The 144,179-nt window shown below is 42.5% G+C and overlaps 1 protein-coding gene across 1 annotated transcript; it reads right to left on the bottom strand.

The window, feature by feature from the left end:
* Positions 1-30,864: 30,864 nt before the first annotated feature.
* RAB2A (RAB2A, member RAS oncogene family) lies at positions 30,865-96,757 on the bottom strand. Its single transcript, XM_084794733.1, has 8 exons — positions 96,436-96,757; positions 76,779-76,850; positions 67,471-67,538; positions 61,586-61,668; positions 61,074-61,166; positions 53,625-53,736; positions 34,203-34,271; positions 30,865-32,166 (listed from the first exon to the last, which is right to left on the bottom strand). Exons 1-8 carry the CDS (start codon positions 96,479-96,481, stop codon positions 32,071-32,073), a joined length of 639 nt encoding a protein of 212 aa, XP_084650859.1. The 5' UTR covers positions 96,482-96,757; the 3' UTR covers positions 30,865-32,070.
* Positions 96,758-144,179: the final 47,422 nt, after the last annotated feature.

Raw genomic sequence — 144,179 nt, 5'->3', positions numbered from 1 at the left:
GAGGATAGGACTAGGGTGTGTAGTGTGACAGAAGACAAGGGAAAAACTGATGGAAGTGGCAATGGTGCCACGATGGAATCTAGGAATCTGATGCCTTCCTCAGTTTAGGTCATCTGGAGGTCAATGATGACATCATCATGCCCGGTCAATGATGACATCATCATGTCCGGCTTGTGAAGATATGTAGAATGCAACCAGAGAATTAATGCAAACAGAGAATTAAGCTAGAAGCGCCTGTGGCAAGGGGAACAGTGGAAGCTGTGTGTTTCCTTATTTGGCGATGAAAAGAACTGGGCAGCGAAGACAAGGCTGTCCTTTTGCAGCAGGATGGGGGCTTAGGGGCAGGAGACGCTGTCCTCAGCCAAGGTAGAGAGAGAGGCGGGAAGTGTGGCTCCAAAACTCCTGGAAATTGATGTACAGTGTAAGAGGCTTGGCAAATAAAACCCAGAGAAAGCTAAGGAAGGAAGCTGCATTTCTGAGGATTTGGTGGAAGAGTGTTTGAGGACCGGGTATGATGCTGGACTCAGGTTGACACAACAGCGATGGACGCGGGATGGGGTCTCCTAGTGTCAGACAGGCAAGCAGGTGGCAGTTCACCCTCTGTCCCGCTGAGGGGAATGTTCTGTGGCGTTTGAAGTCACATCCTTTTATGTCAGAAAAAGGTGTGAATGAATCTGCTCCGAGTGGGCCGTGGTGGAATAGAGCCCTCCAGCTGCTGGAGGTGGAACTGCCGATGCTTGATCCTAGCTGAGCTGGAAGGAGCCCAGCCCCCCAAACTGAGGGGGAGACACACTCAAAGAAAAGGCAACTGCCAAGGACAATATGTGTAATAAACTTCGAACCCCTACCCAGATCTTGCCAATGGACAGGACATTCTCCACAGTTGAGTGGAGAGTGGGAACTGACTTTCACATTTGACCACATCCCCTTGATGGGGAGGCCTGATGGCACTCAGAGGAAGGATAGCAGGCTACCAAGAAGAGACTTGATACCCTATGAGCATATACAGGGGGAGGAAGTCCCCCTCAGACACAGTCATAGGGGAGGGGAGTAGAGTGAAAGCAGGAGGGAGTGAGGAACAAGAGGATACAAGGGATAGGATAACAATTGAGATGTAATATGAATAAATTAATAAAAAATATTTTTAAAAAAGAAAAAAATTAATGACAACAACAACAGAAAAGAAAGAAAGAAAGAAAGAGCAGATGTCCTGATGGGAAGCAGGTTTCATTTTGTTTGTTTGTTTGTTTTTGTTTTTCTGTTTTGGGGGGGTTGGTTTTTTGTTTGTTTGTTTGTTTTTAAAATCACTGTTCTCTTCTCTCTGCTCATCTCCTTTCTTTGCATTCAGCCTCACCATGTCTCACTCTAATGTTAAGGCCAAAGAGCTGGTTAAAACAGGCAAACTTGTATCTGGGAAAGCAGTCACTTGCTTTGTGTTAAACATACTCCAGACATCACGGTCTTACAAGCGTAAGAGTTGGGAAGACTACATTGGAATCTATCTTTGTCTAGAATATTCTGTCTTTCTGCACCCCTCCCCTTCCCTGAAAATAGAACAAATGGCCTTAGGTGCTAATGGACCCTCTAAGCTGCATCACCAACTCTTTTTACCTCTTAAAATCTTGAAACAACATCTCACTAAGTTGCCAAAGGCAGTCTTAAATTTTGATTTCTACGGCCTTAGCTTCCCATCTGGCACAGATTCTAAGTTTGCACCACCAAACTCAACTTTAGATCTCTTTTGAAAAGAAAAGCATGGCTTACTTGTCCTTTTCTCCCTAGCTATTTTCATGTGTCTCTCTAGAGAGAACGCACGCTTGGTGGGGACGTAAGGACCACATATCCGACTTTCTCTCATTAGTTTAAGTAGGGCTGACGTAATGTAAGAAAAAGAATGCATCTGAGCTTCTGGGGGAATTTTCTAGAAAGATAGTGTACACTTAGTTCTACCTTGCTGTCTGGAATTTGAGTCTAGCCTTCATCTGGGCTACAAGGACAGCTGCCAACCTTGGATGAGAAGGGAAAGTTGAGGCTGCAGTTAACACCCAGCAGAGACCCATCTGAGAAGCACTCTCTAGCCTTGAATTTGTATATGACTGGGATAGTTTTGTTTTGTTTTGTCAAGGCCTAGTGAACTGTACCTATTGTCCCAGTTGTTTGGGAGGCTGAGATAAGAGGTTCACTTGAGCCTATAAGTTGGAGACTAGCCTGGACAACATAGTGAAAACTATTTCATAAAGCAAAACCAACAATAATGAAATGCTCCTTTTTTCTTTCTTTCTTTCTTTTGTTTTTTGAGGCATTGTTTCCCTGTACGTCCTTGGATACCCTGGAACTCACTCTGTAGACCAGGCTGGCCTCAAATTCACAGAGATCCACTTGCCTCTGCCTCCTAAGTGCTGGGATTAAAGGTGTGCACCACCACCACTTGCCTCAAAATGTTCTATTTTTTAAATGCTGGCATTATTTCAGCATTGCAGCCAAACCTAGTTCTAATTGGTATACTAAGTATTTGATCAGCTATGTATTGGGGGGGGGGGTATAAAAACATAGGGATATTTTCAAGACCATAATAAACTCAAAGAACCAAAATTTCAGCTGAAATTGCATCAATTGGACCAAACTTATGCAAATCTCTCTTTACTTTTTGGATACGGAGGTCTTACTACAGAGTCCTAGGTGGCCAGGAACTCACTATGTAAATCATGATGACAGAATTTTCAGAGACCCTCTGGCCTCTGCTTCCCAAGTGCTGGGATTAAAGCCATCTGCCACTCAAGCCTCCCGCCCCTAACCCAGAAGCTATCTCCAGTTCATAAGCACTTGCAAAGGAAAAATGCGTCTTTGCCAGTGGAGCCTCACTAGGCAGACAAACTGCTCTTCAGGACAGACGCCATGGCCAGCAGTAGAGGGCCAACATAAAATGAACTCAGTGGCATTTGTGTAGGTTCCTTGTCACATAATGCTTTGTCTGAATATTAATTTTATTCTTTTTCCCCCTTAGAGGTCTTTTGCATATATACTATGATTTCCTTTGTTGTGTTTTTAACGGAATTTCTGTGTGTGCAAATGTGTGTGCCCCTGCATCTTGTTTCTTGTGTGTGTGTGTGTGTGTGTGTGTGTGTGTGTGTGTGTGTGTTTCTCTTTTTCTTCTGTTTGGTTGTTGTGTTCTATTTTGGTTTGTTTGTTTTTATTTCATCATTTTATTGTATTTTTTAAAGTTAATTTTAGATGCCTGTGTGTATTCTAATGAGAGAAAGAGAAAGAAAAATATGAATTTGTATGGGTAAGGACGTGGAGAGGATATGGAAGAGTTGGGAGAGGGCAAATCTTTTGTCTGAAAAAATTATTTTCAATAAAAAAAGACAGAAAAAGACATGTGCTATGCCTGGAAAAAAATATCTTCTCATTCAACCAATATTTTTTTGTCCTGGGCTCTGTGTCAGAGTCCAAGGATGCACAAATTAATATAAGCTACAGTCTCTAGCACCACAAGTCTCATATACCTGGGGAGGTACAGCTGTGGTGGGGGGAATACCTAGAAAGTGTGATTTCTCCTCCAGCCTGAGAATCAGAGGACATGTTCTCAGAGCTGAGGTTTCAGTGGAGCGACTGAAGAACAAACAAAAGTGTGTCAGAGAGAAAGAGAGGAGGCTGTGGTGATGCTCAGTGGCCACGTATGTCCTCGGCACACACAGGCCCTGGGTTCAATTCTTAACATAGAAAGGGGAGGGAGGGAGGGAGGGAGGGAGGGAGCAAAGAAGCAAAGGAGAAGAGAGGAGAGCATTCTAGGCAGCGGATCTATTAAAATGGAAACCTGGAACAGAGAGATCTTTAGCAATTTTGTTCATATAGAACCATGCTGGAACGTGGCCAAACGGTCTTTTTCTACGTGGTTCTAGACCAGCGGTTCACAACTTGAGGGTTGCATATCAGATGTCCTGCAAATCAGTTCTTTATGATTCAAAACAGTAACAGGATTACAGTTATGAAGTAGCAACAAAGATGATTTTTATGGTTGGGGGGCGCCATCACAGCATGAGGAACTGTATTAAAGAGTCAGCAGCATGGGCTGGAGAGACGACTCGGAGGTTAAGAGCACCGTCTGTTCTTCCAAAGGGGCCTGAGTTAAATTCCCAGCAGCCACATGTTGGCTCACAACCATCTAGAATGAGATCTGGTGCCCTCTTCTGGCCTGCAGGCATACATGTGGGCAGAATACTGTATAACTAGTAAATAAATACATCTTTAAAAAAAAATAAAGTTGCAGCGTTAGGAAGGTTGAGAAGAACTGCTCTGGAGCCGCCTGTGGTGCTGTGGCACAGGAACGAAAACAGAGTCAAGCTTAAAGGAGTAGAAGAGAAAGTCACCGAAGAAGGGGCAGGAAAGGACCAGGGACTTCCCGTTTGTGTGGCTGATCACGAAAGTGTACTGTGCAGTGACGCTCCTGCAACGTTCAAGAGCCTCTCCGGGAAGAGAGAATGGACGGACAGAGGGGGAAGGGAGGGCTGCGTGTGAGGCATCAGGATGAGGCAGGTGCTGCAGGAGAAGCTCAGAGAACAGTTTCCGAAAAGTTAAAAAAGCAGCAGTAATCAAATCAGAGCTCTTTGGTGAAGTCAGGAAGCTGTGGTTACAGCTGCAAATAATAGCTTTTCAGAAATGGGATAGGCCCAGGAGATGCCATCTGCGAGCACAGGAGACGGGCTTGGCAGCACAGCTCCCAAGTGGTCAGAGAACCGTGGCATATCTTTTGGGGCGGGGCCTTGGGGCCCAGTGAGAGCCATTCCTGGGAAGCACTATGACGGAGCGAGCGCTCTGTGTCTAGGGACTCACTAAGCTTGTGTGAGAGTCAAACTGCTCCTTAGCAAGGGCAGGGGCAAAGCTTTCAGCAGGCCTACTGTGTTGTGCTCCACACTTGATTAATGCTTTTCAATACAGTCAAGCACATAGCATGCCACCTTTGCCACGTTTAACTATGCCAAGTGTTGGGTTCAGTGTCACTAATTATACCCACATTATTGGGTAAACTGTCATCCCTCTTCATTTCCATAACTTTTTCATTCTCTCCAACTAAGTAACTTCTTTATCTTCATCCACTAAAAGAAAATTTCCCACTGCCTCTCGCCTTTGTGCTCTGAGGTAACCATATTTTCATTCCTATCTCTAAAATCTTCCTGCTCTAGGTACGTTACCTATGTGAAACAACATAATATGGTGTGTGTGTGTGTGTGTGTGTGTGTGTGTGTGTGTGTGCATGTGTGTGTGTGTCTGAGGACTGAACCCATGGCTTTATGCATGTCACATGCTCTACCACTGTGCCATATCCCTAGCCCCAAAATCTATCCTTTCAGTATGGCTTGTGTCCACAGGGCACATTCGAATGCCACTGCGTCCTAAAGCCCACACATGTTTCCCTGTATGAATGTGGTGCATTTTGTCTATTCATTCATCCGCTGATGGGCACATGGATTCTATCCATGTTTGAAGGCTACAAAATTTGTGGCCACCTGTGGTAGAGATTAATTAATTGATGTCAATTATAGTGAACAAGGAGCAGAGTTTGGGAGGAAATTAGCAGGAAAAGGAAGAAGTCCAGGCTGGGAGAGCGATGCCATCCTTCATCTTCTTGAAAAGCATGGTGTGTATGCTCAAGTTTCTTAACCGATATATTTTATTAGCAACTTAGTGACTGAGCATATGTCACTTATAACCCAACTAACCAAAACAATAGGAAATGAGGATTAATGGACACAATAACAAAACCATAAGGATATCAGTTCCGAGGAACGATTCTTCTGGCACAATCAGCAGGATTTCTTCTGCGGGAACCTTGTGTAGCCAGAACCCCGAACCTCAGCAGGAGCCGGAGCCCCGAAGCCTTCCCTCGAGCGGTTCTCTCTAGGAGCGTCTCGAAGTACAGTGATGAACAGCCAAAACTATCCCAAGTCTCAAAAAAAAAAAAAAAAACCAGCCTCCAGTTCTGGGCTCATTTATATATCTCCTCCCAGAGTTTGTTCACAGGATCTTTTCAGCTGGCAACAATCAAGCCCCCGCCCCCCACACAAGAGGTGGTTGGTCTTCTAGTGGATTAACCTCACCTGTTCTCTCACAAGACCATTCCAATCCCGCACTTGGGATCCTAAAAAACAGGTTCATCTCTCCTTCAATGGTGAGTGAAGGTTGCTGAAGATGTGAGTGACTCAAAGATTCGGAGAAGACAAGTCTTGACTTTTCAGGTTGTTTTTCCTTCTAGTATCCGTGCTTAGCCCTCAAACAGCAGGGGTACTGCTGAGTCCCAACACAGGCAGGAATGAGGACGAAGCCAGAAGAACACATCCTAGAAATGAGACAGAGGGACCTCCTCAGCGCAAAGCCCAAGTGGTATGGAAGTCAGTTGTGAAAGGGACTAATCCCAAGTAAGGCTCTCAGATTGTCCTTAGGCCACATCGCTTTGTCACTGAGCCTTTCTGCACCGGTCCCGTTGGTGTTTGCCGTCCCTCCCACTACTGGTACATTTTAGTGCATTTCTTGATCTCTACAGAGTAATAACAGTCTGTTTTCTGTTCCCTTCTAAAGAGATTTGCGTTTGAAAGGGACAGCTTTAGAAAACTGAATGCTAGCCAGGTATATGCCTTTAATCTGGGAGCATGTGAGTTCAAGGCCAGTCTGGTGTATATATTGAGTTCCAGAACAGCCAAAGCTACATAGTGAAATCCTGTCTTGAAGAAGATAATGATGATGATGATGATGATGATGATGATGATGATGATGATAGTGGTGATGATGATGATGAAGAAATAATAATAGAAGAGGAGGAGGAGGAGGAGGAGGAGGAGGAGGAGGAAGAGGGACGCTCACATGTGTGCTAGGACTTGATGTTTGCTGTTTTCCCCCCCACAACTCTATTTTGCTTCCTTTGGAAAATACAACTTAGGCAAGCGAGGTGATGCGCCACATCTTTAATGCCAGCACTCAGGAGGTAGAGGCAGGCACATCTCTGGCAGTTCGAGGACAGCTTGGTCTGCACAGTGAGTTAGTTCCGGTCCAGCCAGAGCTACATAGAGAGACTCTGTCTCTGTATGTGTGTATTTCTCTTGTGTTGATATTAACGTCACTATATATGCAGTGCTCATCATGGCACCTTGTCTGATTAGCTGCTGGCTGAGCGCTTCACGCTTAGGTGAAGGTGTTAAGGAGAACAGAAGAACTGACTTCATTGTTGCTTGGCTTCTGTCTCTCCATTACCACAGGTCAAGGGCATCCAGTGAATATTGGCAATGAGGCTATTTTCCTTTCTTAACCTTTGATGGTGAACACTGCACAGGACAGACTTGTGATCCTGTGTCTCTCTTACAGTTGTTAGTCTCCTCCTCACACACTCTTTCTCTTGTAGAATACTCAGAGCATCACAAAAAACAAGACTTTCAGAGTCCTCTGGACATTTGCAGAGATGATTCTTGGGATAAAATACCGCAATTTTTTTAGTATCAGTTATCACCTGTGAGGGAGCACAACTTTGTATCAACACCTTGGAGACTCTGAGTTTGTGAAAAGGCAATTTATTTTCCTCCTAGAATACTTTCTATTTTGCTCCGCAATACTATACGCGTACAGTCATGTATCACTTGGTGACAGCAGTGTTCTGAAAAATCCATTGTTGAGTGATTTTGTCCTTATGTGAATGTCATAGAACACGCTCACACAGACTAAGAGAGCCACCACATTGCTATGCGACAGAGACTATCACACGGCCACTAAATTTCACATGATCTTCTGTGGACTAAAACACCATTATTTTTGATGAGTAACAAGCATACCTCTATGTTTGTATGCTCGTTGCTCCTAGGAAACACAAATGTCCCTAAAGCCAACCTGGATGGTGTAGAATACCAGTGTGGGCACGTCTGTGGGGCTTCTCTCTCTCTCTCTCTCTCTCTCTCTCTCTCTCTCTCTCTCTCTCTCTCTCTGTCTCTCCTTCCCTCCTTCCCCCTCTCTCTCCCTCCCTCCCTCCCTCTTTGTCCTTCTCTCCCTCCTTCTCTCTTTCCCTACCCCCCCCCCCCCGCCACCCTAAGAATCCCAGTACTAAGGAGGCAGAGGGAGGTGGATCTCTGAGTTCCAAGGCCAGCTTGGACTACAGAATAATTTAAGTGTGCAGTGTTCTTCAATGTCTCTAGTTTCTGTCTCTAAGTCCCTGACTCGCTTTCCTCAATGATGGACTAAAAAGCCAAGTAAACCTAAAAGCCGAATTAAACCCTTTTCTGCCCAGGCTGCTTTTGGTCATGGTGTTTATCACAGCAACTGGAAAGGTAACTAGGCTGCCTCAGACCTGAGTCCCGTCTCCCACCTTCCACTCACCCATGCTCCCGCCATCTGCCCTCTCCATAGCTCTTGCAGACTGGCAGGGTCTTTTTTTTTAGTGACCATTTCACTTGCAGCCTTTGCTAAGACTGACAAATGTGGCAGTGGCAGGGCTCACCCGTCAAATCTGTTGTGCTTCTACGGGCCGAACACCAACAGTCTCTATATACGCATTCTTGTATACAGACTGTTAAAGTGTTTAACGTAGCTTGACAATTAACAACAAGGAAATTCTTTATTATCCCAGCAGGTTTGAAATACTCGTTTTTTTTTTTCAGTAATTTAAAGGGAGGGAGGGAGGACTGAAGATATGGCTCAACGGTAAGAGTACCAGCTGCTCTTCCAGAAGACCTGGGTTTGGCTCCTGGCACCCATGTGGTGCCTCTGAGGACACCAGGCTCTCATGTAGTCCACAGACATACATGTGGGCAAAACACTCATACACATAAAGTAAAAATAATAAAAGGCTTTGAAAAGGAAAAGATAAAATGTAAGTGGTATAGATCTATCTATCTATATATATATATCAAATATCTATATCTATATCTATCTATCTCCCGATCTATCTGAACTTTCACTAAATGAGTGCCTTAAACATTTTTTTCTTTTCTCTGAAAGTACTCAGACCAGAACTTCCATGCAAACATTAATTTTTTTCATTTTATTTTGTATGCATGAGTGTTTTGCCTCCATATATGTTGGCATACTATGTTGGCAGTTCCCCTGGAACTGGAGTTACCTTGTTTGTGTTGGGAATTGACCCAGGGCCCTTTGGAATAGCACTGAACCATCTCTCCACCCAAGAGAAAAAAAATTTTTTTAATGTTTTCTCAAGACAGGGTTTCTCTGTATAACAGAATCCTGGCTATCCTGGAACTGGCTTTGTAGACTAAGCTGGTCTGGAACTCACACAGATCCACCTGCCTCCCCAGTGATGGGATTACAGGCGTGCCCCACCACGCCCAGAGAGAAGCCCTTTTTAAGGTATCGGTTTGCTGTGTCATCTATTTATAGCAGTCATTTAGAATGTTCTGCATGAGCAGATAAGATACATATTCAGAGAATATTTTTTTCTGCAGAGGTAGTAAACAGTTATGATGCATGGTTCTTCTTTAAATGTTGTTTTTTGACTCTAACATAAATTGGTGGGGTCATAGACCTTAAGGCTCTGATAGCCAGAGAGCGTGGAAACAAATTAACTTATTTGTACTTTTTCCAAGCTCAAAGTATATTATTACTTGAATTTTTGTACCCATTTTTGTGCTTATTTATTTACTTTTTAACAAACTCTTTCCCTTCCTTTTCACCTGTATTTTGAAACTAAAGTCTTCTTGTCATACAGAAGTGTAACAAAGTCAACAGGTTAGTTGAATTGCTAAGAGAAGGCCATTAAGGAGCCAAAGCCAACCAGCAATGCTAACACCTTATTACCTTGTCCTCCCAATGGCCCTCAAGTTTCCTAATGCTGTGACCCTTTAATATAGTTCCTCATGTTGTGGTGACCCCAACCATAACCTTATTTTCACTGCTGCTTTGTAACTGTAATTTTGCTACTGTTGTGGATTGTAATGCAAATATTGGTGCTTTCCGATGGTTTTAGGCAACCCTGTGCAAGGGTCCAAAGCATTGCAACCCATAGGCTGAGAACTGCTGCTTTCAATGTTCTATTGCATAATAAAGAATTCTCATTTAACTTTACTGGAAATTGAGTAGCAGAGCCATGTTTAGAAATACCACAGTGTTGGAGGCAGGTATGCCAGCATGGCTACCTGAGACCTAGAACAGGAACATGAGAGTTTCGCTTTATTACACTGATATTTCATACTGAGAAAAATATTAAGAATCCCTGAATATCTTTTCTTTTTCTTTCTTTCTTTCTTTCTTTTTTTTTTTTTTACACAGGGTTTCTCTGTGTTGCCTTGGCTGTCCTGGACTCACTTTGTAGACCAGGTTGGCCTCGAACTCACAACGATCTGTCTGCCTCTGCCTTCCGAGTGCTGGGATTAAAGGCGTGTGCCACCACGCCCGGCTCCGAGTATCTTTTAAAATGAAATGTTGAGGCAATTTCTTAACATACTGATAGTTGTTGAACTAAGCAATAACAGCCAAGGAACCAGAATTCTCAGCTTGACACTACTCTTTTTCCAGTCCTTTTCTCAATCATTATTGGGGGATAAGTTTCAGCTGAGTTTTAAACTTCCAATCTGAGCTTAAGTGTTTCTGGCTATCAGCATGGACCATCAAGCTCCAGTCCAGAAATTCATTTTATAAACCACATACGTCTTTGCTAAGCCAAGAATTCCAAAAAGAAAATATAGCAACATATAAAAACATTGACGACCCACAATGTCTAAGGCTACTGGTTATTTGTTGGTTTTCTGTGCCCATCAGTGTGTATGCTTAGCGGGTTATTGTCCTCTGAGCAGACACTGCAAGGACCATCCCAGAAACTGGGAACAATGCTAAGGAGGCAGCTGCGATGCGTTGGAGCTGGATAAAACAGCCAGTGGGAAGAAGGGCACGCCCGCGGTACTGAGGGGCTAAGGACCGGGCTGCACTGGGGATTTCTACACCTCACTGAGCTGAAGAGTAGGAAACTACCACACTGGAAGAGGAATCAGGGAGGTGCGGCAGCCCCTGAAGTGTCGCACAGAAAACTGAAAGCCATTTCAGGCTGACAGCAACAGGGGAAAGGCTAGTATCGAACCTGGGGTTAAAAAACCCAGCAGATAGAGCTCTAGGCGGAGTTTGTAAAGCTAATTTTAGGAGAAGGGACTTTCTACTGAGGGCCACAGGGATTCCTTTAAAAGATTTAAACCGAGGAAAGCGAGCGGATTAAAATGAACACGTCCTTTTATTCCACTGAAGCGGCGGGGGAGGGTGAGAGGCGCGGAACTCACTGGGAAGACAGGTAGCCGCGGGGATCCGGGTGGAAACGCCGCGGGCCGCGCAGTGGAACGGCGGGAGCCGCCAGCCTAAGTGCGGACGAAACGGATTCTGGGGCTGGATGTGTCGACGCGAGGGGCTGATGACTAGGAGTAGAGATGCCGTGGCTGAGATGCGAAACATGGAAGGTCTCAGGAGAGGTGCTGAGCTCCAGGTGAAAGATTTTCAGCCTCCAAGTGAAAGCGCCTGGATTTCAGGACAGAGGTGGCCTGGAAGCAGGAGGGAGCATTGCGAGTGGACGAGACCCGCGAGAGGTTGCTGAGAGTCGCGCTTATGTTCATTTTCTTCAAACATACCCGGAATCCCAGTGAGATGGGGGCGGGGGGGGGAGCTCCAGCGCTATGATTTCAGGACGGGAAATGAGACTTTGGGGTAAGAGCTGTTTACCATTACCTTACCGCGAATGCTGGAAATACCCTTCAACCAACAACCCTGCGCCGCCCACAAATCAACTCAATGCATCCAACACATTGAGTTGACACAGAATCTTGATCTTTTTTTTTTTCCCCTGGAAGAGTATTTCATAGAAATGGGTTTGCCTTTAAAGAGTACCGTGTTCCTTTCTCCTAACTCCGATAACAGTAGGGTGACTAATTTTCAGTCTTAATACATTCCTCATTAAACATACGCATCCACTTTCTTTCAGGAGGCACTGACGCACGCCTGTAATCCCAGTACTAGGGAGGCAGAAGTAGATGGATCTCTGTGAGTTAGAGGCCAGCCTGGTCTCCAAAGCGAGTCCAGGACAGCCAGGACTACACACAGAGAAAACCCTGTCCTTAAAAAAAAAAAAAAAAAAAAGGCGCATCTAATTTCAAAATATAGAAACCGGAGACAGTCGTATTTCACCACTGCGTGCAAACTTTCAAGTTTTTCGCCCGTGGAAGGTTCTGGGGATCGCTTATAAACTTCGTGCGTGTCCCAGGTTTGCTAAACCGCGGACTAAGACAGCACTCCCGCCCCCTCCCTACCCGCGTGAGCAGGTCCCCACGCCCCGCTCCTCCCACGGCCTCCGCCCTCTCCAGTCGGGGGGGGGGCGGACCCAGGATATCCGACTCTGATTGGCTAGCGCGGCATAGCCCCGCCCCCAGGGCGCGCGCAGGAAGTGGGGCGGGCGCGCGCGGCGCGGCCCCGGGGAGGAAGTGTCCGTGACCCTCGTTCGGGCTCCCGGCCGGGGCGTCCTTGAGCTGCGAGGGGCGGGCTCGGTCCCGAGTCCCCTTCTGCGCCCGCCCCCGCCTCGCAGACCACCGGCCTCCGGCCGAGGCCGCCACTCGCGGTGCCCGGATGTCGCAGCCTGGAGAACACCGGCTTAAAGGGCCAGCGCCGCACAGCGGCCGCGACCTGCGCTCCGAGCGAACGGCCTGGGCGGCCTGAGGAGGCCCGGCTTCCGCACCGGCCGGTCACTGTGATTGGCGGAGGCGCAGAGAATGCTGGACCTCGTAGGTCCCGCCCTTCCCGGGTCAAAATGGTGCGGGCGAGGCCCTGCTCCCGATGGCCCCGGCCTTTCCATCTGGGGACCCCAGAAAGGAACGCTAACTTGTTTTGAGATCGCGGGTTTGGGCGATGTCGTCGAGGTGCGGCTTAAAATGACACAATCGTCTTCAACAGGGAAATGAAGTTATTGTGTTCGACATGAAGCTTCCTTTTAAATTGTCTATTTAAGGGAATTCAAAGGGGCCAACTTGTAAAAAGAACTCGGTTTTGTCTTTTAGATTAGTTAGAGCCCGGGACTTCATTTAATTAGGCAAAATTATCTAGTCTGTAAAAAATAAAACGTGTGTGTGGTGTGTGCATGTGTAGGTAAACCTAAAACTAGACTGAATAGCTTTCCGAGTTTGTGTCCACTGTTAAAACACCTAGATTCTGATGCTGCACTAAAAATTATAAGGTGTTCTGTTGTGTCTCAAGTCCTTAGGATAAGACCGTTAAAAAAAAAAGCCATTGAAATTGCACTTCTTAGATTGGTTTTTAAATGTGTATGGAAATTGTTTTAAGTGTGTTTCTAATCATTTGAGTCTAATATTGAAGTAAAGGGAAATTAGATAAAGTACTGAAACTTGGAGAATAGCCCTGTTACTGGGAAAGGAGAGATTTTTCTTTTACCCTAAAGACGTGGCTCACGTACTAGAACAGTAAAATAACGAATAGGCTGGGGAGAGTATCCACTAATAACAAGCTGTGGTACGTATGTATGAAATGCCACAGTGAAAATCAGCACTGTGTCTGCTAACGTTAAAAATTAATCAAAATGACCGTTTTCCTATTTTATCCTAAGTATCAAAGTAGTAGATTTTGTTTAAAGTGAAGGAGTTAAAATATAAAGAAGAAATGAAGAAGAGACACACAGGAAATAAGAGATGAACAAATGGAAACTGTTCAGAGAACTTTTGAGTAAACTCAGTATTTGCTTGTGAAGAAACTGGATAGAGGACAGTCATTGTAAAGTTAAAACAGGTTTGTACTGCTGGTTTTTTTTTTAAAGCCTGCTTTTCATGCCTTCTTCAAAATATAAAATAACAATGATTTCATTTAATTGAATACTCAAAAAGAACTAAAGACTTGGACATGACAAAGGCAGGAACAGAAGCCTCCAGAAAGAAGATGAAGTTAATGGCATGCTTCATTTCAATAGACATGAGCTCATTTCCTGTTAGAGGGATTCCTACCGAGTGAGATTTGGTGCTAAATAAATGAATTTATCTTACAGACCTTCCTTAGATCTGTGCTAGTATGTTTCTCTCTCTCTCTTGTGTGGGGGTGGGGAGGGGGAGGGAAAGAGAATGGAAAATGGAAGTGGTAAGAGATGTTAGGGAAACCTTAAAACATTATTGTGGCTTCCTGAAAACACAGTGGCCAATCAAGATGCCTCAGTGAGGGGGTTGCAGAGATGGCTCAGAGGTTAAGAGCACTGGCTGCTCTTCCACAGGTCCTGAGTTCAATTCTCAGCAAACACATGGTGGCTCATAACTATCTATAATGAGATCTGGTGCCCTCTTCTGGTGTGTAGTCATACATTCAGGCAGAATACTGTATAAATAATAAATAAATCTTTAAAAAAAAAAAGTGTCCTGTTGATCTGAGTTTGGTCCACGGGGCTCATACTGTAGAAGAAGAAATGGACTCTGTAAAGTTGTCCTTGCTGTTCCACATGCTCACCGTGACATTAACATATGCATACACCCCGTAATGAATTTTTAAATTTTATTTTTCAAATTTAGAGGTATGAGTATTTTGCCTGTGCACCATACCCATGCTTGGTACCTGAAGAGGTCAGAAGAAGGTGTTAGGATTCTGGAAATGGAGTTACAGATGGCCTGTGAGCTGCCATGTGAGTGCTGGGAATTGAACGTGGATCTTCTGGTAGACAGCCAGCTCCTCCAAATAAGTAATATTTAAAAATCAGCTGATAGACAGAAATATTCTCTTTGTAGTAAAAAAAGTCAGTTGGGTGTGTGGTGCTCTCACTTGTAGTAACCCAAAAGTAAGTGACAAAAAGAGTGAAACCCGGAGTCATTGTGAATGAAGCACTTTTATGAAAATTTCTACCCTTTAAATGATTGATGTTTGTAATTTAACTGCTCTTCACTGTGAGCGATTGGGTGAACTGGAGAGCCTAACCAGAGTGAAATAAAAAACACTGGTAGTACAGGCCCTGCTGATGCCCCACAGTCCACAGTGTGCCCCGCAAGTGGGTCTGAACCTCCCGCAGGAACGATGCCTTGGCTGCTCACATGTAGCTGTGAGTTTATATATAGTAACTTCATGTATGGAAACTTCGTTGTGTGCCAAGCTGCTAAGGCCTTCGTGTTTGCCCAAACACTGGAGAGGGCATACGAGGGTTACTGCTATGTCCATCTGAAAGACATGACAACTGGGCTGATTCTCGTTTGAAGAGAGCAGGTGTGTGGCCCATGGTTCCAGTCAGTGCCCCCTCTGACTGTTTCCGGTCATTCAGTAAGCAGACATACCTGTGGGAGGGAGGATTTATTTCTCAGCTTAAAGGTTAGTAAATGTTTTTAGTTTGGTTTTGCTGCAGGAGGTGAACTCAGGGCCTAGCCTTGCTGCCTCTAGCGAGGATCCACTCTCCCAGCCACTTTCTACGTTTCAATTGGACAATTAATTTACTCTTCAGTAATCCTTTCATTTCCCTCCATATTTTTCTACAGAAAGTCAAGCTTCCATATTTTCTGTTGTATTTTAACACACACACACTGTCTGTCTGTCTCTCTCTCTCTCTGTCTGTCTTTGTCTCTCTGTCCCTCCCTCCCTCCCTCCCTCCCTCCCTCCCTCCCTCCCTCCCTCCCTCCCTCCCTCCCTCCCTCTCTCTCTCTCTCTCTCTCTCTCTCTCTCTCTCTCTCTCTCTCTCTGTGTGTGTGTGTGTGTGTGTGTGTGTGTGTATGTATGCTATGTATATGCAGTCTGGACAGAAGACTCAATGGTTAAGATCCCTTGCTGTTCCTTACAAAGGGCCGGAGTTTGGTTCCCAGCACTGACATTGGGGTGATTAGCAACCGCTTACAATGCCAGCTCACTACGGAGGTGAGTGGAGGTGGGTGTCTGGCTCCCTCTTCTGGCCCACGGAGGTACTACAGATACTTAGACATACGCCTGAACATAAATTTTTAAAACGTTTTCATTTTAATGTACACATGTCTTTACTGCAAGAACCTATAACATAAAAACTAAATGAGACAATTTCAGCATATAAGGACAAGGAAAGAATTTTCTTGTTCCCAAAGGGAAGAAGTTCATAATAATACAATCACATCACAGCAAAAACAAAATCAACCAGGGTAAACACAAATCCCAACATTCCACATCCGGCATCTGGGGCGCATGGTATAGCTAGCTGAGTTCCAAAAGCCTTGGACAAAAGGCAGTCTCAACTCCCCGTCTCTGCTGACTGAAGTACACACAGTCTCTCTCTTAGACCTAAGCCAGCCCCACTCAAAACCTGCTGCTTTCCTTCTCGGACATCTATGAGTCTCAAGACCTCCAGTATCCCATTGTCTCGGACTGGAGCCTGTTTCACCTTTACAGCTTCACACAATGGCCTCTAAGGACCTCTCCACAGGGATCTTAGCCAAGCCACACAGTGTGCGTCCTTCGCTGTACTCTGAGACCCCCATCCTCCTCAGTCTTGCTTCTTTCATGCCTTCAAAACCGTGTGGACAGTGTTTTGGCATTACCAGGTTCTGCTGCCAGATGAAGATGTAGCCTGGCCCTCACCGGCCACAGTGCTATCAACTTCTGCTACTGACCCTGAGAAAGCACGTTTCCGTGTGGTTGATTTGGAGGAGCAGGGAACTCCTGCAGCTTAGGCTTAGACTTTCTCACATCTTTCTAAGCCACCCACACCTTGGGTGGGGTGGTCAGGACATCCCTCCTGTTGTCCCAGTGCAGTGCAGGAGATTACACTACAATGGTGCTGGTCTCTTTATCAGTTATAGCTGTTTCCTCGGCACCATCCCGAATAGTATCCTGCCTTAAAACTTCCTCTGCCGGCCAAAGCAGGCGTTCATCTTTCAATTCAAGTGGTTCTTGGGATGAGGGCAGAAGAAAGCCACATTCTTGGTCAAAATATCACAAGAATGGCTCCAGCCCGAGCCTCCATGTGCTAGATCTCACCATCCGCATTTCTCTCAGCACTGTTGTCTTCTGAGCGCCTGCTAGAATGCCCATCTTGTGGCATCCGATGGCTTTTCTAGCCTAAGGTGCCAAATGCTTCTACATTCCTCCCACAGAGAAAAATCTCAAAATTTAAAAGTCACATGGTGAGGTTTACTACAGCAATGATCCTACTTCTAAGGTCCAACGTTTGGCTTAGTTTCGTTTTTTTTTTAGGGGGGGGTTGTTTTTTGTTTTTTTTTTTTGTTTTTTGTTTTTTAAACTTCTTGCTATGATAGGACATTTTAACAAAAGTAACTTAACCCATGATGCCATGCTACAGTTCACCATTTCAGGGACATCAAAGCCTTAGGAACATGTGGCAGCCAGTTACATCCACAGTCAAGAGCAGAACCATTCAATGGTCAATATGCTTATGGTCGGCTCACCTCACTGTCGTTGTGATTTTTGGAGATGAGGTCTCACCATATTCCTCTAGCTGGCATAGAAACTCACAGAACTTTCCACCTGCCTCTGCCTCCACAGTGCTGGGACTGAAACCAAATGCACTCCCACGCCTGAGTCTTCACTGTTAGTATAGTTCAGGGTCCCCTCCTTCGGGAATAGTGCCACCACGATGGGTGGACTTCTCACTTCAATACAGTCAGGAGAACCAATCCTCCAAAGAGATGTCCATAGGCCACACTGATCTAGACAGCCCCTCCTTGAGGCTCTTGCCCCAACAGGTTCTATAGTGAATCAAGTTGACAATTAAAGCTAACTCTCTCAGTGACTAAAGATGGAGGTTAGGATTTGATCTTCTGGGAGCTTAGAGGACAGGAGGGTTGCGCGCACTCATAGACACTGCCTTTTCATGTCTTTATTATTTGCATATGTTAATTATACATGACAGTGGATCTAATGATAAAGTTGTCCTCTGTGTATGTAATGTGGTTTGATGGTATTTACCCCCATTATCCTCCCTCCTGTCCCTCCCATTCCTGTTGGTCCCCTTTCTCTTCCCAGCTAGTCTTTCTTCTACTTTCATGTATTGCCTCTTTCTTTCTTTCTTTCTCTCTTTTTCTTTGTGACTCAGTGAGCTTCATTGGAGTTGCTTACAAGGGCATGGGTAAAAGGTTATTTATAGGCGATAAACACTTTACTGGTGGATACACTACTAATGAAAATTTCTCTCTCTACTCCAGCAACCATTAACTACCTATAGATCCTTGGGGTGGGGTGGCATGAACCCCTTCTGGATCCATGGCAGGGTGTCTTTTGCTGATAACCATAGCTGCCAGAAGTCAAGAATGCTATGGTCATGTCATTCCCAGAAGACAGTGTTGCATAACACTCTACCCTGCCCTTAGGTTGTTACATGTTCCACCCCTTTCTGCTGTGTTCCCCAAGTCCTGGAGGAGGTGAGGTGCCTGCACCATTATAGATGAGCACTTAATAGTCTCTTATTCTCAACACGTTGACCACTTATGAGCCTCTGCAGTAACTGCCACCCCCTGTGAAAAGGACCTCCTCTGACAATAGTTGACAGTCATGCTACCCTTTGGGGCTAAACACAATTATTTAGAAGGCAAATTGACAGTTCTGTTGTGTCTGGTTGGCAACATGACAGCAAAAGTTTCCTCCCAGCCACAGGCTTTTGACCAAGCTTATAGTACCCATGGCTGACACGTTTAAAAAAAAAACAAAAACAGAGTCTCACTGTGTAGACCTGGATGTTATGGAACTTAGTGTAGACCAGGCTGGCCTCAAACTCAGAAAGATCCACCCACCTGTGTATCCTGGGTGGGATTAAAACTGTGCTACTATGTCCAGTGCTAGCGCTTTTTTTTTTTTTAACTGGCTAATAAGTGGCTCACCAGGCCTTGTGAAACCCTGACAGGGAAACACACAGAGAAGCAATGGGGAAGGGTGCAGCAGCTGCCAAGCCTGCTCCGGCGACATTGTCACAGGCTGGTGATTGATTTCTGTGTTCAGTGTCAATACTCAAGGATCCTGAGTCTTGGGCCAGAATATCAAGAGCTACCTGGCCTCTGATTAGTTAGCAGTTGTTTCTAACACAAGCATCGACAATGGGCAAAGCTAGTTTCCACAAAAGCCTTTACCATCTGATGTTTTTCAAATCTAAGCACTGGCTTACAGTGGGTGCTAGCCCAGAACCTTGTGGGGTTTTTGTTGTTTGTTTGTTTCTTTTTGTTTTTGAGACAGGGTTTCTTTGTGTAGCCTTGGCTATCCTGAAGCTTACTCTGTAGACCAGGCTAGCCTTGAACTCACAGAGATCTGCTTGCCTCTGCCTTCCAAGTGCTGGGATTACAGGTGTGCGCTGTAGAATCTTGTGGTAAGATGAAAGCGCATAAGCCAAAGTCAGGCATACATGTGACTTACTGACCACCACAGCTCTTCTAGTTAGCTTTTATGTTGCTGTGATAACGTGTCCAGGACCGAGGCAACTTATCAGGAAAGAATTTATTGGGTATTAGGGTTCCAGACGGATAAGCATCCGTCATGGTGGGAAAGTTTGGCGTCCAGTCACAGGCACTGCAGCAGGAAGCTGAGAGCTCGCGTCCTCAAACTGCAGACACAAAGTAGAGACAGACGTTGGAGTGGCTGGAGGCACTAAAGTCCCAATGACCACCTCCAGTGACATGTGGCCTCCAGGAAGGCTCTGCCTCCTAAACCTCCCCAAACAATGTCACCAAGAGTCCCATGGGAGACATTTCTCATTCAAACATCACAGTAGCTGGGCCTGGCCTTCCTTTAGTTTGCACTGACTCACAGTGGGACAAAATAATCTATAAAAAACAAAGCCTACTTTATAATACATTTATGTTTTATTTCCAACACAATTTCTTAAATATAATAGTAAAGTGGAAAACTGAGCAGCTCTGGAGCAGGACTGTATACCTTTATTACTGAGAGACCTTGACTCATGGTGAGGGGCTGTCTTAAAATATCTTACAAGTATGTAAAAATATTTTAAACCTAGTGTCCAGCATGCAGTCTACACATGTGTTTTCTCTCGTTTCTTAGAGCTTATAAGATAGCCTATCTCTTTGCCGACTCTAGCACAGGCCTGGGTTTTAATATTCTGAAATGCTGTTACCTCAAGGCTAGGAGTCCAGATGGTTTTTCTCTGCTGCTGGACTTGGACACGCTCTCGTCTCAAGCATCCTATGCTGCGTCTACCTGCCAAGTTGCATGGGAGGCAGGCTACAACACGTGACATTTGTACATTAATGACGATGGAAGATGGATGCACGCTAGGTAAGCATTCTACCAACTGAACTACATCCCTAGCCCTACTTTCCTAATTTCTGCCCATGTTCTTAAGTGGTTTCAAAAATCCAAAATAAAAATGCTTTTAGTTTCCTTTTTGAATGGTGCCTGAGGCAGACAGCCCTCCTCTCCAGCCCCCTCCACAACCAGCTTTTCCCTCCTCTGTGCTGGGCTCTGATAGGTCACGTGACTCCCTCAGCCCCTCCCCCACACTCTCTGAATCTCGCTTATGTTATTCTTCCCAGTGAGGAAACTTCATGAAGACTTCCCAACATTCCTTCCACAAAGGCTGCCTTTCTTACCGTGTTTACCACATTGCCATGTATTTTATTGTTATTTTTATATTTGTTCTTTTTTTTTCCCTTTACCACTTTGTATTTTAATTGATACTTTGCCCTTCCAAAACTGGAAGTTCTTTAAAGCCGAAACTCATGTCTGTATAAGTTAACTTTTCTCATCATTGTGACCAAAATACCTGACATCAAACAAAACAAACAAAAGCCAAACAACAACAACAAAATGAAGGCAGGAAAGACTCATTTTTGCTCGGAATTTCAGTCCGGTTTCAGACTCAGAGCGTGTCCAGTGTGACAGGGAAGGCATGGTGGAGGCAGCTAGCTGCTCCATCCGGAGTAGTGGGAACGCACTCAGTGGGAACGCACTCGAGGCAGCAGCGTCTTTACTCGGTGTGAGCCGTAAACGGAGAATTCCAGCTCGAACCAAACACAGGTGGAGGCCCCGCGAAGACGCCCCTCTTCTGCAGGACTGGTTGAGGGGCATTGGAAACTCAGGTTTGTTTCTGGAGATGGCTCTTTCTCCAGATCTCCCTCTAGCTTTGCAGAATTTAGTTGGTTCGAACTGGAAGTATTCTTTATTTGTGTTTAAACAAACTTTCTTTGTCTTTAAGTAGATGGAATTAAATCCTTTGATTGATAATCACACATAAGCATACTTTTATCGCACAGCCCATACTTTTATTGCACAGAAATGCTCCTGAAAGTTCAGTGAATTACTATCGGTAATATTTACGCATGTAACGCAGTTTCACCTCTTTGTTAGCATCAGGGCTTCCTTCCCCCCTCCCCTTCGTTGTATGGCAAGTAACCACTCTTGAAGTTATTAACCTTAGAAACATCACTTCTGGGCCAGAGAGATGGCTCAGTGGTTAACAGCTCGGGCTGCTCTTCCGGAGGACCTCGGTTCAATTCCCAGCACCCACACGGCAGCTCAAAAGTGTCTGTAAACTTCCTTTTCAGAATGCCCTCCCAGAGACATGTGGACAAAGCATCAATGCACAAGCAAGCAAGCAAACAAACAAATAAATAGGATATCGCTTTGAGGCAAGGAAGGTTAAAAAAAAAATCACTTCCCTGTATTCAAAGTGAACATTAAAATTCCATGTTGCCCTCTACTACATTAAAAGATAAACGGAGATATATAATTTTACTCTTAAAAAAATAACAAACCCCGTTGTGAGTCATGGCATTTTTTCTTCCACATGATTCCACCGCCTGTGCTTTGGCTGCCTATGGGGAGAGGACCTGACTCCTCCCAGCCCCTCCCCCCACGCTTCCCGGCTCCAACAGCTCATTCTGTAATTGGCTTTCCACATTTGCCAAGAGTCTCCTTCCTTTTAACATTCAACATGTTTGACAGAAGTGTTGTACGTTCCAAAAATAATAAAGCCAGTCCCAAGAATTAAATGACATGCAGCACATTGGTTTGTTTTGGTTTGGGGGTGTGGGGAGGGGGGAAGTATAGCTTCGGGTTTTGTTAAATTCTTTTATTTTATTTTATTATTTATTTATTTATTTATTTATTTATTTATTTATTTATTTTAGCACCACATCGTGTGGTATAAATGAAAATATTTTCATCCCAGGAACACAACCAAAGAGATGTGATCAGTGACTTGTGTAGGAGCAGCAGAGGAGGGCAGTGCTTGGAGGGGCGTTGCTTGGGTCATCGTAGGGTCCGGCTGAAGACCCTCCGATGGGAGAAGGAGATTGCACACAGCCTGGGTCTCAGAGGAATTGAGAACCTCTGTGTGTGCTGTGTGAAAAGAGCTGTTCTGAATCCGAGGAAACCCGTTCCTTACCGTTAGACATTAACATAAAAAGCAACGCTCAATTATATTTTATCTTACCCGCTGTCACCTCTAGCAACATAGTCAAATTGTCCCAACAATAAATGTCTTTGCTTTGGTGATGAAATATCGATTAGGCGTCCTTTAGCAAAGGTATTCCATGGGAACATCATGATTAAAGCATTACTAAGTGTTCAGGGTGTCTGCACTTAGTTTTCACCAGCACAGAGACAGGCAGACACAAACTCACAGAGGTCCGCCTGCCTCTGACTCCCAGTGGTTAGGATTAGAGATGTGTGTCACACCGTATCCAGCTATGATGGCTTCTTATGGGGAAACTACATTGGGTGAATCCACCTCAGGGTGATCTTACAGGCAAGGAGTTTTGCCACTGTAAGGTCACATGGCTCAGTAGGGAGTAGGTACCTGGGGGCCGGAACAGAAACATCTCTATGGTTTTGTGTGAAATACTTGAAACCTTTGGTCAGCAGTAAATTGGAGTTTTAAAGGAGTCCTGGTGAAGGAATATGGTCCCCTTTATCACTGTCAATGAAGCAACTCAGAGTTAGATTGTCATCTGATCTACACCATGCCAGCCTTTCCCCAAGGCCATCTCTTGATCCTCAGGACCAGGATGACCTGAAAGCCAGTAGCATCCACACAGTCGAAGTGAAGTCGCCGCTGCCCTCACCTGGACTCCTTTAGCCTGAGTGCACATCTTTAGGGAGCACAGGAGGTACATACCGCAGTGTGAGACCCCTCATTCCCTAGCTGGATCTCAGCCTGCAGGAGTCCCACAGCTGTCTGGGCCCATTTCTTAGGGTTCCCAGAACAAGGTGTCACGTTGGGTAACTTAAGGAGTTAATTCTCTCCTAAACCCCAGATGTAGACAGCCCTGTTCCTTTGGGGGGGAGGTTGCTGGCAGAACCCTTTCTAGGCTCGTCACCTCCTCTCTTCTCACCAATGCCTGTGCCTACTTAGCAATATTCAAAGCACCCCAGACTGTGTCAGGGTCTCAAACAAGAAACACTCTTAGCCCACAGACCCTCATGGGTCATTCTTACTCCTTTAATCCCACCACAGGACTGAAGCAATTTCTCCGTTGTCAGTGTTATTTTCCCTGTACTCACGTGCACAAATGCTGGTGAGGGTATGGACAAAAGGAAACCCTTGTGCAAAGCGGCTGGGAACGTCAACTAGTCTAGCCACTATAGCAGTCAGTATGAAGGTGGGTTTTTTTAAAATTATTTTAATTTTTTGAAGATTTCTTTAACAATGAACAACAGCTATGCCATTTCTGAGTGTTTATCACAAATACTCCAACTCGACACATGACAGAGACATTTGCCCCTCAGTATGTATTGTAACACTATTCACACTAGTTAAGTTATGGAACTAACCTAGGTGTCCATCAACAGAAGAATGGACAGAGAAAATGTGGTTTTTAAATACACAATGGAAAAGTTTCATCAACAAAGAATCTACCTGACTTGTAGAGAAATGGATGAAACCAGAGAGAATCGTGAACATGAAATAAGCCAGTCCCAGAAAAATGTCAGGTGTGCACCACCATATACAGCCTAACTAAGGCTTTTTTTTTTCTTTTTTCTTTTTAGCACTGAAGTCATGTCCAGAAAGTCCTAAAGACTTCGCGGCAAGTCTTTATGGGAGCCGACAAAGTGAGCACTGAATGGAGTGGTCCTCAGGGCTCAAGTGGGTTGGCTCAGCAGGATGTCAGAATGAGTTACACCTGGCTGCACTGCTGGGGAGGAGCTGTTCTTGGGCTGTGATGCCCCAACTCCATGGTCAAGCTGCCCTACAGGTAACTGTGGACACTCCTGTTTAGTGTTCTTATTAGCTTGAAGGCATGCATATACATGTATACACATTTATGCACATGTATGTGTGTGAAATTCATTACTTATTACTATCATTTTTTAAATACCAGGGATTAAATCTAGGACCTTGTACATGATAGAGAAGTACTCTACCATTTAGTTGCATTGCAGACCCCCTTCAGCCTTCTCTTGAAGCAAGGTCTCAGGCACTTGCCATGGCCTTGGAACAGCTCTGTGGCCAAAAAACTCCTCACTCAGCTCATCCTCCGGTTTTCAACCTCCCAAGTAGCTGAGATTACAGGTTTGTGCCAGTAATCAGCTAAGTTAAAAGTACTTTTAAAACATACTGATTAAGGAATCACATGTGTGTTGATTTTGGCGATCCAGCCCTGGGCCTGTGTACACTGGATGAGTACAGTGCCGCTGAGCCCCAATTTTATCTGTCTTTTGTTATTGCTTAGAGACAGCTAGCCCAGGCTGGCCTTGATTTCACCACCGGCTTCTGCCTCCTGAGTGTTGATCACAGGCATACATCACCCTGTCTGGCTCAAGTTTAATTTTTAATTATGCAAATATACTTGGTGATGCAAACTGCTGAGTAGTTTGACTAATTTAATTACAGAGATCTATAAAACATTTTCTGTGTTGACCTTTCTTATACCCAACAGAGGTTACTCATTAATTTTCTGTGTATGGATAAACATGCTTTGCATGCATGTTTGTGCATCATCTGAAGGTAGTGGTCCTGGAGGCCAGAAGAGGCTGTCGGATCCCCTGGGATTGGAGTTGTGAGCCACCATGTGTGTCCCCCCCAGAAGAGTAGGCAGAGCTTTAACCCCCTAAAGCAGTGGTTGTCAACCTTCCTAATGTTGTGACCCTTAACACCTCATGTTGTGGTGTTTATTTGTTTCCTTGTTATTTCACAACTGTAATTTTGTTACTGTTATGAACCATAATGTAAACATCCGTGGTTTCTAATGGTCTTAGACGACCCCTGTGAAAGGATTGCTCGGCCCCAAAGGAATGGCGACCCACAGGCTGAGAACTGCTGCCCTGGGCCGTCTTTCCAGCCCTTATCTACTTATTTTTAAAAAGTTTAGTATAGATTATAGATGTAGCTGAATGCAGAGCCCTTGTCTAGCATGCTCAGGGTTCCGGATTCAATTCCCAGCACCTCAGGGATAAGTAGTTTAATAAAAACCACTGGCTGCATCTTTGTATCCATGACAGGAGTGCTTAAAGGATTCCTCTGGGCCCTAGCTCTATGTGTTGTACTGGGTGTTTACAGTAGGTGCTAAGAGCTTTCAAGAGCTATTGCTATTGAGAGGCAAAGAACCAATTGGGACCTAGTTTTTCCTCTTTTCCCACACACACAGGTGCAGACTGAGATGAGAACATGGGTATGCTCATGGCTTCCCCAGGTGGCCAAAGTGGTTTCTGTTCTGTCAGAGCATTGGCTCCTAGTTCATCCTATTGCCAGGCCTGCTGCCACCACCAGTCACGTGACTCCTCATCTTCCCCTCCTCCCACTTCCTTATCTTTCTATCAACAAGATGTCCTCTTCTGTATGTCTTTGGGGCTTCTCCTAGACAATGGAGGGCTAGCGCTGCTTTGCATGGGGCACTAACCCATCTGTGTGTCCTGGTTTTCTGTGCTTTGCCCTGTTTACTGTGAGGGGCCCAGGGCTGCTTCCATTGTACAGCAGGAGCTCCAGCTTCTTTGGGATCAGAAGCTGTTGGTGTGATGGCACACAACTTAAATCCCAAGACTGGGAAGGAAGACAAGGGTAGGTGTGTTTCTATGAGTTCAAGGCCAGCCTAGTCTACATGGTGAATTCCAGTCCAGCTAAGGCTACATGGAGAGACCCTGTCTCAAACAAATTAAATTTGCTCATCAGTGGCATTTGAGATGAAAGGATTTGTCTTGGGTCATCTGGCTGAATTCATGAGTGTCTTCATATGTGAAAGAGGAAAAAGAAGAGAGAGGGAGTGGGAAGGACACGTGGCATGAGAATAACTTAACTGGCCATCAGTGTTTGAACATGGGAGAAGGTATTTAAAACAAAAACAAAAACAAAACCTAAGAGATGCAAGCTGCCTTTAATTTGGGAAGACAGGAAAACGGACCTAGAGCCTCAGAAAGAAACATAAACACCTTGATTTTGGACTAATGACACTTTGATTCAGTAGTCCTTCCTTTGTGATAATACACTTGTAGGCTTTAAGTCTTACTTGTGGTAATTTATAAGAACTGCAATAGGAAACTACTACACTGGATTAAAAAAAAAAGATGGGAAAACTCATTACACTCTAAAAACAGAATCATAACAACTTAAAACTAAAGACAGTTTGGAAGTTCCACTAGAAGTCCTTTGGTTCTACAATACTTGAATTTGGAAGAGCATTTCTTTTTGTGTAGGCATGGTGGCAGTGAATGTTTCATTTACACTTCTTATCTTTGGCAGCTGACATCCTACTGCACAGAAGTATGGGGTGTGGAGGAGCCTGAGTGAATGATGTCCTGAGTCAATCTGTTGTTGACATGTCATGAGCACGTTAAGGAATCCCATGCCTCAGCCCAGACGGCAAATCCTTTCTTGGATCCAACTGTGTTGATAGCGTATGCAGGAAATGTGCACCATAGCTTTCTAATCCTGAATATTTATGGCTTTTAGACTCTGCTATACACTGCTCCTACCAAGATTAGCTAAGCCTTACTCCTTGCCCAGCTGTAGGCAGTGACTCTGCCTCCCTGTTTGACTGCAGATAGTATACACTTTGAGCTTCCGGGCACTGTGGTTTCTCCATTGGGGAACCCCGCCCACTTGATCCCAACTTTTGAGTGTCCATGGCTTTCTTTTCTTCACTCACTGCCCCAGTCAGGTCAATTCATGGGGCAGTGCAAGGGTACAGAACAGGGGTTGCTTCTCTCCCCATTTACTAATTCATTTATTTTTGTCATTATGAGGCCATAGGTATTCCTTTCTGTGGTTTATAGTCCATTCCTAGCATTAGCTTCTTAATTTGGCCATGTTGGCCAGAAGAGGAAATGGCTTCTCCATCCCCAGGCATGCCCCTCTCTCCCGTCAGCTCTCAAACACTCTTATTCCTCCTTGATATCATTAGATATCCCAGGAGTATTTTTATAAACTTCTCTGCCCAATGCATGGATCAGACATTTTTCTGAAGAGTTCTTAGGGAAGGATATTTGGAAATCAGCATCTGGGCAGGTGTGCTACTGGGATGTCTATTTCTGGGGCATCTTGGTGGACAGACACATTATCTATGTGTCTGTGGCATGTGCTCACTCAGTGTGTCTTTAACAAAATCGATACATCTGAACACGTAAACTGCAAAAGCCTTCTACCTTCACACTATGGGCTCATTTTTGTCCCCGAGTATTTGCTACTCTTCCTGAGAATCACTCACTATCTATGTTTAATTGATGAACTTATGTAAAGAAAAGGCAGCTCTAGAACTGCCAGTCTACAACCCCTTTGCAGTATGCAGAGTTCATTTTGTCTTTAGCCCTATAGCATGAAGCCATGCTACTGTTCTCCAAAACCTTGCACACTGGGTTTAGTTCCCTATCCTTGCAGTGTGCTAACCAATGCTCTTTAAAATGCAGAGGCTCATACATTCATTTTTCACTTTACATTCCTGGTGTCAGAGCGGGTTTTAGTTATAGTTGGGGAATAAAAATCAGTATCACACCCAGGCATGGTACCACATGCCTTTAATCCCAGCAGTCAGGAGGCAGAGGCAGGTGAGTTTGAGGACAGCCAAGGCTACATAGAGAAACCCCATCACAATAGCCACCCTACCCCCTTGCCCCCCCAAAAAAAAAACAAAAGAAAAAAAACCCCAAATAAACAAAAAGAAACAAGATCACATTTGGAGTCTGCACTATAGAAAAATGTTACTGATATTAGCACCCTTTCCTCCCGGGCTCCCAACTCTGATTCTGCACTCCATATGCACTCGTTCTCTGTTGTAAACCAGCTTCCAGTTTATTAAGCTTTTTTTTTTTTTTTTTTTTTTTTTTTTTTGCATTTCCTTACTGTAAGGATGGTATCTTACTTAACCACACATGCCAAAGTCACACTGGTTCCTGGACATCAAGAGCTATGGCTGTGTAGGGCTCTGTCGTGAGGATGCCCACTGTTCAACCTCTTGTAGGTAATGCCCACTACCTGCAGTTATTCCCAGCGCCAGAGTGGCCTTGTGTTATGTAAGCTTCTGTATTGCTAGTATCATCAAGGTGGGGCCTCAGAAAAGATCTGGATTGTTGAGACAACCCCAATATAAGGTGGCTTCATTACATTGCCATGGTCCCCTCCAAAATGCCTTAATTTGTCCAGTTTCAAGGAAGAATCTGACGACTTGGCTTTAACTAGAAATTTTTAAGTTAAAAAAAAAAAAGTTTAGGGATCAAATAACAATTGAGATGTAATATGAATAAATTAATAAAATATATTTTTAAAAGGTTAAAATATATCCTTATTTGTGTGTGCATATGTGTGTGTGTGTACACAAATGTGATTAAAGCACAAGTTTGGGAATTCTCTTCTACTATGTGCGACCTGGGCATTGAGCTTAAAATAGCAGGCTTGGTGGTTGGTGCCTTCACAAGATGAATCATTTTACTAGTCCTCTATTTAAAATTTAAATAAATGCTCCATCCTATGTATAATACATATATATAATGATAGTGGGGTAAAAATGTTAATACGGGGGAAGCAAAACAATATATCCATGTTTAAAACATTTTCTTTTTGGGTCCTGAGGATGAAACTCAGGTGCTACACTTGCTGGCATGTGCTATATATACCATTGAGCTACATCCCCAGGCTTGATGTTTGCATTAAATTAAAAAAAAAAAAGATTTTTGTTGGCATGTATTTACATGCACCACCATGTGCCCATGCAAGCCAAAAAAAGAGTATTAGATTTCCTAGAAACGAAGCTACAAATGGTTGTGAGGGGCCAAATGAGTTCTGGAAATCCAAGCCAGGTGCTTTGCAGAGCTCTCAACTGGTAAGCCATCTCCCCCCACCTCTATGTTCATATTTTAAAACTTAATTTTCTTTATGAATTTGCTTCTCATTGCTCTCATTTTTCTATCAAAATTTTGGCCCTTTGCCATTTAATATTTAAGAGAAAGCCTCATGACTGCATGTACACTGGCATTTCAAATAGTTTCCTACCATGACTTTAAATGAGTAAGTAATGGTATCTACACAGCAATGGCAGCGGGACCCATGCTGGCCTAGCTCCATCAGTACATCTAAACTGTAGTCTATCTACCCATGTGGTTCCATTTACCCCATTACCTGTTTTAATTTTATTGTGTGAGAGATGATGGTGGGCACACACCCCCACAGCTCATGTGCAGAGAACAAAAGACAACTTTTGCGAATGTGTTTTCTTTCTTTCCACTTTGTTGAGGCAGTACCACTTGTGTGTTGCATGCTGGATAGCCCATAAACTTACAAGCAATTCTCTAGGGATGGACAACACATGGCAAACAATTTTATCTATGGAGTCATCTTGCTGACCTTCCTTTTTTTGTTAACTGGTTATTTCAGAATGTCTGGAAAACAAACCAAAAACTCCAGTTGGGTATGGTTACACACGGCTCTAATTCTAGCTACGTGGGAGACAGATTACGAGTTTACAGCCAGCCTGAGATACATAGTAAAAGGTTGCAACCAACTGAAACACAACAGATTCAGTTCAGTTGCATGTGCCAATTGATTGAGCAGAGCATCTACTGTACGCCACCTCTTCATCCATTTGTCTTAGTTAGGAGAGAAACGGCAACAGGGTCTTCACTGAAGACTGCAATTTTAGAGAGCTACATGTTGACCACTAGAGTTCTATTTGTTTCCATGACTGATTCTTGTTATTAAAATATGACCGTATATGTTATAAAAATTGACCCAAGATCAATCAAAACCAAAATTATACAAGATTAATCAAAACCAGCATGATTCAATAGGGTACTAACACTACATTATTTGTAACAGGCACAATAAATGAGTGGAAAACACAGAGAACACTGTTCTCCTGGGCCATACATTCGTTGGTGGTTGGGCTCTATGGAGAAAATGGCAGCAGCTCACCAGGTACTCTATTGCTGTGGCAGAGCCGTCCTCAGGCTGTCTCTGGTGGGGATCAGAACACATGCAATACTGGTCCTTGTTTTTAGCCATGTATTTGATTCAGGAAAAAAAAAAATCAGAGATAGGGGAGAAGGGGTAAAAAAAAAACACTTCAAGTTAACATATCCAAGGACCCACGCCCTTGGAATGTGGTAGAACTAAGGCTTCTGACCTTAGCAGCACAGTCAGTGGGCTGCTACATGCGCTCTGAAGGGGAGTGAGTGCATATAAAAAATGCTCATAAAACTACATGTCCTCGTTCCCCTCTCTGTGCCACACAATAGCTTGATGTTCCTGCAGAGCAATGACAAAGCTGTGTCAGGGCTGATGGATCTCCAGGAGAGGCTGGCAGGAAGTGAGAGTGTGGGGCCTAACTCAGGCTTAAGTTCTCCTGGCACACACATTCCTCTGTGCAAGGTGAGCAGCAAGGGTTCCACTAGTGAGTCTTGACACTTTCACAAGGGCACATGTTAACAGGCATTCTGACCCTTTAGGAAAACATGCTGGAACACATATGAAAAGATGTTAATGGACTACAAAATATATTTAAAATGTGCTCGTCATAAAAAGGACACTTTTATACATTGGATTTTATTTTTCACTGCTGTAACAATTTCATTCTAGACCAAGGGAGAAAAAAGAAAGGATAAAACCACCACAGTGAGTAAACAACTAAAGCTTTTCTACTTTTAACAGGATTTTCCATCTGGTAGATTTATTTTCATATCCCCCTCAAAACAGACAGTAAGCTTACCATACTTTAAAGATTATAGATAGGTTGCCACTGAAAGAAAAATTTACACAGTCACTGTACATCAAGGTTGACAAACTGTCCTGCATGAAAATATACTTAGAAATTGTGTGACTAACAGGGAACATTATTGTGTCTAAGGGAAGATGAAAGTGGCATGGCGTGCCCTCTCCATGTGGTGCTCACTCTTGGAGTCGCTTAGTGTTGGGATTTCTGCTTCTGCCCTTCCCACTCATTACACTGTCTTCACCCAACAGCACTCATTAAGGCAAACAAACCCTTTTGTGAAGCAGTCTTGAGAAACTGTGGACAAACAGCAAACTTTTGGCATTAAAACAGGCTAACACACACACAGCCTTTAGTAATGCACAGGAAGCTGGTTTCCTTGGACTAGTGACAAGAAAAGATGAACATGCTCATTAACGATGTCAGAAAGTTTAAGTCAGTGTCCAAGCAATTCCTAACAATGCTTCTGTAGCCTCAAGCTCTGAACAGTAAAGAATTTATGCATATGCATTAGAGTTCAAGCTTGGCAAATCACACCCAAGCAGGTTGTTAAACTATATATACAGAAAGCAAATGATAAATACAGAATTCAAAGAGTTCTTTTGTTTTTCCTTATATCCTTGAAAATTGACAAACCTTTGAGGACAGTCCTATAATATTAAACATTAGGTAACCACAGGTGTTGGGAAACCTAACTACACAAACTGATTTAAAATACTCACCATGACTTTGTAGTGTTTAATACAATTCAGCTCGTAGTTAAGGGCACAAGACAACATTTAACAAAAATAATCACATCAATTGACCTAGAAATCAAATGCAAATAGGTATGAATACAGTCTCCAAAATCTGTCTTTTTAAGTGAACATTAACCATTTATTCAAAGTTATACAAGAATCTGAAGGATTAAAGTCTCCTGTGACATAAAGCCATTTCAATAGTTTCATGTCTCAGCTGAGCATGAGGAAAGAGGGTGACAGAGTGCGTGGCTCCACTGGGCAGCTAGCCCGTGACAGCAGACTCAACAGCAGCCTCCCCCTGCCTGCTGTCCTCCTTGGTTGCCGGCGTGCGTTGCATTGGTAGCAGCATGCTGAGGGCCAATTTTAATGCCATTTGCCTGCAGTAAAAGAGAACAGGATTGTAAACAAAAGTAGACCCAACCATGCAGTAGATTAAAAATGAAATTCACCTAGTTCTCAGTGATTTAATTTTATCAAATAACTCTAAGAAATGTTTTAAGTAGATTTTTGAAACCAGGTGGCTCCTTTTAAAAACAACACAGAGATGTTCTTGAAAGGAGTTCGTTATGGAACTGGTCAGCAGAAATCAGATAATGCTGCTTGTCAGAGTTTCAGAGTAATGAAGACATTACTTGTATCAATTAGTACGTGGAACGATTATTAAAGGATAAAAATATCTAAAGCCCTTGCTGCTCTAACAGGACGTAAAATCTTTCCTCTAGACAGCATTTCTGTTCCATGTTGAATCAGCTGTGCAGGCTGAGGGGACATGAGTGCTCTGTGTCATCAATAATTTCTATGATCCCCAAAGACATGGCAGGTTGCCAAGAACCCACACACAGAGTGGTTCTTTCATTCGTCAAACTCACACTTGTGTCCTAACCCTTACTCCCTCAAGTGGATTTCACCTAAAAATACAACACTTTGAGAAAAGTAATACAGTAGCTCCAGAAATTAAGCTCTTAAGGAAACTTTGCGTCACAGTAAATCTCAGATTTATGGTGCTTGGCAGTTACTCTGCAACACTAGTAGCCTTGGGGCTTCTGGCACTGGCTCAGTATTGACAGCGGCTGATGTGGTTTCTTTTCGCTCTTTTGACTCCTCTTTAATAAAAAGCATGCCCTATGGCTCATTGGTTCTGCCCCCTCTGGGCTGGTAGCAACTTCTTCAGGAATCAAGAAGTCAGCTTTGGCATTAGGCCAAATAAATAGCATGGCCTGTTGGCTCCTGACAGCACATTATAATCAAAGCCGCACAAGGCACAGCAAAGCAGTCAGCTACTATATGAAACCAGACAGAAACAGCACACGTGCTCTTTAAACAGAAGCCCAATTACTGTTCAATTTATAGGGCATTAATCTCTGAATGGTGTCAGCTTTAAATTAACTCAACAAGTATTGCCATGTAAGATTTAAGGGCATGCTATTCCAAAGTAAAAAATAAAATAAAATAAAAATAAATGTAATACTTTTTTTGAAACACAAGGCAGACAGCTGAGAGCCTTATCTAAGTACAGGCCAAGAACACTCTCTCAGACGTCTTTAATACAAAGTAACAGAAATGCTTATGTGATGTAAATAACATGCTGTGCTCAACATAAACATTTAGAAACACAGAGAGGGAAATTTAGGTCAAAATGACACTGTGGACATTCTCAATCATCTAAAGGGTCACACTTTGTCCTAATCATGTTGACCAAATTGGGCTTAAAATAAAATTAGGGAAAGCCATGCCAACTATGAAGTACATACATTTATTTGGTCTCCTGATAAATGTGTTTTGTTCTAATGAGAGTCATTTCCAAATTGGGAAGTGCCTTCTCTCATATTGGAAGAGAACATGTCACATGAGTCCAAGGGACATGCAGTTACATACTAGGATATTATTCCCCAAAGAACAAGCACATGTGGATAAATGGGGGTCTTCTCTGCAACTGAGGGAATTTACATTATTTCTCATTTTTGCAATGAACACACAGGGCCATTTATTTTGAGCCAATTTCATAAGGTGATCCTCTACTACAACATGGGCATTTAGCCACTGAACTACAATCACCAGGTAACACAAGGGTCTCCCTATTGTATTCCACATACCACGTAACAGCCAGTAACTGCTGTACTCTATACATCAATAATGTAGACACCAAGTTTTTGTATTCCACCATACCAGGTAACATAACTAGTTATGTACTGTACACATCAGATAACATATCTACTATACTACACGTACCAGTCTTTCAGTTAGATGACTGTTAACTAATATGGTAATGATCAATTGACCCATTTTAGGAATATAAATAAATAAATAAATAAATAAATAAATAAATAAATAAATAACACAATCATGATTCCAAATGCTAAGTAAATGTCAATTCAAAATTAGTGTTTAGTGAACAATATCTGCATATACATACCTCATTATTAATGTCAAAGACCCCTTCTTGGATTTTTTCATAAATTTCTTTCGCTGTGTTAATAAATGCCTGAAATACAAAGTAGAAAGATTGGTTTGTACTATTCAAAGGACTTGAGTTTGATTCCCAGCATCAATACTGGGGGTGTCACAAGCACCTGTAACTCCAGCTCCAGGGGACCTGATGCCCTCCTCTGGACACTGTAGGCACCGTCCTCTAACCATGATGGTGATGAACAACTCCTGAGGGTGAGAGTTGGCTTAGAGGGTAAAAAGTATTCCCTTAAAAAACTTGACAGTCACCTGGGTGGTGGCGGGGCATACCCTGACCCCACCACTTGGAAGCAGAGGTGGATCTCTGAGGCAAGGCCAACCTAGTCTACAGAGCTAGTTCCAGGATAGCCAGAGCTGAACAGACAAACTCTGTCTTGACAAACCAAAAATAAGAAACCAAAAACCTTGGCAATCTGAGTTTGATTCCCAAAGGGAGAGAACAGATTCCTGAAAGTACCCTCTGACCTCTATACACATGCCAAGGCATACCTGTGCCTATACACACACACACACACACACACACACACACACACACACACACACACACACACACATGCGTGTGAGCATACACACATACACACAGTATAATAATACACTAAAAAGTTCTCAAGAATATTGTAACATTTGATACATGAAAATAAATCCTTTGTATATTAATGACAAAACCTTTATCATCTTAATAGATGCATAAAAAGTATTTGACAAAATCCAACTTTTCATCATGAAAACATCCAATAAAATAGGAGTAGACTGGAAAACTCTTGAGTGAGTATCTAGAGCAGTGGTTCTCGACCTTTCTAATGCTGTGACCCTTTACTATAGTTCCTCATGTTGTGGTGACTCTAACCATAAAATTATTTTTTTTGCTTCTGTTACGAATCATAATGTAAATCTCTTATATGCAGGATGTCTGATATGTGACCCCAAAGGGTTGAGACCCACAGGTGGAGAACTGCTGATGTAGGACAGGGCACACCTGACAGCATCTTCAGTGAAGAAGGAAAGCTTTTCCTCTAACTGAAGAAGCGAGGATGCATGCCAAACCTCATTTGCATCATTAGCATTGTTTGTTCATGACAGCCGAAATATAAAACAACATGAACCCACTAGCAAGTGGACACTAAAACAGGGGCTACTGATGTAACATTCAGCCATTTAAAGGATGAAGGTCTGGGCTACAATGTGGATGACTCTTGAAAATATGCTGTATAAAACAAATAAAGACATATGTAATTCAAGCTCATTTATATGAAACGTCACAACAGTCCAATTCATAGACAGAAAATATATTATTGGTTACCGAGGGTTAGGAGGAGAAAAATGAGAGCGATTGGCAACTAAGGATTTCTTTGTATGGTGATGGAAATGTCCTTGAATGACTGTGGTGATAGTTGTATAACTCTGTAAATAACTGAAGTTTACCTAAGTGTGCACTTGAAAAGAGTAGATTTTATGGTAAGTGAATTCTATCTCCAAAGCAAACATGGCCAAGGAGGGGGAAGAGTGTCATAATGAACAGGAGAAGCCATGTCAACTAGGTACTTTACACATTTGTACTAGCTGATTTTAGAGGACAATGTTCCACATGGGACCAATTTTGCCATACTTAGTATGTAGCCTGAGGGACAGCATCAGTCAGGCCAGGAGATGGTTCAGCAGGTCATAGTGTTTGTCATGGAAGCCCAAGGACCTGAGTTCAATCCTGGGAACCCACTTAAAAAACCAGAAGTGGTGGCCCATGTCTTGCAATTCCACATTCCTCCAGTGGGATAGAAGGGAGGGGGCACCAGCTGGAAGCTAATGTATGCAGCACAGTGGCAGAAACTGTGGCGTACTCATACACATGTGATCTCCGCCCCCTCAATAATCTTTACGAAGAAAGAATAAAGGAATCAGGATTGAGATAATAAAGGGACACAGCTCATGCTGAATAACTTTGCCTTTTCCTACACAGCATACTACTACATGGGCAAAAAAAAATTTTTTTTGTGTGTGTATGTAAAACTATTCACCAAATTAAGTCTATAAATTATGCACAAGTATTCTATGTTTATGTAGACTCTCTAAGGCATTTTATGTAAATATTAACAGTGCTACAGAGGGTATACAAACTCAGATGGGGTATAGAATAGAGTCGAGGAGAGGCATCTTCAGGTGGTGTTCTATGAACACTCATAGGTGGTCTTCTGCTGAGCCACCAGCACAGGTCTGATGGAACTTTTGAGAAGTAAAGGGCTCAGAGAGAGGAAGAAGTCACAGCTCTCCTCTTTCCCCCATACTGGAGCCATCTGACTGCTGATGTTGCTATCACAGCCTTTGTTTCCCAATTATAGAACTGATAGGTTTTTACCTTTAAAGGCCTTACAGCTCCCCAGAGCAATCAATCTATGGCAGCTCAATTACTGTACCAAGCACACCTCAGTCAGCAAGCAGAGCTGAAAGAGAGTGGCAAGAACACAGGAGTATAAATATGCATAAATTCTAAGTGGCCGACTGAATCATCACAGAAGGTCATGAGAATTTGCCACAAGATAATGAGAAGAATTAATCACTGATGAGTCACAAGACCCTCTGGATGCAAGCATGCTTTTCATGTGTGTGCTGGCACTAAAGTGAAGGGGAAATTGGCTTTCAGCCAACTAACAACTGATTTACACTCTTCAAAATTGAAGTTATCCATAAATAAATAAAAATTTAACTTTGTACTAATAACAAGTCAATTACAATAATGGCTTCAGTAACCTGGCTATCTGAATCATATAACACAGACTTAGTGAGGCTGCACCTCTTCCCTCAGGACCACCATGTGTGTGAATGCCAACACCACCAGAGAGACCCCAAGGCCCCACATATGTAACATCACAGAAACAAACTGTTCTCACCCTAACCTCATACAGAAAGACTCTTCCAGTTTAAACAAGCTGTTCTGGCAACTCATTGAGAAGTCATTTAAAAACAGGCAAAAGAAAGTTATGTTATATAAAATTTCCCAAGTTACTATACTAACTTTATTCGCTAAGCAGTGTTTACTACTTTATTAAGCACTTTAAAAGCACAGTTATAACACATACTTTATATCCGGAAGGCATGAAATTAATTTTCTTTGACTTGAAATATATAAATGGTTATAAATTTTTTATTATAATTCAGTCTCTCAATGGAATAGTCTTTGAATAATGGCATCTCTACTCTGTAATTCTCTGATTAAACACTGAAGACATTAAAGGTTTTCTACCTTTCTGAGTACCATACAGGAAATACTATATAAATGCACTATTTTAGATATTTCAAAAATTAACATTTATTATATATTATTAGGAAACTAATGACTGATTTTAATGATTCCCTAGAATGTGAAATCTAGCATATTAAATGCAGACATCAACATACCCACTTTAAACTGTATAGCTATTGGCCAAATTGGAAGATTCTCCAAACACAATGAACATTAAACTCAGCACTATTAAGGCTCATTGGTGGTCAAACAAAGTTGTAAGTTAGCACTGGGATCACAGATAAAAATCTCTCCATTCAAGATATAAAATTCCAGCAATGAGAAAATATAAGGATATAATAATAAACTGATTGGGATTAAAAACAGTAATTTTAATGGAGATGGCTCAAAGTTACGAGCACTTGATGCCCCTGCAGAAAACTCATGTTCAATTCCCAGGGTCCACATGGCAGCTCACAACTGTCTATAACTCCTAATTCTAGGGGATTGAATATGCTCTTCAGACCTCCGCAGGTATCAGGGACACACATGGTGAACATATGTACATAAACGCAAAACACTCACATACATAAAGTAAGAACAAGTCAGTCTTTTTAAAATGTTAATTTCACTCTTCATTTCTTATCAGTCATCACAGATATTTTTCAAGTGTTGATTCACACTGCCAACCTGACAAGGTTTAGAATCACCTAGGAGACAAGCCTCTGGGTATACCTGTGAGGGATCATCCAGACTAGGTTAGACTCTGGGCATGCCTTGAGTTACACAGAATAACTCAGGCTCTAGGTAGGCCTGTGAGGGGTTATCCAGATAGGGTTAACTGAGGTGGGAACACCCACCATCAGCTGGGCAGCACCATTTTATGGTCATTGTTTATGGTCATTGTTCTGCTGAAGGCAGGGGGATCAGGAGCTGAAGGCCATCCTTGTCTTCATTGTGGGTTTGAGGGCACCCTGGACTATAGGAGACTGTCTACAAACAGACAGACCAACCGACCAGCCAACCATGACCACCAGACCTTCTACAAATGGAGTATAGCTCAAGAACCAGCTAAGGAGGTACAAATACTGATGGGGACTGCAAGCATCCCTAACAAGAGCACTCAGTAAGTGCTGAGTGCAAGGTGTAAACAGGAGAGGACATAGTGTCCACTGCTGCTGGACCAAACCTGCTGGATGCAAGACTGTAAGCACAGGGCCAAGACAGAGAAAGGGCTTTCTGCCTTAACTGATAGAAGAGTGCTGATGGCAGTGGGTCTCAGCACTCAACATACCCAACACGCCGGGTGCTCACTGGAGAGAGGCAGGGTGACACAGCACACTTTTATGACAGTTTTTACCTTAAACATTGAAAATCAGTCGGCCTACAACTAACACTTATTTCCTTATGTATCACACTGCCACCTGGTGGCAGAATAGAAATTATGACATCCGTAAGGCTGACTTCAAAGTAACTCTTCAAGTCTCCTGAACAGTTTTACTTGAAGATCTTGAACAAATGTTAGAGAACAAGGTGCTCTGAAGACAAATGACTTGCAGTGTTCTCTCTGAGCTGGGAAACATGATGTAACCAAAAATCTTGTTGAATTCTATGCTGAAAGCAGCTACATGTATCAATTCGCCTGTGCTAAAATAATAATAAACTATAAAGTGCTTACTATAGGTTATGTCACTACACTAAGTATTTATATAGCTTATACTGTTTCCTGAGAGAAATTCAAATTATATTTAGAAAAATTAAAAATTTAAATTCCTTTCAAAGAGGCTTATGGGTGTGGGATGCAGCTATACCTCTGAAACTAGCACATGAGTTACAGAGGAACAGGTTCAAACTTCAGTACCACCTCTTACCCTGTGTGACTTGAGATAAAGTTCTCCACAGAAAAAAGCTGCAGGTGCCTAAGTCAGCAAGCCCTGCAGATACCACAGAGTAAATGAATGTGGTCAACACTCTTCAGACAATTAGACTATCAAATAAAACAAAAATTAAAAAGAAAATCAGCTCTAAGTCATGCATAGAGTGAGCACTACAGAGTAAGATACACAGAGACAAGACAAGTATACATAGATTGGGAAATTGAAAACACTAGGCAAATTTTAGTATTAGGGAGTTTAAATACAGACTTCCTTCAGATTTTGTAACTTCTGGATCCTATGTAATTTACTTTGGCAAAGAGGCCTCAGAGCACAGTGACTTTCAAGCCCTCTTTGGGGCTACTCTTTGGGATGAGGCAAAGAGTGCTAAAGCCCATCTTCCTTAGCTTCTTTCAGTTTCCTGCTTCACTAGGAGAGGCCACAGTGACCCTGCTATCTATTCAGATGGAAGGGTACAAGAGGAATTCAGGTCAATAAAGTGGAACTAAGTCAGGTTGAGCAAGGGAATGAAAGACCAAGTGAAATTCTAAAGCTGCATAAAATTTGAAAGATACCAAGTGAAATTCTAAAACTGCATAAAATTCTGGGTAGTCAGTGCTCTATATATCTGTATGCTTATAAATAACTGTTCACTACAGGCTAATGTATAAATAATGTGTGACACACATGAATACTACCTGCGCTGGCAAAGTGGAAGCAACTTTCCAGAATTAAAAGTAGAACTATCTATGAAGTTCCCAAGAGCAGTGGCCAAATCAGAGGTGCCGAAGGCCCTGCTCCAATATGCAAAGAGTGGTCGACAGGATAGTAGGCTTTCCTTGAGGGATGGATGACCACATCTCACAAGATGCTCCAATTGTGTTTATGAAGTCCTGTTCTAGGACTTCAACACTTGAGACCTGAGTGTAGGGGACAAGAAAGCCTCCAGCGTACAGTTACATTCCAGCTACCTAAAAGCATTTTTTCACTACCTACAATCATCAGCAACAAGCATGGCCTCTCATAGAGAAGGTGAGGCATAGAAGTAGTCCTCTTCCTAGCTGGAGCCATCTTCAGCATTCATGTGTGTGTTGGGATACATTGTGTTAAGGTTGTCTCTGTATATTCGACTGTTGATTGCTAAACCAGCAGAGAACTGACTACTGGCCACATCTTGGTATTGTTATTCTTATGGCCCATCCCTGGCTTCACATTTTGTAAACATTCACTTTCCTCTCTTGCTGATTGGCTCAATAAAGAGCTGATGGCCAATAGCTAGGCAGGAAGGGGAAAGTGGAACTTCCATGAAGAGTCAGGGTCTCTGGGAGAAGAAGGCAGAAATGAAGATTCGCCTATGAGACATGGATAAGTCAGACATGTGAAACTTAAAGAATGAGAGGTAATGGACCATGGGGCAGAATGCTGATTAACATAAAGGAGACAATTTAAGATAAGAGCTAGTTGGGAATAAGCCAAAGCTATGGCTAAGCATTATGAATAAATATAAAAGGTTTCCAAGCCATTATTTGGGGAGCTGGAGGTCCCAAAGAAAGTATGTTTTTATGTGTGCTCTCTCTCAATGGTCATAGAAACCCATCAGTCCTGTCTTTCGGTTGCTTGGAAAGTTAGCACCATCAGTCCTAGGTGTCTTAGCAGCTAAGCTAAAAAATTTTAATCCTGACTTCTTAATAGGCTGAGGTATTTTAAGTAATTAATGTATTTTTATGTCACATAAAAACTTTTATATTACACTGAATTTCCAAAGTATTTGAGACTTAAAATGTTTAAATTAAATGAATACATAAAACCATAAAAATTACACACACCCCACATGATATCTTGGCATGCTTGTATATAATACAGTGTAGAGTGGGTTAAGTGTGTCTATCTCCTTCTCCTTCCTTGTTTGAGCTGGTTCTCACGTCAGCATATGATGTGATAGGTTCATGATGACACAAACAGTCTGGCAATAAGCAAGGGAATTCAGAGGTCTCTTTGACATATTAATTTAATTTCCTTTGGTATAGATCAGAGTAGGATCAACTGCCAGATGGTACGGGCGTTTTTTGAAGACTTCCCATCCTTTTTGACCCACAGTGGCTACAGTACCCTACATTTCAACCAAAAGTGTGCAAAGACGTCCTTTTCTCCACATACTCACTAGGATCTTCTGAAATTTTAGTAGATCTGTGTCATGAAGATCAAAAGAGGTTATGGTAAACCAGAGAAAGCATCCCTTCTCAGCACTCTAAAGACTTTTGTGCCTTAGAGTTTTCTGGTTTCGCACAAAGTTCTACTCTGCTAGGCAAAATGAATACAGGGAGAAAGAGAACTTTCAAATAGTTAAAAGAGTAAGAAGAAACTGGGCAGCGACAGCACATGCCTATAATCCCAGCACTCACATGCCTGTAATCCCAGCATTTACAGGCCTGTAATCCCAGCACTCACATGCCTGTAATCCCAGCACTTACATGCCTGTAATCCCAGCACTTACATGCCTGTAATCCCAGCACTCACATGCCTGTAATCCCAGCACTTACATGCCTGTAATCCCAGCACTCACATGCCTGTAATTCCAGCATTTACATGCCTGTAATCCCAGCACTTACATGCCTGTAATCCCAGCACTTACATGCCTGTAATCCCAGCACTTACATGCCTGTAATCCCAGCACTCACATGCCTGTAATCCCAGCACTCACATGCCTGTAATCCCAGCACTCACATGCCTGTAATTCCAGCATTTACATGCCTGTAATTCCAGCATTTACATGCCTGTAATCCCAGCACTCACATGCCTGTAATCCCAGCATTTACATGCCTGTAATCCCAGCACTCACATGCCTGTAATCCCAGCACTCACATGCCTGTAATCCCAGCACTTACATGCCTGTAATCCCAGCACTCACATGCCTGTAATCCCAGCACTTACATGCCTGTAATCCCAGCACTCACATGCCTGTAATTCCAGCACTTACATGCCTGTAATCCCAGCACTTACATGCCTGTAATCCCAGCACTCACATGCCTGTAATCCCAGCACTCACATGCCTGTAATTCCAGCACTCACATGCCTGTAATTCCAGCATTTACATGCCTGTAATTCCAGCATTTACATGCCTGTAATCCCAGCACTTACATGCCTGTAATCCCAGCACTTACATGCCTGTAATCCCAGCACTCACATGCCTGTAATCCCAGCACTCACATGCCTGTAATCCCAGCACTTAGGAGGTTGAGACATGCAATTTCTGAGTTCCAGGCCAGTCTAGTTTATAGAGTGAGTTCCAGAACAGCCAGGGCTACACAGAGAAACAGGAAAACAAAGAAAGAAAGAAAGAAAGAAAGAAAGGAAAAGAAAAAACAAGAGCGAACGAGAGAGAGAGAGAGAGAGAGAGAGAGAGAGAGAGAGAGAGAGAGAGAAATTGCTTCTAACTGGAGTTAAAGATCATATAAACCACCACGTGGATACTGAAAATAGAGCCCAAGAGCTCTGCAAGAGCATCAAGTCCTCTTAAAGCTGGGCATGGTGGCACAGGCCTTTAATCTCAGCACTCAGGAAGCAGAGGCACGCAGATCTCTGAGTTTGAGGCCAGCCTATACAGTACGTTGCAGGGCAGCTAGGGCTACATAGAAATACCCTGTCTCAAACAAACAAACATGCTCCAAAGAATGCTCAAGTTCTACCAGAGACATACATACTCATGTTTATTGCTGCACTATTCACAATAGCCAGAAAATGGGCCAGCCTAGATGTCCACCAACAGAAGAGTAAATCAATCTCTCTCTCTCTCTCTCTCTCCCTGTCTCCCCCCCCCCTCTCTCCCTCTCTCTCTCTCACACACACTCACACACACACGGAATTGTATTTAGCTATTAAGAAAAATAAAACCGCTAGGAGTAGTGGCATTCACCTGTAATCTCAGCACTCAGGGAGGCAGAGGCAGGTGGATCACTGTGAGTTCCAGGCTAGACTGGTCTACAAAGTGAATCCAGGACAGTCAAGGTTATACAGAGAAACCTTGTCTTGAAAAATCAATCAACCAACCAACCAGCCAACTAAATAAACAGATAGATAGATAATAAAAAAATTATGAAATAAAATCATGACAAGTGTAGAATACAAATGTAAATTATATAACATAGCCAGATTATATAAAAAGCAAATTGTGTGCTTTCTATCACATCTAGATTTAAGTATTTATGAATTTGTATATATGGATATGTGGCTATAAGTCATGAGGCCAGAAAGAAGACAGAGAGTAGAAAAATGGTCTTAAGTAGGGGAAAGAGGTTAATAGCATACACAGGACACAAAAGCAGACAGGGGAACCTAAAACCTAAACCCAGGCTTTGTGTGCATGTGTGTGTACTGGCTGGCAGTGGGGAGAGACAGTTAATATTCAGTTAATATTACAGAGGGCGCTCCCAAGGAGGCCAGACCTAACTATATCCTTAAGGGCGTTTCTAGTGCATAGGATGGCTGTGGAGGAGGGGATTCATGTCACAGACGACTAATTCCTACTTTAATATAGAGAATACATTGTGGGGTGCTAGCAACCAAAGGGCCTTGGCTGTCATGTTTGGAGTGTGATGCTCAGATTGTGGGGGGACAACTGCACAGTTTTAAAGAGACTGGAGAGTAACAATTGTTTTTTACTTTTTGGAAGATCTGAGAGAAAAAAACTGAAAAATGAAGACAGGAAGTCTACTTAGGAAGCAATTAGGACCAATAAAGCAACATGAAGGTAATACAAATTACTAAAAGACGGGACTGAATGGGTGATCGGACACTGGAGACTGGAGTTGCACAGCGAAGGACTCCAACTCAGGGTGGGCCCCAGCTCTGAAGAACATTCAGGAAGAATCCTCCGGAGGAGCTGAGGTCACTAAGCTAAAAGGCTATCTGAACTCAGTTTTGAGATGTTTGGAGAGGCATTAAGAGATGGTATCACCAAGCTAAGGGAGCTATTTCTAATAGTCAACGGTATGCAAGAGACTGTTTAAAGTAGGAACAGAAATCCACTTGTTAGCTATGGCAATCACAAGGCTAGGATGAACTTACCCATGGGGAAGAATTCAGATGAGAAACTAAGTAAAGAAAAGGCCTAAGGTAACTCTCACTAGAAACTGGAGGGACAGGTCTTTATTTTGAAGACAGCTGAGACTTGATTATAGAATTACATGCTGTTAGCCAGGAGTGAACAGGAAGGAAGCGATGGAGATCACGAGAGGGCTGGAAACCATGTGCCTTAGAAGGGCGGGGAGTGCACTCCAGCCTGTGCAGTGTGGAAACTGACATGGAACCTGCACTGCAGCAGGAGTCTCGGCAGTCTGCACACATAGTATCACTGAGAAAAGCACTCATCTAAGACACCCGTCTTTACAAAAACATATGAGATATTTGGATCAGAAGAAACAATAGTTTTTGTGTCTCCTGCCTCATTTAAGTGGTACCATCAAATCAGAGAAGAAAAACAGCTTGAAGTACTGGGTCATGACAAAAAGCGCAAAACTACCCTAAAATACATGGAACATGCTTAGAAAATTAGGAGTTAAATAAAACAGCATTTTCCCTGAGGCAAGGTTTTCCTCTGTGCCTAGGCTAGCCTCAAGCAGAGAGCAAAATTCCTGTCTCAACCTCCTAAGTGCTGATACTGCAGGCATCGGCAATCATATCTAGCTTTTCCAGTGCATTGCTCTACAGTGGGCTATCAGATATTAGTACACTACTGTGAATTCTGATTCTTGAAGAGGAAGCATATCTATTTTCTCCTATACTTGTTTGCCCATGGAACCCCGAGCAAAACAATCTTTATTGGTATTCTTGTTTGTGTGCCAGAATAATGGAGAATAACAGGAACCTCCACTACCTAGGCCAGAGTCCTCTGTGAGCAATGGACATTACACATGAAAGCACTTAAGAAAACACCCTCTGCACCTGACTGCATTATTACTGTAAGCACGTCCAGTACTTGGACATTATGTTTAAAAAGACCAGTGATGGTTACTGAAAGCATCAATGGCAAATTATTAGAGAGAGACAACAGATAGAGCAAGAATGCTCTGGTTGAAACTGGTTGTCTTAGGTTTCTACTGCAGTGATAAATGCTATGACCAAAAGCTACTTGGAAAAGAAAAGGGTTCGTTTCATCTTACACTTTCAGATACCAGCAGAGGAAGTCACGGCAGGGAACTGGAAGTAGGATCTGGAGCGGAGACCACAGCAGAGTGCTGCTTCCTGGCTTTCTTTCTCATACAACTCACGACCACAAGGCCAGTGGCAGCACAGGTTCCATGGGCCTCTGTCAAACATTAATGAAGAAAAGGGACTACTGATTTGCCTACAGGCAATCTGACACGGGCTTTCCTCAACTGAGGGTCCTCTTCTCAGACAATTCTAGTTTGTGTCAAATTGAAAGGAAACCCTGCAAAACATTGGTCCTTTAATTTCACTGCCATTTAGGGAAATTGAGTCTGAAGGGTACTTCTACCACACTTACATGTGTGTTCCTTCAGTGTTCAGAGTCACCACCACAAGCTGTGAAGAATCATAACAGCAATGCATTCTCATTATAGTCTGCTATGTGAAAATTATAATTTATCATTTGGAAATAAATACATGAAACTAGTAGTTTGCTAACAAAGACATGTTTATAATGGAAGGCTTTCCATATTTGTATATAATTAATGTTTGTCTACAAATATTTGAGTATATTAATGTTAAAATATGATCCCTCTTCTTTTTATTTTTCTCATATCCATAGGTATTCCTGAGGCAGAGTTTTCATCCTCTATAAATTACTTCAAAGTATTGTTTTGGTGCTGTTTTAAATTTAAGATCCTAGTTCAAGAAAGATGGCCTCAATTCTAGTAAGAGCACAACAGCTGGCTCATCAGAGGCTATTACTAAAGAAAATACATCAGAGTACAGCACTGCTGAGGGATGGTGCTGGTGGTACCTGCACTGCAAAGGGTGAGTACAACAGGCGGAAGAGGACACTCAGCTTGGATCCATGGATCAGCATCATGAGGACATGTTATAATAATGAGGTTCCTCACTGTAGCTTTTGTGTCAGAAGCAGTACACTGAACAGAAAGGATGTTATCTTTACTCCTCAGACATCAGTGAAATAAGCATTTTAAATATCAAGATCACAGTGCTACCCTAACCTCCTATTCTGTGAGAAGAGTTGCTACTAAGTCAGCTCTTAGAGTTTAGCTGTGCTTTATTATTCTAATTCAGTACTTGTCAGCCAAGACTAATGACACTTTGGACCAGACTATTCCTTGCTATTTGAATTGTCTTCTGCAGTTTTTCCTAATCCTACTATGTCCCTTCTTCCCTTAAATACAACCTCCATGAATGAAATCATTAAGCTGATTAATAGTAAACAGTAAATGTACAGATTATAGTAAGCGTATTTCCAGCTAGTCTGAAACAACAGCAGTGTTGTGTTACAAATACTCTAATCGCTTAAAGGAAAATAGAACCCCTAACTCTTGGTTTCTACTTGTACTACAGAAGCTAGATCTTTGTTAAAATATACAAAAGGAAATATAGGTTCACTTCTCAAGACCAACAGCATACCAAGGAGATTTAACCAACACATAATCATATAGCCTTAATTTTCTAAAAAGAGCTCAGATAGTCTATTAATCAGAATATAGGCAAATTTATGAATCATTAAATCACGTGTATTAAAAGATGATATGTATGTGAAATATTTATTCATTTGATCATTTATACAGCTGGGACGTTGAGCACAGGATCTCAGACATGGCTGGAAAATGTTCCAACCCTGAGATATACCCTTGGCCTCTAATGGTTTTAGTTTCCCTGTAACATGGTAAGACTGCTTAGTCAACTTCAGCGTGAATCCACCAGAATTTGAGCTATTGGATCAAAGTGTATGGCCTTAAAATGGCTCTTACTTAATTATATAATTAGTTGTGCTTAAAAAATCTGACATGTACAGGGGGTGGTGCTGGAGAGATGGCTCAGCAGTTAAGAGTACTTGCTCTTGCAGAGGGCCTGGGTTTGGTTCCTAGCACCCAAAAGGAGGATCAAATTACCTGTAACTCCAGCATAAGGCATGCATATGGTGAATACACATACACACTTTTTCCCCCCCAGAAAGGTCACATAAAACCTCCTAAATGTTATGTTTATCATAATTTTATGAATTTACTTACTAACATGAAAAAATACATACAGTATTCAAGAATTCTAAAGTATAATTTAATCTTCATAGTCTATTAATAAAACTTAATAACGTACTAAGTTTATGCAACCTCTTTGGTTGGTGGTTCAATCTCTGTGAGCCCCTGTGGACAAAACAGCTTGCAATGACAGACCCTAGACCCCCTATACATATGGAGCCAATGTACAACTTCGTCATCGTGTGAGTTCCCTAAGAATAGGAGTAGGGGCTGTCTCCGAATCTGCTACCTATCTCTGGGTCATGTTTCCCTAGCTGGGATGCCTTGTCACTTCCAGAATGTTCTCAGTCCTGCCGTGACTTGAGATACCAGGGTGGACTGGTATCAATTGGAGGGGGGAGGAAAGAGAGGGGGGACTGGGAGGAGGGGGTTGAGGGGGTGGAACTGGGAGGAGGGAGGAGGCTTGGATGGGGATGTAAAATGAATAAATAAATGGGAAAAAGTACTGTTTAATTAAAGTTGGTTATTATTATTTTTAAAAAGATTTATTTATATTTTATGTGTTTAAGTGTTTTGCACGTATATGCACCACTGAGCACATATATGCTCACTGAGGCCAGAAGATGGTAACAGTTCCCCTATAACTGGATTTACAAGTGATTGTGAACCACCCAAATCCTCTGGAAGTACAGCAAGTGCTCTTAACAATCCAGTGACCTTTCCAGTCACAAAGTTTGTTTGTTTGTTTGTTTTGACCAATCTTTTTATTTTGGGACAATTGTCAACTGGTATTCAAGTTATAAAGTAATGTAGTCACCTAATATGGCTTTTCCTTAAGTTTTCCCAATGGTGATTTCCTAGGAAACTATAGTACACCATTACAAAAAAAAAATACAAAAATTAAATAAGATAGATTAATATTTAGCACTTGGTGGTGGTTGAGTAAGAAGGGCCCCGTAGGCTCATATATTTGAATTCTTAGGCACAGGTGGAACTGTTTGGTAAGATTAGAAGGCTTAGGAGGTGTGGCCTTGTTGGAGTGGGTGTGTCACTAGGGGTAGGTTTTTTGAGGTTTCAAAAGCCCTTACTAGGCTGTCTCTGACGCCTGCAGCTCAGAAAGTAGAACTTTCAGCTCCTTCTACAGCACTATGCCTTCCTGCACACTGCCATGCTCCCCACAGGCAACGGGCAGTGACTAAGACAGACTCTTTAGTGTTGTCTTTTTATAGTCTTATGCACTTCCTCCTATGAGCCACCCTCCTGGTTCCAGGCAGTGATCCATCTGTTCTATGGACTCTAATTTCATCACCTCAAGGAAAGAAAGCAGAAGCAATCACACAGTGGACAAGGCTTGTATTTGACTTCAGTGGGCTCAGGTGCCTGGAGGTTTATCCAGTATTTTCACATAGCAACAGTTTTTTCCATTTTATTTTTTTAGTAAGGACATTTCATCAGACCCAAAGATGCTATATAATTTCTAGCTTAGGACTATTATGAATAAAGCTGATCTGAATATTGGTATATATATAGGTTGCTGTTTAGACACTCATTTCTCTTGAGTAAGTGCCCAAGGGTACAACTGCTAGGTTGTTGGGTAGCTCCATGTTAGTGTAGACTGTAAGAAGTTTGTGGCTGTGTCAGTCAGTCCTACCAGCCATATGTGAATGATCTAGTATCTCCCCATCAGCATTAGGTATGTTCATTCTCTCTCATTTAGGTAATTTTGATAGGTATGTAGTGCTATCTCCTTGAGGACTTTTTATTTGTTTGAGACGAGGACTCACAATGGAGCACTGGCAGGCCTGGAACTCACGATGCAGACCAGTCTCAGAGATCTGCCTGCTTCTGTGGCTTTGGTGCCAGAGCAATGCTATTTTCATTAAATAAAAAGCTAACTTTTGCTTTTTGCTTTCTGGAAAAGATAGTCTAGAACTGGTAATCATTTCTTTCTTAAACATTTAAAATTCTCCAAGAAAACAATCTGGACCTATATATTTTTTAAGCATTTTTTTTTCTTTTGAGATAGGGTCTCTCTACATAGCCCGGGCTGTCCTGTACCTCACTATGTAGACAGTGACCTAGAGCTCACAAATATCTACCTGCCTCCCAAGTGCTGGGATTAAAGATATGGGACACCAAAAACAAACAAACAAACAAACAAAAAAGATATGGGACACCAAGCTTGGCTCTGAGGAAGGTTTTTAATTATGAGTTCTCCCTTTTTTTTAATATCTTCCTTAATTATGAATAACTTCCATAACAGTTTAAAGGACTACTCAAATTAATTATTTCAAGAGCTTCTACAAAGCTGAGCACCTGGAAGTTCCTGGAGTGTGATGACCTGGGATGGGGCACTGAAATTTCCAACCTTCTCCTATACTTTGACCTAAGCATCTCTCAACTACCAAACCAGTGTTTCCCTATTACATAACTCTAGGTGTCTTGTTAGGTTAATCATAGTAAAAAACATATGCAGTCAAGAAATTGTAGATACGGCAAAGAACATCCACAGTTTAACAATTCTTGCCAACATTCTCTTTACCACAACTGGATATCCCACAGGAAGCCAGAAGTCTGTATTTGCTCCACGGGTCCTTGTTTTGGGTTTCCCAAGACCATATTTAAACCTCAAATGTTACTGGATGGCTATGGATGTTTAAGTATTGTTATCACATGATCATTAGGCTGGTTATAAACAGGCTGAATAGAGAGGAACAAGATGGAGACATTGCTGGGCTGTTGAATTGTATCTGGGAGCCATTCTTTCTGAATTTAAAAGAAAGAAATGGCCTTTTTGGTTGAAAATCCTAGGTTATTTGATACTAGGTGGGTATGTTAAGCTGTGTTTAGGAAAAATACATTTGAAGATTTCTCTGTCTTCCTGGTGAACTGACTTATTATGGAGTATACTCTCCCTTGTCTCTGGCAATTACTTTTCGTCTCTTCTATTTACTTCACTTGTTACTAAGATAGCCACTTCTACTTTCTATTATTAACATTTAAATACTATTTTCCCAATTATTTCATTTTCGATCTCCCTATGTTATATTTGAAGTTCGTTAGATACCTTGTAGCTGAGATATATTATTTAATCTTCTCTGCTTATCTCTATCTTTTGATTGGTATATTTAGGTTTCTATTACTCATTATTTTTATTATTGACATATAAGGCCCAAATCTATCATGTCTTTTCCACCCCTTCTCTCCTTTGCTTCCTTCCTGTGTGTGTTTTATACCAGAGTTCATTTACATTAGGCAAAAAAAAAAAAAAAAAAAAAAAAGACAATTCTATACCCCCTGGGATGTTGCCTATCATTGCTTTAAAGTTTTCTTTTTCTTTCATTTTCAGAAATTTGACCATACAGAGCTTGCCCCCGCCCCCATGGATTGATTTGGCGTTATTCTATTTAGGTTGGCTCTGCTTGAATCTGTATGTACCCTCTCCCGACCCTCATAATCTGTGAAGCTTTCAGTCATGTTTTGTTTGTTTTGAATAAATTTTTTTTCCCGGAAACAGACTTTCTTTTCTTCTTCTAGGACCAACAACACATACTGCGTTTGTTATAACCCCACAAATCTCTTTGGTGCTATTCATTTCCCCCAGCCTATTTTTTTCCCCTGCAGTTCAGAAGCTGCTTTAAAATTTATATTTTGGGATGCAGGTCTTACTCTGAACCCTAGGCTAGCTTGGAACTCACTTACCAGCTGACACTGGCCTTGAAATCACAGGAATCCTCCTCTCTCAGCATCCTAAGCACCAGGATAACAGGCGTAAGGCACCATACACACCCAACCCCTCTCACTTCTTTAGTGTGGTCTTCCTGGTGTAGGCATGCAGGGAATCTTCCACGGGAAACTAGGCATTTTGAAACTATTTGTGAGACTCTGGATTGCATTCCGGCTTCCTCTGACACTGCTCTACATGGCAAGTGGTGCTATTTCTTTACTGCTAATTAATGCTAGAAAATCTAGTCTAGTGATGGCTATGGACCCTCTTTTTTCTGTGATGTCTGGTTACAGTGAATTTTTTGTCTCCTCCCCAGATCTATTTATTTATGTATATGAGTATTTTGTCTGCATGAACATCTGTACATTAGAAGAGGCATCCGATCCCATGAGACAACAGTTATAGATGGCTGTGAGATGCCATGTGGGTGATGGGAATTAAATTTGGAACTTCTGAAAGAGTAGCCAGTGTTTTCAATCACTGAGCCATCTCTCTAGCCTCTGTGTGCTTTTTGAAGTAGGGACTCACTGTGTAGCCACACCAGCCTGAAATTCACCATGGTCTGATTGGTTCCCTAAGACCCACAGATCCCCTAAGAGCCTTAAGAGCTCTGTGTTGTATTTAGGGGCCTCTTTCCTGATACTGTGACTTTTTTTTTTTTTTTAAGTTGTACTTGGCAACAGAAAAAGACAATCTGATCTATCTTCTTGGTCGCAGAAGTTAGCTACTAGGTTAGTCTCAAACTCATGGCTGTTCTACTTGAGTCAGCCTCCTGAGTGCTGCGATTACAGGCATTAGGCACTGTGCCCACTTGATTCTATCCTGTTTTAGATCACAGTCATCCATCTTACAGTGCTTCATCATAATATGTTTACCTTTGGGGAGGTGAATTGGTTTTCATTGTTAAGCAAAATAGAATATTTTCTTATAAGGCACATTCTTGCTTAAAGGAATCTTAATATAAATCATAAATATAGATTTATAGTGCTGCTCATCTACTCTAGGAACACAGCATTACATTCAAATACTCAACCAAAAGAACAACAGCAATTTACTGGTTACAAATAAACATGTGTTTGTTAAGAAAAAAGGCACACAAAGAAGACAGAATTAGAAGTCTAAACTTTTTCCATGAATTGAAGCCTTGTTATCTGACCTCACAGTGTGATCCTTCATTAATGCAGATATGTCTCAGATGTCTTGAAACCCTTCCCCAGCAAAGACTGGCTTTATGACTTCAAATCCACACCAACAGAGAAGCTCCCCGAGACAGTTACATATATTTATGCATGCATTTCTCTTTGAAGATAGACAAAAGGTGGAAGAGATTTCTCACTGGGTGTTCTGTGTGAAGGGAAATGTACGTTATCAAGCTGTGATTATTACTACTAATAAGCACTAGTTAGTGCCTGCAGGAAATGCATTTAGAATCATCCCAGGGTACCTCAGGGTATAGATAAGTGTATTTTACCAAAGAAGACTTCTTCATTGAATAAACCAATGTCACAGAATTACTACAGTTTATTTCTTGGATTTAAGGGTTAATTAGAAGAGCACAAAGTATTAATTTAATATTTACTAATGATATCCTATGTCTAAAGTGCTATGCTAGCTGATGCACAGGGCTCTTTTCTCGGCTAGACTTAAAACAATGAGATCTTCCAGCCACTGTTTTCTAAGGTTCCTTTCAGTCATTTTTATAAGCTGTTCTCACCTAGGAGAAAGAAATTCAGTATTACTTCAAGTAAACTGCTTTCTTAGCCTCATTTCCTCATTTGATAGAAATCAAAATGTAGTAATTCTAATCATCTACTGTACTATATCCAAGTAATATAGCATAAAAAAACATGTTCAGAAAATGTTCAGGCTGATTAGATCAACAACAACAACAAAGACAATATAATTTTCACCCATTAAAGACAGCAGGATTCAGTCAGGTGTAGTGGTGCTTGCCTTCAATCCCAGCACTCAGGGAGGCAGAGATAGGTAGATTGCTGTGAGTTTGATGTCACCCTGGTCTACAAATTGAGTTCATGACAGTGAGAGCTACAGAGAGAAACCCTGTCTCAAAAAACCAAAACCAACCAAACAAACAAACAAAAAACAAAACAAAAACCCCCTACTAAACAAAAAGTCACCAGGATTCTCAGGCAGTGGTACTGCACACAGAGGTACTGACACATGCAGGCACAGGGCTTCAGCAGACAGTGCAAGAGCTGGATAGGAAAACACAGGATAAAAGAAAAAACAACAACAACAAAGCAACTGTTCTACTTTATTATATTCAACAACTGCTAGAAACGCAAAGTTAGAGAATAAGGAGCAATAAATACAGTGCTGAGGTCTGTGAGGCACACCTGTAAGCAAACGGCCGAGGCCTTCACTTCCTTACCTCCTCTACATTGGAAGCAGTCTTGGCAGAAGTTTCCATGAAGATAAGTCCATGCTCTCGAGCAAAAGCTTCACCTTCTTCTTTTTTCACTTCTCTCCTAGATTCTAAGTCACTGAACACAGAAACAAAGGGTTCTATTAGTAACTAATGTGGTACAAATAGAGGGGTCAGTCGGCCAAAAATGCACCATGGGACTCAGCATTACACTGACCATTTTCAACAGCTTCATACATAATAATTTGCCGCATTATTCACGGTATTATAAAGGCCAAAGTGTTTGAAATACATTGCCTACTTCAAGTGCCCAGAATTCCAGCAGAAAAATATTCCAAGTCTGAGTTCCACAATGTGAAGATGCTTATGCAGTGGCAGGAAAGCAGTTAGAGTAGAGTAGCCCATCTTCAAACACAGTAGGTCACCAAAGCAGGAAGTCACCTGACTAAAAGTAACAGTTTAAAAGAGGAGGACTAACCTCGCCTCCTCACCCACTGTCCACAGTGCCTGAGTTTCTACAAATGTGATAAAAATATCTGCCACTCACCTCCTTGATGTTATAGGGAACTTTGTAAACTCTGAATTATTAAATTAAAGAAACATGGATTAGATTATTTATCTTGGTTTAATTCTCAGTGCCTTCTTAAGGCAAACCCACAGTGAAATGGGTAGGGACAGACAGAAAAGTCTACCCTGTCTATGAGGTAGGGTGGTCTCCTCACACTTTTTTCATAAAGAACTAGGTTAGTGCTTAAAAGTTTCTTTAAGCATGCTTTATTATGAAAGTTCAAAACGTTTACTATTACCATTTACATAAATGCATTCATTTATATAATCTAGTTGCCTTGTGTGTCTTTCATTCAGCATATATCAATACTTCCCTCTTCTTTATTGCTGAATTACATTCCTGTTTTTGCTTCCTGGCCACCCCATACTGACTAGTTATTTTGTTTGTTTGTTTTGTTTTCTGCCAAGAGGTTTGCCACACTGTACTGCACTGCCATAGGCGTAAAGAGAGAGCACTAAGCAATCTAATGAAACCTTTCTCACTTGAACTTATTTTTAGTTAGCCATTTTTTCTCATAGTAACAGAACGCTGACTACAGTATTCATGTGATTATATAAACATTATAAACCTTGCTGGTCATGGGGGCACATACCTACACATGGGGCCAAAGAGCCTCCGGACTTGGGGAGCCAGACAAGAGCAATGTCCAATTCTCATCCTGAGATTGGAATAAGACTGCTCCGTCCCTGCCCTGGGCCTGTTTGTTCCAGTGCATGCAGCCCTGCACCCCTACCATTGCCACCCTCAAGGTGGTCACATAGCCTAGAGAGCAGGTTAAACTCCTTCACTTACAAGGTCATGTCCAGCAGCACCTGGAATTCTTCCTCATGCAAATGAGGCACCCTCTAGTACCTCAGCCCCAGCCAATGATGTACATTCACCCCAAAGCCCCTACTTAACCCCCAAAGGTTTAAATAGTCATTGTTCCCCCAATTAAACAGGCAGCCTCACTGACGCTGTCTCCCTAGAAGTCTGTTTCTCCTGTGCTCACCAGTGCCTGAAGTCTCTTTCACCCTCCAGGATGCACCAGCCACAGACATCAACAAAAAATCTCAAAATCTGCATTAGTAAAATAAGTAGATCTTCTAATTTTGCTCCCCTTTGTCAAAGTTGCTATGGTTAGACTACAGTTTCTAGATTAAAAAAACAAAACAAAACAAAACAAAAAACCAACCAACCAAACAAAAAAACCCCACCAGATTGTGACTAACCCCCTAAAAGACAGATAAAATTTTGGTTGGTATTAGAATAACTTTTAAGTTAAATCTTGAAAAAATTATCTACCTTAAAAGTACTTAGCTTTCACAGGCTAGATGGTGTCTCATGCTTGTATTCCCAGCATTTGGGGGTGAAGGGGGGAGGGGAACAGTCATTTTTGGCTACAGTAAATTTGAAGACAGCGTGAGATACATGGGACACAGTCCTTTCTTCTTCTTCTTCTTCTTCTTCTTCTTCTTCTTCTTCTTCTTCTTCTTCTTCTTCTTCTTCTTCTTCTTCCTCTTCCTCTTCCTCTTCTTCTTCTTCTCTTTCAAGACAGGGTTTCTCTGTGTAGCCCTGGCTATCCTGGAACTCACTCTGAAGACCAGCTGCCCTCGTTACTCACAGAGATTCACCTGCTTCTACCTCCCTAGTGCTGGGAGAAAAGGTGTGAGCTGCCCAGGATGCCACAGTCTTAAGACCTACTTTTTTTTTTTTTTTAAATAGGAGTCTTCTGATTCTGATTGTGTGATCCCTGTCTATTTTTACCTATTTTCTTGAAAAACAGCTTTTGTAGTGAGGCATGGTGGCGCATACCGGTAATCCAGCATTGCTGGGCTGCCACACTCTCACCCGTCATTTTAGTTTGATAAGATATGACTCCCCCTACTATATTCACTTCAGAGTAACAATCTCCCACTATTGCTAGCACATGTCACAATTTTTCAAAGACTGTAGAGGTTTATTTGTGGAAATGGATAATAACACAGTAGTTGCTATAATAGCAATGCAGGAAGTGTGAATATCCCTTAGTATTCATCAGTCTGTAAATTCATTTGGCGTTTCTTATCTGAATGTGTGGTGCTCTGAGTTCTCTTTTAGACTGTCCATATATCTAACTGGTTCCTTCACTAATTAATGAAACAAACTGCTTAAACATTCTTGTTATTAATAAATGAGTTATTCTCTTACTTTTCTAAACACAGTATATATTTTAGAACCCCGGAAGAACAAATGAATTCTATTTCTATCATTTAAAGACACTGTTACTGGCAGGCCACTCCAGCAGGAAAGCAGGTAGGCTAAATGCCTTCACTTTCCCCTTCTCCCTCCAAATCCAACCATCAAGTCTCATACCGGAAGCTGCAGCAGACCACCTGCTGAGGCCATCCTTCCTCTACCCACACACTGCTCTTCCCCTATTAACTTCCCTCCCCCTACTCACTTTATCCCACCCCCACCCCCAGGAGGCACTTCCTGGGAACCCAAAGGCTAGTCCAACCAGGGAAGCAGGAAGGCTAACTGCAGAGCCTGACCTCTCCCTGACCTCATCCAACTCTAATCCCCCAGTCACTGTCGCCCTCAGTGCAGACCACCTGCTCCAGCCTCTCCTCAATCGCTAGCCCCTTCTCCAGTGATTTACACAGATCTTCCCTCCCTCCCTCATTGCTTTATGTCAGCCCCAACTCCAGAAGGCACTGCCTAGGAACCCGAAGGCCACTCAAGCAAGGCAAGTATGTAGGCTAGCGGCAGATCTTCACCTCTCTCTCCATTCCTCAAAATCTAATCCCCAGCTCCATAGCAGACAACCTAATATGGCTTCTCCTCACTCTCTGCTCTCATTCTCAACTAAGCAAATCCTGGTGAAGCACCTTGCTTTCCTCCATCCTATGGATCCCCTCAGCCCGGCACTAGCGCCCCCTCCTCCATTGTTAAGTGTCAGCTCCCAACACCTGCAAACACATTTTACTTGGAACTCACAATGGCCACACCTATCAGGATCCCAGAAGAATTCCCTACCAAGCAACACACATCTGCCACTCTCTAAGAACCAGAGAGCGCAACAGAAACCAAGGAACAAAACATCCCTCAACAAACACCAGACCATATATTAGCACCTAGAATTATAATTTTCCCAAACCCAGGAGCCTAGATCCCAAAATGAAATCACAATCAACAACATTATGTTTCCAATAGAGTCCACAACTCTACCACTGTAGGCCCTGAGTACTGCAAAATAGCTGAAGCATAAACAGAACAAACACAAAACTGAAAACAGTCTTTATGAATATGACAGAGGTCCTTAAAGAAATGAATGCATCCCTTAGAGAAATAACTCTAATAACTCTAATAACTTCTAATAACTCTAAGACACCATAGATTCCTATACCTAGCAAAACTTTTCATCACAATAGAAGGATAAATTGAGACATTCCACAAAAAAACCAAATTTAAGCAATATCTATCTATTACTCCAGCCCTAAAGAAGTGCTAGGAGAAAAATGTCAACCTAAAGAGGTTAACCACATCTATGAAAACACAAGCAATAAATAATCCCAGACCAGCAAATCAAAAGACACACACACACACACACACACACACACATACACACACACCCAACAACAACAAAATAACAGGAATCAACAAACACTGCTCATTAGTATCTCCCAACATCAATGGTATCAATTTCCCAATAAAAAGGCACAGAGTAAGAGAATGGATATAACAGGAGCCATCCACCTGCTGCATCCAAGAGCTACTACACCTTGACATCAGGGACAGACGTCACCTCAGGGTAAAAGGATGGAAAAAGATATTCTAGGAAAATGGACCTAAGAAGCATGTTGGTGTAGCCACTTTAGTATATGACCAAATAGACTTCAGAAGATATAGGGAAGGACACTACACACTCAAAGGAATACTCCTCCATGAGAGGATTGCTATTCTTTTTTTTTAAATATTTATTTATTTATTATTACTTATACAGTGCTCTGCCTGCATGTACATCTGCAGGTGAGAAGAGGGTATCAGATCACATTATTGATGATTGTGAGCCACCATGTGGTTGCTGGGAATTGAACTCAGGACCTCTGGAGGAGCAGTCAGTGCCCTTAACCTCTGAGCCATCTCTCCAGCCCCCGAGAGGATTGCTATTCTTAACACCTATGCACAAACATATGAGGCACCCAAGTTTGTAGAAGAAACACTGTTTCAGCTTAAATCACATATTGACTCACCCACCAACAGTGGGAGACTTCAATACCCCACTAACACCAGTAGACATGTTACCCAGACAAAATAAACAGAGAAATACTGGAGCTACATGATGCTATAAACCAAATGGACGAACAGAAATTCATAGAACGTTTTACCCAAACATGAAAGAATATATCTTCTTTTAACACCTCATGGAACTTTCTCCAAAAGTGACTACATACTCAGATATAAAGCAAGTCTCAAGAAAACTAAAGTAAGACCCTGCATCCTAGCTGACCACCACAGATCAAAGCTGGATTTCAACAACAGAAGCTTTACAAACTCATGGAAATGGAACAACTAATTACTGAATAAAAACGGGTCAAGCAGAAACTAAGAAAGAAATCAAAATGTTTTAGAACTTAATGAAAACACAGCATACCTAAACTTAAGGGACACAATGATGGTGGTTCTAAGAGGCAAGTTCATAGCACTAAGTACCTACATAAAAAAAACTGAAGATCTCTTACTAGTAACTTAACAGTATACCTGAAAATGTTACCCTAAAGGAGTAAATGGCAAGAAATCAGGGCTGAAATCAAAAACATAGAAACAATAAGAAAGATAGTACAAAGGATCAACAAAACAAGGAGTTGGTTCTTTGAGGAAAATCATTAAAATTGAGAAACCCCTATCTAAATTAACTAAAAGAATATCCAAATTAATAAGAAATGACAAGGGGGACATAATAACAGATATCAAGTATATCCAGAATAATATATTTTAAAAACCCATACCCTACCAAATTGGAAAATATGAAATAAATGGATAATTTTCTTAACATATAGAACTTACCAAAGTTAAATCAAGATCAGACAAGCAATTTAAAGAGACCTATAACCACTAGTAAAATAGAAAAGGTCACTAAAAGTCTCCCAACCAAAAATGCCCAGGGCCAGATTAGAATTGAATTCTACCAGAGTTTCGAGGAAGAATTAATGTCAATATTCCTCAAGTGATTATAAAGTAGAAATAGAGGAACACTGTCAAATTTGTTTTATGATGCCACAATTACTCGGATACTCCAAATGTATAAATACGTTAACAAATACAATTACAGACCCATTACCCACATGAACATAGATGCAAAAACTTTCAACAAAATACTTGCAAACCAAATCCAAGAACACATCAAAAAGATCATATACTATGATCAAGTAGGATTCATCTAGAAATGCAAGGATAGCTCATAATACATAAATTGATAAATGTAATCTGCCATATAAACAACCAGAAAAGCAAAACATGTGATCATTTTGTTAGATGCAAAAAAAGCCTTTGACAAAATCCAACAACTCTTCATAATAAAAGTCCTTGAGAGGTTAGAGATACAAGGGACATCTCTAAACATGATACAGCTAGCTTACAGCAAGCCAATAGCCAACATCAAATTAAATGGAAAGCTCAAAGCAATTCCACTAAAATCAGGCTCTCCACTCTTTCCATACCTATTCAATATATTGCTTGAAGTCTTAGCCAGAATAACTGAAGGTGATCCAGGGGATACAAATTAAGTCAAAGAATGTTTATTGGTAGATGATATGATAGTATACGTAAGTGACCCTAAAATGCCCACTAGGAAACTGTTACAGATGATAAACCCTTTCATCAAAGTGCTGGATACAAAATTAACTCATAAAAAAAAATTAGTAGTCCTCCTAAATACAAATGCTAAATGGACTGAGAAAGAAATCAGAGAAACAACACTTTTCACAATACCTTCAAATAATTTAAAATATCTTAGAGTAACTCTAACCAAGCAAGTGAAAGACTTGTCTATTTACTGAACACTACTAATAGTGCTTTAGCCGATAATACATCTAACATCTTATTGTATTAATAGATACGATGAACACTATGTCATTAAAGAGACTATGATTTTCCTGAATTCTGTTACGTATTTAAAACAAATGGGGTAATATAAAAGTGAACACATAGAGTTTTCATGTTTTTAAAAACAGAGTCATGTTATGTAATCATGATCTTCCTGCTTCAGCCTCTCAGATTACTGCTATGTGCCACCATCCCAGGTCAGTTTGGATACTTAATAGTTACTTATCATCCCAACAAATCAATAGGTTGTGTTTTGTTTTGTTTAGTTTTTGAGGTAAGGTCTCATTATGTAAGTCCTGGCCAGCCTGGAACTCACTATGTAGACCAGGTTGGCCTACAAAGAATTCACAGAAATCTGCCTGACTTGAGTGCTGGGATTAAGGGCAAGCAGACAAAGCTTCCTTGTGCTGTTTTGAAAATATATACCTTTGAACAAATCCTATTTTAAGTAATAATAAATAAAACAATAGTAGTAAATTTTGGGGACTGTAGAGATGGCTCAGAGGCTAAGAGAAATTGTCTACTCTTTCCAAGAACTTGGATTCAAGTTCCAGGGGTTTGATGCCCTCTCTTGACCTCCTTGGGGCACACACATAGTACATGTAAATACATGCAGGCAACACACCTAGACACATAAAATAAATTAACTAGCAAAAAGATACTAATGATAAGATCTAAAGAAATATCTTAGGATTTAAATAAACTTTTAAGCTTAAGAAGCCAGTAGCTTTCATGCAGACAAATTTACAAGGAAAGTAATCACAAACAGTAAGCACAGTGCTCAGTACTAACACAGTTAAGCTCTAAGGCAGTTCTCTTACCTTTTATTCCCAATAAGCATGATGACCATGTTGGAATTGGAATGCTGGCGGGCATCTTCCAACCAGGTTGTCAAGTGGTTGAACGTGTCTCTCCTAAGCATAAATGATACGTGGTTACAGTTTTCACTGTTTCTCTCTGTAGTACACAATGAGCAGTCTACACTCCCCAACAGTACCCATGTTAGCGACAGCCACTCACACTAAGACCCATAATTAAAGCACGGTGCTGGGGCTTAGAGCTCACTGACGACAGTTTAGTTAGAGTGACACAACGATCAGCACAGCCTAGAAAACGCCAATGACTATATGATGCTACCAAATGGATCAATCCAGGGTGCTTATGCAGAAAGGACTGAGCGGCAGATGAAGAATAACTTTAAATTTGATTCAAGATAGAGTTTTAAGGGTGAGTAGCTAGAGCATCAAGGCAACACAGAGTTCTTATTGGCAACCATCCTTGATTAGAAACGGTCTCCTTGAACCGAGCTGAAAAGCTAACAACATACACTCACCTTGTAATATCATACACTAGTAAAGCCCCCGCTGCACCTCGGTAATATGACCTTGTGATAGAGCGAAAGGACTCCTGCCCTGCCTGTGAAGAAACAAAAGGAGTCTCCTTTAAAATGATATCCTTCTTACATTTTCATATCACACCTCCAGTGAGCGCAAAGGAAAGGCAATCATAAACAGAGGAGAAAACTTCACCAGACTTAGGAAAAAGTCATATAATAACTCTCCCATCACCAGGATGCACAGGCGGCCATTCCCACTACCCTCCCACCCCCAAACAAGACTCCCTAACCCTTTTTGGCAATCCCTGACAACCCAATTTACTGAATGGCTTCACAACACATGAATCACTATTAGAGCACAGAATGGACTCCTAGCAACTAAGCTCTGAAGACAAATTTGAAAGGAAGCAAATAACCCAGAGCCTCACATTTGAATTCAATAACCCACTCCCTGGGGCAGCTGTTGACACTAGAATAAATAAAACCCATTGTAAATAAATGATGAATGACATCTTTACGCCCACCATCTGCTGGTGGAAAGGTTGTCCGAAGGCCAAGGATGCAGATTTTATCAGTTATACCATAAACTACAGTGGGCTTTCAACAGCCACAAGATGGAATTCTTTCAGCAATCACTTTATTATGAAAAACAGAAAAAAGTTCTCAATAGAATTTATATAATTTTTCTTTGCACAATCAATTTTCTCTGTATTTGATATATAGTAGTTGTCAAGAGGGAACCGGATGTAAAAGTCATCTTTCTATCTCATGAAACAGGCACCAGGGAGTAAGTCAAGTTCAATAATTTTTCTATCTCATAGTATTAACATTCTGCTAAGAAAGGCTATGACTATAGAAATAATTTTTGTACTTAAAAATATTAACTTGAAAAATATTTAGCTTTCTGTGTTCTTAGTCCTGAATTTCTAATGTAAATACAAAGTCTTTCCATCATGTTCTGCTTTGTTCCAAACTTAGTATGTCCAATATCGCAAGTGGATACACTTCTTGCCAACAACTCCCAGATCTAAGCTAACAAGCCCTCTCACAGAAGCCAGTCCTAATACTTGCAAAGTTTTATGCTGAATGAGAGAGCACAAAAGCTACTGCATGGAAAACCAAATAAAACCAACCTTCACAAACAGCTAGTTCCCTTTCACATAATTTGAGGTTAAAACCAAACCAAAACAACAACAAACTAGAAAATAAGTCAGCCATAGCAACTCATGCCTGCTCTCCCAACACCCGGAATGCTGAGGTAAGAGGATGGCTGTGAGTTTAGGCTAGCCTGGGACATAAAGCGAGTTCTAGGTTAGCCTGGACTATTTAAGACTGTGTCTCAAACACAACAACAATAAACAAACCAAAACCAAAACAACACACACACACACACACACACACACACACACACACACAAAGCCAATTTCTTCCTACTGTTATCACCAATATTCTAAATATCCCTGATGTTGTTTCTTTTGTTAATTCCTTCTTAAAAACCCATTCTTTCCCGTCCACCTAGCTACCCACTTTCTATTTCTTTAAGGATCAGTTCAAACCCTGATGGTTTTCACAAAGCTGAGGGGCTTGTCTACCACACTCCACACTTACTCTTTTCTCCTCACACATCTAAGAGCATTTCCATGTGGTTTTGTCCTAGTACCACTGACTAAATGAAATGAACAGAACGCTCAAACGCACTTTCTTCTTCAGTCCCATCAGGGTTAATCTAAGTGTACGTATAGAAGACACCTTAATGTGTTATCTTGATTGTTCTCAAAGAGACATTCATTCAAAATTTTAGATTTGTGAAAGTCAGTATTACAGTATTACTGTAATATCCTCTGACAATCAGAGGATTGTCAGCCATTTAACTAACAATGAAACTAGCTATGTAAACAAGAACAAAAAACAAAAACAAAATTTAAAAAGAAACTAAAAAGGAAATAAGGTAGATATGAAAATTTTATAAGAAAAGTTATTTTAATAATGTGGGAGGAAGCCAGGCACGGTGGCGAATGCCTGTAATTTCAGCACTTGAGGAGGCAAAAGCCAGCCTGGTCTACAAATTAAGTCCAGGACAGTCAAGGCTATACAGAAAACTGTGCCTTGAAAAACCAACCCTGCCCCCTGTCAAAAGAAACACAAACAAACAAATCAGAAGGAAAGGAAATGTGCATATACTGAATAACCACATCCTAACACAGGGTGACTTTGAACACGGGGTGTGAGGAGAAGAGAATCTTTTGCTTTTCAGTCTCCCATAGCCCAGGCTGGCCTTGAACTCCTGATCCTCCTATCTCAGTTTCTTGCATGCTATGATTATAGGTATAACCACCTGCAGAGTAGGATATTAACTTTTTAAGACTGACAAAACAATGCAAACCTTTCATTATTTTTTCACAGAGTATTCTAATAGTTTTGAAATTTTTCTTGATAAAGACAGAACACTTATTATTAAAATGTCACAAGATATCCAAATAAACAGTTATACTGCAGAACAGTTATGATAAGAAGTCTTTTTTCATTCAGGTAAACTAAGTGTGGGACCAAGCCAGGCTTGATGGTCCACACCTTTAATCCCAGCACTTGGGAGGCAGAGGCAGGCAGATCGCTGTGAGTTGGAGGCCAGCCTGGTCTACAAAGCGAGTCCAGAACAGCCAAGGCTACACAGACAAACCCTGTCTCAAGAAAACAAAACAAACAAAGCCCACCCCCCCCAAAAAAAACCCAAACCAACAACTCAACAACTAAATGTGGGACCAATTTTATTTCTGATATCATTCACTGAAAATTTTTAGAATTCAAGTACAAAAGAAAGGAAAAAATTCAAAGTAATAATAAAAAAATGAAAATGAGAGGATATAGCTGAGTGGTAAAGCAATTCCTAGCATGCACAAGGTACTCAGCATAATCAAAGACTAGGCATGGGGTGTGGGACACACACAGATACTGAGATACTAAGATTATCTGTAAGGCAAAACCTCAAGAGACATCCTATAGGCTTAAATTACTATTACAATTATTTTAGTGTGCTATATGTGTGGGAGTGGATGTGCAATGGTGCATATGTAGATGTCCAAGAACAATTCGCAAGAGTAGGCTCTTTCCCTCCACTATGTGGCTACAGGGATTACATTTAGGTGAGATGGCTTGGCAGCAAGTGCCTCCACCCACCAAGCCATCTAGCTAGCCCTTGCCCACTTTTTGAGTGGGTCTCACTATGAAGCCAGACTGGCCCTGAACTCTTGATCTCCTTGCCCTTAGGTCCCTGGGTACAAGATTATAGATGTGTCAACTTCCCTGTAAGAAGAGAGGATGGAGATTAGCCCTCTGTCCTCCTGGAGGAAGTGGAAACAGGGCTTCTTCTATTTTCCTTTCTTCCTTAAGTCATGAAAGCATGCTTAGGAACACAGCAAGTAGTCTGGTTCACTCTGCTGAATGCTGGATGAGGTGTGTTATGTAAGGTTATCACTTAAGAAAGCAACCTACTTTATGTAATGTTTTTAATGCAGCACATACTTTTAAATCTCTAATAAAAAAGACTTTGTGTGTGTGTGTGTGTATATATATATATATATATATTTTTTTTTTTTCCCGTTATAATGCTTTTCCCTTCCTGCCTTCCTTCTTTTAAAATGCTAGGGGTGGAGCTCAGATTCTTACAGGTGCTAGGCAAGTGCCTGATCTATGAGATATGTACACTTAAGATATGTAGACAAAATCTAATGTAGTCCACATTGGCCTCTAATTCATATACAGCTGAAGATGATCTTCAGTTCCTGACCTTGCTGCTTCCACCTTCCCAAGTGATAGGATTACAGGCATGTGCCACTGTGTTCAGGCTTTCCATGCAGTTCTGATTTGAAGTTATGTTGCCCAAGAAAATCTAAATCTAAGTTGGGCCAGCGACCCAACTCAGTGCAGTGCCTACCATACAAGTATGAGGAGCTGAGGCTCAGATACCCAGTCCTCATGCAGAAAGAGTACACACCCTATACTCTGTAGGTAGAGGGGGAGTGAATAATAGATCCCTGAAACTCACTGCCCAGCCTAGTACAACTTATGAGCTCCAGACTCTCACACTCACAAACCATGATCAAGGAAAACAGCTAACTTTGACGACCTCTTGCATCCCCAAATACCCCTACACGCATACCAACACAGGCAGCGTTAAGATGCTTTAGGCTGATGGCAGAAACCCTTAAGAAATATGTAAGTGCTGGGCAGTAGTGGCTCACACTTTAAATCCTAGCATTCAGGAAGCAGAGGCCAGCCTGGTCTATAGAACCAGTTCTAGGCCAGCCTGGACTATACAGAGAAACCCTATATCACAAAAAAAAAAAAAAAAAAAAAAAAAAAAAAGCTTTCCATTGAAGAGAAGTCAGAAGGCATAAGAATGCAGTTCAATGGAGAACTCCCAGACAGAGCAGATAGATTATTTATCATCTGATGGACAATAACAGGAAATCTATACCCTGCAAACATCCTCAGCAACTTGCTTGGTCTCAGCAATGCAGTCTGAGACTAGGTACTTTCTTTTTTTCTTTCTTTTTTTTGTTTTTTTGTTTTGTTTTGTTTTGTTTTTTCAAGACAGGGTTTCTCTGTGTAGCCTTGGCTGTCCTAGACTCGCTTTGTAGACCTGGCTGGCCTTGAACTCACAGCGATCTGCCTGCCTGTTTCCCGAGTGCTGAGATTAAAGGCGTGTGCCACCATGCCCGGTTGTAAGACTAGGTACTTTTTTTTGATTACTTTCTCAGTAGCTTCTTCTACATTGCCAAGTGAGAAACTAAAATTGAGTGAGTAGAGGAAAGAGACCAGGGGTATATAATCATTACATCCCTTGTATTTCATAAGGCTCATGCCAATTCATGATTCTCAACTGTCTACTTGCATGAAACTGGACTGGCTTGGTATACTTGAACTAAACACACTTAGGACTTGATATAGAGGGAGGCTAGGGACTCCAGTGTCTTGTACTAGGCAGACAGTAGAAAGATTTTCAAAACCTTAACATTGTGTCAATCTTCTCATTTCAAAAATATAGTTGATTATTTTTGCATTGGAAAAGCAGAATTAATTTCCATAAGCTCTACAATATTTATCCTCATAAATAACAAGCTTATCAATATTATTTTTAAATGAATTAGAGACTGAGAGTAGTGTTTACAGTTTCAAATCATTTTCTTATTCTGGGTTCTTATTAGAAAATGACATTTAAAACTATATAGATTACATGTAATATTTGTTCATTAAATGGGGACAGTGATGAAAACAGGATATTATGTTAAGAGGCTTCCAGTGATTAGGACTGAATCAAACTTAAATTAATAAGCTTTCAGGATCAATAACTACATAATGGTAGCATTTTTATTTTATATCACATTTACTTCTTTTTTAATTTAGGCTTCATGGTTATTTTTCTTAAACATACAGTTTCTAGGGGCTGAAAAGAGATGGTTCCATGGATGACAACAGTTGCTGCTCTTACAGATGATTCTGGGTTTGGTTCCCGGCATCCACATGACTGTTCATAATCACCTGTAACTCTAGTTAAGGGCATCCAAAGCCCTCTTGTGGCCTCCACGGGCCCCTCTGCATGTGTGTGGTATACAGATTCTCATGCAAACTCACACAGATACATTTAAACATCCACACGTATGGTTCCTTGGGTGTTTCTATTTAGACCACAAAGCCTAAGGATTCACCCAGACTTCTCTACCAATACTCAGTTCCTGCAGGCACATCTACTATTGAAATCACTAAACAGCAAGAAAAATTTTATCTAGTCCACTTCATTTCAGGGCTATAGAAATTTGGTGTCTAACATATTTAACATTGAACAAAACAAGCATGCAAGGCATTTTTATAAATATTATACTTACTGTATCCCAGATCTGGAGTTTTATCTGTTTCCCATCAATCGTTATCATTCGAGCACCAAACTCTACCCCTAAATAGAACAGAAAACAATTTGTTAAAGGAACTAAGTGAAATACTTCACACTCGACTATTAAAACACAAAATGTTTGTTTTGGGGATATGTGATAAACATAGCTTCTAACCATGGAACACACATAAGGTAAGTAAGAGGTCCTCTGGAAGATGTCTATCTCTTATCTCTTAAATCATGACCATCTATACTCTAGATAATCTAGATTCTAGAGCATGTTTTACTACTCTGTGTATCTAGGTCTGTAATCTCGGGACTTGGGAAGCTAAAGTAGGGGGGTTTGTTCTAGTCTGAGGACATCTAGACTATACAGCAAAACCACATGCTTAAACAAAACAAAATAAACCAACCAACCAACTACCCAGTGCTGGGCATGGTGACACATGCCTTTAATCCTCTAGGAGGCAGAGGCAGGTGGATTTTTCTGAGTTCAAGGACAGCCAAGGCTATGCCTGGTGCAGTGGCGCACCTGTGATCCCAGCACTCAGGGAAGCTGAGGCAGGCAGATCTCTGTGATTTCAAGGCCAGTCTGGTATACATAGTGAAGGCTATACTACAGAGAAACCCTGTCTCGAAAAACAACAAAATAACAACAACAATAACAACAACAACAACAATAATAATATATAAGTTTTAAAAAGGATATCCAAGGCTATAGAGAAAGATCCTGTCCCAGAAAATCCATCAATCAACCGAGCAGTCACAGTCACAGTTAGGCATGGTAGCACACACTTGTAATCCCAACCCTGAGGCTAGAGAACGAAGAGTTCCCGGGCATTCTCAGCTGCATAGTAAGCCTGGAGGCAGCCTGGGCTGGATGAGACTCTCTCCCCAAAAGCAAAGCAAAACAAGAAAACATATCCATTTTAGCACCTTCAATCCTTTTATCTGTGATCAGGATAAGATAGAAAGGTAATTTGTTTCCCATGATATACAGCTTGATACGGTTTTCACTCTGTATTTTTAATATTTATTCTATTCTTGGGATGTATACAGTCAATACCTAGAAACTAACAGCGATGTTCATCATTTTCATGCTCAGAAATATTGGCACTCTAGAGAAAAGAGTCATGCAGTACTAGAATGAAAAATGCAAAATTGTAAAATTATGCCACAGAAATCATTATAGTGTTTACATATCTGCTCATCTATACACACATGTATATTCATAAAATACATACTTTTTCATATCTGTTCTGGCTAGAGACACACATAAAACCACCACCCAGTGGTACAAAAGCCCTTCAAAGAAGTCAGCAGATAAAAAAAAAAAATCTATGTATGTGTATGTGCTGTTGTGTGTGCGTGTGTACATCTCACAGAGTGCATGGAGAGGACCAGAGACAACTTCCAGAAGATAGTTCTCTCCTTTCAGCACATGGGTCTGTGGGGTCAAACTCAGGTTTCCAGTCTTGGCAGCAAGAGCCCTCAATCACAGAAATATCTCATAGGCCTACAAAATATACTCATATTTACAAATATTTAAAAATAGACAAGACAATAAGCATTTTTTATTGTTTTGGTTCACAAAATTGGAGAACAGTAAGCTTAATAAAAGCCAGGGTGAAAAAAAGGGGATACTTCATTATCACACTGATATGGAAGCCATTTGGAATGTGTTAGAGAGAGAGATGCATATTTAGATGTGCAGCTTAACATGCACAGTGGTGGAGGGGCCAATGAGGGAGTTCAAGGAAGAGTAAGTGGAGAACTGGGTATCGTGGTGCACACCTGTAATTCGCTCACTTGGGAAACGGAGACAAGAGGACCAGGAGTGCAAACCAACCTCAGCTACATATTGAATACAAGACCATTTTGGGCTCATATTGAATACAAGACCATTTTGGGCTATATGAGACCTTGTCTCAACAAAACCTCCACCACTACCACAGAAGACGGGATCAAAACAGGAAAGATTTGGGGAGGAAACAGAAAAAAAGAGGGAGAGAGACAAAGACATTAAGGGTAGAAAATATGGTTGTGAGGAATTTTGTTAAAATAAAAGCAAATGACTGGAAAGAAAAAAAAAACCACAAAAAACCAATCACCTAGAAAGGAAAAGTTAATGACTGCTGGAGAAAAAAGAACCGCTAAGGCAGGCAGGTGGGCGGGCTCTGTGAGCATGCTGTTAGGATCTCAGAGGTCCGCCACAGCAGCAGGAGCAAGCAGTTCCTGTGCAAAAGTCCCTTGACTTGTCCAATTTTTCTGAGTGAAATACAAATCAAGGTAATCAAATGAGAGTTAAGACAGAGAAAGTACTGCATGTTTTAATATTTGAAAATACCATACAGTTTTACAGACAAATGTGTCTAAGAATTAAAAATGAGACTTGTTAGCATGTTTTTCTCCAGCCATGTGTAATGGTACATGTGTAGAAATGGACAGAGTCAGATTTAACCTACAGTTTGTTCATAAGAGAATATAGAAATGAGAGGGCTTGGGAAGGGGGGGAGGGAAAAGAAGTGCTTGCAGGAAAGATGATTAAATTGAGCCTGGGAAGCACAGAAGGGAGCAGATGAGTGACAAGATGGTGCAGCCAATGGAGTGCAGGTGGCGTAGTAACTACAGGAACTGACTTGGCAAGGGGAGAGATGTATGAAACTGAAAGTATTGGGTGGTTCTAGCTATCAGTATGCACAAGGTCATGGCTGGGATTGGGGCACTAGGAAGCTGAGTATCCAGGGTCACTGCGTTGGAGGAGGGAGGGACTGAGAGACTACGACGTGTGCCTGTGCTTACGGCAGACCTGACTAACTCTGCGATCAGTATTTAAGTCACTGTCTAAGTTCTCACACCACATCGATGATGGTGGTCCAGGCGGTCCTCTACATTTTCAACATAATTTTATCCATGAAGCTATTGATAAACAGCTGTTTTGGGTTATCCTAACAACTCTCAGAGACAAAGGATAAACAAAATATGAGAACATTCCCTACTATGATGGCTACTTTGGTTATCAACTTGAGCACACCTGGAATTAACTAAGCTCCAAAAATGGCTGGGCACACCTGTGAGGGAGAAAGGACGGAAGCCTTGCTCTTTGCTTGCTTGCTTTTGCAAGCTCATTTCTTCACTGGCATTAGAGCCTGCTTCTTTGAGATTCCAGCATATACGTAAGACCAGCTGAGACATTGTGGCCTGAACAACTACTGGATTCTTGGACCTTCTGTTCATAGCCATCCATTTGTTCAGTTAGCTGGACCATTCCAATAAATCCCCATATGTATATGTGTATATATATGTAAATAAATAAATATGTATTTATTCATTCTGTAAGATATGTTCTATAAGATATTACTCTAGAGAACCCCAATACACTAACCTAACCTTTTATTTCCTCTCTTCTATCACTTAATATTTAATTAAATATGCATTTATTTATTTTTGTGTGAGTGTGAGTGCATTTAGACCAGGTGCAGGTATGCATGCCTGTGTGGGCATGGAGGCCCAAAGACGGTGTCAGATCCTTCAGAGTTGGAGTTTCAGGTATCTGTGGCTACTGGGATCAAACTCTGACCCTCATGACTTCACAGCAAGCAGTCTTAACTGTGGAACCACGTCTGAAGTCCTCTGTCCTTTAGCACTTTCTTGGTCCCTGTTTTATTGCTGTGAAAAGACAGCTTTCTCTCTTAAAAGAACGCACTTAACTGGGGGCTTGCTTACAATTTTTCAGGGTTAGTCCATCATTATCACGGCAGGAGGCAGGCACAGGAACATTAGCTGAGAACCTTACATCCTGATCCACAGGCAACAGGCAGAGTGAGAAAGACTGGACCTGGCAAGGGCTTTTGAAACCTCAAAGCCCATCAGCAGTGACACACTACCCCAACAAGGCCACACCTCCTAGTCCTACTAACCGGTCTCAAACAGTTCTACTCTCTGGTGACTAAGCATTCAAATACATGAGCCTATGGGGGAAATTCTCAAACTACGATCGTCATGGCCCAAACTTAAATATGTTATTTAGCGGCAAGTTTTGGTGTCTTTAAAAATTCATTTATGTTACATAAACATGTTTTTGTTTTAATCTCAGGTGTGGGATATAGGGCTGCTTCAGACAACTACTTGCCTCACGCAGGCTATTAGAGGGGCTCTTTGCCAGCTGCAGATAGTTTAAATCTGAGGAGTCTGGAGAGGGAATAAATGCCAGAGGCTGAGGCTGCTGCTGCTGCTTCCCCTGCTGCTCCTGGTTGCTGTTGATACAGTTTGATGAGAAGTTGGAGATATCCTGAAATGACTTGCCTCCAGGAACCCAATGACCCTAAACAGCAGGAAGTAGCTAAAGAGAACTATGTTCCCCAAACCCCAAACCTTTCTCTACCCAGTGTTGGGGTGTTGGAAGGGACTGGGGTGGAGAAGGGAAGCAAAGGCAGGCAGATCTTTGTGAATTTGAGGCCAACCTGGTCTACAAAGCAAGTCAAGGACAGCCAGGGCTGTTACATGGAGAAACAATGTCCTGAAACCCCAACACACACACACACACACACACACACACACACACACACACACACACACACACACACACACACTTTTCAAGAATAAAAAAACCCTAAATTTTAAAAACTGAAAAATAAATCTGAGAGAGTGAGCTGTGAAGAAGGAAGGTACACCAGCCAGGTTCTCAGTCAGAAGAATGAAACAACACTTAAATATCTAAGTGCCCAGTATACAGGTTGGTTACAATATAGGAAAATGCAGGAGACTCAAAAAGGGGTTGAGGCTCAGCTCAGAGATAGGCCACAGCAGGAAACTGTTGTTTCTTGACCAGGAGGACACAGGGAGAGATTGCAGTTAGAGCTGAGAAGCAGACTAGCAGTGGCTTTCCAGGCAAGGAATAGGAGAACGTAAGTCAATCCAGAGTAAGAGTGAAATAGAAAAAGATCTCTGACTTCTCTTTTCTTTTAGCTTCTGATTTTCCAGTGTTTGTCAACAACCCAGAGGGAAGCCAGCAGTGGCAGCTGTGTGAGTTTGAAACAGCTTTTTTATTCTCTCTTTAAAAACACAATGTATGCCATTTCTGACAGGTTCAGGTCATTACTCTAGTGGGTGCACTGCAGCAACTTTGATATTTAGGCATATGATTCAATGACAAGGAAGAACAGGTCTTAGAAATAATCTATATTAAAAACAACTATTTGGTTAGTCATTTTAGGACATACTCTTTTCTACAAAACCAAGGTTTGAAATTCATTGAGCAGAGAAAAGAAATGAGCTTTAAAAAAAAAAAGTCATGGAACTAGATTTAAACAGTATTACCAAATCCATTCATCATCATTGTATAGACTAGAGTTTCAACAAGCTGATTATGGATATTTCTGTTAATATAAAGTTTTTCTGTTGTGGTGGTTTGAATGAGAATGGCCTTCATAGGCTCATCTCTGAAAAGCTGGTGTAGTGGAAGTTTTAGTTTCTTTAAAAACTCAAGTTATGGGGCTGGGCATGGTGGCGCACACCTTAATCCCAGCACTCGGGAGACAGGGGCAGACAGATTGCTGTGAGTTTGCGGCCAGCCTGGTCTACAGAGCGAGTCCAGGACAGCCAAGGCTACACAGAGAAGTCCTGTCTCGGAAAAAACAAAACAAAAACAAAAACAAACTCAAGTTATGTAAACATTATGTTTTAATCTCAGATGTATGGGGCTGCTTTAGTTTGTCCACAGTTGTTAATTATGTTTGTCTCATGCTCTGGTGCAAGTGTTATCTTTGCCAGCTGCAGAGTTTAATTCTGAGGACTCTGAGAGGGTATAAATACCAGAGTGGGGTGGGCTCTGAGAAAGAAGGAGGGGGCTGCTGCTTCCCCTTTGTTGCTCCTGGTTGTTGCTGGATAAAGTTTGATGAGAAATTGGTGATATCCTGAAACAAAGATTGGATGTGTCCCAAGCTACCCAATGACCCTAACCAGCAGGAAGTAGCTAAGACCTACACCCCTTCTCCCCACTAACCTTCTTTCGCTCCTACCTGGTGTTGGGGTGTTGGAAGGGGTTGGGGTGGAAAACAGAGAAGAGGTCTAAGAACCCAAATAGAACAGATTAAAAAATATGGACTAGAGTTTGGTCCCTAGTTGGTATAACTGGAAAGGATTAGGAAGTGTGGCTTTGTTGGAGGTGTACCATTGGGAGTGAGCTTTAGCTCTGAGATTTCAAAAGGCTTGTGCCGCTCCCAGTGTGCTCTCTGCCTCCCGCTTATGCTTCAAGAAATGAACTCTCAGCTGTTCTTGCTATCCTTCACTCCACATCAGGGACTCTAACCCTTTAGAGCCATGGGCCCCAATCAAATGCTTTCTTTCTTCCCTTTTTATAAATTATAAAATATTTATTTATTTAGTATGCATACGGTGTTTGCCTGCATGTGGTCCTGTATGGCAGAAGAGGTACCCATCTCATTATAATGGTTATGAGCCAACATGTGGTTGCTGGGAATTGAACTCAGGATCCCTGGAAGAGCAGAGAGTGCTCTTAACCTCTGAACCATCTCTCCAGCTTTCTTTCTTTCTTTCTTTCTTTCTTTCTTTCTTTCTTTCTTTCTTTCTTCCTTTCTTTCTTTCTAAGCTCTCCTTGGTCACAGTGTTTTATCACAGTAATAGAAAAAGCAACCAACACATCTTTTTAAAAAGTATCATTTATTTTTCTTTGACAATTTCATACATGTAAACAATCTATTTTAGCTGAGCGTGGTGGCCCACGCCTTTAATCCCAGCACTTGGGAGGCACAGACAAGTGGATGGCTATGAGTTCGAGGCCAGCCTGGTCTATAAAGCCAGCCTAGGACACCCAAGGCTACACAGAGAAACCCTGTCTTGAAAAATCAACAACAACAACAACAACCCCCCCAAAAAAAACCAAGAACAAAACAAAACAAAACAAACCTCCCAAAATCCCAATGTATCTTGATCATAGTACCCCCAATTCTCTCTTCCCACTGTCAAACACATGCTCTTTTCAGATGCATGTCCTTTCTCAGCACTTTAACCAGTCATGAGGTTCTGCACTATCTGTTAAGGGCAAGATTAGTCTATCAATATAACTATTTAAAAGGCAGCTTGCTATTATATTCATCTAGCAAGATAATCATAATATATCCAACACTCTAAAGAGGCTAGTGCCTATGACCTCCCTAGCCACGGCCTTTTGAGCAAGTTTACAGTGTCAGATATGAATTTCCTCCTGTGGAGCAGGCTTCAAATCTAATCCAAAAGCATACAGTTACTGCCATAACATTTATGCCACTGTTGCTAGGAAGAGTTTGCTGCTGGGTAAAGCACTGATAGCTTCTCTCCCCAAGGGGTTTGCATAGCACCTTCCAGCATTATGAAAATTAACCAACAGGTACAAAGTTTTCAGATTAGTTCTAGTTTGATTTGTTCTGTATCTATGGCAACAGGATTGGTCATACTATTAGTTCTTGTGGGCAACCAAGAACAATAAAATGGCCTGTGGGTACCTTTGGAACATCCTTGACCAACAAAGACTCACAGGAGGAATCCTATGCCTAATACCAAGATTTTCATTTAATCACCATGTCTTCTGGGGAAAGCACTGTCTGCTTATGTAGGACAACTTCAAAATATAAACAAAACAAACAAACCCCAAAATCCCAAACCACTGTACAAAGTAGTGGGTTTCTAAGAGTTTTTCACACATTCTGAGTTTTTGGCTGACCCGCCCCTCACCACTTTTCTGGTTTTGGTTTTCTGAGATAGGACTTCAGGCTGCCTGACTAGTCTCAAACTCACTATGTTACAGGTTGGTTGGCCTTGAGCTCCTAGTTCCTCCTGTATTTACTGTTAATAAAACTTGTAATCACTAAAGTAATAAAACCAATAGAATTAAGAGGCTGAGTACAGTAAAACATAACTGTAACCCCAGAATTCAGGAGGGGAAGGCAGGACTGCAAATTTAAGGCCTGTTGGAACTACATTTTGAGACTGGTCTTAAACAAAACAGTAACAAAACAAACACAACTCCCAGACAGAAATAAATAGTCAGCGAGAGAATGTTACTTAAGCAAAACAATTTTGAGATTCCCAATGACTCCTTTTAAAGCTCAATCCCAGTTGTTAGCAGGATGCAGCATAAAAGAATCATCTAGCTAGATTCCTTACTATCAGGAGATCTCTCTCTTTCTCCAAATCAGTGGTTCTCAACCTTCCTAGTTCTGTGATCCTTTAAAACAGTTCCTTATGTTGTGGTAACCCCCAACCATAAAAGTGTTTTTGTTGTTACTTCTTAACTGTAATTTTGCTGTTGTTTAGAATCGTAGTGTAAACATCTGATATGCAGGATATCTGATGTGGGAAACCCGTGAAAGGGTCGTTTGGCCCCCCAAAGGGGTTGTGACCCACAGGTTGAGAAGCACTGCTCTAGATTATCTACCTATCTATTCATCCATCTATAGATATATAACTTAATTTTTTTTTTTTTTTTAAAGAGACACCTTGCTACATAGCCGTGGCTGGCATGGAACTCACTATGACAACCATGCTAGCTCTGAGCTTGTGGTGAACTTCCTGTCTCTGCTTCCCGAGTACTGGGTTTGCAGTATCATGCCACCATGCCTGGCCCTTAATATAATCTTCAAACAAACTGAGATTATCTAAACTGTTTAGTTTTTCATTCATTTTAAATTTGCAGCTTTGTGTACTGATAAAAACTAGCAGTAATACTATGTAAATAACAGTAACTACCACAGATTGACTATTTGCTATTAGTAACTATCTCATTCACACTTTAGAATTGGCTGATGGTCCTGGTTAATGACTACAGGCACGCATGCAGCATTTGCCACCCTTTAGGGTACTTTACATCCATAGTTCATTCACTTCTCACAGTAACTTTGGAGTTGGTACTATTGTCTCCACTGTACAGATACAAAAGCTGAAATGTGTGGTGAAGCAGTTTGCCCAGTTACTGACAGACCTGATTTAATTTCACATAAGTTCCTACCATGGTGCAGCTTTGTCTCTGAATAGTATGATTCACAATTAAATATAACTGAAACCTTAACTATTATTGTCTTTTGCATTCTAACCCTGTATAAAAAGATAGTGTTTATTTTTAGTATGTATATTTATCTATCTATCTATCTATCTATCTAGATATATATATATCTGAAAAGAAATAGAGACTAAATTCTGTACAACAACAAATCTAATTCTACTGCTTGTACAATGGACCTACTAGTATACTGCACATAAGTGATTCAAAATGTTTAATTTTTTTTTTTTTTTTTTTAGAAAACTTACCAATTGTGAGGTCATGCACCGGCTGAAACCTCTTGTCTGTAAACTGTAGCAATAAGCACGATTTACCAACACCTGGAAATAAAAGAATGAATAATCAGAGAGAAAAAAAAAACACAGAAATTAAGACTGACCTTACAAGACTATAGAAAAGTAGCAGCAAGTTTTTTTGCTGCTGTGAACTGTCAGCCATTATTTGCAATTCTCAAATTTTTAGAATAACCCTTTTGCCCTTCCTTATTCATTAGCTTTCCATGCGAAGGAGGCATGGCAGCTAAATCCTAAGAATACAACTAGGTCTTAGCAGTCCCCACCACAGCACACCCAGGAAAGCTGGGTAAGACCCATGTCCTCTGTGCCACTTACAAAGTGAGGAGAAGAGTGCATGTGTATCCCAGAGTTGGGAGAATTAAATCAGTCAGTATAAAGCACCTACGACCCAGAGAGTAGCCTTAGAACTCCTCTGCTATCTTATTTAGCTAAAGAGTCTAAATCCAACACATTTTGACCAAACTTTTTCACTTCTTTAGGGTGAGCCTCCTCTCCACATCCGTCCGTGCCACCCGAGTTCCTTCCATCCTAGAGCAGGTCCCTTCTCTTCACAGGTGGGGCTCAGCCTTTTCTATGGGTCCAGAGAGCTGGGAGCCCTTTTTGTCTCCGTGTTCATGTTTCTCTTTGCACTGAATCATTTTCCTCAATGGACGAATCTTCAAGACTCTCACACTTAAAACACACTTAACGTCTCCCAAGGGAGGACAGCTTAGCCGTGTTCTGCAAATCACTGATGCCACTCGGAGGCAGCAGTTAGTGAGCTAAACTTCAACCTTAGCTTTATTTGAGATGGCTTCAGAAAAAGGACACAGTTCAGAGCAACAGTATGTTGAGAGTGTTTAGAAGGCAAAGACACTGCTTTCCTCAGCAAACAAAGGGTTTCCAGCACTTCCACCTCTCTCCGCTCTGCAGAGCTGATCGCCTCCACTCATGAAAGCCTTCCTTCCATTAGCTCCATGTGACCTTTAGTGGACTTGCTAACTTTAATTTCTACCCTCAGCTATTTACAGGCCGATTTTCATCTCTTTTTATAAACAAAGTTCCTTGGAGACAAGGTCTGAAATTTAGTCATTTTTTTTCTTCTTCCAAAGCATCTAATGTGGAAAACACCGTGGTGTGTATGTATATTATGTAAAAGTGTGTGCCATGGTGCACATGTGGCAGTCAGGGACAACTTACTGAAGTCGGTTTTCTGCTTCCACCACGAGGGTCTCAGAGATCAAACTCGGGCTAACAGGCTCCGTGGCTGGTATTTATTTACCCACTGAGCCATCCTGCCAGGCTGAAAGGACTACACTCTGAGGCCTTGACTCAGGTATCATTCTCTATTTAAGACAAAGAATACATGTAACAGTGCTGTAACCATCAATTCTGTTTCTTCTTTCCTTTTTTTTTTTTTTTTTTCTGTCCTGGTTTATGTAGCACAGGCTGCCCTTAAAATCAAAGCAATCTTCCTACCTCAGCCTTTTACTTTTTTTTTTTAACTTAGGGTCCAAATCATTCATTGACTATTCCCTCTGTAGGACATAGCACTGTGAGAACCAAGTACCTAAAGACCGTGTCTGTAGCAAACACTAGCATCCAGACACATTGAAAACCAGACTCCTGAAGCTCCACGCCAGAGAACTTGGAGATCTGTCTTATGGCTTGAAGGTTTAGCTACGTAGTCATCAAGAGATTTTTGGGCAAGGAACCCTTTCCTTTGCAAGAAACATGGGAATAATTCCTAAGATTCCAGTGAGTCATTTTAGAACTTCTGGTTGTTTCCTACAAATTGGTGTTGATTCTATTTATCACAAGCCAAACAACTTTCATTCAAAATACAGGGTTGGGTGTGTGTGTTGGGGGTGGGGTCCCAGGGTATGAGGAGCACCAGGGCCACTAAAGCGGGTGAAGAACAGGGTTGCATGACTATGATCCTGCAGGAGGAACGGGAGAAAGGAAGGGGCTGGGGGTGGGAAACAAAACTCCAGGAATGAACAGCCTAGCTAGACTTAAGCTTGGTTGATTTTGGTTTTCTAAGATTAATTAGGGTTCTATATGTGTCCTGCTATGTAGCCTAGGCTGTCCTTGAATTTACACCAATCCTCAGCCTCAGTCTCCTCAGAGTCTAGGAATTAGAACTGGCTAAGAATTCTACGTTTTAAATTCACACAATTCAAATACAGATCATACAGTAGAGATGCAAGCTTAATTTAAAAATTAGCAGTTTACTCTGTTATCAGGCGAAAGCTTTTAAGAAAGTCTTACTATAAATAGCTTCATTATAATAAATATTCATTATTCTTTCCTTTTAGGTTTAATTACTGTTTTATTTTTAGTTTTTAACTCATAATCCTTGAACAAAAAGTTATAAAATTGAGCTCAAATTTTTTGCCTTTAAAATGAGAAAAAGAAAACCGTATCAGGGCTGTGATTTATGCGGCTTAATGGTAAAGTACTGCCTAACACGCACAAAGCCCTAAATTTGGTACCAAATAATACTAACACACACACCCTCACACAAAAGAAAAAAAGGGAAACTAAACAGAGAAAGAGAAAACACTGTTCCTCAAAGGAGTATCACAAGGCTCAAATAACAAAATATAAGTAAGAGTATGCTGAAAATAAAAAAAAAAAAAGCACTAAAGATTCTTAAAGATGAATATAACTAGGACAAAAGTATCTACCCAAATTTATCTGTCTCAGTCAGATCTCACTTGGAAAGAAGGCACTGCAGATGTACGCAAGAATTTCAAGGTAAACTAATCTGGAATTGAGGGGTGGACTAAATCTAAAGGCAGGTGGCCTCATAAAGACCGGTAAGTGGATGAGACTGGAAAATGCAGGCTGTACATACACAGTGGAGTGTAAGTAAACAACATCTTCGTGTGCAGAAGATGAAAGAACTGGAAATGGCCATGTTAGACAAAATAAAACCAGACCCAGAAAGACAAGTTTCACTTCTTTTCTAATATGTCCTATCTAGAGAGAGAGAGAGAAGAAAGAGGAGGAGGAGGAGGAGGAGGAGGAATAAGGGGGAATAAGAAGGTAATAATCGAGGGTGAACATGATCAATGCATGTTCTATACATGTGTGAAAATGTCACAATACACCCTGATATTATACACAATTTCTATGTGTTAATAAAAAGGACAAGGTATGATGACACCCATCAGTAATACCAGCACTAGATGCAGAGGCAAAAGGATCAGGAGTGTAAGTCCAACCCTGGTTATAGAGTATGAGGCAGCCCGGGCTGTAAGAAGCACTGTCTTAACAAACAAAAACTCAAACTATACAGAACCACAAAGAAAAAACAAACAAACAAATAACAGAGAAACAAAGTTAGAGAAACAAAGACGCAGGGAAGAAAGCCACAAAGCCACAGCTAAGCTGCTATAAGCTGAACAAAACCCAACCAACAACTAAAAACCCTGCAAAAGCAGTAACTACCCCAAAGCAAGAAATATAAAAAATATTTATTGAATGATTGCCTGCTATGTTCTATGTACTATGACTTGGTCACAGAAGAAATTAATCTCACGTTGCAAAAAAAAAAAAATGTAGTTTTAATGTAACACACTCTGCTGAAAACTGGAAAACATTAAAAACAAGTATGCAGACAGAGTTGAGAGACTACTAAAGAATCAATAAATAATTGTGGTGGGAATGCCTGAAACGCCAGCATGCGGAGCTGCAGCAACAGGGTTGCTGGGAGTTTGAGTCCAGCCTGGGCTACATAGTATTAGGCAAATCTGGGCTTCACAGCCAAGATACTTCTCAGAATAAAAAAAATTGATTTTGGGGGGTGGGAGTATAAGCTTCATGAATAACTCACCCTCTCCACACAAGTTATTCAGGGATTACCACATTTTTTTTTCGTTTCGTTTTTACTTTATTTTATTAATTTATTCATATTACATCTCAATGGTTATCCCATCCCTTGTATCCTCCCATTCCTCCCTCCCTCCCATTTTCCCCTTACTCCCCTCCCCTATGACTGTGACTGAGGGGGACTTCCTCCCCCTTTATATGCTCATAGGGTATCAAGTCTCTTCTTGGTAGCCTGCTATCCTTCCTCTGAGTGCCACCAGGTCTCCCCATCCAGGGGACGTGGTCAAATATGAGGCACCAGAGTACGTGTGAAAGTCATATCCCAATCTCCACTCAACTGTGGAGAATGTCCTGTCCGTTGGCTAGATCTGGGTAGGGGTTTGAAGTTTACGGCCTGTTTTGTCCTTGGCTGGTGCCATAGTTTGAGCGGGACCCCTGGGCCCAAATTTGCCTATCATAATGTTCTACTTGTACGTTTCTAGGACCCTCTGGATCCTTCTACTTTGCCATTCTCCCATGCTTCTCTCATCTAGAGTCCCAATAGGATGTCTTCCCCTCTGTCCCAGTTTCCTGGTAAGTGAAGACTTTCATGGACATGCCCCTTGGACTAGTATGCAGATGAAAGTGAGTATATACCATTTGAGTCTTTCTGCTTCTGGGTTAACTCACTCATTATCATTTCTAGTTCAATCCATTTGTCCACAAATTTTGGGAATTCCTTGTTTTTAATAGCTGAGTAGTATTCCATAGTGTAAATGTACCAGTTTCTTTATACATTCCTCTACTGAGGGACACTTAGGCTGTTTCCATGGTCTGGCTATTATGAATAAGGCTGCTATGAACATGGTTGAGCATATGTCCTTGTTGTGTGCTGGAGCATCTTCTGGGTATAATCCAAGGAGTGGAATAGCTGGGTCTTGAGGAAGCCCTATTCCCAGTTTTCTGAGACAGCTCCAGATAGATTTCCAAAGTGGCTGCACTAGTTTGTATTCCCACCAGCAATGAAGGAGTGTTCCTCTCTCTCCACATCCTCGCCAGCATGTGGTGTCGCTTGAATTTTTGATCTTAGCCATTCTGATGGGTGTAAGATGGAATCTCAGAGTTGTTTTGATTTGCATTTCCCTGATGACTAAGGAGGTTGAGCATTTCTTTAAGTGTTTCTCAGCCATTTGATATTCCTCTGTTGAGAATTCTCTGTTTAGTTCCAAGCCCCACTTCTCAATTGGGTTATTTGGTTTGGTACCACCACAGTTTTGAAACAGGGTTTTACTAGATGGGCCTGGTTAGCTCCAAATTGTAATCTCCTGCCTCAGAGTCTCAAGTGCTACAATTATAGGCATGCCACCATGTCCTGCTTGCACATATTTACTTAGTGTTCTGCTACTATCCAGTGACTCCCCTCCTCAAGGTATTGCCTAACTCACCCTTAGGATTTAAGTACCACATGTCCTATGACAATATCCATAACACACATACCCTTTCACAAAATGAGTCAGGTTTTCTGATTTGTAAAATATGGATACTTTCTGGGTAAGTGTTCCAAACAACTGATTTCATTGTCTGGCTTCTGGGGAGAAAACAATATCCTTTATAGCCAAGGCTGGAGACTTGACAGGCTTCTGTTATTATCTTGCTCCGTGGGTGTGGCATGCACTCCAAGAAAACAAATGTAGACGGTGAGCTGGCCAACAAATGCATTGAGGCTTCACTGACCGGCCTCACAGAGCAGAGTCATGCGCCAAAGGGACACTATGCACCCAGCAGACGTTGTCTAAGCGTCCATAAAGGATACACAGTAGAGAGTGAGCGCTGAAGTTTATTCCTTGCCCTGCTTTGTTCCCAGTGCTGGGGCACACCTGTGAGGCAAGCTCCTTTTTGTTTTTAGTTCTTCAAAAATCCCCATTTTCCTTTCCTTAGTATTTGCCTTCAGGATACCATCCAGGCATCCTGAGGCATTTGTTAACAAGTTTCCTTAGGGCTCCAGGCCATGGGGTGCTTCTAGGCCATGGTGGATTGATTCTAAGGCCACACTGAACCTTTCCTTGCCCTTGATAGGTGACCGTTTTGGGGATACCACTCAGCTGCTCTGTAGTGATTCCCTGTTGGAATTTGAGTTTTGTCATGATAAGGTCCGTATTATGAGTGTTTGAGAGGAAGGCCACAGAGAAGATTTCTATTTTTAATACATCAAAAACGTAACTGTTGATCTTGGCAGAAGCAATGTGTCAGGTTTCTCCACTGCCAAGAACCTTTCCTTCCTACTCTGTGCTGCACTCACTGAAGACCCCACCATGTGGGCGCACACACTTCAGGAGCCATACTTCTCCTGTATGATGCCATGTATGTGGAGACTTCATCTCCACAGCCAATGTTCAGACCCTTTATACCTTTGTGCTAGTATATACCCAACTTTTATTTAAAAATAAAGTGTCCATTTTTTAGAAACAAAAAAATCTTTTTTTTACTTCCTATAATATATTTTTCTTTTTATTATATTAGCTTACATAAATAAGGTATTTTCTAACTCTTATCAGTAATACCCTATTTTTTTTTTTCAATCTCTGCTACATTCCACAGCACCAAAGATCTGGGAATAAGGAGGTGGAAGGAAGGGGAGCCTAACCTCTGACACCCTGCTATACAAGTACACAGCCGCTCACCTGCTGGTGTTTCAGAGAGAGGCTTTATCCAGTTCCTCAATCAGCAACCTTACCACAGCTAGCTCTGTTGATTCCCAACTGCCACCCCAGCCCCAAGTGAAGACTAAATCCAAGGTCTCGTGCTCGCTACCACTAAGGTAAGTCCTGATCCTTACCTCTGCTGGTTCCAGCCCTGTAGAGGAGGGCGTAGCTAATTCTTCAAAGCGGTGTGTGTTCTTGTGTCGTAAGCATTTGGCGAACCTTTTGTATTTCAATGTATACCATCAACCCTCAATGTAAGAGATGACTGACTAGCTCTGAATCCTGTGTGGCCCTGACAGGGAAGGCTGCTTCAGATCTTCAGGCCCTGTGTGTTCATATTACTGACCTAATGACAGCCACTGAGATGCATGAAGAGGTCAGAAATGCTGCCGCTTTCCCTTGCCCATACCTCAGCACAGCCTGCCATTTTAACCGCCCAGGCCTGCTTTATCAAGCACTTAGCATGTGGTGCCTTCACTATCTGAGTGCCCATCTAGCTGTCTTCTTCCTCAACACAGTTAACATTTACTTTTTGGTTATCTGAAAATTACTTTAGTAGTCAACAGACTCAGAAAGTAAGAGCTCAGGGTATGCTGAATTAATGCTGCGTTTGCATAAGAGAACATAGGGACTACTCACTTTTTTTTTATGACAAATCTAGTCTACGCTTCAAGAAAAACTATTACTTTTTCAAATTTCTTCTATATGGGACATTTCTCAGAAAGGAAAATATTCCAGGGAATATAGTATGACTGTGCTAATTAGAATTCCGTGTCTGGCATGACCTGTTCTGATTTACCTGTGATTTTCCCTTGAAAAGGTCACCTCTCAGGAGTACCCTAGGATGGCAGTCAACTGGCAACTCCTGCTAGTGAGAGTGCAATGTCTGCAGCAGGGTACAGCCGAGTTCCAGGGCTGCAAAAGCTCTTGGCGCCTCTCTACCGCCAACCTCCCCAGCCCTGCCTCAGCTGCCTCTGGAGTTCCTGCAGCATACAAGCAGCGCCTTCCAGCCCATCTAAGCCCCTCAGTAAACTGCTATGGGCAGACCTGAGCCATGACTCCTCCAATGACACCTAGTGCCAGATCTGCCCCTTCATGCTCTGCCTAGTTATTTTTCTTTCTTTCTTTCTTTTTTTTTTAATTGAAGCTGAGTCTAGTGTAACCCAGGCTGGTCTCAAATTTGCTATGTAGCTGAGAATGTCCTTAAATATCTGATGTCCTGCCTCTATCTCCTATGTGCTGAGATTACAGTGTGCAGACACCATGCCCAATCAGGTTTCTGTGGGGCTGGAGATTAAAGCCAAGGCTTTGTGCACACGAGGCAGAGGCAATTACTCCACCAATGGAGCTATTCCAGTCCTTTCTTCTTAGATTTCTTTTTCTACCCCTTAGCAAGACTTCCCCCATTTTGACTCTAATTTCATTACAGTGAAGGATTCTTGATTTTGCTCCTGCTTTGTTCAAATTCTTCGGTGATTGCTGTTAGCCAGCATAATTCTGACTGATAAAACTTGGTATGATTAAAAACATCCTTCAGAAACAGGCACCCGCTTTTTACCTGAGTAAAAGATCACGTGCTTCTGACAGGCCTGATTTTGACAGGAAAGCTACCTTTTCTATTCATTAATTTAAACGTTTTTCAAGTGAAATATTTCCATATGACAAAAGAGCTTTAATTATTTTATATTATATTTCTAAGTCACTTTATAGTGTATTAATCTGACTTTTATAATGTATCTTAATAAAATATTATTTAAATAAAAAAAAACATCCTTCAGTAAGATAAGCCAAATTCAACTGGTGAAGTTGGAGAACGTGGGGTATAGGTAAGTATAGAAAAGCTAAGTTTAAGTATAATGCATTTACAAATACAAAGCTAGATATGATTTAATTTTAAAAAACAGAAAATAGGGCTAAAAAGGATGGCTCAGTGGTTAAGAGCATTTACTGCTCTTGCAGAGGACCCAGGTTTAGTTCCCGGCACCCACATGGCGGCTCCTAACTGGAACTCCAGTTCCAGAGGCTCCATTATGTGTTTGCTATGGATGTGTGGGCAGGTGCTTGAAGAAGCCAGAGGTGTCCGATACTCCTGGAGTTCCAGGGAGCTGTGAGCCACCTGATGCAGGTGTTGGGAATTAAACTTGGGCTCTTCGGAAAAGCAACATGTGTGCTAACTACCTAGCCATCTCTCCAGCCCCAGAAAACATTCTTAAATACTAAGTATAACTAGCTAGGTCATGAGCTCAATTTAGTGAGTCATAACCAACACAAAATGAACTAGAACGAAACACAAAATGCTAAACCTGACAGCACAAGGTTAGGATGAGTCCTGCTTTGCAGGTGTTTCTGAGCCCTAGGTCAGTATGTAAAATGTAGCTTACTCTGTGCCTTGTCTAAAAGAAACATTGGAGGGGCTGGGGAGGTGGTGCAAGCAGGAGAAGCTGAGTTCAACCCCTAACACACATGTAGAAAACGTCAAGTACGGTGACGTGTGCTTGTAAAGCCAGCACTGGAGAGGTGGAGACAAGGGGATCTCCGGAGCCTGCTCACTGGCCTGCCAGCCTAGTCTAATCAGTGAGTTCCAGACTAGCGAGAGATCCTTTTTCAAAATCCAAGGGCAGTTCCTAAGGAAGGACACCTAGAATTATCCTCTGACCTCTACACCACCCGCCCACCCACCCCCATCATCAAACACAATGGAAATACACCTGTGTAGTATCTAATCTAACTCATGTCCATTGAAAGATGCCATCCACACTATTTTTGCTATGGTTCATATGATCAGTCATGAGAACTCTAGAGCTCTTCTCTTTTGCTTAATTAAAACATCAGCTGGGCTACGTAACAGCTCAGGTCTGTGAGCCCAGTACCTGGGAGGCCAAGGCAGCAAACTTGCAACTTTGAAGTCTGCCAGTAAAACCCTGTCTCAAAAAGTAAAAATAAAATGGAAAAAAAGTGAAGCCAACTATACTCTACTATAAACCTATTAAATAAAACTTTCCAGAGTTGGGAAATAAAGCAAAACAACAACAACAACAAACAACACAAAGGTGGGCGTGGTGCTGCACTCTTGTAACTTCAGAACACAAGAAGTGGAGGGAGGAGGATGGTTAAGGGCTCAAGGTCAGCCTGGGCCACACAGTGAGACACTGTCTCAAAATTAAGTAGCTTAAAAAAAAACCCAGAAACATTTCTTTTTCATGAAGCTATGGAAGAAGGCATATTATTATTACTATGGAATGAATTTATTGTACATGACATGTAAGAAGTATGTTGGGCAAAAATGGTTTGTCACATAGTTAAAAGCTGTAAGTGAAATAAACTATTTCAGGTAATTGACAGATTAAGCTAATAAGAACTAAAGGAGTAACAGCAACAAAGCCAAATTGCTAAATTAGGAAAATACAGACTAGCTAATTAGCCCACATAACAAGTAATGCTAAGGTTAACTTGCAGAATTTAATATGAATGAAATATTAAGTTCAGATTAAACACCCTCAGACTATATGAAGGTCATTTAGTAACATGTATAAAAACAAAATGCAAATAGCAGCTGATCCAGAAATCTGGCTTCTAACACAGATGCACAAACCATCAATAACAGCACTGAAGACAAAAGGTTAAGTGGCTGGATGTGGTGACATATGCCTTTAATCCCATGCTCTAGAGGCTGAGCATCTCTGATCCCCCTGGAAGCTAAGATGGAAAGGGACAGAGACTGGGCCAATCAGATACTGCTGCTCAGAACTTGGAATCTTGAGAGGGTGCTACAATACCAAGGGCCAGTGGGAGAACAGCCCATGGTGGCTACAAGAGATGAAAAGAGCCCAATGGGAGTCCACTGGCATGTGCCCAGCATCTTCTTAAGCAGGCTGTAGTGACACCATTAATCTGGCTGTGTCCCATTTCCTTGATCATGCCCGTTTTGAAACTTGATTTTACCACCTTCCTCCAAATTTAAGTTTATTGAGTGCAAAATAGATCAAGATAGCTACTACTTTGTAATTAACATGTAGTCTTGTTTTCAACTCAAGGAATTAGTTTGAAATCAGCAAACTAGCCCTTTTCCAATAGGCAAAACCTACCCCACTAGTTTAATTTTAGGAAGCTCAATGAATAGAACAATTAACCTGAGCTACTATTATTAGTAAACCACTTTGTAGTTCACAATGCACCTATAGTTTTCCATCAAACTAAAAAAAAAACCCAAAAAACACAGCAAAATAGGTGAACCTGGTGTTACATGAGATTAAGAGATCTGAACTTAACTAAGGTCATACAGGGAGACACCACACCAATCTTCTAATTATAAATACTGAGTCTTGGAAAATGTCCAAGAGTGTGGCCTAAGTCAAAATAACCAGAGAGGACTTGTGATACCATTTGACTTCTAGATGCATAGTAGTTATTGCTAAAATTGGGACAAACACCAAAGTCTTCTACAAGTGTTATTTAATAGTAGTTATTTTAATTTTGAGACAGCGATGATATAGTTAGACTTGCCTGGAACTTACTATACAACCCAAGCTAACTCATAATCTTCCTGTATCGGTTTCTTAGATGCTAGAGTTACAGGCATATGTCAGCATACCAAGCATGAACGTACTTACACTAGCATGCCAGCATACCAGGGCTTAAACAGGCACTTGGCAGACATTACATCAAATTTACAAACAGAAAATTCAGAAATGTTATTATTTTTATCCCACAAAACAATAGCCTTTATAATGTTCTATAGTGGCATCTTGGGAACGTTGATATTCATATTCTCCCTGTGTGGGATGTGCCTATAAAAGCTCATGGTGGGCATGCATGCTTGTCATCTCTCTTGATCCCTGTCTATCTAACTTAGCCACAGTGGTACCTAATAGTAGAAATAAATTCAAATTCTTCAATGATCACTAGATATGTGTGTGTGTGTGTGTGTGTGTGTGTGTGTGTGTGTGTGTGTGTATACACATATACATATATAATACATATAAAGCATTTAATTCTTCAAATTCTGTAATTCAAATGAAAATTTACAATATTATAATGGGTTACATAAAAAATTACAGGAATCCATTACTAGTCAAAATGAAGACAACAAGGGACCATGAAGTACTCAGCCCCAGCTGATACATGTACAAAATAATTCCTCCACCCAAGGCTCAGGAAGAAGGGAGTAGAAAGACTGGTGAAAGCTGAAGGACCAAGAACTAAAGTTCTTGCCAAACAAGCATGAGACATGGTACGGTGGTAAGTGCCTGTAATTTGTGCAAGGTTGGGGAGAGGGTGGTGGTTACAGAAAGAAAGCAGAGATGGAGGATCCCTGGAACTTGGTGGCTAACCAGTCTACCCAATTTGGTGAGTTCCAGCTACAAAAAGATAAAACATGTGCTGGATGAAGAAAAATGAACAAACAATAGCAAAACTAGATTGAGAGAAATGAAGATACTCAATGCTTATTTCTCATTTCTATATGCACTCACACACAAATCTACACATATGTAACACACAAATAAATGTACATGCAGTGCAAAAAATATCACCAGTGGACTTGGAAATAGTTGGACAGATGGATGGACAGACAGAAAGGATAACTGACTGTTAACAAAGCATTTGAATATAAGGAAGCTTATATAAAGCATTTAGATTAAAAAAAAAAAGGTTACGCACAAGAAAACATAACACAGGCTAGAAACACTAAAGACAAGCCATAGCCAACAACTTGTACTAAATGGCCATAAATAAGAAAGGGAAGCAGAAATGTCGTGGGGATTGGGGGTAGGGCACGGAAGACAGCTGGAGAAGCAAATCAACGTATGAGGACACATGGAGAACAAAATAACTCATTTGGTTTTATAAGATGTATTATTTGGATACTAGGCAGCATGGTCAAATCTGGGTTAGTTTTTAAAAGACATCTGAGGTAATCACAGAAACATTCAAGAAACAAGACAGAAAATGATGATGGGCTATTACCATTTCCTACTCAACTCAAAGTCACACGTGGTGGTGGTTTGAATGAGAATGGTGCACCAATAGGCTTGTATGCTTGAACACGTGGCACTCAGTTGGTGGAACTGTCTGGAAAGGATTAGGAGGTGTGGCTTTGTTGGAAGAGCTGTATCACTGGGGGCAGGCTTTGAAGTTTCAAAAGACATTCCCAGTGCTCACTCGCTCTCTGCCTCATAGCTGGATCAAGATGTAAGCTCTCAGCTGTTCCTGCAGCCATGCCTTTGTTCTGTTATCATGAACTCTAACCCTCTGAGATAGTAAGCACGGTTAAACACTTTCTTTTATATGTTGCACTGGTCATGGTGTTCTGTCACAGCAATAAAAAAAAATAACATACATGTCCAATCTAATGCCTTCATTCCCATATTATAAAGACACTAAGACTCAGAAAAGTTACACAATCATAGCTGTAAGCATCAGAGAAAGTACTTGATCTTAGCTTTAGATTCATCTAACTCTGCCCTGTTTATATGAGTGCACAATTTCTTTAAATAAAGGGACTAAAGGACTATGCAGCACTGAACAGCAACTCAGCAAACCAAGAGATTAGCAAACCCACAAAAGACAATTTGATAAGGAACTTAGGAGAAGCAAAGGAATATGCACAAAACAAGGGGGTTGCAGACTCTAGAGTCAGACAGACCCAAGTTTAAAATCCAGCTCAGTCAGTTATGAGCAGTGTTGTGCTGACCCACCCTCCAAGTAAAAAGCAGAGTCTCTCCATGGATATTACTGTTCAGATACAATGACTTACATACAACAACAGAGAGACTGCCCTATACAACCAGTTACAGCAGCTGGATGTGGTGGTGAGTGCCTGTCAATCTAGCACTTGAGAAGCTGAAGAAGGCAGAACTGCTGCAAGGTCAGGACCAGCACTTACTACACAGTAAGACCTAGAAAGCCGCAACCAACCAACAAAGACAAAAAACAAAACAAAATAACCCTCAAGAATGGGAGAAGGAGTTTTGGTAGTTCAGGTGAACCCAAATAATTACATGTGTCTTTAAAACTGGAGACTCCTAGATTAACCAGAGATGGAAGGACACAAGAAAACTTAGAAAGCCAGGACACAGCTCAGACATGGTGGCACACACCTTTAATCCCAGCTCTCAGGAGGCGGAGGCAGGTGAGTCTCTGTGAGTTCAAGGCCAGCCTGGTCTACAAAGTTCTAGCAAGTTCCAGGACAGCCAGGACTGTTACACAGAGAAACTCTGTCTCAAACAAAACAAAACAAAACAAAACAAAAACAAAAAACAATAACAACATCCCCAAACCAAACCAAAACACCAAACAAGAAACAAAAGAGAAGACACAAGAAAACATGTGACAGCTGTCTGTCTCTATTTTGAAGATAGAGAAAAAGAACCAGCATACTCTCTCCCACATGGATATGGAAAATTGGGAAAAGCCCTCTAATGACAGCTAGCAGAGAAACAGGGATAGGAGCCCCACAGCTACAGCCAACAGTATGAATGAGCAAGGACTCTGCAGAACAGAAACCCAGCATTGCCAAAGGCTTGACTTTTGCCAAGGCAGACACATCATACGTGTGAACTGTAGAATACTAAAATAAATTATTTTGTTTGAGCTGCTAATTTTCTGGTAGCTTATTACAGTAACAACACAATTAATATATCCTATACCCCCATTTACATAAAACTCACCAATCTCTGTGCCCTTTACTATTTCTGGAAATGAGGAATAATTTGGTAAATGCCATGCTGCCTGCCCAACAAAACCTACATATCACACATTTATCATTCATGGAAGCATTGCCCATGCCAGGCACTATCCTGCCTTCAATAGCCATCAATATTCATTTTCTCTTTGTCTCCCAACTTGGTGACAAAGTCACTACCATCTATACCTGAAGATGAAAATAGTTAAGATAATTGGGAGAAACCTAAGTTTTATCATAGCTATAAAAAGCAAAACTGAGGGGGTGTGACATGGCTATGCACCCCTTTAATCCCAGAACTTGAGAAGCAGAGGCAGATGGTCTCTGTGAGTTTGGGGCTAGCCTGGTCTATATAGCAAGGCCCAGTTCATCCAGGTTATATAGTGAGACCTTGTCTCAAACAAAACAAAACCAAAACCAAACAAACAAAAGGAGTGAAACTGAGACAGAGGAGGGATGGCAAATGGTGAGGAAGCCAGGCCACCACCAGATAGTGAAGGGTATAGTATCAAGGTATTTGCTCCATGATTTCTAAAAATGATTCCTTCTAAACTACATAGCTTACCTTTCTTCATCTATAAAACAGAAACCTACGGACCCAATGATACAAGCCAGTAATTCCAGCAGTCAGGAAATAGAGGCAGGAGGATCTTAAGTTGAGACCAACGTATCTTCAAAAGAAAGACCTAACAACAACAACAAAAATCAGGCTGGCACGTCTTGTAACCCCAGCACTCAAAATGTGGAAGAGGACCATTTATTCTGCCCCACACCAAGAAACTGAGGCCTGCCAAAGCTATATAAAATGTCTATAAAAAACCACCATCAAAACCGAAATAGGACTCTCCCCGCCAAAAAAAAAAAAAAAAAAAAAAAAAAAAGCCCCAAAACAACAAAAACCAAAACAGAACAAGGGCTAGATAGGTCTGTATGTAATGTCAGCACTGAGGCACTGAGGAACCTGGAGCAGAAAATCACTTCAAGTTTGAGGCCAACTTAGGCTTTGTAATGAGATTCTAGCTCAATAAATAAGCTATCAAGTAAAACACACCCACCCACCCACACTCAAAAAACAAAGGGCTAGGGGGAAACAACAGGGCACTATAAAAAGTATTAAGAATTTTTTATGACAATCTACCACCCAGACTATGCTAAAAGCTAATGCAATGGAGAAGTCCATACAAACCTAGTCTCAGCAATCCTCTGGGAGTACTTAAAAAGAAAATCGGAAAGCAGAAAAAGTCCATCAGTAAGAAAAGAAGAATCAATTTACAAAAACTAGCAAAAAGCGCCACCACTGACCAAGAGAAATATATTAAAGTACTACTATTGCAAACAAAAGTTGTTAAGAATAAAAAGTCACTGTGGAACTAATACAATTATCATCTGAAGAGATGAGAAGACTCAAGTGGTCTGATTAAGAAACAACAAAAATTAAAAGGAGGTGACTACCTAGCTGTGGCAGTCCAGGGAATCCAGCATCTTTTTGGCAGATATCTTTTACTTATAGCAAAGAACAGCAGCTAAAATGTAGATAAGTTTAAAGCTTATAAATAAGCAAAGTGGATGAAATCAAGTGGGAAGCTTTAACAGAAAGTTAGAAGTTGGAGATGAAATGAAAAGGATCCGTGTGGCTCTGTCTTCTGCAGTAAAGGACACAGCCTCCACGGCTGAGGATGAGCACTGGAGTGAAATGGCACAGGCTTTGTACATGGTAAAAGGTAGCAGCCCATGAGCTTTACTCACGGAGTGATTATTGCTAACTGAAACCTTTTGTAAACAATCCAATACATGAAACACAATTGTCAGAGACTATGGAAACGTGGCCAGAAGACGGAACACAGGGAGGAGAACAACATGAACACTAATATTACAATATTAAAACTTAAAAGATGATCGCTGGACCTGGTGATACATGCCTGGAATTCCAGCACTCATGAGACTGAAGCAGGAGGATTCCCATGAGCTTGAAGCCAAAGTAGGCCACAAAGTAGCAGGTCAGCCAAGACGCTGTCTCAAAAGCAAAGTCAAGAACAGAAAGAGTACAGAAAACCTCATCTCACCAACACCAACTTTCTTAATACAAGCTGAGTTCTCTCCAGAAACAACTGCTAAACACAGTGTTTAAGATTTTTTATACCTATTTGTACAATGTATTTTAACTGTACCTTCAGAGAGCAGGGATGCAAGTACAGCTCATATTTCTGTACCTTGCCTCCTGCACCCCATTTGCCTCCTTATGCAGCGGAGTGAAAAGCACTCAGACTACACCTTCCAACCATCAGTCAACTTCTACTGAATTTAACACTGCTGACCACTCCTCTGTGGAATCCATGATACACTACTGTTTAGGGGGCGCTTCCTCTCTGCAGGGACAGATCTTGCCAGCTTCCTGTCCTGTTCACAAAAGAAAGCTCACTGACACCCACTTCATTCCTGAAGGGCAACTCTGTCCGATTCGCCAGTGTCCATAGTTTTACATGTGAACCAATGCTCCAAAATAATTTTCACCAAATACATAAGACTGTATTTTGGGGTGCATGCTCTGTAATTTCGCTCTGCAATTATCTGACTTATGGTATGGCCATCAAATCCTGAAGTCAAAGCAGGAGAGCGGGGATGAATGCGGACTCTGGGGAGGAGCTTCTCAGAGCGGGAGCTTACTCATGAATATATTCATGTTTTGAGACTTTTTTCTTCTCTATAAGATTTCTTAATTTGGGGCCTGGAGAGATGGCTCAGTGGTTTAACGGCGCCTGCTGCTCTTTCAGAGATGATGGGTTCAGTTCCCAACACCCATACACAGTAGCTCACAACCCCAGTTCCAGGGGATCTGACACCCTCTTCTGCCCTCTAAAGGCATCAGGCATCTACATGGTACGTAAATACAGGAACGAACACACACACACACACACACACACACACACACACACACACACACACACACAGTGACATGTAAGCACTCACACATAGAATTTTAAAAATGTAAGAGACTTCGTAATTTCAACAGTTCAAATAGTGAAATCCTGGACAAACAGGATTCCATTTGTGATTAGCTCTCAAATCTCTAACCGAGGTCACACACAACATTCCCTCAAGTCCATATGGTGAATCTGTGCTCATTATTTAGCACCTCCCCTCGGGGCACGCACACTTTTATACAAAAAGGAGAAAAGGAAAGCCTTCCTAACAAAAAAGATCATTTAAAATGCAAGCTGCAGTGGGGAAGGGTAAAGGACCAGAGAGTGGGGGAGGGGAGGAAGAAGAAGTATATCTCACTATCTTAAAAGGAAGCGGAGTTGGTCAGGAGAGGGTGTTTTAGCAATCTACGCAGAAAGAAAAAGGGGCATTTTAGCTAGGAGTAAACACAATTGGCTTGTGTATTGGTGTACCCAGATGACGGACAAGAAAACTGATAACGCTAAAAACTTACAGAAACGCCAGATTTCTGAAACATGCTTTTTTCTGTTAATAATTATCAGCTTATATTATTAGGTTAGGCTCGTTCAAAGCAGTAACACTTTCTACTTTATATAGTTTGATAAAATATATACCACATAAAATTATTAGTATACTCTCACAAGGTTTTAATTAAAAGACAAGAAAATTTCATAGGGACCGACTGTGGCAAGAGGCAGGCCAAACAGAGGGAGGAGGAGGGGCCCCGGAAAGAACGCCTCAGAAGCCACTCATTGGGAAAGAATGCTAGAAGAGTAGGAAGGTACTTTAGTTCAGTGAGGGTCAAGCTAAAAAGACACAGGAATATGTGAGCAGCAGTTTGCCTCTTGTCACAGATATTCAGAAGAGTACACTAACGTTCAACTACAGTATTTAAACTGCATAGTGAGTGGATGAAGCACTTCAGCCCTGTGTCAAGCCGTCAAATGCCAGAACTAGGGCAGAAGAGAATGCCAAGAAAGGAGTGTCTTCCCTTCGAAATGCACAATTTCCTGAGAACGGAGCGCTAGCTTGTTAATACTTGCAGTCCTATTATTCCCTGCACATCACTTTATTAATCTACAGTAGATCCCCAATAAAACCAAGATACCTTGCAAATTCTCAACCTAAGTTTTGCTACTGCTGAAACAATCAAATGGCCTGTTTCACAAATGCAGGCATACTGTAGTTAACCTGACATCTCCAATTTTATTTTATTTTATAACTCGGTGCTTTTAGGTATCTCCTTTCCAAGCGGTTTACAATACAGCTATACCCAATACCTTGCATAAAAACCATCCAGTTTCCTTACACACACACACACACACACACACACAGAGCCCAAAAAGAAAGTCTTGCTGAAAAACTGTATTTACAGCAGGAAGTTTTATTTTAGGCAGCAATCAACATACTTCTACAGTTACGTATAGAACCTGCTACATCACAGGGCAACCTCAAGCTGCTTCTACATTTCCAAAGTTGTGCAAAGGATCCAGGTTGTGCAACAGTCACTACTGAAATCAGACTCGGGTGTATTAATAGTTTTAACACCTGAACAAGCTTTACGTTTATTATTAGATTCAAAGTAAGGCCCAAATCGATCGCAAGTATTCAAAGTATTTCATAAAGAATTTGTTTATTTGCTTGAGAAGTTTACTTGGGTGCTATTTTTAAGTGGGAACTCATTTTATTTTATTTTATTTTATTTTTAAAATTTTTATATTTTGACTTCAAATGTTTCATGAGGTCATCTGAAAATTAGCAGTTGTGATTCTGGACTTGACACACAACTGAAAAGAAAAAAAAAATCAATACTCAATCAGCATATGCACAGTATGCTCACACCCAGAGCACTGACCTGCCTTGCATTGCTATCAAACCACATAGTCCCAGCATACACGTGGCAAAAGTCGCCAGTGCTTTAATGACCCCAAAAAGAATTGCCCTGCCATCAAGTCACGTGATCTGACTTATTCGGATTTGGAAGTTAATGTTTTTCAAAAACGATTTTTTTCCCCAAAATATTTTTTTTTCCTTTCTCTTCAACAGGCTGTCCCATTTCAGGGTGCGCCTTGCTCCGGCCTAGGCGGAAGCCTGCAGGTCGGGGAGGTGGGACCGGGAGGAAAATCCGGACTCGGGCCCATCACGCTCTGATTCGCTCGCCTTCCCTCTTCCTCCCCCGGGGCCGCGGAGACAGTCGAGGCCGGGGCCCTGGGGACGGCCGCCCTGCTGTCACACTCTCTTAGAGTCGCAAACGGCTGCTGCGGGCCCGGTTGCAGAGGGCCAGGGCGGAGCTGGGAAGGCCCGGCCAGGCCGCGGCCGCTCGCAAGCGCCCACGTCACCAGCGCCAGCACTGCGGAAATGGAGCTGCGGCCGGGGAACCGAGGGAGGATGGGAGGAAGGGAGGCGCCGCGCCATCCGACCCGCGCCTGCCGCCGCCGCCGTTTGCCCCGCCTGCCCGCCCCGGTACCCCGCAGCCCACCGAGGGCCTCACCTGTGTCGCCGATGATGATGTACTTGAAGAGATAGGCGTACGCCATGGCCGCGGCCGCTCCGTGCCTGGCTCACGGCTCCTCCTCCCGCTGTGCGCCTCCTCCGCGCCCTCACCGGCGCCGCTCGGCCGCGAACCCGGGCCCCGCCCGCCGTCGGCCGCCGTCAGAGCCAGCAGCAAGGACCGAGGGAGAAGAGGGACGAACTGACAGCGCCGAGCGCGGATCCCAGCGGCCCAGCCCTTCGGAACAATAACAGCCGCGGCGCCTCCGCCCCGCCTCCGCGCCGACCCGGAAGTGCTGCCGGCGCCGCCGGAGGAGAGGGGAGGAGCCGCGGCCGGGCCCGCCCGCCCGCCGGTCGGAGTCCCGCCCACCCCGGAGCCCCGCCCACCAGGCCGGGGGTCGGGGAGTCGCGGCGGAGACCGGAGCCCCCTAGGTTCCGTCGCCTCCCTGCATTGGGGGAGGAGAAGAGGGCGTTCCGTGCAGGTCTCGCCCCGACTACTGAAAAGGCGTTTGGGAATGTGGAAGCCCCACGTACTCCGTGGCGCTGGTGTTTGGGGAAACTAAATCTGGCGAAAGTATCTTGGTGTGTCCTTATAATGTAATACTATGCTGTTAAGCTGCTCCCTAAAATATGTAAAAACAAAACCCAAATCTGTATAAATCTTTAAGTATATATACATTTGCATACCGTGTATCAGACCATGATTCTAAGTGCTATGTAATGTATACTTGTAATGTGTTCGTTCATATATAGCTTAATCATGTTCTCAGTATGTATTGTATGAAACGCTGAAATAAACGCAGAGCCAACAGGAGAGGAAACAACTGGTAGTAAGTTTCATGATGGAGTTGGGGAGAGTCTTAATTTTCATTGGGATGTGTGTGTGTGTGTGTGTGTGCAGTTGTAAGGTATTTTTTTGCCTTTGAATGTATTCTGTATATATTGCCAGTGGTAGCAACTAGAGGCAGGCCGGGCAGTGGTGGCTCACGCCTTTAATCCCAGCACTCGGGAGGCAGAGGCAGGCGGATCGCTGTGAGTTCGAGGCTAGCCTGGTCTACAAAGTGAGTCCAGGACAGCCAAGGCTAAACAGAGAGACCCTGTCTCAAAAAACAAAACTAAAACAAAACAAAACAAAACAGAAGCAACTAGAGGCAGACCCAGTTCCTAAAAAGCCCAGGCTTTGAAGAAGGAAGAGAACAGAGTTAGTTTAACTATCTGAACAGCTTTCTAGAGAGATTATATCTGAACCAGTTACAAGTAAATGTGTACTAAAGGACAAAGGTTGCTACATGCCCGCCATGTATTCATAATCTCAGGACTTGGGAAAGAGATAAAGGCAGGAAGTCCAGGAATCTAGATCATTCTTCACCACACACTCAAAAAAAGTGTCCCCAAAATGGCTGAGCAGATGAAAGCACTTGCCATGCAGACCTAGCTGTCTGGATTATTTCCCTAGAAACCACAACGGAAGGAGAAACACACACACACACACACACACACACACACACACACACACACACACATACAAGCATACATACACTGTACACACACACACACACACACACACACACACACACACACACAGAATAAGGCAGAAAGATGTTCGTGGATCTATCCAGGGAATTTAAAGTTACATAAGGAAACTAATTTAATAGTTCAAAACCTCTTCTGTTGGCAACGGAAAGAAACGATGCTGGAGGAGGAAGGAGGAGGAAGGAGTGAGGTTCAGTGGCCCGCTGCCCACTCACTGATGATACTCTCTCCCTTTGGGAATCTGCCATTCTGTGATTACTGTTGATGACGTCATGCTAGGATGGCTGTAGTTGGTTGATACATTATTTACATGGCTGCCAAGCAAGAACCTCACTAGGTTTTTTTTTTCTGCAATATTTGGAGGTGGTTTGTTAAAGGTTCAAGGATATGACAAGAAACTGATGTGAAAAGATATGAAATTGAAAATTGGGTTGACTGGTCTTTAGAAGATGAAAGGTCTTCCCTCAAGTTGTTCAGGTTTGAGGCTGTTTTACCCTTCCTCCCTAAGTGGCTTCACCCAAGTTATCTTTTCTGGGTGTTGGTTCAGAAACTGAGGTCCTTACTTTTAGGGTACGGTCTTTCCTATCTCAAGTCCCCGAAGGCCAACTCTATAGAATGTTAATAGAAGCCTACTGTCATTAGGAATCAGAAACATCCCTCTAGAGGAGACAGCTAGCCAGAGAACTTACCACGCAGGGCTTTATGAGCCAACACACACACACACACACACACACACACACACACACACACACACACACACACACAGAGAGAGAGAGAGAGAGAGAGAGAGAGAGAGAGAGAGAGAGAACTTTATACAGGAGACACAAGGAAAATTAGAAAGGGAAAGCATTAGGTGTGTAGATAAAACCCCACAGAAATGACTATATAGCTCTAGAGGCATGGTGATATAAAGAGCTTAGGAAACCTGACCTCCGGTCCTGCCTCTGTGCTGACCAGATGCCTGACAAATCGTTTTTGGCCTCTGAGTGTATGGGTCTGTACAGGGCTGAAGTTGGTCACTTGGGTCGACTACTTTACTTGCTTGGTTGTATGTCTATTTAATCTCCTTATGAAAAGGCACCAGTTAAGGTAGCACTCCTTCCCCTGTGAAGATGTCAGGGCCATAAATATCACAGGTGCAGTGTTCATATGCAGAATTATTCCTTATTAGGCCAGCTACAAATGAGAGCAGGGACTTCATTTCCTTTCCTTCCTTCTTCCTTCCTTCCTTCCTTCCTTTCTTTCTATTTTGCTAGATTATTGAGTACATCTATGGGTGTGGGCATGTGTATGCTATGGCACCCCTGTAGGTCAGCATACAATTTCCTGGAATTGGGTTCTCTGGGAACACATGGGTCCCAGGGACCAAATTCAGGTTGCCACGCCCAGTGGCACGTGTCTTAATCTGCTGAGCCATCTCACCAGCTCAAGGCCCTGATTTTCAGATCTTCATCAGAGCCTCAGTTCCTGTTTCTGGAAAATGTAGATAATGGCTGTTTTCCAAAAGCAAATGTATGGGCTGCAGGTGTAGCTCAGTCAGCGAGACGCTTTCTGAACAAGCTTGAGGACTTGCATGTGGATCTCTGGGGAGGTAGACATAAGCAGGCCTTGCTACTGAGTTAGGACGTTCCAGGGTCACCAAGAGACCCTGCTTCAAAAAGCAAGGTGTCAAGGCAATTGAGGAAGGCACCCAATATTGATCTCTGCCTCCTGACTTATAGATGAACACACACCCAAACACACATGCACTTGTGCACAGGCAAACACAAAATGAACTGAAGGTCAAGTAAGAAAATACATGTAAAAGAAAAATTGTAAATACTTTAAACATGACTTTAAAAAAAAAGGCATCAAGTCGTGGCTCACTGACGCAGTGCTTGCCCAGCATGCTTAAAGCTCTGAAGTGCCATACACAGCTCAATGAAAAATTTAAAGACTTATGTTATTATTTTTGTTTATGTGTATGTGTGTATCTCTCTCTCTCTCTCTCTCTCTCTCTCTCTCTCTCTCTCTCTCTCTGTGTGTGTGTGTGTGTGTGTGTGTGTGTGTGTGTGTGTATACGCCCTATGTTTGAGGGTGCCTAAGGAGCTGAAGCTTCAGGAAGTTGTGAGCGAGCTGTCTGATGTGAGGCATGGAAACTAAACTTGGGCCTTCTGGAAAAGCAGCAGGATTTCCTACCTGCTAAGCCATCTCTCCAGCCTTGGTTTGTTTTGTTTTTGTTTTTTCTGCTTTTTTTTTTTAAGTGCTGCATACTTTTAAAAAATTACTTTAAGGGTCTAATTACTACATAAATTCATGTTTAAGGTCAGTTTTTGAGTTGGGCATTGTGGCACACATCTGTAACCCTAGCACATTGAAGACTGAGCTAGAAACATGGGTTGGAGGCCGGTCTGGGTTACATAGCAAGACTACAGTCTCAAAAAGGAGGAGGCATTCTTCCTTCTGCCTCCTTTTTTTGTGTGTGTGCATGTGTCATTTATAATATTTTGTTTTAGTTTCTTCAAAGATACACATTGCCTTAAATCTTCTTGTAAATGGAGATATAAATAAGTGACACTTAAGACATTTTATTTAGCCTACAAAAGACAAATGTATTTTTCAATAAAAATTCCCCAGACTCAGTGGGAGGAGACTTCCTGGGATTTTTTCATCAAAGTTGATTTTCAGTGACTTGCGTTCCCTTAGGAACGAGAACCTGTAGCCTCGTCTCTTCGTCTTACATTATATCTGGTGGCTTGAAGGTCAAAACTGTGGGATTTAAAGACTGTATGACCATGATTTTTAGTGACTCCTTGTTCAAGTTCTCCTTAACATTTAAAAGTATAATACTATGTTAGAATTTTATACTTAGTGTCCCAAACCAAAATTTTCTGTTTCCATTTTCTCTGGTTTTTAAATACCCCCAGATTCTGAGAAAGGGGAAAGGAACGTAGAATATAAAGGAGCACAGAAGATTGCAATTTTCTTTTTCCCGACCAGTCTTCTAAAATGCTATGAAAAAAAATGTATCTACTTACTTCTATGTATCTAATATACAATTTTGTGGAAAGCATTCTTGCAAAGGAGTATGACTCCAAAATAGTGAAGAACCACGTCCAATGGCTTCTTTTGGCCACTTCTAAGTATCCTATAGAATTGATTTCCTGGCAAATACTTAGTAACCTCAGCACCAATTCGGGAGGAAGAATAAACTAAAGATCCCGACTTTTCCACTGCATCTGTTGAACAAGCTTGGATATATGCTTCTAAGAACTGAGCCTTAGTTCCAACACGAAGCTACGTGACATGTCTGTACCGTGTGGAGCACACAGCAGCCAATATTCAACACTGAAGCCATCTCTGCTGCCCTGTGTTCCTTTTCACCTGTCTCTCAGAACTGTAGGTGTGCAAGGAGCCAACCAAGGAGCCTTCCTTGGAGGACATCAGCATCTACTGCACTGAGCATGAGCAGCTTTGGCTATAGAAGGCTACAGGAGAGGGGCTGAGGCCTGAGCTTTCTCCTGGGTCGTGAGAGTTGGTTTTACAGAGGGAGCACCTTCAGGATGTTAGCTTCCACAATGGCTGCCTTCACTAGTCTTCCAAGTGCCTCAATGCCTTCGTTCTTCTTTGCTGTTTTGCTCACTCGCCTTTTCCAGTGTAGTGGTGGCAACATTCTTAGTGTTCTCTGGTTCATCTCTTGTCTTAGGTACTATTCTTCTGGTGCGAAGAGACACCATGACCAAGGCACCTTATACAAGAAATAGTGTACTGGGGGCTTGCTTATAGTTTCAGAGTGTTAGTTAATGACCATCACTCCAGGAAATGTGCCAGCAGATAGGCAGCCATGGCACTGGAACAGTGACTGAGAGCTTACATCTTGAGACAATAGTCACAAAGCAAAGACAGATAGCTAACTGAATTTTTTTTTAATCTTAAAGCCTATTCTCAGTGACACACCTCCTTTAACAAGGCCAAACCTCCTAGTCTTTCCCAAACACTTCTATCAACTGAGTACCAAGTATTCAAACATATGACCCTATGAGGGTCATTCTCATTCAGACCACCACGCTTCTCTTCCCATGACCTACTGAAGCCACTTCATATCTACTCCTCTATTCTGCTCATCCTTTATATATATATATAATTTTGTACTGCTGGGGTTTGAACTGGGGATTGAACCCAAGGCTTTGGACATATAAGCAGGGCATCTACCACTAAGCTACAGTCTCAGGTTCCAAAATCAGAAATGGCAAATTCATATCCTTAGTCAGTGTGTTCAGATAGATACAAAACCTTCTTTTACGTGTAAAGTATTCTTTTACATGTAAGTTGATAATAATAGAAGTTCTGGGGAATGACCTTAGTGCATAGGCCAGAGGAATCAATCAATGCTGGAATAATAATAACCTACTTTTTTTTTAATAAGACAGCACTTTATAAATACTTCAAATAATTAGTAAAAACGTAAAAGTATGTGGGGTAACTTTCACTAATGCTGTGTGAAGGAATGTCTCTGTATTTTCAGCTGTTAGTTCTGTACCGGCAGAGAGCTAAGTGCTGGCAAGATATTGGTATAGTGGTTTCTGGGGCCCATCACTGGGTTTTCTATATCCTGGAGGCAATCTAAAAGATGTTCAAGGGTTGTCTTACTGCTGGGTGGTTATAATAAAAAACTGACAACCAATAGCTGGAGCAGGAGATGGATGGAAGAACTTCCGGGAGAGAGAGAGGATGCTGGAAGGCAAACAGACACGGGAGAGGACAGACAGAGAGGTAGCCACTTGGTGGGTTGTAGGTGAGAATAGTCAGGTCAAGTCTAGTCGGTAGCTGGTAACCTGCTCAAGCTTAAGGCCTAAATTTTAAACTATATAAAAGGCTCCATGTTGTTATTTATACCACTGGTGGATTTGAGAACATCCCGCTGTAACAGCAAGTTAAAAACCAGAATAGTATTAGCTCTTCATTCCCTTCGCAACTCCAAATAAAGTTGTTAGGAGATGGTCCACTGTTGGATTCCAGGAAACTAAAGAGAAGTCTGTCTTTTCCTAATGACTAATGACCTTGAAAAACTCCCGTCTGCTGAACGGAGGCAATCTAGCCTCTCACATGCTGGAATCACTGCAGACAGGCTCAAGGACTCTACAAAGCACATTGGTGCTAGAAAAAAACACACATGCTACATTTCACACGGGTGCTTTTCTACAGGGCCTCTCACTGTAATTTTAGTTTTGAGTCTAGCTTTTAACGGCTGGGCCATCTCTCCAGCCTGTATCTCACTGTATCAAGAGACCCAGTTCTTCCAGGGATCCCAGCTGAGGCAAGGACGTTCCATGTTCTAGCTGGGTTACATAGTAAAACCCCATCTTTAAAACAACAGCAACAGTGACTGCTACAGAACCTTTTTTAAAATATAGATATATTGATTCATTCTCTCTCTCTCTCTCTCTCTCTCTCTCTCTCTCTCTCTCTCTCTCTCTCTCTCTCTCTCTCTGTGTGTGTGTGTGTGTGTGTGTGTAGACCAGACCAGAGATCAACCTGAACCTCAGATGTCTTTAGATGCTGTCCACCTTGTTTCTGTGAGACAGGGTCTCCCACTGGGACGGGGAGCTCTTTGGTTTGGGTAGGCCCGCTGACCAGAAGCTACCGAGATCTGCCTTTCTGCCTCCTTAGTGCTGGGATAACAATTACACCACTTTTTTACATAGGTGGTAAAGGATGAATGTTGGCTCTGTTTCTTAACAATTAAACTTTATTATACAACCCAACTAGCTTACACAAGAGGGGAAAAAGGTTAAAGGGAAAAAGGAGTGAACCTTCCGGTATCCGTTCCACGGGATGGGTCCCTAGGTATCTCTGGCCTGCGCTCGCTGATCCTCCTTCCGATCCACGTGCGCTCAAGCCGGTCTGACCCTGCTGCTCCTCTGTCCTCTCTCTGCCTGTCTGTCTGTCACGTGCAAGGGGTGGTCTCTCCTATTGTGGGTCGATTAGAAGCACAACAGTCCAGGAGGAGTCCCCAGATCCTCTTCCTGAATTCCAGGCCCAGAATGGCTCCACCCAGTCTATCTCAAGGTTAATCTCAGGGAGTATCTGTGGTGTGTCCAAGGGTAAAGCCCGCCAAGATTGCTTTCACCTGTGACAATGCCTACAATCCTTCCCACAGATGAACATGGATATTCATGGTTGTGTGGCAAGCACTTTACCAAATGAACGCTCACCCCAGCCTATTCTACAGAACCTGTAACCAAAAACAAAGTTTATTTTATGCCTCGTAATTGGTATCAGGAGACATTAGATCTCACAGGTTTTTAAACTGCTCTCCTATTTGCCTTTTAAAAATTGTCATCGTTAGGTGCTGGGGATTGGACCATTGCCTCATCCATGCTAAGCACATGCTCTACTGTTGAGCTGTCTCCCTCAGCTACCCACGCCTCCTTTGTCTTGAGTGTGTTCTGTGTTCCGTGTTAAACTCTACAGAGATTCCTTGATTTGAAAGATAAGGCTTTAGGATGTGGCTCGTGAGGAACACAGCTCACATGTGCTCCAGTGTGTTTTCTTTTCTCTCTTTAAAAATAGTCAAGTGTTGGTAAAAAGGGATCTTCTTTGTCTCTATTCTATGAGAAGCTAGCTCTGTTCCTGGGAGAAATGAGCCCAGAGAGACCTGTCACGATGTCTTTTGTGAGAGACAAAATAAATGTTACAGAGAACTGTGATGTCACACTTTAGGGCTCCTCTACCTCCTCCCTTTGCTGTATAACCTCTCTCTCTCTCTCTTCTTCAGTCACCTCAAGATTCTAGACATATGAAATGAGAGAAAAAAGACCATGATAGAGACAAACATTTTTGTAGCCTGTAATGAGCACATCTCCAAATTGTCCTCTGACCTCCTTATATGGACTGTGGCATGCACACACAAACACACACATAATACATAGATAAATAAGCTGGGTGTGGCCTTGCATGCCTGTAATACCTGCACGTAGGGAGGCAGAGGCAGGCAGATCACTGTGAGTTTGAGGCCAGCCTGGTCTACAAAGCAAGTACAGGACAACTCAGACTACACAGAGAACCCCTGATTTAGATAGATAGATAGATTAAAAATATGCTGACAAAATTTTTAAATTAGTAAGTCTATCTACAGAGTAATTCAGATTTGTTCCTAGAATTATTACTGTGCTCACTTTCTCTCTCTCCTCTCCCTCCCCTCCCTTCCCTCCTTTCCCTCCCTCTGTGTGCCTCATGCCCATGGAGGTCAGGAAAGGGCACTGGCTTCCCTGCAACTGTAGTTACTGCACATGGTTGTGAATCACCATGTGGGTGCTCAGAACTTTTCTTCAAGAATAATAAGTGCCCTTAACTACTAAGACGTCTCTTCAGCCCCAGATTTGCTTTTTAAAAATTAAACAGTGGGATTTTGGGCGGAGACTAATGGTGGGACATGGGCTAAGCATTCTCAAGGCTCTGGGTTCAAGTCACCAGGAAGAAACATTAGGCAATATTTTATTTGTTTTCTCTCATGCTCTCTTTCTTTCTTCCTTTTTCTTTCTTCTTTCCTTTCTCTCCCCTGCTTTTTCCCTATCCCTTCTTCCCCCCCCCCCACTACATGTAGCCTAGGTTGGCCTTGAAATCCTGATTCTCTTGCTTCTATCTCTTGAGTGCTAGGATGATGATGATGATGATGATGATGATGATGATGATGATGACAACAACGATAATGATGAGTAGTTGTAGTAGTGGTGGTGATGGTGGTGGTGGTAGTAGTAATTGTAGTAGTAGTAGTAGTAGCAGCAGCAGTAACAACAGACCCTTTGCAATCTAGAAAAACCTCTGGCTGCCTTAGCAAAGTAACTGAGGGGCAAAACGTGAGGAATCTGATGCAGATTATATTGATCTTACCAAAATATTACAGACACAAATGTAAGTGTTGTGTCTTATAATCCTTACCCTTCTCTCTCCTTCCACTTTTAGGGATCCACCCCCAGTTTCTTGTGTATGCCCAGCAAGTGCTATACCACTGAGCTCTACCCACTCCCAAGGGAGGTTTTTAAAGATAAAATTGAGGAAGAGTCCATCAGATATTTTGAAACAATAACCTTTGGTCATATGATCAGTAACAAGGGTTGAACAGACAATTGCTGGGCGGGTGTGTTTTTGCAGAATTCCCTTTCCTGCAAGCTTTCCTTGGTTTCCATGGAAGCCTGGCTTTTGCTGGTTGCTGTTGTTTTACAGTTGTGGGAGTCACTGCAGACAACCTGGGTGGGCAGCCTGACTGCATAACCCTCAGCCTCCACTTCTTTTGTTGTTGTTGTTGTTGTTGTTTTAATTTTGGAGACAAGTTTCATGTTGCCCAAACTTGTCTCCAACTGAGCAGCTGAGGCTGACCTTGAACTTCATCCAAGCAGCTTCCATCCAGATTATGGGTAGGTGGTGCCACCAGATCAAGCTTTACTTTTTTTTTTAACTTACTAAAAAAAAAAAAAATTCATATAACTGACTCTGATGACCTTTATGTTCTTCCACATTTTAATTTCAGTTAGGGCTAGTGAAAGATTAAATTAAAACCTCCCCTCCCCCCTTGCCATGGCATCTGTGATGTCCAGGGACACCATTCGGCAGAACCTATTGTTAAAGGACAAAGTCCTAACCAGTTAATAGATACCAATGGGCTTTATTTTTGATTCCAGAACTGGGTAACATTTTATTCCATATTCCATGCCTTCTAGTAAAGAGGCAGAAAGGGATGATTTTATAAAGCGCAATCTGGCCATAGTGCTTCATCCCTGTAGTCTTAGCACTTGAGAGGTAAAGGCCGGAGAGTCAGAGTTCAAGGCCATCCTCAACTATGAAACAAACAAGTAAAACCAGCAGCCCACTCCTGCTGGAGCCAAGTGTTCCTTTTAGCTATTTCCTTACTGGGACTAGTAAGTGAGAGCTAGCAAGAGTGAGGGAGAGAGAGAGAGAGAAACCGAGAGTTGGGGGGGGAGGGGGAATAGAAAAGCAGCTGGCTACCATTTCAGGTTATTTTTTGTATAAGGGTTAAATAGGGATTAAGTTAGTGAGAGTTTCCTTATCACTATGGTGGAAACGGGGCTCTTTGGGAGACTTGGCTGCTCAGTCTTTCTCTAATCATCATGTCTCAGAAGTTCAGATAAGCAACTTAATTTCAAGCTGGCTGTGTGCAACGTTAGGAGGAGGGATTCCTTGGTTTTTAGCTTGTTCTGTTGAGAATCACAGCAGGAACGTTGTGCCAAGAACCACCTCCTATACTTTTTATTTAGCCTCATGTAGAGGCTATGTACAGATAGCAGAGGAAGAATGTTTGTTTTTGTAATGATGCATGTCAGCCTGGAACTCATCAAGTAGCCCAGGCCATAGTGAGAGGCCAGAAAAGAACATTCAATTTCCTAGAACTGGAGATACATGCTTAGTGAGCTGCCTTGTTGGTGCTGGGAACTGAACCTGGGAGTTTAGGAAGAGCAGATAGTGCGATAGTGCTCCTAAGTACTGAGCCATCTCTCCAGCCCTGGAGAAATAGTTTCTGGAAGAGGCATTGGTTAATCTATTTAGCAGAAAGAAGATGGTGTGATGGCCAAAATTCAGACAGCTTTATCATTTTGAGATAACTGGTGAATACTGCCGTGACTTCCTTAGAGAGCTCAGGGGTGACGACGATGTGACAGTGTTGAACAATGAATTCAATGCAGTTGGAAAGGCTGCAAAGATGAAAGGGCAGAGGAGCAGGCCAACATGGCACTGTGAAGGAAGTCAGCTGTGGAGGACAAAGGGGAAGTGTTAGAAAAGTGCATGTCCGGTGTTAGCTAGAGGGAGGGTGGGCTATGCTCCTAAGAGGTCTGGCCAAACACTCATAGTATTAGGGAAAGGGAGAGGCTGGAGGAGGCAGGACCAAGAGGGCAAGCGCAGGAGTCTCCCTGGACCAGAAGGAAATGTCTTCTGCAGAGGAAAGGGAATAAGATGGAAGGCCCTTGCAGAAAGGAAAACCCGAATGTCTTAGTTTATTTTCCACTTGTTAGAAAATACCCTGAACAATAGCAATCCAAGGGAGGGGAAAGTTTTGTTGTGTTTCATGGTTCCAGGCTGGGCTGGAGCCCATCATGGTCAGCGGGTCATAGCAGCAGAATCTTGAGGCGGCTGGGCACACTGCATCTCCAGCACTTTGAATGTCAGTGCTCAGCTGTTCCTCTTAGTCAGGGCCCAGCCCATGGTCTGGGGCTGCTCACTTGAGGGTGGGTCTTCCTATCTCCTTTGCCCAGTTGAAAAAACCCTCTACAGGCATTCCTAAAGGCTAACCTGAGATAGGCTGCCCCTCCTTGAGAGTTCCCAGTTGATTCTAGCAAGTTGACATCATCAAAGCAAACAGAAGAAACACACAAAACCAAAACAACTGGCACCAGAACATTGAACAGAAAGTTATGAGATTTTGACAGTATAAACATTTATTATTGCCGGGCATGGTGGCGCATGCCTGTAATCCCAGCACTCGGGAGGCAGAGGCAGGTGGATCGCTGTGAGTTCGAGGCCAGCCTGGTCTACAAAGTGAGTCCAGGACAGCCAAGGCTACACAGAGAAACCCTGTCTGGAAAAACAAAAAACAAACAAACAAACACAAAAAAACAACAAAAAAAAAACCAAAACAAAAAACCCAACATTTATTATTTATAGATGCTGGCTCAGTTACCCTCAGCAGAGAAGAGAGCGAGTGGGAAAGGACAGATACAGCTAGGTGATTGTAATCCCTGCACCCCAGAAACCAGAGGCAGGAAAACAGTTTGAGGTGAGCCTAGTAGAACTCAAAAACAAACAAACCAAAAAACAAACAGCAGCAACAACAACATAACCCACACAATGCAAAAAGGGCCAGAGAGAGAGTGCATTTAATTAAGAGCACTGGCTGATCATTCAGAGGACCCAGGGTTGATTCCCAGCACACACATCAGGTGGCTCTTAACCACCTGTCACATAAGTTCCAAGGGATTTGACACCCTCTTCTGAACTCTGCAGGCACTGCATACATATGGTACACATACAGGCAAACAAGCACACACACACACACACACACACATACACACACACACACACACACACACACGCATACACACACACTCACACACATTCACAAAAATAAAGATCAATTTTAAAAATTGTAAACAAAACCAAGCAGACACAAATCACATGGAGAGACACTGCGACTAGGTGTGGTTACTGTATCATTATGTCATCCCTGTGTGTCTGTGTGTGGGGGTGGGGTGGGGGAGGGTGGCAGTGCCAGTTAAGCAAGTACCAGTAGCTGTCCCTTTGTGGGATGGTCACTAGAAGCAGCTGGGTGGAGCACGTGAAAGAATTTTAAATCGAAATCTCTGTGTGCTTTCTGCCCTGTGAAGTTGGTGGTCCACCCAAGTGAATGCGATTTCTAGGCAGGAAGACTTTAGGGCTTGAGCCTTTCCCCCCATCCCTCCCCCCCCCCACCTTCCTGCCCTCCCTCCCACCCCCCAGAATCCCCACCCCCGCTTTTGAGACAGGCTGGCACTGAGCTAGCCATGCTGCAAAGGATGACCCTGATCTGACCCTCCTTCCATGTGCCATGGTTTTCTGTGATATTGGGGAGCAGCCCAGGGATCCATGCATGCTACACGCCCAGGTCGGCCTTAAGTGCCATAAAAGGCGCTATGTCAGGTAAGATATTTGCCTTGTTAACAACGGAAAGCCCAACAGTGCGAATTCACCATTTACTTTCTTTGCTTCAATGATAATGGTAAATTGCAGAAAACGCCCTGCAAGGGCGAGTGACCGCTGCATCACAGCTGCCTTTCTGAGAGGCTCAGTTTGCCCCTACTATTTCATTCTCAGGTTGATGATGACCTCGCTGAGGGATTGTGTGTTTAGCCGCCACACAAAACCTTGGGGCTGAGAAGCTGTTTCTTTCAGGTATTCTCTACCCATAGTGCTCAGCGTCCGGCACAGAACCCCGCAGTTTCCCATACACCTCATTGCTCCAACCTTCTTTGGTATCCTGAACCATTCATTCCCTTCGGTGGCTGGCTTACCAAGCTTCGGGTAAACTGCTGAACTCATCTTTGGCAGGAAGCCGAACATACCCTGGGGACCAAGCATTCTAAAGCAAAAATACTGGCATGCACGAATGAGTGGGCATCTGGGGTCGGCGAAATGATTACAGCACAGGTCAGGGATGCTAAATATTTCAAGGTGCACGGGAGGGAGGTTCCTGCAGAGGGAAGAACTGACCAGTCCCCAAATGTCAGTTGAATCCGTTGCTAAGAAACACTCTGTAGACAAGAGGCCCGGTCTAGAAGGTAGCCCTCTGGCTGCATGGGAGAATCTGAACAAAGAGGGAAGAACAGAAGCCTGCAGGGAAGCAAACTAGCAGCAGCTACCACGGGAAGCCTGGAGTTTGAACCTTGGCTCTGCACTCCGCCCCCCCCCCCCTTTTTTTTCTGTGTGATTTTTGGGGAAGTTAAACCTTGAAAGCCTTGCTTTCTTGAGCACTAGAAATGAACTACTATTCCTGGTCATGAAATTACCAAGATGATGTGTGGATAAGTCACTGTAAAGACCCAGGCTCGCAGAAGGGGCGGAGGGCCCGTTCTTTTGTTTCTTCCGGCTCTTATGGAGATTTCCTTCTGTTGAGTTTCTCTCTACTGTGTAGAGTGATCAGTATCTTGTCATTTGCAACGAATGCTTTTTGAGACGCTAACGTCTTCTAATGAGGCCACGAGCCATCATTTAAGCCATTAGATTAGGAACATTGCAGATGGTCTGAGCACAGTGAGTTCATGGCACAGATGGCTCACAACGGCACATCTATATTAGTAAGCAAAAATAGAAATAGCGTTTTTTAGCTCTGAGCTTTCAATTCCCGCTTAAATATACTATTACTATAGGCAATAAGTGCATATGTACGTCTGCTTGTATGCTTGTCTTTCTTTATGTTTTATATAGGCCATATGACTTTTCTTGATTCCTGTGGGAAGGCTTCCTACCTCTCCAGACAAACAGCTTCTCTAATGTCCCTTAGGCTTCTGTTTTCATAGTCTTGTGTTTGTGTTATTTTATTTGTTGCTGTTTCATACTACTCCAAATATTGTTTCTTATGATTCTTGCAGCTGGTTATGTCAGTCTTGTGTTTTGGCATAAGATTGGTAGATGATTCTGCCTACCTGCAGGGGGCTTGCGGGGTTGTTCACCATTGTTACATTGTTACTTTGTTATTGTTGTTTTGGTTTTTCCAGACAGGGTTTCTCTGTGTAGTCTTGGCTTGGCTGTCCTGGACTTGCTTTGTAGACCAGGCTGGCCTCGAACTCACAGCAATCTGCCTGCCTCTGCCTCCCAAGTGTTGAGATTGGCCACCACGCCTGGCCTGTTTTGGGGGTTATTCTTCACAGAAACCTGTATGTGGTTGTTGGGCTTCCCCACAGCATGAACGCTGGTTCTAAAAACTGCATCCTGAAAGTCAAAATACACAAACAAGTTCATCAAACTTCCGTTTACATTTGTTTATAATTTATGAGTGGTGAGATCTATGGCCAAACTTACTGTTTGGATTACCAAAAGGCAAAATGTTAAGAGGCATGGTTCACTGGGGGCCATTAAAGTCTATTACAAAGCCTGGCGTGGTGGCGCACACCTTTAATCCTAGCACTCGGGAGACAGAGGCAGGCAGATCGCTGTGAGTTCGAGGCCAGCCTGGTCTACAAAGTGAGTCCAGGATGGCCAAGGCTACACAGAGAAACCCTGTCTCGAAAAACCAAAAAAAAAAATAAATAAAATAAAAAAAATAAAAATAAATAAATAAAATAAAAAAATAAAGCCTATTACAACTGTAAACCTTTCTTCCTCTGTCCTCCCTTCTCTCCCACCCCCCTTCAATTTCCCCTTCCTTCCCTTCCCCCCTCTCCCCTCCCTTGTTCATTGTAGAATAGAACCTTGTCCTGGCTGGTTTTATGTCAACTTGATACAACCTAGAGTCATGTGAGAGTAGGAAACCTCGATTGAGAAGATGCCTCCCTAAGATCAGGCTTTGGGCAAGCCTGTAGGGCATTTTCTTAATTAGTGATTGATGATAGTGGACTTAGCCCATTGGGGTGGGGCAACCTTTGGGTTGGTGCTCCTGAGCTTTCTAAAAAAAAAAAAGATTGGATAGCCATGCGTGGTGGCCCACACCTTTAATCCCAGCACTCGGAAGGCAGAGACAGGCAGATCTCTCTAAGTTCGAGGCCAGCCTGGTCTACAAAAGTGACTCCAGGACAGCCAAGGCTAAACCATGTCTCAAAAACCAAAACCAAAACAAAACAAAACAAAAAAGATACACACACATACACACGCACACACACACATATATGAAAATGTATGCCAAATAAACCCTTTCCTCCTCAACTTGCTTTGGTCATGGTGTTTCATCACAGCAATAGAAACTCTAACTGGGATAAACTTCAAATGCAACTTGCAGTCTATGAAGGTGTCCGTGTGGCTGAGAACCCCACCACAGGTGCCATTATTCATTGTGTGTCTATTCTGGCCAGTATTGGCTGATCACCCACCTCCTCGCTCTTTAGGAAAAGTTGTAGGTGTGTTTTGCCACCCTCCCTACATACACATATAGGAGAAGAGACTGGGACACTTTACTGTCACCTGGAGAACTCTTCAATGTCCCATCATGGCCCCACCCCTGCCCTGACTTTGGTATACTTTTGCCACAGAGGAGGAGTCAGAGGTGGAAATCAATCATGTGGTCATTGACGTAACCAATCATGCTTTCACAATAAAATTACAAACACGTGGGCACTGAGACGAGTTGGCATTGAGGTGGTTGAACACAGTGATGTGCTGCTGAAAGGGCGGGATAGTCCATGTTCTCCTCCGGATCTCAGTTGCCCTATGTATGTTTCTTTTCTTTTCTTTTCTTTTAAAAGATTGGTTAAGTGTATGCACATATTTGTGGGCACACATGCCTTGGTGGTTCAATTGTTGAGGTCAGAGGACAACTTGTAGGAGTCTCTTTCCTTCTGCCATTTGGGTTTCAGAAATCAAACTCAGGTCAAGATTGGGAGCAAGTGTCTCTTTATCTACTGTAGCATCTCACTGATTTTACACACACACACACACACACACACACACACACACACAAGATAGATAGATAGATAGATAGATAGATAGATAGATAGATAGATATCCTGCTGCCTCAGTGTCCTTGTTGGTTTACAATTAGTCATCTCATGCAGCTGTGTGCATTCTTAATAATAAAATATTACTGCATATACAGTGCTCTAGCAAATGATCAGATCGGAGGAGGTTTTGGAGCCTTTGGATTATAAGTCAGTAGGAAGCGAGGGCTGTCTTGTAGAGGACTGTGTCCTTAAACTGTGAGATTTCTGTTCATTCTGCACAGCTAGTGTCAGAAGTGAATTATATACCCGGCTGACACCCTCCAGTTGGAGTAGAAATGAAATAGAGTATAATTAATCATACAAATAGTAGTGCTTGAAGTAATTTGAAATTAAGTTTCTCTGCTGAGTGTGGTGTTTTGAGCTGCCTAGATGGAGATGCTCAGGTCCCCAAAACTATGACCTCATGTGTGGATTAGAGAAGTGCTCTTCTGTGTAAGGTGAGTTTTCAGGGTCATTGTCCTTTGTTCTGCTGGGTGAAGAGCTTGTCCTTCGCCTGCTTTCTGTCCTGTGGGGACACAGCAACAAGACGCTCATCAGGTGAAACCATATCATTCGGACTGTTGAGAAATAAGTTTCTGTTCTTTGTCATCCACCCACTTTGTGATATGCAATTATAGGCACACAAAATGGGCTGAGATGGACGGGCTCGTCTTTTCCCTGCTACGTATTATATGTCTCCCTCATTGGCCTTTTATTACTCATTTGCAATAAAGATCCTCACCGCCCTCATGGCTTCAGTCACCACCATAATGCTGGTGAGCCCCTGATGCAATGTTACTCCAAGCTCTGACTCACATAGCCCAGGACCCTTCACAATGCCCGAGGAAGGTGGACAGGCAGGCTTTGTGCTTCTTTCAGACTCCCACTCACCCATGCCCAGAGCTGTAAATTTTGTAGTAAAGTTGATTGGTTCTTCTTTGTGTTGCTGTCCTGGGAGTCTCCTGTTTCCATCCAACCAGTACCGACATGTCATAAAAATGCAAAAGGTTCCAAAAATTGTGGGAAAGCACATTGGCTGCGTGAGCAAGGTACACATGAACGCTCAAACATTTACTACAACATTTGCTGTTAGTTATTTCTAGGTGTTTTGGCTGTATGAGGCATAGTTCTTTATCATAATTACATTTTTATAGTTAAAGATGAACAACTTTGGTCTGATCGGACTCTCTCTCTTACAGTGTATCCTGACATGGCCTTCAAGAATAAAATTGAGCTAATTGTTGTCCCTGTAGACTGAAAAACAGACCCGCTGGATCAGAAAGACCTGCTGACATAAAAATTAAAAAAGAGAAAGGCATGACCACTGTTTAAATACACCTTAAGTATGTTATATTTGAGCTTGAGTCAGGTGTTGGTAGGAGGACTCATGTTTTAGGAAGAAGGAATGCGATTTGGGAGTCAGCATTTGCTACTTTGTGGGTTTCTTTTTCTTCCACCCTCCTCACCCCTAACACTAGATAGGGATGTTGAGCTCCTTGGAGCAAGTTTGTTCTTCACCATGAGGAGATCTATTTCTTCTAGTTTCTTCTTCTTCTACTTCTTCTTCTTCTTCTTCTTCTTCTTCTTCTTCTTCTTCTTCTTCTTCTTCTTCTTCTTCTTCTTCTTCTTCTTCTTCTTCTTCTCCCATACTACTACTTAACAAACTGCAACCAACAGCATCCAACCGCATCCAACTAGCAATCAACAACCCATCCACTGGGGCCCTAACATTTATATATCCTCTGAAAAGTTCCAAGAATTCCAAAGATCACACATTTGCAGAAACTATCTGCAGCTGTCAAAATTACACCCCTGCCAGAGCATGAGACAAATCTTAGCTGCTGTGAAGCAGCCCCATAGCCCCACAGCGGGGATTTAAGTCAAAACATACTCTTATAATATTGCTATGTTAAAAAAGAAAAACAAACAAAATTCCCAAATTCTCACTACAGGTTTCTTTTCCATAATTGGTTTGTATCTGAGGCTAATCTAGTAATTAGCCCATTTTACAATGTGCAGGTTCATGAAAATAACTTGATTTGGCTTTCACAGTCTGATGCCGAGCTCAGTGAGGTTCTGTGCTCAGTAGAATCCTAGGGAGCTAAGGTTAGCCCTGGAGAGAGTTGGGGCAGTGCAATGGGTGCATCAAAGTGATACAGGCAGAGTGGTGAATTCTGGGAGGAGAGGGAGAGGGAGGAGAACATTCCAGAGGGCCAGGAAAGAGTGGAAGTTGGGAGCAGGGGTGTCCTAGAAGTGGCTGTGATGAGTAAACCCTAAACTTGGGTGAGTGCCAAGGAAAAACTGAGCAAGAATGTGAGATTGCCAGACTTTCAGAGCATCAACTTGGATGAAAAAGGGCTTGGCTATTTTTTTTTTCAATTCTACGTTCTTTGCTAAATATTATTATTTAAGATAGTAAATCATCCTTGTAGTTTTTCTTTTCTTTTTTCTTTCTCTCTTTCTTTCTTTCTTTCTCTCTTTTTTTTTTCTTTCTGAAACATGGTCTCATAAAGCCCAGGCTGACCTCAAATTCACTTTGCAGCAGACCTTTGAGTTTTTGGTCCTCTCTCCTTTACCTCCTGAGTGCCTTAATGTGGACCATGCATTTGGTGTATATGAACCAGGGCTTCTGCATGGTAGACAAGTACTTCTACTAGGTGGGCTATGGGCTCAAGCCTGAAATTTTTGTTGCTGTATATTAATTAAGCAAAGTAGTGGGTTCTATAGACACATTTTCACACATGCATATAATATTCATATAAAGTTTTTGGATCATGTTCACTTCCATATGATATATTTTGATCATGTTTGATTATCTGTCGTCCTCTCTTCTCCCCCAATCCTCTATCGTTTCCCTACTTGATACCCTCAGTACCGACTTTCTATATTAATTAGTTTTCTCATTATTATGATCAAATGCTCAAAAAAAAAGGAAGGAGAGTTTTTTCAGCTCGCAGGTTCAGGGTGCAGTCCATCATGACGGGGGAAGGCGAGGCAGGAGGACCTTCGGGCAGCTGGTCACATGACATCCACAGTCAGGAAGCTGGGGGAGGTAAATGCTGGTGTCCAGCTTGCCTTTAGCCTTTCATCATCAGTCCAGGACTCCAGTCCATAGTGGGTGCTGTCTGCAGTCAGAGTGGGCCTTCCTATTACCATTAGCCAGACCTAGACATACCCTCACAGATGGACACGCCCTTACACGCCCTCACAGACATGCCCAGAGGATCATTATTATTATCCTATTAGGATGAAAATCCACCCATGACATATTCTATCGCATGCATTCTTTTATACGCTTTAAATGTTTGCTTTCTTTTCTTCCTATTTTCTTTTTGTTGTTTGTTTCGTAGTGCTAAGGAACAGACTCAGGCCTCTGTGGATGCTAGGGTCTGAACTACATTCTCAGTTGTGGGGTATGAGTGTTAAATACCCAGCACTTGGCCTGGAATATAATATCAACCATCTCAAATTGTACTGGACACACTCTAAAGCATTTCTTTTTTCTTTCTACTTCCAGTTTTCTGGGGTTTTTTTTTCCCCCCTCTGTATTCTGGCGAGTTTTATGTCAAGTTGACACAAACCATAGTCATCTGAAAGGAGGGGAGACTCAACTAAGAAAATACTTCCTTTCATAAGATCAGACCGCAGGCAAGTTTGTAGCGCTTTTTCTTAATTAGTGCTTAATGTGGGAGGGCCAACTCATTGTTGGTGGAGCTACCCCTGGGCTAGTGGTACTGAGTTCTGTAAGAAAGCAGGCCAAGCAAACCAGTAAGCAGCACCCCTCCACCGCCTCTGCATCAGCTCCTGCCTCCAGGTTCCTGCCCTGTTTGGGTTCCTGTCCTGACTTCCTTCAGTGATGAACAGTGATGTGGAAGCATAAACCAATACACCCTTTCCTCCCCGACTTGCTTTTGGTCATGGTGTTTCATCACAGCAATAGTGGCTCTACCTGAGACAATGTGTGAAGACAATATGATTATGCTGTACTTTGTACTGTGGTTTGAATGTCAAGTATCATAGGCTCATGTGTTTGAATGCCTGCTGCCTGCCCCACCCCCACCCCCAGCTCATAGTGCCATTTTGGAAAGTTGTGGAACTTTAAGGACTTAGCCCAGGCGGAGCTGTGGCCCTAGGGTGGACGTTTGTCTGTCCCTGATTCTGATCCTGTTCTCAGTACCTCATCTGACAAGAAGAGTTCCTCTGTACACCTCCACTGCCAAGGCGCCATTCTGTCCATCTTTTCATGGTAAAACTGAGCCAAAGACACCTTAAACTGTTTCTCTCCTGTATTTTGTGATAATAGTGAGAAAACTAACATAATTGGCCTCATTTATTTATTGAGACTATGTATTCCAGGGCAACTTTAGACTCACTGAAATCCTCCTCCCTCGTTTTCCTGTGTGCTGGGATTCTAGGTGTGGGGCCCCAGGTCTGGCTTTCTCACTTTTTAACCCATGTCAGCCATGACGCTTAATTCTGATTGCTAATTTGGTTGACCGGAGATATGCCTCAGAAGGCAGTAAAGTACATGCCTGCAGTTGTCTGTGAGGTTGTTTCTGGGTTGCTGACAGATGAGAGACAGCATCTGTGGATGACGGACCTGCCCTGTAGAAGGGGAGTGTCATCTGATAGGCTGGAGGCCCCGGTGGAACAAAAGCAGCAGCAGCAAGCCAGTCAGCTGTGCAAGCTCCACCCTTCCGGGGTGAGCACATCTGGAGCTGTTTTGATTGCCCATGGGCAGCGGGCGCTTCTTCTGCCTTCCAACACATCCCATACCACTGACTCACTAGAGAGCTTCCGGGCTTCCCTTTTTGCGTTAAAACTTATTCATTGGTCCTCTTGTTTTAAGGCCTTCCACTTTTTTGCACAGAGGAGCAACCAGGATTCCTGGCTCTCTGTTTATCACGTGGTCAAACATCAATCATGTAAGTCAGTTTGAGAAATGCTTATATATGTGTGTGCATGTACACATATGTTCTTGTCATTCCAGAGCCTGGGGTCGGCTTCTTCCTTTCTGGTTCTCCAGGCACCGATGTGCACAGGTGCTGGACTCTGAAGGAATGAAGCTTAGTGGGGCGGGCGGGTGGGCCTGCAGGATCCTGATTCAGCCTTGAGGTACTTTTAGTGTGATAGCGCTTTCAGCGCCACAGCTCTGCTGGTGAAAGGGCAGCACAGCTGCTCCAGAGATACAGCACTTGTTGGGTGGGGAATAAGGGCTATGTAAACCTTGGGGAAGTGGGTGGGGTTTTCCGGTGAGTGAACATCATTGGCTGGGCTGAGGTGCTGGGAATGCTTCATTTGCACGGAGAGAAATTCCAGGTGCTAGGCCACGTGACTACCCCAAGCGTTTCGAAGGTGGGAGTCACAAGATTATGTGTACCAGGGGATGCAGGCGCAGAACAGGGAGGGAGCGATCCTTACTCCTGCCAGCCTCGAGATTGAGATTTTTGGGCTTTAGACACATCCTGACCTCACTTCAGCTCTACAATGGTTTCCCCAGTCTCCTAGTCCGTGTGCCCGACATGGTCTCATATGTGTACTTTCTATTATTGGTTTTGCTCCTCTAGAGAAAGCTGGATAGTACAAGCACTGTTTCATGCCATTAAATAGTTCTCTACAGCTTCAATTTTGTTTTTTGATGCAAAAGCTCACTGTGAATCCCTGGCTGGCCTTCAACTATTGAGGCCAGGTTAGCTTCAAAGTCTTGATAGCTCTCTTATCTTAGCCGCCTGCCATATGTATTTTGTGTGCCTAATCATCAATGTTATTGAGCATATTGGTAGCTCATTTTTATTTATCACAGCCTACTACTCCTTTGTGTGGACATACCATACATTATTTATTAATTCGCCAGGCCAGGGACCAGTTGAGCTGTTTCCAGTTTGGGGAGATGATAAATAAAGTAGCTATAAATATTTATGCACAAGCTTTTGTCCCAACCTATTTTTTTTTCCATAAGAGGTTGTTAACTGCTTTCCCTAAAGCATGTGAATATTTTGAGTTCCCTCCAGTGATATAGACTAGCTTAATTTGCTCTACATTTCCATCAGTATTAAAAAAAAAATATTAACTAGCCGAGAGTGCTTGCCTTTCTTCCTGGCAGTCAGGAGAAGAGGAGGCTGATCTCTATGAGTTCAGAGCTAGTCTAGTCTACATAACAAGTTCCAGGACACCCAGGCTATATAGACAAACCCTGTCTCAAAAAAAAAAAATTCTATGGGAAGGAGTGTTGTGGAATACCACTCTCGGGGAGTGATGAAGCCATTACACTCTTCAGCACTCAGGACCCGCGATTACCTGTGGAGACCTCACAAGATTGGGCTCATCAACCTTCAGTTACAGACAAGGGAAGGACTCACAAGGGCCTGTTCCTTCTTAAGATTTATAGGCAGCACAAAGTGGCTCATGAAGACCTGTGGACCTAGGATTACTGGGGAAGGAAGGGATGTAGTCACTGGTAAGTTGCACATGCTCCTGGACATAACTATGGTGGTTTGAATAGGTATGTCCCCCATAGACTCATGTGTTTGGATGTTTGGCTCAATGGGGTGGGAGCTTGCAAACTCCTCCCTGCCATGCTGGAGTGCCTGCTTTATTATTGAATTATTTAAAATATAACTTTAGTGACAGAGAGACTTTGGGGGAAGCGGTTGGGGTTTGTGAAGTCATAAATATATATTTTCTTTGTGGAGATTTCCCCTTAACAGAGTATAAAATTATTTATATGAACCTGGAAGGGCCCCTGCCAGTATAGTGAAAGGATCCACAGTGACGAGGGACCCAACGCTTAGCTTTCCTCAGCTTGATGGGACATTTCCCATGATAGGACACAATTGGTAGTCTGATTACCTGGTATTGTATATTTGTTTTTTTGTTTTTGTTTTTGTTTTTATTTTGAGATGGGGCCAAGCTGGCCTAAAACTCATTGTAGCCCAGGCTAACTCCACACTTGTAGCTATCTTACTGCCGCAGCCTCCCAAGTGTTGGCATCGGAGGCACAAGCTACCACACATTATTTGAGACAGGGTCCTGCTACTTTTGGCCTCAAATTTCTATGTCTCCTGTCTCAGTCTTCCATATTTTGCAATTCCAAGGAGTGCCAGCACATTTATCTTAAGCTGTTTCTTTTTCTTCTTTCTTTTAAATCATGTTTTGTTTTATCCACTGTCTTAGGTTTTCTATTGCTGTGAAGAGACACCATGACCATGGCAACTCTTACACAGGACAACATTTAATTGGGGCTGGCTTACAGTTTTAGAGGTTTAGTCCATTACCGTCATGGCAGTAAGGATGGCAGTGTGCAGGCAGACATGGTGCTGGAGGAGCCGAGCGTTCTACCTTATGATCCACAGGCAGAAGAGGGAGACTGTGTACCACACTGGGCAGAGCTTGAGCATAGCAGACCTCAAAGCTCCGCCCCCGACAGTGACACACTACCTTCAACAAGGTCACCCCTTCTAATAGTGCCTCTCCCTGTGCACCAAGCATCCAAACACATGAGTCTATGGGGGCCCGTACTTATTCAAACTATCACATCCACTAAAACTCACACTCAGGTGAACAGTTTATAACTAAATCTGGTCACATGTATGTATGTATGTATGTATGTATGTTGTATATATGTATGTGTGTATGTATGTACTCATTTTCTTGGAACAACATTCTAAAAGTTGAGTTAGTCCAACGGTATGATCATATTAAACACGGTGTCACCACATTGCTCATACTTCTTGCAGGGCATAGGCATCCTTCCCTCCTGTCTGTCACCTTGATAATTATTTTAAAATTTGACTTCCATCAAGTCAGAGATTGAGCTCTCCCCATCCCCCACCCCACTCACTTCCCCCTAAACTGCTTGCCACATTACTAAGGACCTTTCTCTCCTGTACTAAGTGTGTTCTTTATCATCTACTCCCTATTAATTTTATTTTATGTGAGGAGTGTTTGTCTGCTTGTGTGTATGTGCACCATGTGTGTGCCTAGTGCCTAACGAGGCCAGAAGAGGGCTTCATACACCCTGCCCCCCAAAAAACACAATCAGGTGTTTGTGGTCAGCAATGCACCATATCTGGAACCTCTTAACTGCTGAGCCATCCTTCCAATCCCTCGCTTGTCTTTTAAGACTCGAAAGACACCTCTGGCACCAAGTCTTATCTGATCTTCCCAGAGAGAATCATTGTTTTCTGATAAACTCTGATCTCAGCATCTGAAACACTATATTGTGCTTTATTTGTGTACTTATGTGGCATTGAAATAGAGTGCACAATTCCTTACAAGATTAGAAATGATTTTTCCTGAGCAAATGTAGATGTACATTTGTGCAGGTTGAATAAGTAAATGAATTAATTATAGTGGAAAGATAATTGTTTAGAAATTCAGCTACCTGTGGTTGGTCCTGGCTCAAACTCTCATTTATGAATTTAACTCCAGTGAGTCACTGGTTGACCTCTTGCAGTACAGGTGGATTTGGGACTCATTGGAGACACTGTGACAAAAACACCAGTAGCTGATGACAGAGTTGGCATGCAGGGTGTCCTGTGGCAGTTCCAAGTCTTGTCAAACATTTCTTGTTGTCAATATTAAATTTAGGACAATATTTTATGTTATGCTGATATTAGAAGGGTTGTCTATCTATGAGAGGCTGTGTAGCAGCTGTGCAGATCCCCTCACCCCTGTGGTGGTGTGAATAGGAATTGGCCCCCAATAGACTCATGTCTTTGAATGCCTGGCTCATAGGGAATGGCACCATTGGGAGGTGTGGCCTTGGTGGAGTAGGTGTGGCCTTGTTGGAGGAAGTGCGTCATAGGTGGGCTATAACGTTTCCTGTGCTCAACCTCTGCTCAGTGTAGAATGAGAGCCTCTTCCTGGCTGCCTGCAGACGATAGTCTCCTGCCTGTCTTCAGATCAAGATGTAGAATTCTCAGCTCCTTCTCCAGCGCCATGTCTGCCTGCAGGCTGCAATCCTTCCTGCCAGGGTGATAATGGACTAAAATTCTGAAACTGTAGGCCAGCCCCAATTCAGTGTTTTCCTTTTGTAAGAGTTGCCTTGGTCATAGCAGCCCTAACCAAGATACCTCCAATCTGGGATGGTGGAAGAGAAACCAGCGTTGAGATGTTGAGTAAGGGCTAGAGCTGACCTTAGCTTGTGGGCTACACAGTTTGGTGGCTGGTACAAGGCCAAGAAGGAGCTGTGATTCCCTTAAACCTGGGAGGTAAGAGATTTTCTGTTGTACACACACACACACACACACACACACACACACACACACACACACGATTCATGCTAATGAGGATGATGCCTGGGATTAGTATGTAACAAGAAACCCTGTGGCTCTTGAGTTTCTGAATCTATGCTAGGCTTAGATATTTTGTTTGACAAGCATTTTGGGTTCAGTTTGCTTTCATTTGGCCCCTTCCTCACTCTTCCCTCCCCTTCCCTCCCCTTCCTTTCCCTTCCCCTCCTCCCCTCTATGCTCCCTCCCTTTCCCTTTCCTTCTCCAGTCCCCTCCCTTCCCTTCCCCTCCTTTCTTTTATTCCCCTCTGTGACAGCTATTCTGGGTTGTCATCTTGACTATATCTGGAATTAGCTAAAACCTAAGTGGCTGGGTATATCTGTGAAGGACTTTTTCTTAATTAAACCATTTGAAGGAGAAAGAGTACTTTTAATCTGGATTGTGTGAGGTTAGAGGAGCCAGCCGTAATCTGGGGCACACCTTCTACTGGCAGCCAGTGAGGAAGACGCAAAAGAAGGAAGCTTGCTCTCTTTGCATCCTTGCTCTCACTCTTGATAGCAAGCCCATCCCTTCACTGGCATGAGAGTCCACTTCTTTGGGATCCTGGCATATACTGAAGACCAGCTGAGACATCCAGCCTTGTGGACTGAGCAACTACTGGATTCTTGGACTTTCCATTGGTAGATAGCCATTGTTGTACTAGCTGGACCACGACCTGTAAGACATTCTAACAAACTACACACACACACACACATACACACACACACACAGTATGTATATATACATATATATAGCTATATATCTATATATACATACATACATATACACACAAATATTTCTTCCCTCCCTTCCCCTCCTCTTCCCCTCCTCTTCCCCTCCCCTCCCCCCTCCCCTCCCCCTCCCCCTCCCCTCCCCCTCCCCTTCCCCTCCCCTTCCCCTCCCCTCCCCCCTCCCCTCCCCCTCCCCTCCCCCTCCCCTCCCCCTCCCCTTCTTTCCCAGTGACCCCAACTACCTAGAGTCTGGAGAGACAGAGACCACAAGGATTTCTTAGTAACTGGCAAGCTCAGGGAGAGAGGTGGTCCATGATCGAGGAAGACACCCAACACTGGATCTCCCACCTCCATATGCAGGTCTGCACACACATGGTCACATACTAGCACACATATATGCATACACAGAGACATGTGCTCACACAAAGTGAAGAAAAGTGCAGGGCCCGGGAAGGAGTGTACATGTGTAACAGAACGCACATGTAGCACAAACAAGGCTCTGATGTCAGTCCCCGGACTGCAACCCTGAAGCTCTGGGCAACAGTAAATAACCTACTTAGTGTGAAAAGCGAAGATACGTGCTAGGCATTGGCGAAGCTGCTGGTTGCCAGGCCTGTGAATCACCTGGTGAGTCATGGCCACCTCTGAGGTTCAGTCTGCCCCTAACACTGCCCCACCCACAGATTAATGCATGTCCCTTAGGTCTTTGAAATTATTCATGCTAAGTCTTCAGGGCTCATCACAGACCGAGCACTGCTTCAAATGTACTCAGCTTATGGTGACGTCATTCACCCTCCACTCCTACGAGTTCATTTCCTTTAAGGTCGGCTTACTTTTTTGCTGTTTTCTTGTGCTCAGTGATCCTACCTTGCCAGTCTGTGTGAATCATGAGTCATGACCAGCCTGGAAGGTGAGAGAAAACATTCTTCGTTTTATCCTAGTGTGTCTGCTCCAATACTGAGTTAGGGGGAATCACTGTCCCACCTTCACCCCTGTCTTGCCAAGGTGCCTGACTTTCCTATTAAAATCAGAAGGTGAGTTATGGGTACCAGACCAGTGTGGAAAAGATTAAGCTCCTTCTCTATCTAAATATCCTATTAATCAACAGAGACAAGCCACCGGCATGACAAGGCTCTACCCATAATCCCTTAGGACCTGCCATTACTTCAGCCTCAAGAATCATAAATAGCTCCAGACTGTAGGCATCCTCGGCTTGTTTTTTTAATCTCCTTGAAATTTGCCCTGGTTCCTGACAGATGCCATCCATGACTGACTCAGAATTCCCCCAGGAGACAGCTGCAGAGCCCGCCTTCCAGCAGAGCCCCAGCCAGCATTTTGGGCTCTGGGGGCAAAAAATATAAATGTCCTTAAGTTATCATTGTAATTCATCTGGGATCTGGTGGCTCATGCCCGTCACCCTAGCAATGGGGATGCTAAGGCAGGATAGTGTGCTCCAGGCCAGCTTGGGATACAGCGGGAGAAGGTATCTCAAAACAAACATGTCTCTCTCCTCAATACTCTTATAATTTCAAAGTATCATTTTAACTCATGAGGAAAATATTATAAATTTATTTTTTAAAGGGCTGTGCCCTTTACATTTGGGAAGCCTGGGAAAACCTAGGGAAACCCTAACATCATGTGTGTGCTCCGATGGTGGTCTTGGGTATGTGGTCTGAGTCCTCATAAGCAATGAGGAATTTGTATTCCATCCCCACTATTAGCTGGGACACCGAGGATTGCACAGCACCCTGAAATCTTTAGTCTCATCCTGATTCCCTCTATAGCTCCTTTCTCGTGGTGTCGAGCATCTGCATGACCTGACCTGCACCCGCCTTCAGCACGAAGCTGTGTCCTCCACACATAAGGAAAGTACCACTCAATGGAGCCAAGTAAATGCTTGATCTCATGACGTCCTTCCAGTGGGCTAGTGAGCTTCCCATTGTGGTGACAAAGGACTTGAGTTATCTCGGCTTAAGATTTCCACCCATCGTCACTGGGCTCTGTGTTTTGAGCCTTGGCACAGAACACATGGGCAAAGACTTGGAAGGGGGAAGCTGCCCACACCATGGCAGCCAGGATGCAGAACGGGGAAGGAGACATACAGGAAGTGGGCACAACATATACAGTCACCAGCTTCCCTTAATTAGGTCGCACATCCCAAACTTTCTACCACATCCCAGTAACCCTGTAAGTAATGAATTCATTCATGGGACCAGAGCCCCAGGATCCTAATACTTCCCCAAACCCCACCTGTGAAGAGCGTTACACTCGGGACCAAACCTTCCATAAGCTCTTGGGGGCCATTCAAGAACCAAGTCATGGAGCTGGAGCAATGGCTCGATGGTCAAGAGCATGTTCTGTTCTTGCAGAGGACCTGAGTTCAGTTGCCAGCACTTGTATCAGCCTGCCACTCCAGCGCCAAGGTACTCAACACCTTTTTCTGGACTCCATAGGCACCTATACTCATATACACACATGCATATCACACCCCAACACATACACAAAATTAAAAATAAAGTCTTAAAAAAAAAAAAAGAACCATGGCATCACAGTCAATGACTGGTTGACATATGTGGCTTTCTCTAGTATATTCTACTGGAATAACCTTTCCAGTAACAGGCCCCATGTGCCCTTCATCTAAACTCCCCTTCCTGTGCATGCATCTGGGTGAACTATAGCCACTCCAGGATCCTGTGAGAGGCTTAGGGCTAGTTAACGAAAGCACCCTAGTCATGTCCTCTGGCTACTTAGTTACTGAACTTCTCCTGTGAAGAGATAGCAGGACCAAGGCAACATTTATAAAAGAAAGTATTTAATTGAGGGCTTGCTTACAGTTTGGAGTGGTGGTTCTCAATCTTCCTAACATTATGACCCTTTCATACAGTCCCTCACATTGTGGTGAACCCCACCCCCACCCCAGGCATAAATTAACTTTGGTGCTGTTTCATAACCGTAATTTCTACTGTTATCAATCGTCATGTAGATATCTGTGTTTTCTGATGATCTTAGGTGACCCCCATGAAAAGGTTATTTAACTCTCTATGGGGTTTCAACCCATAGGCTGAGAACCACTGGTTTAGAGGGTTGGTCCATGGTCATCACAGTAAGAAGCAGACAGGCATGGTGCTGGGCTGTTGCATCCTCATTCACACCAGCAGGCAGAGAATGGGCCGGGTGTGGGGTCCGAACTCTCAAAGTTCACCCTCAGTGGCACATCTGCTCCAGCAAAGCCACACCTACTCCAAACAATGCCGCTCCTCCTAATCCTTTCCAAGCAGTTCCACTAACTGGGGACCAAGCATCAAATGTCTGAGCCTGTGGGGGCCGGTCTCATACAGACCACCACATGGACCGTACTGATGAACTTGGGGGATGGGCATGTGAGCCATGAGGCCTGACCTGACTCTGACCCAAGAGTTTGCTTTGAGCTGTGTGGAAGACAAACTTTGAATGATCTCACTCTGTTACAGAAAGTGAGCCTGCAGCTCCTGAGCTATGGAGAAAAGCCTGCCTCAAGAGCTAAGCTATTTAGTTATCATTTTCTTAAGATGATGTTGAGTTTGCTAGCAGTTGTTTCTAAATAAATTTTTATTTTTGACACAGAATCTTGTCACATATCTCAAGCTTGTCTAGAAATACCTAATCCTCCCATCTCAGCCTCGTGACTGCTGGGATTATAGGTGTGTGCTACCACCCTCGGGTTCACCAGTGACCCGTTTATTGTTTATTTCAGTTCCCGTTTATTAAGTAGTTACTGTGATCTGCGCATTGGTCTTAGTGCTCTGGGTGCGTTCATTCATTTAATCCTATGCAAGAGGAGCCATAGTAGCCTTTACTTTTCAACCATAAAATCATTTTTTTTCTCCTTAAAAGGTTTATTTATTTACTGTATATGGGTGTTTTGTGTGCATGGCTGTCTGCACACCAGAAGAGGGCACTGGACCCTGTTATATTATGAGCTGCCATGTGGGTGCTGGGTATTGAGTGTAGCACCCCTGGAAGAACACCCAGTGCTCTTCAGTGCTGGGCTGTCTCTCTAGCCCCCATCAGTGACAACATCTTTAGTGTGATGAGGCTGTGTAACTTTCCCTTTGAGCTGTTAGAACCTGGGGGCGTCGGCAAGGTGACACTCCGTATCATCCTTGCACACGGGTGGTGAAGGCAGGGGGATCAGAGATGGTCAAAGTCAGCCTTGGGCACCCGAGACTCTGTCTCAAACAAACAAAAACAAACAAACAAAACTGGAGGAAGAGTGGGGCAAATTAAAACCAAACACAGAGGCTTTGTGAGCAGAGAATAAAACAACTGCAAAACTCAAAGCACACGGTATGTAGGCTGCTCAGAACAGTGTGTGGGAATTATGTCCCATAGTGAAACTCTGTGCAGTAACCACCCCCACTCCTCCCTGTGCTATTAGGGATCGCAAACATCCCTGCACATGCATGAGTGCTCCACTCCAAGCTACTCTTCCCACACTCCCAGTTACCCATCTGGGTACAGTTAACAGTGACTTGGTCCCATGCCCTCTTCTCTGAGATTTTTTTTGTCAGTTAACTGATGCTCTCACCCCTATCCCATAGACTGCCAGTGGTCAGTCTTCCCCCCAGAAGATGATTGTTAGAGTTCAAATGCTCTAAGATTAATTATAACCAGGTTCCATCCTGCTTTCTAAATGCTGTAATTAAACAGCAATAAAGATCGACTTGGGGAGGCCATCTAGTCTCTCCCTGGCTGCTCCTGCTCCATCCTTGTCCTCATGATGACTCCGCCTGCTCATGGCCACCTCCTCCCTCCTCTCTCTCTTTACCTGGGGTCCCTCACTGGGATTGGAATTCCCACCTCAACTCTCCTGTCCAGCTATTGGATGTTCAGTTCTTTATTAAACAATCAGAGATGATGGAGAACAATTTTTACGGAACACTGAGACAGTACTTCAATGGTAATGGCAAAGCCCACATCTGGACTGTAACCAGATCTCTGGGCACCTAAATCCTCTGGACACACAGTACAGAAAAACAATCTCCAACACACATATGTACTTACATACACATGAAGTGAACACGACATCCCAGCAATGTTCTTGACTAATGTGTGTGCTTTGTGTGTGCTTTGTATGTGTGTGTGTGTGTGTGTGTGTGTGTGTGTGTGTGTGTGTGTGTGTAATGGAATGGCAGCTGCTTCTTTCTTTGTGTTTGATTGCTTTTGAGACAGGACCTCTCTATGTAGCTCAGACTAGTCATAGTCTAGATCCTCCTGCCTCAGCCTCCCAGTTGCTGGGATTATAGGTAGGCTCCACCACAACTGTCACAAACTTCTTCTTAAAGGGTTTCTCAAGAAAGGCACAGATCAGACAAATACACTCAAGTGCCAAGATGGTAGACAGAGTGTGAATCCTAGTGAGACCTAATCCAGCTCAGAACATCCAAGAAGTGAATGGTGGCTTGCCCTTCAGACAGGTACCCTCAACAGTCAATGTCACACCCAGCGTTTTATAAGAAGTCTAAAACTTCAGACACACACACAACACAATGCTGACACTGTAAAGTTACAGGCTTTGACAATGAAGCCCCAGGTGTTTATGTATTGACCATCTTTTCCTTCTTTCCTTTAACTTTTTTTTTTTTTTGAGACAACGAGTTAAAGGTTCCCTTCTACCCCTAAGCCACCACACCTATGTTAAATATCTACAAGGTCAATTGACTGACTAGAGCTTTGTGATGTGGAGAGTTGGGATGTTGCAAATTATCTTGGGCTATCTTTATCTTCTTTAATAGTCACTTATTTCCTATCTATGTCTAACCTAATATCCTATGGCTGTTGGGTAAAGCCTTCATACTAACTTAGAAGATGTCTAGTTTCCCCCAACCTAAAAGCTAAGACTGTCTGTCATCAGATGGGACTTGAGAGACTGGTTAAGAGCAATGGCTCCTCTTATAGGACCCAAGTTACATTTTCAGAACCAACATGGTGGCTTGTGACTGTAACTCCAGTCATAAGGGACATTAAATAGAAATAAATAAATAGGCTGTCATTCTTTAGCCAGAAAGCAGGCAGGCTAACTGCAGATCTTCATTTCTTCTGCAGCTCCTCCAAACCTACTCTCTAAGTCTCATCCCAGGCTCTGAAAAGATCACAAACTGAGCCTCCTGTCTCCTGTCCATCACTGGGATCTTCTGCTCTTAAGTCCCCACCCTTTGGCCGCATTCACTGCTTAATCCCAGATGCTAACCCCTACAGATACTCCCTAGGAACCCACATGTCACTCTGACCAGAGAAGAAAGTAGGCTAATTGTAGATCTTTACCAATTTCTATCTCTTTTCTCTTCCAAATTCTACCCCCAGTTTCACCCACAGCTTGGTAGCAGACCCCCTGCTGTGGCCTTTCCTCACTCTCAGCTCTTACTCAGGGAACTAAGCAGATCCTGGTGGAACACCCACCCTGCACTCCTCCCTCCTGCAGACCCCTCAGCCCATCCCCAGTCCTAAGTCTTAGTTCCCAACACCCAGAAACACAGTTTACATGGAATGCAACATAGCTGAAGCACAAGAAAAGACGTTAAAACAGCCTTTATGTGGGTGGTGGTGACACTTGCCTCTAGTCCCAGCACTGGGCAGGCAAAGGCAGACAGACCTCTGAGTTCAAGGCTGTCCTGTTCTTCAGAGTGAGCTCTAGGTCAATCAGAGCTTCACAAAGAAGACCCTGTCCCAAACAAACAAACAAACAAACAAACAAAAAACTCCAAAACAAACAACAACCAACCAAACCAAACCAAACCAAACAACCAACCATACAAAACCCCAGCATTTATGAATATGATAGTCTTTCAAAGAGGAAATTAATAAATCCCTTAAAGGAATATATGAAAACACAAACAAGCAATAGTGGAAGGAAATGTATAAAACTGTTCAAGACATGAAGCATGAAACAGATTCAACAAAGAAAACCCATCCTGAGGGAAATCTGGAAATGAGAAATTTAGGAAGTAGAACAGGAACCTCAGAGACAACCTCACCAACAGAATACAAGAGATGGAGGAGAGAATCTCAGACATATTGAAGACAGAAGAAATTAATACCTTGGTCACAGAAAATGTGAAATCTAAAAAACAGCTGGCACAAAACATTCAGGAAATCTGGGACACCATGAAAAGACAAAACATCTAAGAATAATAGGCATAGAGCAGGGAGAAGAAACCCAGGGCAAAGGCCCAGAAAAATATTTTCAACAAAATCATAGAACAAAATGTCCCTAACTTAAAGAAGGAGATTCCTATCAAGGTACAAGAAGCGTAAAGAACACCAAATAAGTTGCATCAGAAAAGAAAGCATCCTTGGCACATCACAATCAAAACACTAAACGTACAGAACAAAGAAAGAATATAAAAGCTGCAAGGGAAAAAGGCCAAGGAACTTATAAAGGCAGACCTATCAGAATTACACCCGGCTACCAGATGGAGATTCTAAAAGTCAGAAAGTAGGTCAGGAGCTTCTTCCCTTCGAGGTGTCCAGGCACCGATGTGCACAGGTGCTAGACTCGAAGGAATGGAGCTCAGCCAAGTGGGTAGGTCTGCAGGATCCCCACTTGGCAGTGAGTGTCACGGGTGGGGGATTGCCATCTCCAATACAGTTCTCTTAATGTTACAGCTTTCAGTGACACAGCTCCTCTGGTGATAACAGCAGTGTCTCTCTTTATTGGGGGAGAGGGGAATAAGGGGAGGCGGTGGTAGAAATTTTTGGGTGAGGTGCTGGGAATGCTCTATTCACATGGAGAGGAATTCCAGATGCTAGGCTATGTACTTCGAGAATTTTGAGGATGAGGGGTGCAAGACTATGTGTGCCAGCGCATGTGGGCACAGAACAGGGAGGGAGCGATTTTTACTCAAGATTGATATTTTCAGGGTTTGAACACATCTTGACCTCACTCTAGCTCCATGCAGATTTCCCTAGTCACACAGTCTACGTGCCCCACATCAGAACATAAGATAAAAAATAAAATAAAAATAAAATATATAAATAAAAGAATGTCATCAGCCAGCATCTGAAACCCACATAGAGATCTCCCTGCTTTGCCAAAACCTATTTCCTCCCCAGGTTTCCACTAATGGATTCTAAGAATTGCCTTGATATAGGACTTGGTACCTATAAGAACTTGGCAAACTCATCTTATGTTAGAACAGGTTATCTGAGTTCCTAAGCCACGATCATTCATATTTATATGAGATAAACTTTCTGTCTCTTTTTGAGGTAAGAGCTAAGCTTCATATCTGTATGGGTCAGTCTTGCTGAGTAACCCTGGCTGGCCATAGTACTCATATATATGCTGTGCCTGAAACAGATGTGTGTTGTGTCTTTCTACGATGGCACAGTATATTGGCTAACAATGAATCACATGTTGCATCGATTTTGTTGAGTGTGGCTTAGTCCTGATTTCCTCTGCTATCAGGTCTCTGGCAATCGCAGGTTCTTTACATCAATCTTGATTACTAATGTTAACTCTCAAAGCAACTTGCAAAGGTGTACATGTGTTATGGAAGCTTTAAAAAGGACAGAGTTCAAAGAAGCCTCACTGAAGTCAGGGACAGGGCTGACCTGGATGCTGAGTCACCTCAGTGGGTAGGTAGGATATCAAGGAACCTAGTTGGAGAGGTGTGAGAAGCCCATAGGGCCCGTGTCTGGCCGAGAAATGCTGAACTGGTGTGGATTGGTCTGTACGCATGAACAGAAAGACAGACGGGATTATGGTAAATCAAGAATGCTACATTAAGCATTTGGATCATGCTGAGCTGAAGTCTGTGGGACAAGTGAGAGTACCTTGCCTGTTGGACCCTTGATATGTGTACTGGACAGTTAAGAACAGGTCAGTGGGGCTGTCACTATCGTCACCATACTGGTGTTAGGTTCTTTTTATGAGGGTCTATGTGAGGCGGTTGAGCTGTGTGTGTCCATAAGTTCTTATGACCTGGTCTCTTTGGTATGGTTTTAATATGTCGACGGGTCCATGTGTTCCCAATCTACTGTACAGTTTCCCAGGTTGTTGAGCCTTTTTACTTGCATGGCGAGCACATTGCTTTCCAGTGTGTGTGCCATGGTTCATGTGGGACAGGTAGCTACATGAACAAGGAAGATGTAAAGTCATGGTGCATTGGCTTTCAAAACAGAGCCAACTGCTACTTGTAAAATGGACTTACTCAAGGCAAGACACAGCTGGGAAGCCACTGTTGCCCAATCTGGATACACTTAGAGCAGGGCACAGTTTGATCACCACAGTAGCCCAGACTGGCCTTGAACTTGCAGTGCTCCTCCTGCAGTAGTCTCCTCAATGCCAAGATTACAGGCATGCAATCCTACCTACCCCTTGTATTGTGTACTTGAAGTAGAATAGAAAGGAAAATTTAAGGGGATGTGGGAAGGGGAGAAAATCCCTCTCTCTGTTAATATAGGTTGCATTTCCTGAAGGTCAAGAGTCAAGAAACTTCATCTTGGTTTAAGTATGATATACTATGTGCACCTAGGAAGTCATCCATTTGAAATAATTTCCAATTTTATGGAATATAGAATTTTAAAAGATGTCCTTATGATTTTCTGCGTTTCATTGGTTACTGTGGAAAACTCTCTCCTTTTGTTTCTAATTCTACTATTTTGGGTTTGCTCTCTTAGTTAACCGGCTTAAGTGCTGTTTATCTTATTCCTTTACAAAGAGTCAATTCTTGTGTTAACGGCTCTGGCTGTGACCTTGAACCTTGTATTGAACAAGAAAATGCTTACTTCATTCCTGCGTTTAGAGCAAATGATTTTCACTTTCTCTCCATTTAATACTATGTTGGATGTAGGGACGTCCTTATTTGGGTGAGGTATGCTTATCATAAGGCTATTGTGCTTTAGTAGAGGCCTTTTTTTTTTTCCTTTAGCTGTTGAGATAATGACATGATCTCTGTCCTTCAGTCTATTTATATTTTGTGCAATTTCCCCCGGTTTGTGTATGTTAAACCAATTTGCATCGCTGGGATGATAGCAATTTTATCTTTTCAATGTGTTCTTGAACTTGATCAACAAGTGTTTTGTTGAGAATTTCTACATTCTTAGAAGATTTTCATTCATATTTTATGTGCATGAGGGTACCTGTATGTATGTCCATGTACCATGTGCATGCAGTGCCCAGGGAAGCCAGAAGGGGGCACTGGATCCCCTGGCACTGGAGTCACAGATGACTGAGCTGCAACATGGGTACTGGTTTTGAAACCAGGTCCTTTGCAATAGCAGCTGGTGCCCTTTATCCGCTGAGTCATCCTTCCAGCCCCTTTTGCATATATTTTAATCAGCATAATTGGCTTATGGTTTTCAGGACATACTGGCTTCATAAAATGAATTTGGTAGCATGCCTTCCCTTTTACCGTGTGGGATAGATGGAGGAGGGAGGATTGGCATTAGCTTTTCCTGAAGGCTTTGGTAGAATTTTGCAGCAAATCTGCCCAATTCCTTTGTAGGGAGAATTTTTATTATTACTTTAATTTCATTTCTGGTCGTATGTTCTTGAATTAATTTCAGAAGTCTATATAATCAAGGACCTCATGCATTGCTGCTTGCTTTCCAATTGCTTTGGAATATGTTTTCAAAGTTATTTCCTAATAATTCTTTGGGTTTCACTGGAATGTGTTGTACCATTCACTTTTTTTCATTCCAAATTTGCAAATTTTCTCACTTTCTTTTTTGTCAGCTTAGGGAGTTGTTTATTTCTTCAAGTCTTTGTTTTATTGATTCTTTGTATTGTTCATGTAGTCTCCATTTTATAAATTTCTACCCTAATCTTTACTTTTTTTTCTTGCTGTTTTTTAGTTTTGGACTAGACATGTGTTCTTGGGTCCCCCCGCCTTTTTTTGACTTTGAGGTTCATCATTAGGTTATTTATTTGAAATGTAGTTTTGCACTCATATGAACTTGCCTCTTAGGACTGCCTTAGTTGTATCTCAAAGTTCTTATAAACTTTTGTTTTAATTTGATCCTAAGAATTTTTTTCCTTCCTGATTTCTTCAGTACCCCACTGTGTCATTCCAAAGCATACTTTTCAGTCTCTCAGTATTTGTGCAATTTCTATACGTTCTCTTGCTATCGACTTCTGGTTTATTCCATTATGATCTGAGTTTTAAAAAACCAGAAATTATTTTGATTATTTTGTATTTCTTAATACTTGTTCTGTAGCCTAGCATGTCACTTATTTTAGAGGCAGGTCCAATGGGAGAATAGCTCAATAGAAGAATGTGTCTTCCATATCTCTTGGATGAATATTATGTGGCTGTCTGTTAAAATCCATTTGACCTCTGCTACACTTTTTAACTTTAAAGTTTCTTCTCCTTCTTCTTCTTCTTCTTCTTCTTCTTCTTCTTCTTCTTCTTCTTCTTCTTCTTCTTTGTTTTTTTGGAGACAAGGTTTCTTTGTGTATCCTTGACTGTCCTGGACTTGCTTTGTAGACCAGGCTGGCCTCGAACTCACAATGATTTGCCTGCCTCTGCCTCCCGAGTGCTGGGAGTAAAGGCATGCGCCACCACTGCCTGGCAAGTTTCTTCTTTTTTAATTGGATATCATACCTAAACATGAGAGTTGGGTATTGAAATCATACATTTTTATTGTGTCAGGATCTATATGATCTTTATAGCCATTACTGTTTGTTTTATGAGATTGGGAGCCCCAACATTTGGTTTGGTATATACATACTTACAATTTTGTCTATTTTTCCCCCCGTGTGTGTATGCACGTGTGTGTTTATGTGTGTGCCCATAGTATATGCACATGTGTATACAAGTGCACTTACCTGTGTTTGTGCAATCCAGAGTAGATGTCAGATGCCCTCTTCTATTACTTTCTGCTTTTTTCCCTTCAGACTCTGTCTCTCATTGCACTGGGAGCTGAGCAAGTGGACAGGAAACCCCAGTAATCCTCTAATTCCTTGTCTATGCTCTCACAGCAATGGTAAAAGACACATGAGTGGCCATGTTGGCTTTATATATGTATACTGGAGATCAAACTCTGGTCCTCATGCTGGTCCTGCAATTTTACTTGAGTTATCTTCTCAGATCCACAGAGTTGCATCATCCTAAGGCATCATTCTGTTATTACTATAGATTGCTCCTTTATCTCTCTTAACCAAGTTTGAAGTTTACATTGTCAACTATCAGAATAGCTATACCAGCTTGTTTTGAGCTTCCATTTGCTCAGTAGGTGACTTCTATCGTTTGACTCGCAGTCTGAGTATGTCTTTGCTAGTAAACTATGTTTCTGAGAGACAATAACTAGTTAAATTGACTTTTAGTCTATTTAGTCTACTAAGCTAGCCTGAATTTACTTATGGATGAGTAGAGACTGTGCCCATTTAAGATTTTTGTTGTTTGTTTGTATTTTTGAGGAAAGGTGCTTCATGTAGTCTTGGCTGACCTGAAACTACTTATAGACTTATAGAAAACTCATAGGGATCCAACTGCCTCTGTTTCCCAGGTGTTGGGATTATAAGGCTGTATGACCATGCTCAGTGCATAAAGGATACTATTAAGGGATATGTAGCAATTTCTAGTTTTGTTGGTTGTTTTTCAAGTTGTTGGATTATTGTTCTTTTCCTTCTCTCTTCTTCATGTTTGGGTTTGCTGATTCATTGTGCTAGACATGATGGGTTCTTTCTCAGCTCTCCTTTGTTAATTTAGCCCTCTTATAAAGTCTATGCTTTCCTCTGCTGTCAAGGTTGAAATGATGTGTCTTGCTTCTCTGTGTATATTAGTCCCTTAAACATCATCTGTAGCTGACTTAGAGTTCCCAGCTTCGATGAAACATCATGGCCAAAAACCAATTTAGAGAGAAAAGGGTTTTGTTGCTGTTAGTTTAAAAGTATGGCCTAAGTAATGTTTATTAATAGGCATATAATTATTTTGGTGGTATTATCTAACCTGCTTTTACAATCAATGGAGGCACAGATGTGGGACTCTGATGGAAAAGGTTGAAGCTGACTTCTTGAGCTTGGTCTAGAAGATGAACTCCCTTTCCTTAGAGGGATTCTCACATCACCTGATCTGGTAACCCGAGACTTGTAAGGAGCATAACAGTCACATAGCCCTCAGAGAAGATCACAGGACCTGCCCTTTCCTGATAAGGACATTGACCAGCAAGAACAGGAAATTCCTGGACGTACCCCACACTCTCCTGAGATCCTAGCCTCTTCTTCTTCTTCTTCTTCTTCTTCTTCTTCTTCTTCTTCTTCTTCTTCTTCTTCTTCATTTTTCAAGACAGGGTTTCTCTGTGTTATCTCAGCTGTCCTGGACTCACTTTGTAGACCAGGCTGGCCTCGAACTCACAATGATCTGCCTGCCTCTGCCTCCCGATTGCTGGGATTAAAGGTGTGCACCGCCACTGCCCGGCTCAATGTTTTCTCCTACTTGTGATGGGACCTCACGCCACCACCCACCTGTGTTACTGCATGTAAATGAGCTACTGAACCACTGTATGTAGATTAAGTATCCTGGCACCCTTAGCCCTAGCAAACCAGATACATTCATCCCCAAATCTCCCCCCCCCCCCCCCCCCACTGCCCAAGCTTTATAATAAAGGCTGGCTGGCTTTCTGGGAGGGAGCCTTGTGCTCTCTTGATTGCCATTTTTTCACTGTGACCCTCTGAGACTCCATTTATTCTGGTGGGAACCACTGCTGGACTGCCTGTGGTCAGTCAGCAATGGCGGAACTGCCTCTGTAGCCATTGGGGCCAGCTCCACCACCATCAATAGTTCAGAGATAATCCCGTTGAAACACTGCTGGGTCACATCTCACTGGACCTGCCTGCCTGTAGGTTTCTGAACATCTGTCTGTTCAAATAAGGAGCTGTTACACTTGTAAGTCTCCACTGCCTCATTCTAAAAAGAGCAAGCCATGACACCCTGTAGAAAACCTGGCTGGGAACCTGGCCTGGGCCCTGGTCCTTGGGCCTCACCCTAAAGTCCCCTAGCTGCCCCTGAGTGAGAAACTTTGTCGTCGGGAGGCAAGCAGTACCTAGACCAGCCCACCAGATATGGTACCTAGGACAGGTGCCAGATGCCTATTTTCCCCCCGGAGCAGGCAGATATTAGCTCCTAAGCTATCTTTATTGTCCAAGCCCTGATATCATTGCATCTGCTCAAATAAATTCTATCTGGGCTACCTCCCATTCATAATTCCATATACACTTGCTAATGTTCTCCATCTTCGTCATTTTCCTCTATCCATGGAGATCTGGCCATGTGCTCTTCCTTCTCCTCTGATACCTGTCCTGCTTCCTCCTCCCAAGATTCTTCTTTTCTCAAAGCCTGCGAACCTTTGCCATGCTTACCTTCTTCTGCCCCTGCTCAGGTACTAGTTTTCTTTATTAGTGGGTGGCGAGGTTAAACAGCAGTGCTTGGAGTATGTGACAGTCTGCAGTGAGAATCTTGGGGGGTCAAGCAATTAGCAAATACAAAGCACCAGAACATATTCCAACAGGTTTTGTGTGGATCTCACTTCCACAGCATTGTTCATCATAGAAGGAAGCCAGGACAGGAACTCAAACAGGGCAGGAACCTGAAGCCAGGAGCTGACACAGAGGCCATGGAGGAGGTGCTGCTTACTGTCTTGTTCAACATGGTTTGCTCAGCCTGATTTTTTTTTATAGAACCCAGGACAATCAGCCCAGGGATGGCACCACCCACAATGGACTGGGCCCTCCCCTGTAAATGATGAATTAAGAAAATGCCCTAAAAAAAAAAAAAGCCCTCCAGGCTTACCCGAAGCCCAATTTTAGAGATGTCCTTTCTTAATTGAGGCTGTCTCCTCTCAAATGACTTTGTGTCAAGCTGATGTACAATTAGCTAGTACAGTAGTGCTGGTCTTGAATAAAGTATCCTTATTTTCCATTAGTTTTAAAAGATGGGTTTATAGCAAACCTGTTTAGAAGTTAATTTACTCTCAGTGCTTATAAACATTTATTTCATTTTTTCCCCCTGGCCATGAGGAGTACTGATGAGAGATCTGATTTTATTCCGACGTGTGTTTCTTTGTATGTTTTTATTATTGCTTCATTTAAAAATATTTTGATATATTGATTCTAAAAGCATTTTATGTTCATTATGTGTATGGGTATTTTGCCTACACATATGTCTTTCTGCCACATAGATACTTGGTGCCTACAGAAGCCAGAAAACGGCATCAGTTCCTCTGGAGCCGGAGTTACAAATGGTTGTGAGCCACCACGTGAGTACTTAGAATTGAACCCAGATTCTGGAAGAGCATATATATGTACCAGAGGAGAAAATTAATGTGTCCACTGGTGCATGAGTGATACGAGAGGAACCAACCACTCTTTTGGATTTAAGGCCCATTTCAAAAGATGGAGCCTATATACCTGACCATTATGGTGTGTTCCAGAACTTGAGACTATAGTGTGTGTGTGTGGGAATCCACTATTATTCTGTTAAACAGTCATAGCAATAAAATGACTAAGGACACACCATGACACTCATAGATCTGTCACCACTCAACATCCATTAGAGAGGCTTCTTCTTGTAGTAAGTGGCAATGAACACACTACTTGCCAACAAACAGAGACTAAGAGATTTTGGGGTGCTCAGTCCTAAATGGGACATTTATATCCCATCTCTCTCCTCAAGGGTCAGGATGTATGCAGAAGAGGGAGAAGAAAGATCGTAAAAGCCAAAGGTGGTGACAAACTTCAGGAAATCAGTATTTTCCAGGCTCAGCAGGACAGATGCACATATGAACTCACGACATTCGTGGCAGCATGCACCAGGTTGGCACACATGCAAGCCAGACAAAGTCACACCTCCAGCTGAGAGATTATTGACATTTGATTGTTTCTGGAAGAAGGAAAATCAGTTTTCTCCAATAGTGTGACACCTATTGTATACTGGCCACACTCCAGGGCAGGTCTCATACCCAAGAATGGTCAGCCAGCACAAACCAGACTGTATGAGTTTGGAAGAGAAAGAGAGAGAGAGAGAGAGAGAGAGAGAGAGAGAGAGAGAGAGAGAGAGAGAGAACGCATGAAGGACATGAAGTTGGGTAGTAGACAGGTGGGGAGGATATGGGACAAGTTGAGTGAGGGGGAATGAATTTGATAAAAATACATAATAAGCGATTCCCAGAGAATTAAAAAAACAAAATAAATAAAAATTTAAAGAAAGATAAACATGCACAAACAAAATTGGATAAATGTATAGAAGAACAAAAAACTTATCATTAAAAATATAATAATTTGGGGGCTGGAGAGATGGCTCAGAGGTTAAGAGCACTGCCTGCTCTTCCAAAGGTCCTGAGTTCAATTCCCAGTAACCACATGGTGGCTCACAGCCATCTAGCATGAGATCTGCTGCCCTCTTCTGGAGTACAGGCACACATGCAGGCAAAACCCTGTATAATGAATAAATAAATAAATCTTAATATATATGCATATATTAACATAAAAAACAATAAAAGGGGAAAAGAAAAGTTAAAAAAAAACTGTCATAGTGCTGTCTTTCTGGGCCCTGAAAACGTGGGGACTGCCAGTTCCATGCACAGTAGTGGCTGTGAGCTGGACTTTATCCTGCTGCTGACTGTGCACTGGACAGCTGTCCTTTGTATACTCTCGCTATCTTCACTTTAGAGCCAGGGCCTCTGCTGGCCCCACCTAGCTTTGCAGGCTCTGGGTCTCCTTAGATCGTACTCCCTGGAGCAGCTGGTGTGCTAGCTGGCAGGTGTGTTGGGAACGTGGGAAGTAACTACAGCACCCAGATCTGCACAGGACAACTGTCTTGGTGCTTTAAAGATGTCTTAAATGCCAGTCACCTCGCTAGAGGTTCTCAGACTCTCCAGTGAATGGGAGGTAGGTGGTGCCAGATGTTGATCCACCTGCTGACCTCAGGCTAGAGCCAGGAAACTTCAGTTGATGGATAGACCCCTGCTCCTGGTGGCGGGCCCGTGCCTGAGCAGAGCCTGTGTGGCCTGCTCGTCTCAGCCTAGCCAGCTCTATCCCTCTAGCTCTCTGCGTCTGCCTTCTAGCACTGTCTCTCACTGTGCAGCTGCGGCAGTCGGAGCTTCCTGTCTTGTGTTACTCCCTGTTTTCAGGCCCCAGAGTGGCCCACTTTTAAACAATAGGATTCTTTCAAACAGGATGTCTGGCTGCTGCCCTCCGAAGCATGTATAGAGCGATAATCCAGATTCCTCTATGCTTCTGACCTTTCCAAGGAGCCACAAAATCCACATCCGGATTTGAGGCTTGTGGGTGCCATGGGCTCCCCTGAAGGCAGGGCTGCTCTCCCTTTTTACCAGAGCACTTGGCTTTCTTTTGGGGTAGGACTTCTGTACACACACACACACACACACACACACACACACACACACACACACACACACACACACGAAGTGGCCTGGGCTTTTCTGTGAATTGCCTGTCTTTTCTGGGCACTATTCAGTGAGTGGTTCTGTCAGCATCTCTGTGGATTTCCAGAGCTCTGTTTCTTTGTGTTTGGAACAGTCCTTTTCTTCCTCAGTTTTGTTGTTTTTTAAAAAATGATTTTATGTGTGCATACTTGACCAGTGTCAGTGAGGTCAGAAGAATGTCTGAAATCCCTTGGAACTGGAATTGAAGACAGTTCTGAGCTTTGAGTGGGTGCTTCGAATTAAACCCAGGTCCTCTGGGAGACTGTCTGGTACTCTTACAACTGAGCCATTTCTTCAGCTCCTTTTTTCTTTCTTTTTATGTGTATTTAATGCTGAGGGTATTTAAAAGTATGTCCTAAAAATGTTTATTATTAGGCTTATAGTTTTAATGGCAGTATTATACTAACCCTATTTCACAATCAATAAAGACACAGATATCTGATATATTTTAGAATAGCCTTCTTTTACCTGGGGCATAGCAGGTATTAACCCCTAAGCTACCTTCCATACCTCCCAGCCTCCATCCCAAGCCATCTGCTTCTAATAATTTCTATTTGGGCTACCTCACATGCATAATCCCCAAAGACTTGCTAATGTTGTTCATCTGGACCATTTCTTTCCACGTAGAACTTCAGAGTTCCTCGTCTTGGCCCACTTTCCTATCCCACGGCCATCCTCTTTCTTCTTCCTCCTCTGGTACTTGTCTGTTTCTCCCTCCCAAGATCCTCCTCTCTCCTGCAAACCCTCGAACTTTCTCTCTGCCCCTTCCCTCTGTCCTGCCCAGGTTTGGGCCTTTTAGTCAGCCAATCAGGGAAGCAAGGTTACACAGCAATACTTGGGGTACGTGTGAATGTGCTTGTCAGGGCAGCACCTAGATCTTGAGAGCCAGTAACAGCACCAAAGTACATATAGCACCAGCCCAACCTCCAACAAGGATCAAACCCAGAGCCTTGTGCATACAAAGCAAGCCGCCCGCTACTTTTCAGCCCCAAGTCTATTCTTTCTTACATTAACTGTCCATCTTAACCAGTTACTTATTTATTTATTTATTTATTTATTTATATGAATCACAGTGATTTATTTGGAAAGAGGATTGATGGCTTGATTCTTGAAAGAGATAAATTTCTAACATTCTGACAAATCACTGATGCCATTATTTTTATTGTCATGAGTGTTTGTGCTTCTAGATGAACTGGATGAATGACTATACAGATACTAGCTCTCTCTTTTATTTTATTTTTAACCTCATGCTTTGATATGATGCAATATATTATAGTGATTTTGAATCTCAGGTGTGGCAAGATAAAAATAATCATAGTTAACCTTTAAGGGTTTTACAATTATTCAGCAAAATTTCATATGTCTGTTTGCATACATATGATGTGTATGTAATGTATACTTAATGATAATGACATTAATGATTTTTAATACTAATTATTATTGATTTTTAATATTTTAATTATTTAAGATAGTCATATATTTTGAGTGAATGAGGAAATATGTTTATTATTTTTGAAAAATTTTATTAACTTTGGAGAGAAGCTTATAACTTGCCAGGTGTTATTCATAAAACCTACTATGACTATAAATATAGGTCTCAAATATATGTATCAGGCCAGATGGGATAGTGTAATACAGGCAACTAGGGGTTGAAGAGTAAAGGAATCAATGATTTTATCTTGCTGAGTAGTATAAACTACAAAATCAAGATTTTCCTACTTTAGTAATAGTGGCAGAATATTATGGGAACAACACAGCACTCTCTGATTCATAGAAGGTAATGACTGTGCCCAGTTTTATAAACTTGGTTAACAAACCATGCCTGAGGAAGTTTTATACCAAAGCAAAAATTTTGCTCTATGGTTTAAATTGACATAATAGAAAACTGCTTTCTGTTTATTTTTGTTTATACAAGGTCAAAAGCATTTGACAGACTTAACCAGTGAAGCTTCCCTTACCAGTAAATGGCAGTTAATAGAATCTCATGTCTTCTAATTATCCTGAAAATAAGTTATAGATAGTAGAGAGTTCATCACCAAAAACAAAAAAAATATGTTTTTACTGGAATGGAACAATTATTTCATAAAGCAGTTGCTGAAGGGGTATGCACGAGCATTCCTGTCCCTTACTTTGGAACGCCTGATTGCAGACAGAGGCTGAGAGATGAGGAATCATTGTCTTCAGTTGTGGGCCACCGATGAACTCACCAAGCATCAATGGGTAACCACAAACTCACAGACATCCTGGTTAAACTCGATGCATAACAAAACAAAATAAACAGGAAGTGACAGGATGCTCTACTGGTGAAGGAAGGAGCTAAAAGAGGATATGGAGATACACACGACTGGGAGTTAGAAGCGTTCCCTACCACACAGCACAGAGCAGCCACACGTTCATAAAACCCAGAAAGGCAAACGGGAAGTACAGAATGGAACTGTCAACCAGCAAAGACAAGAGCAGATAGCAGCATCGGTTTCTTCTATCATGTCTTCAGTTCCTGAGATTCTCTCCTCCACATCTGTATTCTCTTGGGGAGGCTTGTATCTGTAGTTCCTGTTGGCTTACCTATATTTTAACTTTCTAGAAACCCTCCTTTTTTTTCTTTATTGTTTCTATTTCCACTTTCAGGTCTCGAGTAATTTTATTTATTTTCTTCAACTGTTTGATTTTACTTGGCTTTTAAAAGGGACTTAGTCATTTCCTTGAATTGTTTGTGTTTTTCCTGGATTTCTTTAAAACATTTATTCATTTCCTCTTTAAGGACCTCAACCACCTTCATGAATTTGGTTTTAAGTTCTTCTTATTTTGCCTCTGCTATGTTGGAATAGTCATAGCTTGCTGTTGTAGGACAGCTGCGTTCTGGTGGGTGGCATACTGCCCTGGCCGTTGTTGATTGTGCTCTTAAGCTGGCCTCTAAACATCTGGATTTGGGGTGATTTATATAGGCCTAGGTTTTGATTTCTGAATTTATCTTTGTTGTATGGGTGTTTTATTCCTTGGTTTCTGTTCTCTTTCTGGTCTTCTGTTTGGTATGGCCTGTGGTTGAGCAGGAGGTCCACTTGAATGGGGGTCAAATTTCTGGTGGCCTGTTTGGACTAATCTTAGCATTTGGAGGCAGAGGCAGGCAGATCTCTGGGAGTCTGAAGCCATCCTGATCTACAAAGGAAGGTTCCAGGCAAGCCTACTACTGTCTTAGTCGGTGTTCTATTGCTACGAAGAGACACTATGACTGCAACAGCTCCTACTAAAAACCACTAATTGGGGCTGGCTTACAGTTTCCAAAGTTTAGTCCATTGTTATCATGGTTGGGATTATGGAAGACATGGTGCTGGAGAAGGAGCTGAGAGCTCTACATCTGGCTCCACAGGCAGCAGGAAGAGAGAGACCCTGGGGTTAGAATGGACTTTTTGAAGCCCAAAACTCACGCTGAGTGACACACTTCTTCCAATGAGGCCACACCTCCTAATTCTTTCAGATAACACCACTCCATGGTGACCAAGCATTCCAATAGGAGCCTATGGGGACTGCTCTTATTCAAACTACCACAGCTACCCAGTGACACCTAGTCTCACAATCAAAATAAAACAAAACAAAAACCCAAACAAATAAAGAACCCCAAAGGGAGGAATTTGC

The sequence above is a fragment of the Acomys minous genome (genome assembly GCF_964271855.1).
Source record: "Acomys minous genome assembly, chromosome: 1".
NCBI lineage: Eukaryota > Metazoa > Chordata > Mammalia > Rodentia > Muridae > Acomys > Acomys minous.
Note: the sequence above shows the minus strand (reverse complement) of the source record. Positions and strands in the feature narration are given on the sequence as shown.

Bases quoted from the DNA above. Each gene is read 5' to 3' on its own strand.
- RAB2A (XM_084794733.1), bottom strand. From the start codon at position 96,481: ATGGCGTACGCCTATCTCTTCAAGTACATCATCATCGGCGACACAG. The intron at 61,167-61,585 runs GTGAGTGTATGT...ATTTATGCTTAG, and splicing joins CTAGTGTATGATATTACAAG to GAGAGACACGTTCAACCACT. The intron at 32,167-34,202 runs GTATGTATATGC...CTTTTACTGCAG, and splicing joins TCTTTGACATTAATAATGAG to GCAAATGGCATTAAAATTGG.